The sequence below is a fragment of the Buteo buteo genome, chromosome 10 (assembly GCF_964188355.1).
Source record: "Buteo buteo chromosome 10, bButBut1.hap1.1, whole genome shotgun sequence".
NCBI lineage: Eukaryota > Metazoa > Chordata > Aves > Accipitriformes > Accipitridae > Buteo > Buteo buteo.
In genome coordinates, this window is record NC_134180.1 from 19,209,500 (window position 1) to 19,353,678 (window position 144,179).

At 39.4% G+C, this 144,179-nt stretch overlaps 2 long non-coding RNA genes across 2 annotated transcripts; both read right to left on the reverse strand.

Annotated features, from left to right (window-relative positions):
- Nucleotides 1-13,430: 13,430 nt before the first annotated feature.
- LOC142035464 (uncharacterized) lies at nucleotides 13,431-27,471 on the reverse strand. Its single transcript, XR_012651892.1, has 3 exons — nucleotides 27,394-27,471; nucleotides 15,170-15,219; nucleotides 13,431-14,216 (listed from the first exon to the last, which is right to left on the reverse strand). It is a non-coding gene; the product is annotated as an uncharacterized LOC142035464 (long non-coding RNA).
- A 20,929-nt stretch (nucleotides 27,472-48,400) lies between these two features.
- On the reverse strand, nucleotides 48,401-120,570 carry LOC142035466 (uncharacterized). Its single transcript, XR_012651893.1, has 5 exons — nucleotides 120,386-120,570; nucleotides 64,053-64,100; nucleotides 57,571-57,674; nucleotides 50,747-50,978; nucleotides 48,401-50,344 (listed from the first exon to the last, which is right to left on the reverse strand). It is a non-coding gene; the product is annotated as an uncharacterized LOC142035466 (long non-coding RNA).
- Nucleotides 120,571-144,179: the final 23,609 nt, after the last annotated feature.

The following is a 144,179-nucleotide window of genomic DNA, read 5'->3' on the forward strand; positions in this document are numbered from 1 at the left end:
TTTGGCAAATTCTCAGTGCAATGCTTTCCTCTTATTTCTGCACAGGAGGTAATACTGACTTAAAAGAAAACAAAAATTTTGTGTAAAATGGGTACAATACAACTCCATGTTTCTTAATTTCTGTAGTAATTTCATGATTATGTTTCTAAAAGAAAGAACACATTTTTATTTTCATAATTAACAGGAAATACATGTTATACATTAAATGTGACACAAGAGAAATGAATTATGCAGTAAACTCTGTGTGTGCTGATCAGCACAAAGCCCAAGGCACATTCAGCAGAGTTTCTATGAAGATCTGTAATGAGTTTCAAGTACATAATTTCCTGATGGAGGGTAAGAAAACATCCATCAATGCTAATTTTCCCACAGTTTTTAGCTTTTTATGGATACTTTACAGCTTACAAAAAAGATGAATTTCTAAAGTGCAGCTTGAGGAAACTCTCTTAGTAATTAGAGAGTATTCCTAGCCAAAACTAATGAGGTCTGAACCTTAAACATGGGGATGGTTCGAAGTTGACAGCCCCAGCTTCTAATTTCTTCCAAAAGGTTAAATTGATTCCCCAAATCTCTACATGAATATTTTGTTTTCTAGTTGAACTGTAAACCAGGGTTGTCATTGTGCCCTCAAAAAAGTAGAATTTAGGTGTTAGGCTCATTCCTGATTCTGTAGTAGTGTTGCACAGGATTGAGGATTAAACGGTCTGAAAAAGCAAACTTGAATGAGATTGGGGCATCACTATGCCAAGATTGAGGGCTTTGTGAAGTAATGCTGACTTTGTAGTGGAGCACATGATCATATGCACTGGTTTATTCTTCTTTTAAGTTTCTGTCAAGCTGTTGCAACAAAGACATCCTGACATTTTAGGAGTGAGAAAGTGGATTTTAGATACTGGCAAGAAGGCAGTAGCAACTTCTCTAGTTAGGCAGTTGTCCATTTTATATTGAGATCTATTTGCTAGGTTCCAGACTTCAAAGAATCCAAACCTAATATCTATGAATATTTTTCCAGCTATTGTATGTTGCTTATTTAGTGAGGAGACATTAAATATATTCCTTGTTTATATAACAATATATATTAAATGTGTAGTATAAATATAAACATCAATATATTAAATATAAAAATTATACCTGATATAACAAGGTACTTAACCGTTTAAGATTCTAGTGACTTTAGAGAATTTAGAGGTGGTCAGGCTAAGAGTTGTGATGAGCTTTCAAAGAAAAATGCTGAACTGGTATGTAGGGAGGGTAAAACTGTTTAGTAAAACTTGCCCTTACTGGAAGCATCAGGTTGTTATTTGACTGTATGTGTCTCCTGCTTACATGCCTCAGTTATGTTAAACAAAAGCTTGCTCAAAGGAGATCACTACTCTTATTGAGTCATAATTTAAAATTTTTTTTTAAGATAGAGTCTAAAATTAATGTTCAAGTTTCTTAACACAGATTTGTTTCCAGCACCTCTCACTTGAACTAGAAGGCTTTTCTATATCCACAGAGTAGATTTGATTTGATGAATCACAGAATCAAAAGCTATGACCTGTTGAACAGCCTGAAGGCTGGAGACTGAACAGCAACAAAAACCAAAAACTTCAGATATACGTGAATAAATTAAAGATTTGCTTATAGAATTTAGAGCCACTTGAATTCTGCAAGACAATACTTACTGTTCAGTTGTGCTTCAGTTCCAAAGCAGAGCTTGCTTCGATCATGTCTGTGTTTCTGTTAGTATTTACAGACATTCATGGGAACAGGTTTTTGTTCACAAAAGTGCTTTAAGGAAAGGCTGTGCCTTGTATGAGTCCAGGCATGACCAACAATACTGTAGAGACACCCTAAATAGTTCTCTTTGAAACATTTCAGCTATTCAGTCAAGACACAGAAACAATTCTGTGGGACTGGATGACCAAGTTATGAAAAGTAAATAATTATTCTGTATTACTATGGATTTCTACAAAGAGATTATGTCCTGAAATTTTTTCAGCCCATCGACCCAGTGATCACTGTGGATATTCAGAGAAAGCAGGATAGGATCTCTCATGCTTTGGTATTAGGAAAAAAGGTTAATTTATTCTTGATTAAGGTAGGCAAAAATAAGTTGTTGAGCTCTGGTACTAACACAAAAGTATTTTGTGACACAATAGGGAATAGGAATATAATACTGAATATTATTCACTTAACTTTGATGCAAACAAAACTTTTGTAGTCTGATACTACACTCATTTCCCTGTTCAGTAGTTAGTATGTCAAGTGTTCATACTGGATCTTAAAACGTGCTAGAAAGCTCATGAGTATATCAACATTTGCAGCATAAAACTGTCTTCTCTTTGATCATTCAAGCTTTCCATCACACTAGGTGGTCCTAACTAATAAGGAACTGTGATCCTCTTCACTACTTGATTCCAGTAGCCATGCAACAGACCGTATACAATTAGTGCTTGCAATTATTGTTTTAGTCAAATACCAACACTTATCTACAGAATTATGATCCTGTCAGTGAATCAGTTCCTTTTAATTACATATTTATAAATGATTTCACTATAGGTATGGGAACCAAAATTTCTTTTTTAAGCATTTAAACATTCTACAACTTTTTCTTTGCATTTTTTTTTTTCTCTCAAGGCAAAAACCTGTGCAAGTGTTTTAATATATGTAATACATGTTACTGAGCAGAAGCGCTGCTCTGAATTTCCATACAAACATGTACTATGAAAAATAGAAATCTTTGATTTTCTTCAGATTTCTGTATTAAGTTCTTTGTATAAGAATCTTGTTTACAAGTCTGACAGGCCCGTGCAATGCCCATACGGTCAGCATTCAATCCTATATCTCTGCTTCAGCAGCCCTTGTCTGCCTTGTTAAGGATGCTGGGCACTAACAGCCCTACTCATTTTGTTGCAGTGAGAACTCTGAAAAACACACATGCAGAAAAGGAATTGGCATCTTCAGAATTAAATACCTGCTTCTCGTAACACTCTTTTCCCAGGCAGCTATTCTGTAATGAGTTTAATTGATCTTTGAATCTTTGAACAAAGGTGATTGCACACAGGACACCAGTTAAGGTGTCCTGTCTTAGTTAAGGGGAAGTTGTGGCTATAGGATAACAGTCACATTGAGCAGATACCCAGGTGTGGAACAGGAAGGTATGTATTTTTTGTTTAGGTACTAGGGTTTAATGATAAATGAAGAAGGGCTGATGATAAAATTCATTAGTGTGATGACAGTTCCTTCTGAAAGGAGTTTCAAGCAACTTCAACCAGGCAGGTCCTCCACAGATGTCTTTCCTGTATTTAAAAAAAATCTGCTCAATTTGAGATTATTGAGAATGAAGAAGCTGCCAAGGGGAAACTGAGTGACCTACAGGTACATACCTGATCTCTGTAGAAACCTTAGGCCCCCTTTTGCTTTGATTATACGTTGATTTGATTTGCTGACCTCATAATCTTGGAAAATGTATGTTTGTGATGGGATCATGGTGAGGTATGTAAGTTCAAGAAAGCCCTTTTGATGCATGAATAATTCCTGTCTTAGAGGTTTATGATAGTAACCCCCCTCTCCCCAAATCTTGTGTAGGCAGCAATTTATGTCATGGTCTCCCGAGTACATACATGATTTGTGACTTAGAGGTACAGGATGGTCATTGGTTCATGCTGCAGTGTCTACAGCACCTAAGGTTGATCCTAACCTTACTCCCAGCCCAGCTATTCGATTGGGATACTTGATTAGGTTGGATTTATCTGACAGTAGGTCTTTCTGGTGCTCTGAATGTCTCATGCAGAGTGCCAGCAATCTGAAGCACTGAGCACTAACTTTCAGTGCCAGTCAGCTGAAAAAAAAAAGAAAACCGAAGAATTTAACCTTTATGGTTTCATTGCCATACTCTCCCTTAATTCTACATACTCCTTAGAGTTTTGGTTAAAAACCCCTGGTAGTTATATGCTAGTGGAACATACAGATTTGAGACTTTGATTTTCTTCCATTTTAAAATATAGGTGTAGATTTTAAATAATTATGAAAGAAATAAAAGAGGGGAGATGTCTGTCCTAAGAGAGGAATGACACAATTGATTTGCTCTGAACTGCCTGGGATCATTTAAAACCAGTGAATTAAAAATCAGATAGTTGGTCAGGGCTATAATTTACACTACAGAGGTGATAAAGCCTTTTGTGTTCCTATTTACAAAGAAAGCATTATACTACAGTGATTTTTGATTTTTTTTTTCTTCCCACCAGGGAGAAATGTGAAACTCAATTTTACCCCCGATTGGTAAGGTGCTAATTTGTCTGACAAGTTGTTGGAATCTCAGCATGTTTGAGGTATCCTTGATGTATCAACACCTTCATGCTGAATGAAGGATGCCTTTAATGTGTAAATGTTTAGTACATATCCTATATCTCATTAGCCAAGAACAATACAAACCACACACAGGCAAGAAGGGTCAGAAGCAAGCTCCAGTCAGAGAGAAAAATCTTTTATGTTCTAATTAAATGAGCAAACATTTGGAATACATCTCATTTGCAAATAGTTTATCAAAAAATACCCTTGAAATTCACAGCCTAACCTGTGTCCTAAAGGCCTGATGAGTCTAATATCAAATGATGCATCCTGAATCAGAGTGCCATGTTGTAACACTGATGTCTTAAAATTCTTACTACATGAAATATCATAAAATGTTAAGAATTGTAGAGAAAAGCAGTTAATAAAACCACAAAAGTATACTTTTCCAAACTATTTCTGTTGTTAATCTAAACCTTGGTAAGTTATATGTAACTTCAGAAATTTAGTTTCATTGACTCTTTTGTGAAAATGAAAACATTTCTAGGGAAAATGAAACCATTTTCTAGGGAAATACCATCTCCGTTTGAACGAAAGGTAGAATGTGCATTTCACTCTGTAAGTATAGCAACATCAAAAAGAAGCCAAGCCAGTGAAAAACACTTTAAAGTGTTTAAAGTTAAAGATACTTTAAAGAAAAGCCGGTAGAAATGTATGCAACTGTATTGAGCTGTGGCTCGTCCGGAGAGCAGAGGGCTGCTGGTGAGGAGGAGAGAGCTCTTTGCTAGATATCTTCTAATGGGACTTTTCTGTTTGTGAGATGAGAAATATGATGACTCTGATTGAGGAACTGGTGGATGTGGTCACACACTCTCAACTGGTTATCACTGCCATTTTCCTAGTTTTGGCTGGGATTATGCTGCTTCCCTTTGAAAAAGTTTTCCAGGCTGGGACGAGTATCAGGTTCAAGTACAACAGGACTCAAAATTAGAATTTTTGCTAATTTGCATTGCTGGTTGCTACTTTTACTCTCCTCCAGCCTCTAGCACTTCAGATGATGCCGCAGTTTTGATAAATACAATATAATAACAGGAACAAAGGGCAAAAAAAGCTGCAATTTAAACATAGCAAAAAAAAAAAAAAAAAAGCTAGATTTTGCTACCATACTTTATTAGAAAGACCAGGAGGCACAGCTGGGTAGGACAGGTTGCAGAGCAAGGTCAAAGCCTCAGTGGATCTCAGGTCCCTGCTGTGGAGAGGGTCAGAGAGACACTGGTCTCCTGCAATTCATGGTCTCGAGAGGGTACAACATTTGCCACATTTCTGAGTTACTGCACAAGGGTGGATGTGTATGTGTTTATATAGTGTAAGTTCATTGCAGTAGGTGAGTATGTTTGGGAAACAACTGGTCTTATTTGTCTTGCATGAATTGCATTAAATATATTTATGAAAGGAGACTTAGAAAACCAAAATGTAAACAAAGACCTTCTTGAAGTTGTCTTAAATATTCCCAGCTTGAAGAATTAAAAAAAAAACAAAAACAACAAATCCCCTTTTGACAATCTTGATTACCAGTATCTCAAGGGAGGAAACATATTTTCAATACTGTGATTGAGTGTTGGAAAAAAGAGTCTTGTTTGTAGTGCTGGTGAGATGCATAAAAATTATCTGCATCTATTTGCTTGTTATGCAACTTTTGAAGCCTAGTATTTAAATAAATCCCCATGACGAGTTTATGAAATTTTGCAAAACCCTTCTTCCAGCCAAACGTGTTATTTTTCCATCTTTGTTTTAAAAGTTTGGAACAGCTCCCTCTGTCCTGCACCAGAGCCAGAGGGAAGTGGTGGGCACTTAGGGGCGTTTAGGTCTGGGAGATTCAGACAGGTCTGTCAGAGGTGGCCTCACCCTGCCTCCAGGGTGCTCAGGGTCTCTGCTCTAGCTGTTCACATTGCCCTTCCCATCCCCACTGCCCTTCGGCAGTCAAACGGCCCTGAGAAGCTGCTCAGCAACCCCCAGCCCTCACCTGGGCACTGCCATCTGCTGTCACTGTTTTCCCTTCCTGGAGCAGCCTGAACAGGGCTGGTAGGCTTGTTACCAACCCTGTTACTCATTCCACCCTGGCTTTGGTAGTAGGTGCCTCTTGCTCTGTCTAGACCAAAGCATAAGGTGGGCTTGGGCCCATGGGGAGAAAGATGGAGCTTCTGCTCCATTTGGAGCCCCTGGAGGAGGACACCTGTCTCACCCAACCCTTGCTGTGGTCCTCGCCACCACCCCCTTCTCTGCAGGCCACGTGGGCACACTGATGTGCTGCAAACTTCTGGCTGGCTGTGTTCCGATGCTGCGTAGAAGAGATTAGAGAACCACTTTTCATTCCTATTTATCCGCATTACATGAAATCAGCCTAATGCTGTTGGTCAGTTCAGTTGCAATAGTGCCCTCATCTGTGTATGACTTCATTCCTTCTTTCTGCTTTTCTTTTCCAGAAGTCGATCCCTTTGAACTGCTGAAACCTGATGACTTGCAATCCATAGTCTGTAAAACAGTAAGGTCAGCAGTGCGAAGATTCAGATTTTCTGCCTCTAAGCGCAGACTGCTGTGCTGGGCCACTGAGGTGAGTCTGACCTAAGCTGATTGCCTGCTAGAAGAAGAGAGTGGGAGGAAAGGGATTAAAAATACCTGGAGACATGTTGAGCTGTTAATACAGTATCTGTCCACTTCACATTAGATAGCTGGGGGAAATATGGCTGCGTAAATTTACAATAGATGTGATTGGCAAACGTCATTTTCTTGTTAAATAGTAAATCATTGATGGGCCCTGTGACTGGAATTCTAAGCCCCAGATGCTACACTGCAACCTTGCAAAGTGATCAAGAACATTTACAAGCCCAGTCATAAGATCAGCTTTTCCAATGAAGGTGAAACAGGAGGCTCAATTGCACCCAAGTTTATGTTGCACTCACAAAAGAAAATATCAGACAGTAAGGATCAGACCATCAATCAGTAAAATGATGCAAAATCATTTGATGCAAATCAGTGAAATGATGCAAAGGGAGAGATTTTCCTCAGGTTTTGACAAACTAAGTATGGGCCTAAGTATGATCCCGAGGAGTGCTGAGGTATTCAGAAATGATACAGACAGTTATGTCCACATAAACATATGTCTGGTATTCTTCGCCTAAATGAGAGAGAATGTATCTGTGACTTGCAAAAAATAAACAAACAAAAAAAGATTAATTTGCCTAATATGTGAGTAGGGCTGCGATAACAATACCACACTGATGGAATAGCAGTGAGTGCCTGGGGTCAGCAGGTGAGTGGCAGAGCTGTGTGGGGATGGTTATATGGGGCCAGCACTGCCTCAGCCCCTGGGTTAGAAGGCAGGGTGAGCTATTCATAGTCAAGAACTTGCACAGAGCACTTAGCCCTTAGACAAAAGAAAAGAAAGAAAGTGCTTTTTGACTAAAAGTTTGAAGCTTCTTTTGTGGTTTGAGGCTATCATCTCATGAACAGTTCGCCCAAGAAATTATTGCTAAAGTGACTAGAGGAGTATTGCGGCAAGTCTTCCAATTTCACAAGATAAACCCCGAGCGAACTGGCCACAGCAGCTGGGTGACCTGTTCCTGTGCCTGGCTGGCTGATGAAAACTCTCTGGATTAGTTAGCTGTGTAAATACTCATGATCATGAAGTTGCTGTAGGCTTTACAGTTGGTCTCGAAGCCATATTCCTACTACTAAGACAATTTACGAAGTACTGTTAAATATTTCCCTTATATTAGGGCCTGGAGCTCAAATCAGAAAAGCTGCAAGAATTAGCCAGTCCTAACAAAGTTCAATTTCTGCCTGAAATTAAATTAGCTGGCATCAATTTGGAGAAAACCTACTATAATGAGGTTTTCCTGTTGAGAGTGACCAAAACAGATCATAGGAAGAAGCACAACAAATAAGCAAAGGAAGAAAGAAAGGTCTAGGAAGATAGAGCAGGTATGTGAACATATTTTTCATGGACATTTTGACTTTCTTGCTATATTCATTTACTTTATGTCACACAGTTTCATGTCATAGAGTTTCATGTCACAGTAGCAATAATCTTAACAGGAACAAAATTCTCTCTCCGGCCTAATACAATAGGGACAAGTATTTACATATTTAACTTCAGTTTAGGTGCCTGTACTGAAATCAGTGGGAGTTAGAGGAACTTAAGCATACTTAAAGATCTTGTGATTGTTCTCTTCAAACACAATTTTTCAATTCCACAGGTAAAGTTCTGGTTTTATTAGGGTAATGATCATAGACCATTTGTCTACTCCTAATTGATAGAAGTAAATATTAATTTCAGATCTGAATCCAAGCCTCAGATGCCTACACATTTATCACTGCAGTTATTGAAAAGATTTGCAGGGGTGCATGTGCAGAATTGTGAAATCAGACCTGGATCCTTGGAATTGCTCATTGGCCATAAGTGTATGCAAAGCAGAGCACTGCTGTTTTCCTCTGGCTCATTTTTAGTTTTGGGATTCCAGTAGGCGATGCTAAATGCAAATCCCTCAATGCAGATCCCTCCTACATTCCCATTTGCAGCTGCACATTCTAAATGCTGTGAAAGCAGATCACAGCGCAGTGTGATCTGCAAACAGGTATATGATAGATGAGCCACAATAACTGTTCAGGTTTGTAATGGGTAGCATAGACACTTCATGAAAAAGATGTATTTTGAAATCAAAATATAAAGATGGAGGAAAAGATAAATCAATGCTTTTGCTTCTGTGAAGCATTTTGCCCCAAATACCCAAATGTCGATGCTTAAACAAAGCCACAGAATTTATTGTCCCTATCTCTCATTGAGGGTGCTTGCCTGCATAGTGTTGGGATTAGCTGTAGTGAAGACAAAAGTCACACTTATCCCAGATCCATATTCCACTCCTGTGCTGCTGGGAAGGTCTGGCAAAGCCTCTCCTTGTTTCTGGGCATGTCACATTGAAGCATTGACGGTGCAAGTTCAGGTAGGCAAGTTTTTGCAATGCTGAAAATGCTGCCAATGAGAGCTGGATGGGCTTTCTAGCCACTCCAGCTGTTTCCCCTGCCAGGTTCCTGGTAGCCTCTTGGAGGGGCATTGGGATGTCCGTGTGGCACTGGGCCCATCATACTGCCAGGACACTGAGCAACGCAACAGAAGCCATGGGTCTGCTCCCGGGTATGTCTCCTCGGCTCCTTGCTCTTCCCACATAATAGACACTGGAATACAAAATTGCTCTTCCACTTCTGGGCTCCTTTTCCTTTCCTGTCATATATGGGCATGCATATATTTAACATAGACATTCACAAACTGTCAGTCTTAGTACTGTTACTCTCTTTTCCTAGATTAAGAAAAGCTATTCATGGTTAACTAAGGCTTCAGCTGCTTTAGAGCACTGCAATTCATTGACTCAACAACACAGTCAAGAATATACCCCCTGGCCAGTACTTTTTTTCCCCACAAAAGTTCCCACAGGGTGCAGAGGGTCATTTTCAAGGCTTGTATCTATCTAAGGCATTTGAAGGTCAAGCCTAAGTGGTCTGTGGAACTGCTTCATACTCTGAAATCGAGTTCTTCCAAAACTGGTATCTCCTGATAAGGAAACAATATGCTGGATGTGGAGGTAGGAGATTTCTGAGTAGGTGGCCTATTTCTCTAGGGTTTGCCCTTGGGAGCAAGCAGCGTGACCTTTGCAGTCCTGGATAGTGGGACTTGGACACAACCTTTTTACCAAAGAAACCACAATCAGCCCAAAAAAAAACCAACCCCAAACTTCCTCTCAACTTGAAATAAGGCATCCTGGCAACTCAGGCAGAGCCAAACTCATGTTGAATAGATCTTAATGATTTTAATTCAGTTTGAACTGAAACTTCATGTATGTTGACAGTACTGAAAGTACAGGATTTTGTTTCAGTTTTTCTAAAAGAAAACCTGAACAGAACTTAGGAGCTAAACCAGAACTTGACAACTGGGCACTGATGCAAGATTCATACTAGGTGTTAGCTTTTCCTTAGGCACCTAAATGAAACAAGGGACAGCTAAAAGCTTCTACCACCCAGAGCTCCTCATGACTCTTGTGGACAGACTTTCAAATCTCTAAAATTTCAGAACTTTTTAAAAAATGTTGCCAATGACCTTTAAAGCCCAAATGGGAGCTGGGCAACACTAAGCCTGTGAGCAGTGTACAGACCCCCTGTTCTGTGCGGGTGGCCCCTGGCACAGAGGAACCAGTCTGGTTTCTGAGGGGCAGCATTTGGTTGTTAAATTCATTTCTCACAGGGGCCTTTCCCTCTTTTCTAGTCTACTTCAAAATGACAGGCAGAATCAAAATCCCATTCGATTAAAAGAAAGTGAAAAAGGGAGATGAACTCCTAGCAAACAAACAAAACCAGTGTGAAATTTTTACTTCAAAAGCACAGCAGTATTTTACCAGCAAGAACTGAATTCGTTAATGCTGCCTTATTTGTGCTGCTACCGTTAAGAGTTTTGCAGTGTTACTGTTCAAAAACATTTTAAAGAGCCAGCTGTTTTACTGCTTTGAAATAGCTCTACCCAGCAGTGAATCTCTGCATTCGTTTTCAAAACAATCAGTTCTTCCACGTGGAAGCTATGCAAGTTTATAAAATTCCACTGGTCTTCAAAGATAAGTAAAAAATAACAGGCTTCCTTATTCTAGAGAACTTTCCTTTTCTCTTCACCGTCCCCTTCCACATTTCCTTTTCTTACTTGTTCTCCAGTAGCAGCTACTATGGTCATGTGCTGGGGCAACACGCACATGCAGGCCCTTGTGCACACACATGAAGAGGCTCCAAAAATGAAGACCAGTACCTTATAAATCCCCTATATATAACTCTTGAATAATTTTTTGTTTCTCCTTATCTTGCTCTCTTCCTTTTCTTTTTCCCTTTCCTTTATATCTGTCCACCTTCTCTGCTAGCATTTTATAGCACTGTTAATTGCCCTGATACCGTGAATCCAGGGTTAACTGCAATCCCAAACTGCTTTCATTTCCAGTATGTCTTGACACTGAGCACTGGGACTGCTTTTTTGTGGTGCTGACACCAAAAGCAGAAGCTCATGACCTTCCTGAAGTTACTCTTCAGTCATTCTGGCCCAATTAGATCCAAAATTAGGCTGTTATAGTTTATTCTGTGCATGGCAACTCAGACCTAATCCAGGAAACATTAAGAAGGTGTCAGATGTGAGAGACTGAGTAAAAAGCATGCTTTTGTTCTGAAATGTGGGAGTCCCACCAGAGCAGACTGCTGCAGAAACACAAATTCAGATGAACTCAACCTCCTCAGCATCTCTGAGAGGCTTTTAAGTCAGTTTTTGTGACTTTGGCACACAGGTATGACACAGCCACTTAGGTTAGTAACGTGAACAGACAGGAAGCAAGAAATATTAATGCAATGTCGGCAGCGTAGTTAATATGACTTCCTTGATAAAACATTGTGTACGCTAACAAACTGACAAGCAGGCCAATCTCATTAGAAGATTCCTGTCCTAAACATTTCTGTAGCTTTCACACATGCTGTTTTACAGTTGTGGTCTTTATGCTGAAGCAAGCTGCAAAAACGCTGAAGAAACATTTTCTTGGGAGCAAAATCAAGAATAGAAGTAAAATAAATGTGGAAAACCTAAACGTGGATGGAGATGTCATCACAGCCCGATGCGGTGGATTTCACAGGCTCCCACTTCTGAATATCACCGGTGATATGAGAGACTTTTTGGTAAGTAGCCGTGTGCACAGGTGGCGAAGGCTCCGGGGAAAAGATTTTGGGATTTTTCAGGATGATTGCGTGATAGCAGCTAATATTTTCAAGTGAAGACAGTAAACAAAAGGTGAACTCTGAGGGAATGGTTTCCCTTAGCTCGCAGACCAAAGGATCCAAGGCACCGGACGCATTACTGTTCAGAGCCCCTGAAGTTCGAGCAATAGGGCTTCACAGCAGTGGAGGAAAGGGGGAGTTAATCGGTTTTTTTACCACCCTCGGTCTGGTAAAAGCAAGCTACCCTTTCTTCTCACTCTGGGCAGGCGGCTGCAGCACCTGAGGCGCGTCCCCACGGCGGGAGGCGGCCGCCGGCGGGGGGGCGGCGGGGAACGCGCCTGCCATGACAGCGCCTCGCCCGCCATCTAGCGGGCGGCGGCGGGCAGCGGGGAGCGAGGGGGCTGCTGCGGCGGACAGCGGGGAGCGAGGGGGCTGCTGCGGCGGACAGCGGGGAGCGAGGGGGCTGCTGCGGCGGACAGCGGGGAGCGAGGGGGCTGCTGCGGCGGGGAGCGGGGAGCGAGGGGGCTGCTGCGGCGGGGAGCGGGGAGCGAGGGGGCTGCTGCGGCGGACAGCGGGGAGCGAGGGGGCTGCTGCGGCGGCGGGCGGCGGGGAGCGAGGGGGCTGCTGCGGCGGACAGCGGGGAGCGAGGGGGCTGCTGCGGCGGACAGCGGGGAGCGAGGGGGCTGCTGCGGCGGGGAGCGGGGAGCGAGGGGGCTGCTGCGGCGGACAGCGGGGAGCGAGGGGGCTGCTGCGGCGGCGGGCGGCGGGGAGCGAGGGGGCTGCTGCGGCGGGCGGCGGGGCCGTGCGGCCGCGTTCCCGTGCCCCGCCGCCGGGCTGGGACCGGCACCTGAGAGCATGGCCACGCACCGTGGGCGCTGCGTTCGTTTGTACGTGGATGGGGGAAGAGAGTTTAGAATGAGGCGTAAGTAATGCACACGAGTAGTGCCGGGTGGCTTTTAAAAGTGACGTTTTACTGGACAAACCCACTGCTACGTCTTGTCTTTTTTCTGTCCTATCGACTAGTTTTCCCTTTAATAGCTCTGTTTGGTGTAAAACTCCATTTGCTTTCCACCAAGTCCTCTCTTGGGAGCATCTTGATTAACTGCCTAACTAGGGAAACAGAATCGGGTCCTAAGTTACGAAAAACCCAACCCCAAAGTGTTGCTCATTTTCATTTTAACTGTATTTCCTGTAGTCACATTGGTTATGTTATGAAGCGGCCATCATACCCTGACACAATATAACAAGACAAAATTGAAGCATTATTTTTTAATCTCTTTTATTGCTCATCTTGTGCCAACTTGATAAAGATATTGAAAGTGGGAGGAAGGGAGTATGCATTTCTAAAGATAGGCTTATAACTTCAAAATGATAGTCTCCAAAAATACAGAGCTGATCTATGGAAAAACAAGTAAAATAACAAACTATACTGCATCTCAGTTGTTAAACTGTTGCTGTCAGCCAATGTAATTCCCGCCAGCTAACAATAAAAATGTTTTGACATGCAATCTTGTACACACTTTAATGAAAGTTACCTAACAGGAATTTTCAACCATGGAAATATTTCTTTTTCTGCTCCCTTAGAATCATGAAAATTTTGATGTTATGCAAGTGCCGTTGTAAAGGGCACCCTGTCAATGACAGCAGTCACCAGAGCAACTCTGTAAATTGCAGTGTACAGAACAGTCATGTACAATACAACTGTTATATTTCATAATAAAAACCAGCTTATCACCAAGGACAGATGGCTTTAGTTTCTTACAGAAAATACTGTCAGACCAGACAGTGCTTGTAATTTGAAATTTAGGGTCTCCCAGTTGCCTTTGGCTAGTTAAGCTCCATTCAGGCTCCAGCCTGAGCAGAAGAGGTGAAAGTTTGGGTAATTACAGAGCTAATGGGTGTCCAGCGTGTGCTTAGCCCCACAGACATCAACAGCATCCAGGACAAGCAGAGTCTGACACAGCGATTGCATCCACAGCTCCTCTGTTCCCAGCTCCAGAAGGCAACTGAGACCACAGCAGCCTTCACGGTTGCTCCAGCCACATTTGCAAAGCAGCTGGACTATGCACAGGAGCTCTGCTGATCCAGGCTCTCCACCATGCTCCTGCTTTCACAAGTCATGCAGGGATGTGGTTTCATCTCTGAGTGGAAGAGATCTGTAAATGATTTGAAGGTTCAGAGTTCAGGGCTGGTTTGGAAAAACACCCGTTGGGCTGCGATGCCCGTGGAGAAACCACCTGGTTAGATGGGGTGTCTCTGGGTATTTCTGGCATTTCACCTCCTGACTGAAGTCAGGAATACTCAAAGAAAGTATAAAATTAAAGACACTTCCAAACTTGGAAACCAGTTTCCTAATGTTTAGTCAAAGGCAGAAGTCAGTTCTTGTTTTACCCACCCATCCCTCTTTGGACTAGAAAATAGTGCAGTTTCCTTTAAAATATCAGATAAGCAGCATAAATAGCTGCCCAAGAATCAGAGACATGACTAATTCCTATTCATTAGACATGTGCAACATAACTACTTGTTTCACTACTTGTTAATTACAGTGAGATGCCTCCAGCTCTGTCACTTGCGTCCAGGTCTGCTTCCACAATGTCTCCTTTGAATAAATCTGTGTCGTCATTCTGCAGACTTGTACCAATGAGAGGAAACAGGAAAGGCTGTGTGCCATGGGCATGCCTCTCTGCCTCTGCAGCTCTGGTTCCTAGGCCTTGAAGAAGGGAAGATGGGCTCCAGGGGGTAAGGTACAGCTGCTAATTTTGTTACTGGCATAACATCTTTCGCCTGAGGTACAATTTCCCAGGTGGCTTTCCTAAACCATCAGATTGCAAATACTTCTGGGGAGTTTTGTTATTCACCTCAGCAGTATATGTAAACACTACTTAATGGATGTCTTTAATGCTGTCTTCCTGCTTTCAGGATTTTCACTGGGTCACTGTGTTGATTTTAGAACTTTCCCTGGGGCTGCACACACTGTTGCCAGGCAGGCGAGGGCAGGGGAAACTGTGCCATTTCAGTTCAAGTTGATTACACCTTTTTGACTGAAACATGCTTTTTTTTTTAAAAAGAAAAAAAAAGAAAGCACTGTGTCACAAAAACTTAAACTTACCTTGTAAATGAATTGATTTTGAGGGTAAAGTCCCAAACAGGGTGGACTTTCTGTATATAGGAAAAAAAAAATTCTTCAGTGATTAAGGCCCTTGTGTGTGTGAGCCCTGTAGTCAGCAAAGCGCAGTGAGTTGTGAAATAATAGCCACTGAGCCTGAGAGGGAATCAAGCAGGGCAAGGATTTGAACCTGCTTTGCAGACTAGTTTCCCAATCATTGGTGCATGGTCTTAGTATACCCTGCTAGTGCCAATCTGTTTTGTAGAGCTAATTAGAAATTCAGTAAGTCAGGGAGAAAACACCTGTAAACCAGCAGTTATAGCAGCTGGGTGAGATAGGGACCAGTCACGCTTAAACCCTCGATTCAAGCTTCTCAGGGGAAAGACTTGTGCACAGGTATCTCCCATGCAATGAACCTAAGGGTGATGTTGTTCTCTGTTCAGCATGACATGGAGGCAAATTCAAATGCCTCAACTCTTTTTTGTGATGCAGACTTCTTTGTTTCCACCTACCCCAATGTAATGGAGACAAACAGAATTAAAAATGAGGACATCTATTTATAGTCTCATTTTTCCCTCCTGCTTTTAAATGCTCCACTGTGCATTCCACGATTGCCCTGAAAGGACTGATTTTGCTTAAGTTCAAAACTAAAGATGGTGGGAACTGAGAATGCCCCCAAAGTAATTGTATTAACAGAAAGTGGTGATGCAAGGTCAAGGGGAAGCGCAGGACCTGAGTGCTCAAAATACCATCAGCTATGTCATGAAAACAGATGTGCTCTGTTACTCCTTTCTGTGTATGGGGAATAGTCTCAAGATCAGGGTCTGCTCTGAACAGCTCAACAAAGATTTTTGTCTCATTCTTCTACTTTCTACATTGCAGAAGGGATCCTAGTGCTTTTTTTCCTGCCTGGTTTTCTGGTCACTGTGAAAAATTTTCAGAAGTTATTCTACAGAAATTCTGCCTGTTTTTTAAAAAAAAAAAAAAAAAAAAGGCATCCTCATCCTAACCTGCTGGAGGCACCAGGTGAGCCTGTGGAGAGTGACTTAACATGCCACACCAGCCCTGTGGCATGTAGGTTTGGCTTAGGGCAGACAGCAGTGGTGGGCTCCACTCTGTGCTGCCGTGACCCTCGACAGCAGCTCTCATACAGGAGGGAGTAGTGCTGAGAGGAGCAGCTCGGTATTGCCGGCTACCCGTCATCAGCAGTTCCTAATGTCAGTGTGACATGTTCAATGTCAGCTTTTTAGGTGATGGGCTGAGCTAAATGGTGGCAGTTTTCCTTTAACCTCAGGAGCACAAGGGGCAGGTGCACCTCCTGGGCTCCTACTTGCGGTAGTTCATCTGCATGACTCTGCGGGTAGCTCAACGAGCACCACAGGGGAAGGAAGCTAATATCAGTTTTTAGCAATAATTTTAAGTTACACTGTTTTAGGCTTGTGCCAGAGCTTAGTATTACTCTAATGAACACTGTGGAGGATGTATACACACATAAACTTGATTTACTAGGAAATCAAAAGATAACACACATTTACGGCCAATAATCAAAAATGTAACTGATTTATCTGTTGACAGAGAACCACTGTACAGGAATAGAGCTTCAGAAGAGTCCTACAGGTCAGCCAGTCCTGCCTCCAGCAACCCAGCTCAAGCCCTCTTTTGACTATAGTGTTATGCCCTGCCTAACTTGCTGTGGCCTTAGGGAGACTGTGCACATTGCCCCACAGCCACACTTCTGTGTTGACTTGAAGCAGCGGGACCATGTGCTGTTGTGCTGGGCTTTGTTCCACAGAGGTAAGCTCTCTATTTAAACCATATGTTGAATTATAACCGTGTAAGTAGGAGGAAAACTAAAACATATTTCACTGGGTTCTAGAAAAGCTCTGAATGGATGTCATTTTTATCAAGGTTTTATGTGCCCTATCCAAAAACCAAACAATTGTGCTGCACCATCAGATTTAAAGTGAGCAGTTGTATTACATGTCTAGAGGTGACTACATCAATGGCAGTGTGCACAGTTTGTAGCCCCTGTCTCACGATTCAAGGCTGATGCTCAGAGATGAGTTTCTGGGTGGTAGAGAAGGATTGCTAGGATTAGAGCTGGACATCTGATTTTCAGAAGTTTGATGGGCTATTTCTAGTGAGTTTTAAAGCTGCTGAGGATGAACTCCTGTGATTCAGGTAGCAGCAATACAAAGTGCTCCTATGTTTTTCTGATGCACCCAAAGTTAATGTGAATTTTGCAAGCTGCTTTTGCTGGTGGGATCAGGGCTGACATTCTCCCAAAATGCCTGTTTGCAGTTGTACCTCTCTTCTGTTTATTAGGTGGGGTTCATGGCTAGAAACCTGAACTAAGCAGTGTAAGTGTGGTGTGTCAGTGCTGGGCCGGAGTGCAAAGGATGTCTGTCCTTGGCTCGCACCTGTAATACTGTACCTGGCCTTGATTACATTACTGAAGCTCTGTGGGACATAGTTTGCTCTTGGAGAATGGGAATCAGTGCTATTTTCCTATCACAGAGCAGTACTACAACGAGCTAGTAGCTCAAGTGGATTATATGTTTGAAAATGTACTAAACTGCTCAGCAAGCTCCACTAGCTAATTGGTTTTTGAACCTGAGTTTATCTAGCGCCACTAACTAAATTCCAAGTGCAGTGGATCAATTTTCTGGTCCTTCTTTAACTTTGCAAGTATGTGGAAAGGAACTTACATCTAATATATGCGCCAAGCTTGGCAGCACTTTCATCAGGAAGGGAACAGTCAGGATTTCTGCCAATTTGGGCTGAAATAATTGTGGAAGAAATTGTGAGATTTCTGCTGTCTTCAAATCAGGAATGCAGTTTAGCCAAAGTTTGTACTCGAACCTGATTTTAATTCAAATCTTAGCTTCACATATACTGCAATTTTGACTTTTCCTAATTAAAAAGTACAGGTAAAGCAATACAGAAACAGGAAGAAAAGGCCTAGTTTGCAGAAAAAAGTGCCCTGATGCTAGAGAAGTGAGGGAGCCTGACAGGCTAACTCATGGTGTTGGTTCTTGCTCAGCTACAGTGAAAGCAGATTAAGGATAAATCACTCAGTGAGCAAATGTCTTGTTTTCTCTGTGACTCCACCTCTTTTGGGCATCCTGCCCTGTCCCCACCCCTTGCACTTGTCTGCATGTCTTAATGGCAGGATTCATGCAGCTGGTAATTTATGTGTCTGAGAGAGAAGATTTACACAGAACCTTCCCTTCAGTTATTCAGAAAATTTGAGATACAGTATGTATGTATGTGATTTGTTAGGTCCCAAACTCCAACTTAAAAATCACAACTGTCTTAAGGGCTGGCCTCAAGTGAGAGAAACGTTAAAAGGAATAATTTCAACTAGAAGTCAGTGCTTAGGTCCTCACTTTACCCCTAGTTACAAAAGTTTGTCTTCAAAATAAATACAATGCCTATTGTAACATAAGCACACAGTCATTTGGCTTCGACAGGCAGTTTGATATTCTGCTCTAGAAGACAGACGGAGCTGATCCAGTTACTGAAACCTACTTGATTCAGTCGGTGTCTCATGTCATAAACACGAATTGTTAATTTCATATTACTCATAACAGGCGCACTGTGAATGTTTGCAGAGTTTATAGGATATCAGTTACAAATGTGATTATACCAGCCATTCCTCAGGACTGACACCAGTTTCAAATTAGAAGCTGACAGGCCTCACCTGCTCCTGAGTTCACTGATAGGTCACCTTCTTGTCATTTTGGCTGTCCCCCCATCAAAATGACATCTGTGTTCATAAAGGGACAGCGAGGGACTCGAAGTTGTTAGAATTGTTGAAGAATAAGAATAAGGTGTCATCTACTCCAATAATGTAGTGCTCAACTTTGGCCTTTCAGATGGCTTGATGCTTGCAGCACCTGACAATGTTTCCAGATACAAGAATAGCTAGATCAGAGACTCAGCAGTTGTTCCCTCTTCTACCCATGGATGCTAGGCATTCAGCTCAGCGCTCGCCACAGGGCATAGGCAATCCCAGAGACTTGAGCAAAGAGCTTGTAAATGCCTTTACTTTTCTACATATAGGGACGGACATTAGCATAAATAAACATTCCTTTCAGAGGCAGTTGTTACACATCCCTATTTTTAAACAAACAATGTGTGAAAGACAAAAGGTAAATATTGCTCAACAAACAACTGGGTAAAATAATGTTAAACTTTTTCAATGTGTTGGACATTTCCATTAATTTGTTTACAAGCCATTTATGTAGACGCAATTTTATCTAGAAATGGCCTGACTCTTGAGAACCTATTTCTTCATAATAGCAGGTTCTTCATACTCATTGAGTTGAGCTAGGTCAGTCCAATTCCTATATCCTGACAGGTCTCAAAACTAGTAAAATGGGCATGCATCTTCAAATACAGACTTTGGGATTAGCTCTTATTTCTGTCATTAAACAAACAGAAATGTCAGATCCAAACAATGTCAGACTTTGCAGGTTAAAGATTTGGGCTCCCCTAGATTTCAAGTCATCTAATATACGTGTGCCACTTATGGAACAGCTGTACAGCTGTCTTCTTAAGGCTTAGGTTTTACAGGAAATTAAGTAAATGTGTGTATATAATCCCCTTGAAGTTGCCTGGCCCATTACTGCTGTGTGTGGAGAGGAAGGTCTCTCAGTTGTGGGATGTTACAAGCTCATGTACGCAAGGCCGGTGGGAAAAGCGCACAGACATATTCATGAGAGGGTAGGCAAGGATAAACAAGATGTTGAATTACACTTGGCCAAATGAAGGGCTCAGAGCAGCCAAGGAAAATCTTTTTGGTTTTCCCTCACAAAAGTAGACCTTTGTTTTTGTCTTAGGCACTGTGGCTAGCAGAGCTGTAAGGACATTCAGTTATCATAGTTGCCATCATTCTCTGAAATCTGTCCTTGATTTTATTTTCTGCTCCAGGAAATATTATAGTATTGTCATTTTATCTATATTAAAAAAACCTAAGGCCAGATTCCTCATGGTGTAAACAAGCATGACTTCAGGAAAGCAATGCTGATTCACGCCATCCGAGTGTCTGATTCTTAATATAAAAGGGAACATGTTACAAGCGAGTAAACAGAAGCAAATATTTGTTACAGAAACACGTCATCAACATAGCCTCCTCCCCCCCCCAAGATTCAGCGGGAAAAAAAATAGCTAAGGTAGATTTACAGAAGCCACCACTTTTTTTTTTTAATGATTTGGATATTGATCATTTTTAATCTTCTTCTCAGAACAACCAGCAGATCTATTATAGCTTGAGCCAGCCACGAAAATCGGGTCTGTTCTTTAACCTGCACCAATTCACTTGAACATATTTTATATCTCCAGGGATTCAGCCACGAAGTCCATTAGAGCATCAGATGCTGTGAGGTCAAATCAATTGTCCATACTGCAGACAAGGTAACCATCATTTACTGTAATTCTCCCCCGTCATGGTAGAGGAGAGGAAAGGTTAAAAGCTGTATTACCACGAGGCTGTCTCATCTGTCTTTCAGTATATTAGTAATACCTAAACATTGCTTAAAGAACTCAATGTACAATCTTAAATCTGCGTTAAACTGGATTTAATGGTTAGATTGCCAAATCAACAAATTTGCTAATGATTTTTTCTTCAGGGAGGAGCAGAAAAAATACCACTTTTAAAAGAAAAAGTGAAAAACTTTAAATATATTGTCACGTCCAACACAACACATCCAAAGCTAAACTGAACCTTCATCTTGGGAGGACCTGAATGACTGATATTTATCTTTCCCTGTACATAGATATATTTACCTATGAAGTAATTTGCTGTCCTCTCTTTAAGTTGGAGATGCTACGACAGTCCAAAAACAAAAGAGGAAGTAAATTCAGGATGTATATTTTGCACTGTAAATCAAGTCCTTACGTATTTGCACTCTAGGATGGGCAATAATAATTGACTGAAGCAATCACTGCTATGGGAAAACAAACGTCCTGGTGGTGTCGCATCTGAAGGTCAAGCCTGATGACATAGTAAGCACCTGAACTCTCACTGACTCCTGGGGAGGCAGTGGATGCAGAGTACCTCCTAGAGCTTGCCTGGCAAGGACAGATTTACACAGCTACTGCGGCTGGGGATGAGGATGCTTTTTTGCTCCCACCTCCCTCCATTGGGTCTGCAAAGTCATTTACTTCCATTACAGTGCCATGCCATCTCTCTGACTCCTGCGCTCCGTGCGTTAACTGCATGAAACCAGAGAGAAAATGCGGTTCTGTGCCATGGACTGCATATTCCTCCTGCTCTGAACAATTGCAGTGTGACCCTGATTAGTGTAACATGAGCTGATGTGCATGTAGGGGAACTGTGACCACTCCTGCCATGCATGTGAGAGCTATGACACCATGGCCCGGTCCTTGTAGGACTCCTCTGTTTAAGTGGGAAGCGATAATGAAGCTCAGATTTATTCACTTGACTTGCCTGTTTGCCTTTTCTAGGTTAATCTTTTCTCTTTCCCTGGATTTCTTTAATCCTGAGTTGTTTTCATTAGGAAATTGATTGAATGAAGTAGCTATTGAGATTTTCCATATTCCAGAATCTTTTCACAGCCGTAGAAGTTAGTAAATTTTTGTGTGTGTGTGTGTGTTTCAGAAGCTGAGCTGCTGAGCAAACATACACATGGATTTAAAATAGAGCCAAAGTTGTAAGTAATAGAAGATAGTCAAATAGTGTTATTCTAGCATAAGTGTCTCAAATATATATCTGCAGCTGTCATATATCCATGATATTCTTCTTGGGGGACAATGGGATGAATTTAGTGGGAGTGTAAGAGTCGGTGTAGGTTAAAGATTAATAAATATTTTAATTATGAAGCCTATTTTAAGGTTTTAGCTAGGGTTTAATGCCCAGCACAGTAAGTTCTAACTTCAGATAATGAGGGTATTCGGTAACCATAAAAAGAAACTAGTAAAAGTTTTGTGTGTGCTGAAGGAGAGTTAAATATGCTTTAGATTAGGTGTTACATACCATTCACTTAACTGCTTTGCCTCTTCTGTTCCCTCTTTTTATGATTTACCTTAACACAGGCTCTGTGTGGCTTCTTTTCCTCAGTTCGTTACCCATCACCTCTGAATTCATCCCTATGAGTGTCTATTCACAGGTCCTTTGCTTATCCTCACAGCAGTGCAGATGGCTTGTGTCATTAAATAAAAGTAATGCCACCACTATAAAAACATAGCGGGCAACTCTTTGCAAAAATCAAGCACTAAAAAATCTAAATCTTTTTCACTTTAATATAGAAATTCAGAAATAAATAAGGGGAATGTAAAGCTAAGAAAGAAATAAATTCAGCCAAGTCTGGAAAGAAATGAAGGGTTAAAAAGATGCTTTCCTTCATAATAGCACAAAATTAAGACTGCATGCAGCTTGCATGCTCTGTTGCTTTCCTTGTTCAGGAGTACCTCTCGGATAGCTTGCAGCTTAGTAGTGCCCTCTCTGCTGGTACATAGTCTGCAGTGTTAATTCAGAGAATGGTCCACTGGGTTATTTAATTGAAACTGGAATCTCAAAAAAGATCAGACAAGCTTTGCTGTTATTTGGCTTCAATGGGTATCACAGCGCTGACTGAAAGAGCACTGAACTTAATAGAAAGGATTTGGATCTGGAAAAACGCTTACTGAAATCAATGAGAGAAAGCTTTACCTCCAACAGTTAACACTTCATTCTGGCTGTGTTCTCAATAGATACAAACATTGGCTCTGTAATGCCTAGTCATTTTTTTAAGATCAATACGACAAACCTAAATTGTGCAACGGATATGTATTTACTATCTGCTGTGTTAGCATTAGAAGTCAGATCAGACTTTTGAAAAATAAGTATTTGATTTTATAATAATTCCACCCTGTGCAGCAAAAAAATGAATTTTTAGGGAAATCTCTTTAACCAGGAAAATCACTAAGGAATTCCTCAAGAGTTATGTATAGCTCTTAGTTGACAGACTTCCTTAAAGAACTCCTTTTTCTATGTCTACAGTAATTAAAATAAAAGTTGTTCTTTGAGTATTTGCCATTGGCAAGATGTATTTAGTTTAATTTTCTCCAAATGCTACAGTTATGGGGAAGTAGTTAGGTCTTGTGAACATGAGAGAGATCCAGATTCTCTGAATTTGCTGTAAGGTGATATATTCAAGCAGACCTTTCTTATTCTCCTGGTCACTCTGAGGGAGCGTAGTAATTGCCTGCTTGTTGCGTCAGTAGTCAGTGTCCTGGAAGCCGAGTTAATGGCATGACATATGTGGCATTACAGAGAACATCAGTGCGGGGCTTTAGGGATAAAATTCTCCTATAAATAACCAAAAAAGGCAGTCCTGATTACAAAAACTGGTGACATTAGACAGAACTGCTCTGAAAACACACATGAAAAAAGCAGAAGAGAAGTGCGTTTGTAAGCAAGTCTTAACCTGGGTGCAACTTGGGTTGTGTCACAGCATGACTGTTTCACATTAAAGATGAAACACAAAAGCTCTAGCAGGATGTTACCAACATAATCTTTTCTTTTGAAAAGTAACTTGCTGTGTTAAAACTGCAACAATTATTAATGAAAGACATCTTATATCTATATAAAAATGTTTCTTACAGTGCTATAGGCCACCAGAGAAGAATGTATGGCCCCTTCTTCTTTCCTTCTTTTTTTTTAAACAGCAATAAATAGGGTGAAAATTAGTAACTGTAGATTACCTGGAGTTTCTTGGCATTTACAGATAATTTCAAACTAACATAGAAAGTTTTGGAGGTTCTCTTTACTTAAGTATGCACCTCCACAGAATGCATTTTTAGTGAGTCAGTTTTGCCTTGTGCTGAATTCCCTCCTACTTGCCCCAGTCTACAATATATCATCCTCCAATATGTCACTGGGAAGTCTTATTTATAACAGATTATCCAGTAGTGTTTTCTGTTTGAATCTCTTGACTTGGTGCTCTCTGATGTCCAAACTGAGTGGATCACAGAAGAAAGTTGGGGCCCTCAAGCTTTCATAAGGCTATTTAAGCCTTTTGAGTCTGAAATAATGGATGAAAAATATAAAAAATTCAAATTGGATATACAGTTTTAATTTCTGCTGAATTCCTGATGTTCAAAGCATGAAAAAGGCACTGGTGTTTGTGACCAGATGAAGATGAAGAACAACTAGCTTAAAAAGAACACACATACAACCCAAACCTGAGTGATGAATTAAACCTTTGGTATTTGCTTTGGGATTGGATTTTGGGCTGAAATGTGTTGTACAAGTTCTTCAAAAGCTGAGGGGAAGGCACAGCAACCAGTGAGGGAAGGTTCTTACTTTACACAGACCCATCTGTCCTGCTTATGAATTTGTTATTAGCTGCCTTGGATGATGATTAGAAGATCAATGTATATTTGTCCAAACCAGCAAAATGGTGAGAAAATGTATCAAACTATCCTGAAAGATCTTCCATTTTTCTACAAGTTCAGTTTAAACCAATTTGTCAGATCCATTCAAAGACAAAATTTACCAAGCTTTTGAAAAACAGAAAAGCAGTAGAAATATTTCCATCAATTAGAAGAAAAAATCCATTTGATTTGTCCTCAGTATCCTCACTTCCAGCTCTGAGTTCAGTGTTAATATAATCCACCGCTGAATGGAAATTTGAATGAGAAATTTGCTTTAAACAAAACTAATTTATTTTCATTACTGAAACTGAGGAAAATGCAAGCTATGTGACAGGGATTTTTTTTGTAAAAAAAATTTAAAACATAGGAAAAAACAAGGAAATGAGGTGGGGTTTAAATATATTTTTTAACTAGGCAAGATATCCCTTTAAGCACAGCATGGGATATAACATTAATCTTATTTGTCTGTAGTCTAAAAAAATGTATGTATTTCCTCATAGTCAGGACTTTGCTACATTACCTCATTTTTACCCACAGAAGCCAAACTGCTAGATTTTTGGAGACTGCTGGCAATAAATTTTTTCTCTGACAATTAGTTCATTACTAATCTTGACCATCTCTCCAATGAACTCATGAAGAACTTTAATATTGAAAAGCACCTCGTAAATAATTTACAGTAAACCTGAACGAATATTGAGCATTTCTAAATATGACCTCCCTTTGCAGGATTTGCCTCTCTTTTAGCTTTTCTTCCTAACCTTTGCTACAATTATCTTTAAATCTCCATGAAAGAAGCCAAAGAAATGGGAACTCAGGTTTCTAGTAATATTAGTTGTCTTACTAATGGTTATTCTATAGCTTGTCCTTTTTTTTCCACTTCCTCTTACCTGGTCCTTTCATAACTTAGATAGTCAGACAGACTCTTAAATACCCTTTGGTTGGAGCCAAGGGGTCTTACAAATGTAATTTATACAGTAGCTGATGATTTAAATGGCAACTTCCCCAAATCTTGTGCTTTTTAAAGATTTAAATCTGTCTGGATCTCATTAATGAAAGTTCTTGACTACAGGAGAAACTCTCTCCTCTTTTTTTTTTGGAAAACTATTCATTTATTCATGAGATTCAGCTCTTCTTTTCAAAAAATACTTTGGAATCATGGTTTTATCTGTTGTTTTTTGTCCAGTGGACTCAGCCAAGACCTTGCCAGTGGTGATGTAGGATGATGTCAGTGGGGAGACTTCATGATGACCACACTGTCAAGACAAACAGTGCAAACAGTGCATAACACAGGAATTCCAGGGAACAGTGGATTTATCTTAACACTCAGACTGAGAAACTTCTAAGCATCTATTTAAAAAAAAAAAGAAAAAGTTAAAAGAGGCAGCTGCATATTAGGGCCAAACTTCTGCCCATGCATAGATCTTTGTTACTTTTCTGCTACTTTGCTACTCCATTCTGACTGTATGGAAATTAGAACATGACAACTTTGCCTTAGCCATAATATCTAAGAAATCCTATGAGAATGAAGGGTGAAACCAGCTTGCCTCCATTTGGGAACAGCTGAGGCTATCTGATGGTAAACAGCTTGTGTGTTAATTTGTGGATAAAGCTATCCTGATCCAGATTGTCAAGTTGTTTATTAGTGGGGTCATAACTTGAGGAGAGATAAGGTTTCACTCATCTACTCCCTGCATAAATTTCAGCAGTTATTACTTGTTGAAGATTCTAAATGAGAATTGACTCGTACTAGTGGCTAAGTCTCATTTTTCAAAAAGAAGGTGACAATGCCTCTGTGAAAGATTCTATAGGAGGGACAGGTTTATTTTATTTATTATAATTTTGTGAAATACACCAGTGTCTACTCCTTTTCTTTTGAATTTGGCATAAGGATAGCTGAGAAGTCTGGGGTAAAGCAAGATTGGTGGTGCTTCTTTTTGTCTCATCCTGCTCTGTTTTGCAAAGATTATACAGGTATGCTCAAGGAGCTCCTATTGATATTTCAGGTCTTTCAAGGCATTGCTGACTACACCAGATATTGTTGACATAGGCATCTCTTTTGGAAGGAGATAGATTTTCTTTTAAGGTGTTTTACTTTTTTAATGGAGAGAAGTGCTGGGAAACTGCTTCTTCAACCTGAAGGGTCTAACAAGTTTCAAGCCAGATTCCACTTGCTTCCCCTCCTTGTTATGTTCAATGTATTATAACTGCATTGGAAGTGTTCAGAAAGAAGGCATAGCTCACTATAATAACTTCAAACTTAGCTCACTGCTTCTGATTCATATACCTGCTGGTTCGGAAATGAAGAATGAGTGATGTCTTATTTTTCAGCTAAGTATTAGAATTAGACATGGTTTCTGCCTTGTTTCTACTTCTAGTCTTCTTGGGTGTGTGAAGGAGAGAATGAGAACAAGACAAAGACATCTATAAAGAGAAGTGGAATATTTCTTTGTTACCAGAACAGAGATTATTTCCTCTTTCTAGGTGTGCATTTTTCAGTGGCTTAGTTGATGCCATTATCCCTTACTTTCCAAATTTTTTAGCTCTCCAAGAACAGGGAGACATCATTAGAGATACTCTCCTCTATTCTCCACTAGTACACAGAAAAGCTTCTACTGTGGAGTTGCAAGGTTTGCACTTGCATTTGCCCTTTCTCATCCTCCACCTCTGAGATAAGCAGTTCCATTTTCTGGTTGCTATGTTGTCACAAGGCCACAGGGAACGTGCTGTCCAAGAAAAACAAATTGGTTATTCTAACAATGATCAGCAGGAGTCCAAGTAAAGGATCTTTTAACAATTTCTTAAAGAAAGGACTTTGTTTTGTGTAACAGATACAAACCCAAACTTACTTAAATGTTACTGAGTTTTGTATACATGACGAAAAGGGACATCATCTTGCAAGTGAAGAAAAATGCTTTTGTATCCAGTTCAGTTACAGCAGAGACTTCAGATTCCTGCTGAAGAATAGAAAGAGTCAGATGCCCTGCAGTACTGTAACAGTTACCAAACAATTTCCCATCTCCAGAGAACAGCAAGAAAGAACCCATTAGACTTGTCCTGGAAGGCTGAATGCCCTGTCAGCTGAATCATCACACCAGAATTATAATATTTTAAGAGGTATACTACACAGAACTATTTTGCATTAAAAAGATATGCTTAATACCTAACATATTGCTTGTTCCCAGCGTGTTATTTGATTAAAAAGAAACCTGTTGAAGTGAGTTCTCTTTTCTGTGGTATTGTGGTAGAAGGATTACAGACTTTACTATATGCCATTTCATCATCCTTATCAGCCAAGGCATAGACTTTTTTGGGTGACTGCTGTATTTGTTGGATACTGATCTGCATGCACCCCTGTTGTTGACTGTGATCAGACCTTTTATGAACAAAGCAGAGGTTTATTCGCCTCCTAGAGATTCCTTGCTGATATCCCTACTGTGCTCAGCCCTTGGCCTTACAGCATTTTGCTTGCATACTGCTAGTATGCATCTTCAGGTTTCACAGAGAGATTATGAGGTAATGGGATACTTGGGTAAGCCTTGAAATTAAGATATAGAGTGCTGTGCCTGCTTTTGGTTTTTTTGTTTTTTGTTTTTTGTTTTTTTTTTTTCCTTACTTGATCACTTCAGCTTCTGGTTTTAACATGATGATGTATTTTAGGGCATTATTACAAAATCCTGAGGTAAAACATATTTCTATTAGTACTATGTCCGAAGAAAGATACAAAATAATGAAAATTCTACTGACAGAAGATTTCCTCTGTCTCCATCTCTTATTTGCTCTTATTTTCATCTTAAGCACCTGCATTATTGGAGGACAGTATCTTAATGAGACATCTCATAAGCAAGAATCCTATGTAGTTTGATCACTTTTCGGGTAAAATTTAGCTAGATTGCCTAAAAATGTTTATTGGTCTCTACAGATTTGTGCTGAATTTATTTAATACAAAGTGTAATATAAAAAGCGCTCTCTGCAGTTAATTAGCCTCCAGGTTATTGCAGGCCCCAAGGCATTGCATTTGAGTTGTCATTGCTACTTGCAAAGATCAGCAATATTTAATTCTTGTGTTACACAAAGTAGATTGCATGTGCTTATCTGGCTAGTGTTAATTCATTGTTTCTAGGCTCTAATTTCATTTTTAATTTTCTTGGCTATTAATGATGGTGCTAAACATGAGGAACTTTGCTGAAATCAGATGTGCTATACTGAGATAGTACCAGTTTAAATTACAGCAGAACTAAACCTAAAGGTTCCTCTAGAATTATGCTATTGTAGCTGGGGGCAAGATTTGTTTCTGTTACATGATAAACCTAAAACAAATAGGGCTCATTCAGACTCCTTTGGGATAGGGCAGACCTAAGCTTATTAATTATTCCTGTTTTCTAAGAAGAAAACATCAGGTTTCCTTCATTTGACAATCCTGTTTTCTCAGAAAACGTTTACATATGTTCCAATACCCAGTTAGCAGTGGCAGGAACTCTTTAGTGGTTAGAAGTGGCAGAAGGTTAAATCATCTGACTTTGATGTGATGTTGATTGTTTACCCTTAGTGTAGAGTAACATCTTAAATGAAGCAAAGTGGGTGTATTCATTACTGGACAAACACAGCTGACAGGTTAAAGAATATGTGACTTTCTTCAGCTGAGACCAAAGTGCTTCATTTATAATGGAGATTACGGTAAAAACCAAATGAAGTTGTCTAAGGGAAAAGGATGTCTCCTGAGCCTTTATTCTGGTTTGGCCACAAGTTAATAACATGACCAGCACTTAACAACAAAATGCAGGACTGTATTATCTTTTAGCAAATGCCAGTCATGTACAATCCAAACAGGTCAATTACTAGCAAATCTCCAAAGATCTCCTGAAACCTCAGAAGAATTAGATATGCCAAGAAAATGTCTAGATGCACAGAGATGCAGGAACAGAAATAGGGCACAAACCAATTTGCAGAAATGGAACTTAACCCTTAGAGGGAAGAACCCAGCCTGCTACATATTCATTTCCATTTCATTAAATATTTATGGAGAGACATGCATGTAATGTGATTCCAAATTATGGAAAAAGCACAAACGGAATCTGCACTGTTTCAGTCATGTTTAATCTATTTTTTTTAACCTTTCTGTATCTTCCAGGTGTAATGGACAAATGTGTTTTTTTCTGCCACTAGCATGCTAGACATCTGAAATTTAACATGTTCTCTTGAATAATTCTAAATCAGCATTCACACAAAACAGAGTGTAGACACCAGCGATAGCCTATTCTTCAGCTCAATACACATGTCTATGACCTATTAATATTAATGAAACCTGTGCACAAGCATGTGGGGATAATTGACCCCATTAAATTCCATTTACTCATGAGTTACTTTGTAAGGTTTGCCCCTTAATGTAGTTTTTATCAAGGATGAAAGTTGGAACAGTGTGCATGCCAACAGAAGACTATTTCAAAAGTACCTTTGTGGAAAAAAAAAAAAAGGAAAAGAAAAAAGAAGAAAAGGAAAAAGTAAGTAAGTACTGCAAAAAAACATGTTTTCATCCAAACTTTCAACAGCTAATGAAAAGAACCTAATCTTGCTTTAAACTTTTATTGAGACAGGACATCAAAATCCTTTAGGAGGAGATGAACCTCAGCCTGGATATATTTTTACTGAGGATCTCTACTCAGTGGTCTTTTCATTGAGCTCAGCAGACGTAGGAAGGGTGAACAATATTTCAAATACATACCTGGAGATATGGATCCATTCAAGGTCAGGTTGGATGGGGCTCTGAGCAACCTGATCTAGTTGAAGATGTCCCTGCTCATTGCAGAGGGTTGGACTAGATGACCTTTAAATGTCCCTTCCAACCCAAACCATTCTATGATTCTGTGATTTGAATTTTTTCCTTAAATTCTGGGAATCTTGTCTTCACTAAGCTTTCTTTCAAGCTTTTTCTATTTTCTGTCTGAGAAAGGGAGTAGACCAAGAGAGTCAATCTGTTGTCTTTTTAATGGCTCATCTCTAAACATGTGACAATTACTGACTTAGTTCACTGGAGAGGATGCACCTAACACCTCTTCTGACTACTGCTAAGTAGAATTCAAAGATGTAGACAACAAAGTATGAATCACTTTTATATCTTTTATCAAATAAGTGATATATTATCAGTGGCCAGGAATGGCTGATCTCTTTCAGCTGATCTTTTCTTTAAAAGAATCAGTCTGTGATATACAACTGGTTCTGCAAAGTTACGTGCAACCATTATATAACAGTCCCCCTGACATACAGAGAAAGGAAGAATACTAGTGTTAAAACTAGCATTAGTACTGCTGTAGCTAGTGCTTTGTAATAGATACTACTCAAAATAATTTTCTTGACAGTAATTTTACTTATTTTCTTGGTAACAAACAGTGAGATCAAATCTTTCCCCAAAGCAGCACTCAGCCTACGGGAGCTGTTGTACTCCTTATTCTTTGTACACAATACAGAAATTAGTATTTTTACAGTCTTAGTGCACCTTCAAAATACCCTTGCCTAGGGCTGCGGGGCACCTGAAGAAGGGTCCAGAATCACACTTGCTGTCCCCAGACCTAACTGGATCTACACAAGTCACAATGTCTCCATCAGTTTCAGACTGACACAATGCTAGTTCTACCAGACCAGAATGAATAATCTCCAGACATGAGTTACTGGCACAATTAAAGCAAGAGCCCAGCTGACTGACATACTGAACAAAAGAGCTTTGGCAAAGCTTACAGTGCAAAAACATATAGAGGCAATTCACTCTTGGCGTTGAACGCACCTGAGTAAAAGCCGGATGAACTGCCGATTAACAAGCTCAGACTCTGCAATCCAAATACCAAAGGATGAACAATGGCAATAACATTCTGTTATGCCTCTCTACAGCATGCATGCAATTTATCATGAAGTTATATTCCATAGGCAGCTCCAGCAGCACATTTTCACAGCCTAATTGAGGCATATGAGATCTGGCTTGCAGCTTTCAAAAAAAGTCAGAAGCACAGAGAATTCTGTTCCATCCAACAAGAAAACCAAACCCCTGTAATATTAGTTATAACTGCAATAGATTTTTATGACTCTAACACAGCTAGTTCACTTGGTAAGGTAGACAGTATGCAGTTGTGTCTCAGAGGGTGCACATTTAACTGGGCTGCTGGGTGTTTCTCATAAAGCATAACATGCTGATCCCTCCATAGAGTTCTAGTAGGTTTGGTAGGCATGACTGTCCTCTACAAAAGTCAGGTGGACCCCTCACTGAGGGACATATTTTTCCCCACACTTATTTGGTTCTTTTTACAACTTCTACCAGTTTGTTTGCTGCAGCAGTCAGGTTTACTAGTTCCTAGTTCTCTGTGTCACGTCTAGAGCCTTTCTCACAGACTTTCAACTTCCTTTTCCCTGCCTGTGGTACTGAGGACAGTGCAAATAATTGATTACACAGAGCCATTACTGTCAATTTCATATCTGAGTTCATTTGGAAATTTTGAGTGAGTACTCTCTGCTCCAAGTGTTGTACTTGTTTGATACTTTAATCTGATGCAGTCCGGGAGACACTTTTGGTCTCATATGGGAACCTCCTTTACTGGTTACTGATACAAAAAACACATTTAGGTTTCCTGCAATGGCTTTCTCTTCCAGAACTGCTCCTTTTGGACCTCTGTCATGTGATGGCACCACCAGTTCACCAGTAGCCTTCAAGAGTCTGAGGTAACTGAATATAGTTTTATTAGGTTTGTATGTTTAGCAAGTAACTCTTCAAAATGTTTTTAGCCTATTTATTGTGGTTTTAATTAACTTCCCCAAGTCTATTCTCTTATCTGTTTTTCTCCATTGGACATGACTGACTTAATTTCTGAAGGATGGCTTTTTACTTCTGATAACCATGTTCTCTGCCCTTTTGACAGGATAACTACTTTTGATATTCAAAGAGGCTATTTAATGATATGCATTTACACTGAACCTTTATTATGCCTTTAAGTAGACTCCACAAGGACTGTGCTAGCTGCTCCTTTATTTACTTAACCTTGCCATTTTAAGGTAAATTGCTGCAAAGCTTGATATTTTTGACTTTGTCTTTCTGTGAGGAGTTGAATTTGAGAATGGCAATGTCAGTACAAAATTCTTGTCCTTAGACTTAGGAAGTTGGCAGCTTAGGTCTGCTAAATGTATCTATTTGACCACTAAGTGGAACTGGCATCCAGGTATCTCAGTCAATGTCTTACCTCAGATGTCTCTCCTCAGGTAAGCCGTTAGACCATCACTCCACAGCTAAATGATACAGCTGCTCATAGTAGTAAATGGACTGCTGTGGCACACAACACTATCTTCTGTGGCAGCTGTGAGAGAACCTTCTCAGGGTTAGACCATACCCAGCTGAGGTGCTGTGCACAGGTGCTAGAGAAGGCACAGTCCCCAGCTGAAGAAGCTCCAGACAAAAATATTAGCTCAAGTTTCCAACTTTTCAAGTTCTGTGAGAAACAGAGCAAATTAGTCCTTTGGTGAAATGCAACATGCTAGGAGAGGTCTTCTGAACTCAGTGCTTTCATATTATTACACTTGACCAGCTAGCTGAGTAACACAGTATGGCATTATCTGATTTCTCCAGTGCTTACAGCAAAGTGACTTCATAATAAAAGCGTTCACATTCACCCATACAACTTCAGATTTTGCAAGACTGTTATGTTTCTAATAATGAAAAACATGGCTTTATTCAGATGATAAAGCAGCCATAAATAAAGAGCTCAGAGGAGCAGGCTGACAAATAAACTTTTTATATGTTAGGCATGTATGGTGATGTAGTTTGTGGTGACAGCACATTGCTCAGAAGAGCAGGTCATATGCTGCTTCCTATTACACCAAAGTCAGCCCAGAGAATTTCCGTTGTCTATATTTCAACCAGTTCAGCTAAGATAAAGTTCTCTACATGGGATTTCATAGCCTTTTTTTGCCACTGTATAGTATTATTAAAAAAAGAAAGTACTGTAGGGGTCAAATTACTCTCAGTATTTTTTCGATAATAAAAGCACTACAAATGGTTTAGTCTTATCCATTAATCATAATAAAATCATAAAAAAAAGGCTGAAGTGGATTTCAGTAAGGTATCAAGCCCTTCTCCTGAACTGTTATGAAACTTAGGCATGTGACGTGAGGCAATGCCTATCCCAGTGACTGTCACTGGAAACCAGACACCTCAGGGTAGACATTGCCATGTCAAGTCTCGCAATGACAGGACTTTGCATGGATCAAGTCCCCAGCCCTTATATTATCTGTAGTAAAAATAAATAAAGATGAAATTATAGAAAGGAAAATAGAGAGGACAGTTGTGAGGGACAAGTTAAGAGGTATTCAGAAGGCACTGTGCCAGGTGCAGGTATACAAGAACCACAAGAAAGAAAATGGGAAGCTGTAAGCAGAGAGGTGGGATGGCAGAACAGGGTCTGGGAACACGCACAGACAGGTCTAAGCTCAGACTTTGATTCCCAGCCTCTTCCTCTGCTAATCTTTGGACCTGACTAGCTGGGGCAGATGTGCTGGGAGCCCTCCCAGCCCCAGCCATGGGGTGCTGCCTTCCAGGGCTGGCTGGACTCAGTGGTCCTTGCCAGGTCTGTGTTCCTGTGAGTGCAGTTGTCCTCATCTGAAGGGGAAAAGAAAGCGTTAAGCATGTCACAGGTTGGAGAGGCACAACAGGCGATGCTTTAGCCTGTGGGCCCATGCCAGCCACAGCCCAGTGAGGGTTCACTTACCTGGCAGGCCAGAGCAGGTAAACTGAACTGAAGGCACACAGAGACAGAGTGACGAAAGTAGGGCAACATCCACACACAAAGCCTGAGTGGCTTAACTTACACTAATGAAAAAGGGATTTGAATTGCTAAAACCTGCTACATTGAACTGAGATGAAAATATAACTCTAAGTATATATTTCTGGGCTGCAAGAGGACTAGTAGAGAGGAGAAATGATATCCATCTTACTCCTGTCCTGGAGGATTTGTTCGCCCCCTTTTTAAATAACGCAGATCTTATTTTCAGTCTAAATCATTCCTTTTTTTTTGTATGTAAACTCAAGAACAATTGGAAATCTGGTTCCAGGTTCAGGAGTGAGATGTAACTCCTTTTCACACAAGCATACACATACTTAACACCCTGCCCTCCTATATTTCTCTGCCTCCAAATATCTGTGTTTCATTATGCACCCTCACAGAAAACGATGGCAAACTACTACACAGAAAAATGTCTCCCCCCCAATCAAACCTAGTATAGGCTGTTTCTAAGACATAAATATAAGAGATATTACATTTCAAATTCTCAATTAATCAAATGCTGAATATGAAAAGGCTCAAATGTATATGAAAAAATACTCAAATGTATATGAAAAAATACTCAAATTTGTAGCAATGTAAAAAAAAACCAGAAAAACTTGTTACTTTGTTCCTAAGTACCATAGAAGAATCTGCCATTTTTTTGTAATGGAACAGCATGGTATAATAAAACTTTGAATTTCAGGAGCCTGTTTCTATGTGAGCGTTCTCATTTCACAACCAAGTCAGGTTAGCTCCAGATCCTCACTAGAGTGGCAGTCATGTAGGTTCATTCTCATTTTATGGATGAAATTACTTAAGAAGAAACATTGTGACTTGCCTGATGCAATGCAGAAGAGTATTGTCTGAAGAAGAACTGGGACCCAGGTCTGTGGCCATCTAGTTGTGTGCATTAACCTCTAGGCTTTCCAGCAGTGTGATGCATTCCAGAAAATTAATTTCCTACTTATTCTTTTTTCAGTCCCAGGATAATGGTAATACTTCAAAAGGAAATTAGTGTTATTTGTATTAAATGGGAGGAGGTATTTTAAGCCGATGTATGGTTAATTTGTTTCCTCTGAGGCAAATTCTGCCTGTGCTTTCCAGTGCACGGTTTATGCTGTCATCAGTAGCACTTCTCTGGGTACAGCTGTCTGGACTGGCAGAGTCATGAGGGGCAGGGAGACAAAATCCAGAGGTTTACCTGTTCACTTCATGAAATGAAGGTATACCCAATCCCTTGCCCCTAATTCTGGCCTCCCTTGAGGGCCCTTCTAAGTATCAGCACTATACCTAAAAGACATTTATTCTTTCTCCTTCATTTGAGCTGTGGCAAATCTTGTGGAAACTGTCATATTATCCTTGATGAAAATTAAGGATCTCCTGGGAAATGCAGACTTTTATGATTCTAATCTACCTTTCTCATGCCCTACTTAAAAAAAAAAAAAAGTTTGTTTTTGTTTTTTTTTAACACGTTGACTAAAATGTTGTGCTAAAATGCAGATAAACCTTCTCTCTCAGCAGTCAGTGACACTGAGCTATGTGTAGTCTGTAGCAAGTATGTACCTAAAAGCATGTTTCATACTATTTCCCTTCTCTTTTTGGCACAACATGGAATTTAATGATACATATGCTAGAGCCAAACTACAATAGTTTTGACAGCTGTGGGGGAAGGGTGGTCAGCGTTGTGGCTTAACTCCTCACCCATTCCCATGGGGGAGAGGGTGCCTTGCAACTAGGCAGATGGCTCCTACAGAAGGTCAGCAGAAATGTTCATGCATACCCTAATTAGTTTTGCAGGGTATTCATTGATTCAAACTGCTTATGAGTCTCTCTCCACCCTTTTAACAGGAATTTTATCATGTTTTTAAATCTTTGCCAATTTCAACGTGGCTGATTTAATTTCACAGAAGAAAAGTGTGGGAGCAGTGATCTTGGTTCCCCTGGATAAACGCTGGACTACGTGCTACATGTGTTTGACTATATGTCAGCTGTGAGCTCTGTAAGTATGAAGTCCTGCCAGGCAAGACATAAATCTTTTGTCAATGAAAGGGGTACATGATCTGCTTCTCAGCTGTGTCTTTTCTAAACAGCTACCTGAGGTTTAAGATAAATATTCAACATAGTTATTTAAACGAGAAAAAAAACCCCAAACAGAACACTTTCTTCCATGCATTGAACATTAGTGCCAAATCATAGAGAGCAGGGATCAGTCCTCACGGCATGTCCCAGGACAGTCTAGAAGTGTAGTAGTGCAGTGAAAGGATTTCTAAAGAGGCAAAGAATTTAATAATACTTTGGCTGTAATATACTTTGTACCATCTGAGTCAGTCCCTTGCAGTGAAGCTGCTGGATTAACTCCTGAGGCAACTGGGCGCAACTTTGTTGGGTTAAAAAAGCTGTGCCCTGCTTCCCCAGGAACAGTCAGTCCAAGCATGGAATTGTGAAGAGGGTTATGTTGAACTGGGATCCTTATTCTCAGCCAATGTCTTCTTGTTCCCGGGTATCTTCATATTGAAAAGTGTGAAGAAATTCAACTGATGACTAGCCAAATGCCAACAGCTTAAAAGTTCATGGATTTAGTAGCTCTCCATGAATTCAGTCAGTCTGCTCCATTTTCAATTCCTATAGATGTTGAATTTGAATTTTGGTATTTCTGATACCATTTCAAGGTGATCTCAGCCTTGTGTGGGTAAGCTGATATAGTTACATGGTACTGTTGGCCTTGCACTATCCCACTCCCTCAAACATCCCCAGCGCACACCCCCAGCTTTCTGTGAAATTTGGCTGTTTCTCACATAACTCCTCCTCAACCACCCGTGAATTCCTCACAGCACCACCTGTAAATCTGTCAGCTTCTCACCCTGTGACCTGTCACCTCCAGCAATTTCTTGTACCATGTCTGCTAGTTTCTCACATCGTCTTCTGTTAGGCCCGCAGCCCTGGCAGTCAGCATCACAACCTCAGCCTGCTGCTGCTGTGGGAGAGAAATGTATGTATTCTGCTAGGACTAAACAATAGTAACTACAGTATACAAAAAGTAAAAATAATGAAGTTTATGGATTGAATGTGATATCTTTTTCTCATGCTGCTTAGTTCCTGACCACTTATGGAGTGAGTTAAGTGAGAGAAGAGGATGTACCATCTGGTCCCATACAAAGGTTAAGCCTTCAGTTAAATAAGAGCTTGAAAGGGACATAAAGATGTTTGTGACCAGCCTAAGGAACTGGAAGCCACTGCAGGAAGCTGCTTCAGTGGATGATGTGTTCAGATCTGACAAAACAGAACTTGGAGTTGAGAAAATTATAGTTGAGGAGAAATGTCTTTGAATGAGGAGCAAGAGAAAACTAAATCAAACTGCAATGATTGCAGGAGCCATAGATAAGATTATATATATTAGATTTAGATAGATCCTTAGAGGAAAATGAAAACATCTCAGTGTAAAATAATCAGCTACATTAACAAAGTGGATAGGCTTGTAAGTGCATAGGTCTTTTTATATGCAATTTTGGAAAACCAAGCTATGCATATATGATTCATCGCACTCTTGTTGTAGAAGGCTTTATGCCATTTTTATGATTTTTAGGATTAATAAACATTATCCAAGTCAAGCATAAAATGAGCAGCACCTCATTCAGCACATTCACTGGAATTTCCAGTGTATTTATCATTTTCTGCTGGGAGCATGGTTATAGCAATGATTAGAAAACAATATGGCAGGAAACTCTTGATGTTAAACATTTGTGTTATGTATCACAGATTGTCTCAAATTCTCTGACTTTTTAGATTTAACTCTTTTCAAAGTTTTCCTGAAGCTTTTGGCACATTTTCTGCAAAATGTGTACAAGAAAGACAGAAGATTCATGGAGGACCCTAGCCTTCTGTTATTGTTTAAACACTGATGCTTAAGGTTTAAATTTACAGGGAACAAATCATTCTGCATCAAAACTAAGGTGTTGCATATTTATTTACAGAGCAAGCTCCAGTAGTAATGTGTATTTGTCATGGAAACTGATTTGAATTTAATTCTAAACCCCGTTTTGCACCAGAAGAATGTGAGTTTCATTTTACTCGTCTGTTTTCAATTATAATTTGACAAAAGAAATAACCGCATTACCTATTTGATTTGCCAGAACTTTATCCCAGCACCACCTGTTGAGCCCTCGGCACTCAAATCCTGACATAGAGCAGAGAACAAAATTATGCAGTTGGCATACTAACCAGAAAGGATGCCAACAAAAGCATAATATAGCCTTTGTACTTGAAGAAGTACAACAAAATATATATTAAGCTACCAACTGCAAAGGTTTAAGCGAGCCACATTTAATTATACATGAACACATCTTTCCAACAAATAACTCAGTAGAAAAATGGTATGGAAGTTGGAAAGGACCCATTTTGTATGGTTTGCTTTGGTAAATATTGCAAGCTTAAAATAAATGAAGTTTCACAATACCATAGTAGATTTACATTAGAGATGGCAAGAAGATAGCCAGCTAGTTTATACAAATAGATGGGTTCAACACTATCAGCTTCCCTGTTTAAACAAAATGTCCCATGTTCATTTCTTGTGGGGGAACTGATCTAGGGCAGCACTGGTTTGCCAGGAAGGTGCAAGAAGAGGCTCCCAGTGCTAGTCCGGATAAAAACCTCTCCTCTGCAAGTAACTGGCACCAAAGTAGTAGGGCTCAACTGTGCCTCTGTGTGTCTCGAAGCAGCATTTTGCCACAAAAGTAATATCACAACTGCTTTCCTGGCTCTTCTGACCTGGGATCTCCACAGAAGAGGGGACAGAAGTTGAAGGGAGATAGGACAGATCAGTAGGGATGAGACAAAACCTCTGCTCCCCAGTTCTGCAGAGGTCAGATGCAGTCCGCACAGGGGCTGTGAACTCACGGGGGATTTGTACACTGGGAAGGACTACCAGTGGTTCTAGCAGTGATGCTAGCGTTTCCAGAGTTTGTCCAAAAATATGAGTTAAATCACTGCAAGCTTTTTAAGGGACTGTTTTTAAATACTGGTGAAAATGACAATGTACAGATTTTTATCATCTCCCCAATAAGCCTAAGAGAGAATTAAATCTGGAAACTTGATTATAGCATTGCTAATTCAAAGAGACTGTGGGTCAGAAAAATTACGTTAGGTATAAACCGAGGATTGTGATCCAAGGTAAGGAGGAAAAAAGGAATGAAAACTTACTCCTGCTCATCCAGAAATTGCCACAACTGCCCTCAGATCCAAGGATGAGGGCAGGGTAAGGCAGAAAGAGCTAACTGAACCACAAGGAAGGGAAAACCAGTTTGGGAAATATAAGGAGAGGTTAATTGTCAGTGTTGCAAAAATTCTCCTGAATGGTTTGTACAGGGCTGAGCACATAGGTTCTGATGCTGGCTAAGGCTTTTGCCAATATTTTCATGTGAAGCATAAAAGACCTACTATTAAAACTTCAAATAAGGAACCAAAATTCTGTAGGTTAAATGAAATATCTAGAAAATCTTTTAGAGATAATGAAGTACAGCTTTAAAATAGCTTGGGAAAAAACCAACTAGTTTTGTAAACAAGGAAACAAACCAGCTGTAAATCACAGAGTAACCAAAAGATTTTATTTACTGTGCTAACTATTGCACTCCGAGCTACTTAACTAATTATTGCCGCTGTAGGCTCGTACAAGCCTAAATGGAGGAAGTACCTCTTGGCACCTGCTAGGTACCACCAGATACAAAGTTCTGATACATGATTCCTGAGCAGTATATATGCAATCCAGAAAATTTAGTGAGTGAGAAAGTCCTCTGATGATAGACAGTGGAACATTTCAAATTGTATCCAGAAAAATGGAGAATAGTTTTGCTTGTGGATTGCTTTACCAATGCATTGCAGCAATTGGCATTCAGGAGAGGTTGCAGAATCTCTGTCTTTGGAGGGTTGAACTAAACTGGATGCAGCCATGAGCAACCTAATGTAATGAGACCTGATTTGAGAAGGGGGTTGGACTAGATGGCCTCCAGAGGTTCCGTCCAGCCTGAGTTATCTATGATTCTAAAAGCAACCTAAAGAAATCAGAAATCTATTCCTTACAGTTGTTATTAAATTAAATTTTACTGAAGTGCATTTTTTTTGTCTAATTTGTTTAAAGGCTGGAATGATGTATTTAATATTTATAATTGTTTATAAATTATATTTGTGCAATTATATGTGTATGTCGTGGTTTAACCCCAGCCACCACCTAAGCACCATGCAGCCACTCACTCTCTCCCCCCCATCCAGTGGGATGAGGGAGAAAATCAGGAAAAGAAGTAAAACTCATGGGTTGAGATAAGAATGGTTTAATAGAACAGAAAAGAAGAAACTAATAATGATAATGATAACACTAATAAAATGACAACAGTAATGCTAAAAGGATTGGAATGTACAAATGATGCACAGTGCAATTGCTCACCACCCGCTGACCAACACCCAGCTAGTCCCCAAGTGGCGATTCCCTACCCCCACTTCCCAGTTTATATACTAGATGTGACGTCCCATGGTATGGAATACCCCGTTGGCCAGTTTGGGTCAGCTGCCCTGGCTGTGTCCTGTGCCAACTTCTTGTGCCCCTCCAGCTTTCTCGCTGGCTGGGCATGAGAGGCTGAAAAATCCTTGACTTTAGACTAAACACTACTGAGCAACAACTGAAAACATCAATGTGTCATCAACATTCTTTGCATACTGAACTCAAAACATAGCACTGTACCAGCTACTAGGAAGACAACTAACTCTATCCCAGCTGAAACCAGGACAATGTAAATGTACTTTTATTATTTATTTACTTTTTGTTTAAGGGATTGATTAAATAGAAGTAAAATCTGTAAATGGTCCAGTAAGTATACTGGGTGCCTGTGGTGTAATCCCAATGAGCCAATGAGAATGCTTGCTTGCTTTAAACTCTAAAATGGTGGCTTGAAACTTACCTCAATATCCTTAATTTTTCTGCAGAAAATGTAAAGTGACAGTTGTTAATGAGAAAAAAATTTCCTTCAAATTTGTAACAGAAATTGTAAAACACTTGCTAAGAGATAGACCACATCTAGGAAAGCCAAATCTAGTTGATCTCCCCTTCTCAACTGCAAATATCCTTTGTGGTAACCACATTTCATTCAGGAAAATAAGACTAGAGGAAGTACATGTATGGCAGATAGTACAGCATCATCCACTTCTAGATTTCTCAGATGTCTAATAGCCAAGAAAACGTTCCATCATTTTAATTTCTTTCAGATAGCTGATCCCATGTAATCTTTCCTCTAGATGAAGACTTCAGATGAAGTATCTGGATAGTGGTCGAATAGGGCATTAAATAAGTCTCCTATAATAGAATCCATCATCTTCTCCTAATTTTTCCCTTGTTCAAAATAACTACAAATTCTTAAATTGTAACGTAGAGCTTTGAGTTTTAAAATCATAAACTAGTAAGAAAACTCACTCCAGAAATGCACTGCATTGTTTACTGCCTTCCACAGTATTTCCAAACATTCCTAATATTTTTGCTGCCTTTCAAATAGCCTTGCAAAGACACACTGAAAGTACTGGAACACTTCCATGGCCATCAGACATGCAAGGAAACTGGTGGATTGATAAGCAGTCCGAGACCTCTACAAGTGTCTTTTTTTCACGCTTGACTGTGCTTTCAGCAATTTAATGAACCCACCCTGAATATTTGAAGCTAGCATTTCAGCTTGAAATTGAACTTTTTGCATGTAAAACAGCCATGAAAATTGTAAAGATTTACAGGTAGATTACAGTGAGCTGTACAAAAGGCAGCACCTTTTTGGCCAGTCTTTGAAGTCTGCTCTGAGTAACCCATATGCTTCAGATACTGCTCAGCTCCACTGTCATTCAACAGGTAATTGCTATTAGTCCCTTGTATCATCATATAAAGTGGGATTCACTATTGAATTTAATTCCATTTAAATCTGGACTATTTGGGAAGAATTAATAATTCTGGAATTAAATGTCACTGGTTCTTACATTAGTTTAGTGTTTTGTGTCTGCAGCACTGCTCCAAGCGAGGGCCCCCAGTTCACAGCACATTTCTCTCATTGTCTGAGTATTCTGATAGCACACACATCTCCTTTAGCAGAAACCAGCGACCCTGGGGACCCTTTCACTTTAAGCTTGAGTTTACCGGTCACTGAAGGTGACTGATCTATAACCCACACTTCCAGAAGGGATAAATTAAATTCGATGACAGATTCTCATAGATTCCCAGAGAGATCTTAGTATCATAAAAATAGACTTGACACCACTCCAAAGTTTAGCCTTTGCCTTGACAAAGAGGAATCAAAATCAGCTTCGGTGCAGATCCTCCACAGAATATACTTCTCAAGGTGCTACTGAGCACCCTGTGCCTTCCTTATCTTGTGGAAAGTTTCACTGATAGTGAGGTACCACAGCTGACTAGAAGTGGGAGAGAAAAAGAACAAAGTATGTTTTCATACTTCCCCATTTACTTCTCCGTATCTCCTCCTTTACATCGTTATTCATGAAGATACTTCTGTAAAACTGGGCTCAGGGTGATCAATGCCCGCCACAGATAAGTGTTTCCATAGAAAAATCCTACCATATTGAATAGAATTCTACAGAAACAACTCTAGGAGCTTAATGTATTTGTAGAATTAATCTTGGTATGATTTGTTGAACCACCTATTATAGATCTACATCAAGAATAATATTCACTATTGCATTCTGTGGAGTTTTTGCTGGAACTCGTCCTGTTCTGCTTCCTGCCCATCATAATCACATCATTCCTGCTGCAACCCCAGGCTTTCACTGTTCTGGAAACCGGTTGAGATTTACCCAGTACTGCTTCCCAACACAAAGTGATTTCCTGTCTCGAATGACTAAACTGTTGCATTGAGAGAAGGAATTTAATTTCACTGTCACCCTCTGAGCTAGCAAGATGATTCATCAGTTTATGTACTGAGGGCTGCCAGTGAGGAGCATGCTTTGGTAAGGGGCACTAAAATGGGTGATGATTTCATTTGGCAGCACCTAATGCTGACTGTTTACATTGGCACTTACCCATTTAGGCAGCTGTGTAGACTACGCAACGTAAGAAATGGGCATGAAATTACTACCATAAATTGTCTTCAAAGAATTGTCTTGATTCCTGATTGTCTTAAAATATATAAACACATTTTACCACAATGATTTTTCCCATTTCAAGGGATACCCGACATACAAGGGACTTTTTTGCCTTCATATGGCAGTAAAACCAAACCCACTATGGCTCGTGCCAAACTTGTTCAAAGTTTACATGGATTTGTTTGGACGAATATGGTGGAAAATTATAGCCAGTGTTTTGGGTACTGGCCCATGCACCTCCTTACATCTCAACAGTGCCTCTTCCAGCTTTTAATGCAGATTTCTAAATGAAGTTTGTTTTTATTTGGATTACAATATTTAAACAATAGACTATATGAAGTAGAATGTAATTTTGGCTCTGTAAAATGTAGCTCTTCCTGATGTTTGGGGTTTTTTTTGTTGTTTTTTTTTTTCCTCTCCCTAATTGGAATCAGTAGCTAGTGATATCTGCTCTGCTTTTCTTGGATGCTGCTGTTTTAGGGTTATCTATTGCCTGTAAGAACAATTGCTCCTCACATGCTATTGAAATAGATCATCTTGTGATAGAGCTAGAGATGACACAATGCTATACTGAAGGTGTCTGGTACAGTGGCAAAAAACATGGGGTTTGTCCTGCCTCACTACCAACTTCATTAAATTTGTGTGTGGTGGGTAGTTGAATGAAATCAATAGGGTATTCTGCTGGACTTTTTAATGGACTATGATATATGTTATTGACAAGAATTATATAGTAATGGAGAGGTTCCTACTTCCCCTTAAGTTTCAGTATTATACAGGAGGAGAAGGGAAAATAACCTAAAAAACCTAAAACATTATTTTGAAAATTACATTATTTTGCACATCTATAAACTAATAAAATTTCAGTATTTTTCAATATCATTGGAAGTAATCACAACAGAAATATTTTGCCAGAAGGAAAGTTTTCAGACAGCAAGTTAAGATATTTGCTTGGTTGTCTTTGGCACTCCTGGTATTTAAATCTGGGGTTCCAGGACTGTCGATACATAAAGGACTCTTAACAGGAGTTATAAGTGGAGATCAATAGTTATTCCTACAGCAGGTCACCAGGCACGTAACTTTTACTGAAGTGGAAGGCTCAGTGCTTTTGGCCTCTCTCCCACTTCAGCAAATAAATCTGAGGCTAGGGCAGGCATATCACAGGTCTCAAGCTGGGGTCTTTCTAGAAATTTCCCCATTAAATAGACACCCTTGAGGAAAGAATTAATTCATTTAACCTGGTTTGGTACTGTGTTTGAATATGAAGCATGAGCACACCTCTGACTGGCTGCCTTTACAGAGGATTTGGGCTCCGCTCTGCTTCCTGGGTTAAAAGTTTGGTACACTTGTGAGTAAAAGCTGATAGGGAAAGTTATGTAGGTGTTGTTAGAGGTGTTCTAAAATTCAGGAGACTTATCCTCTGATTGGGAAATTTTCCCTCCTGAAAGCCCCACCTTCCTTCTGATGATGTTTTTGAGAGCCAGGAGACTCTGCTACTCAGTAGCAAAAAGGCAAAGTAATTATAGGGTGCTTCACCTAGAGAATGAGAATTCAAATCTCTCCAACCGCTGCTGTAAGTTCAGGGGTTGAGCATACCTGCGCTTCTACCGTTTCTGTACAGGTAAGGGGGAACCATGCCTTAGCTGAGTGACATCTTTCTTTTGGTTCATTTTGGAAACCAATCTTCATAAACTCGGCTGCGTGTGGACACCCATCGTACCTGTCTCTCATTTACAGAGCGATGGTTGTTCTGATACCACTGGCTATTTCGAAATGACCCATGAACGGACCGGCGCAGCCCCGCTGAGTGAAGTGCCACAGGGCTGCGCCCCGCGACAGACCCCAAAGGCGGGACGGGCAACAAAACGCCCCATACAAATTGCGGGGTACCTCGGATCTCCCTCGGCGGTTATGTCTCGGGATGCCTTCCCGGCAGGCCTGCGATACCGTGAGGCGTGAAGGAGCAGGAGGAGGCGTGAGGAGCTGGAGGAGGAGGAGCTGGGGACAGCCGAGGGGAGCGCGGCGCCGCAGCCCCCCGCGCCCAGCAGAGGGCGCTGCCGGCCCGGCTTCGCCGCCGGGCTGGGGCCCGGCTGCCGCAGCGGGACAGCCGGGAGGGCAGCGCGGGCGGCTGTTGTGAACTCCTACAGCCGTTTTATAAACAAATACCTACAGCCGTTTTGTGAACTCCTACAGCCGTTTTATAAACACCTACAGCCGTTTTGTGAACACCTCTCACAACAGCTGTAGGTGCGTAAACATGCTTGACGCTTTTGAGAAGATGCAGCTATTTTTTACCTGTGGAAGAAAATCTGTAATACACCTGTTATTTTTTCATATTCAGGATATACATAAGGACAAATACGGGCACCCAGAAATTCGTTTCCGATGAAGGAAAAATATTGAAACATTACAACTCAGAAGGATCGTTAGATACAGATTAGATGAGATGCTATTTAGAAAGACCCTTCTTGGGAGGATTATCATTACTGGGTTTTGCGTAAAATTGCTTGCCACGTGTGAATTCTGTACACGTTTGTGACTGAAGATGGACTGTTCAAAAAAGGCATTACATTTCAATAGCTTAATTTTTTCCCTCTGATGTATTTTTCCCCTTCAGCCGAGAACTTTTGTTCTTGTTCAACTGCAGGGACACACTGGGCAGAAGACATAAACAACATCCCCTTCTCCCTTTCATTTTTCCCCAAGTCACCTATTTCTTTGTTTTCTACTGTGGTTTTGGCATTTTTGGGGGAAGGAGGGACTGAAGAAGGAGGGGCCTTTTACTTGGAGTTGGACACCCAGAAGTTATTTTCTTAGTTGGATTATCAGGACTTGTGAAAAATACCTTCAGGCCACAGCAACACGCAGTCTCCCGATTTAACAGCCCCCCCTGCGTGTCCTGGGTACATTCTGCCGCCAGCTGCCCCAGGCCAGCACTGCCGTGTGCCTCCACAGGGAGGGTGGAAGGATGCCTGGGCCATGCCTGACAGCCTCCCCGCTCCTGTCTTGCTGAGCAACCTGTGACAAGGGGCATCCTCTGCCTGCATGTCACCAGAGGCCTGGGATACAAGCCACGTAGATTATACATCTCCTTTCCACTTTTTGGGTCATGTCCAAAGCTTGGAACCTACCACAGGTATTTCTAAACCCTCTTCCTTAAACATCTCAAACTGCAGAGAGGAAAATAAACCTGGTTTATGACCAGGTGCTTCTTCCGCTACAGATGTGTTTTTTACTGTGCTTCTCCAGTGTTGCTCTGAACTTTGTGTCATAAATACCTACATATAAAAAACCCACAGAAACCTCTGGGTACATTTATATTATTTCTCTATTCTTTGATTCCTTAATATGAAATAAACTGAATCAACCATTTAGGTTTAGTTTTCTATGGTTAAAAAATAATGAAATATGACAGTTTATAGCTTTTCTCCTCTGGATGGCAGTAACTCCTGCTTAAACATTCATGACCCGTGACTGCAATATCCCGCAGCAAGGGATTTCCTTTTCTTTGTCGGTGTGCTATCCAAAAGAAACATTTAATTTCATTCGTTCTATGTTTTTTCAAATCTAAATTTGAAGGCAAAGTAAGCTTTCAAATAAGGGATCTGTTTAATGTAAAAATCTAATTGCATGAGTTCTATGTATAAAAACAGAACAGATATCAGAAGAAAGGGTATTTGTATCTGATTACATGTTTCATAAAAATTAACGAATGTTGCTGAGAAAATCGAATTCCTTGACATTAAGCAATGAAGCAATATCAAAGATACAGAAACGTCGTGACCTGAGAGTGTACCAGAACATCTGCCCCTTTAAAATGTTCTCATTGTAACAGAGCACATCTGGATTTCTTGACTGTTCATTACAACATGAAGTTTTAAAACAGAAAATACATCTAGTGAAGGTGATTTCCAAACACCCACTGTACAGCCACATAAGTTAGTTTAAACAAGAGGTATGAGGGGGAATTAAGCCGCCCTCCCTCCACCACGGGAGGAAGACCAAATAACATTTTTTCAGTAACAAAGCTACATTTACGTGTAGGACTCTGGTCTTCTTACCAGCCAGGACTAGCTCTTTTGCCTTGTTTTACTGCTGGTGAAAACAATGCAGTTCAGAGCAACAGTTTCCAAAGATGAGTGCCTATATTTATACAGCTAAATCAATGCTTTGGGGGTGACCCAAGTCCCTTGATACCTTCCCACTTACTCTGACCACCTGAGGTCTGTCCTTTACACCCAGAGCAGCCAGCCTGATTTCTGGAGTGCTGCGAGGGCAGTGCTCCCAGCTCCTGGCTCAGCAACAGCGAACGGTGCCTCTGTTTCATAATATATATTATTCTATCAGGGAGAAAGTAACTGATTCTACGTGTGCATTCAGTTCTTGGTCTATGAGCTGGGATGGCCAGTGGGGATCTAAGAGTGTTTTTTTGAGAAGTGGGTGTTTTCTACCAAGAGCTTAATGCTGCCAACTCCTTTGAAAACTTTATCTGTTTTCAAATGGAGGAAAAAAACTTGGCTCCCAGAACTGAGTAAAACATCTCTGCCCATATCTTTTCCAGTGGAAAAAACAAATTTGGCAAATTTGGCAAGTTTACACTAATTTCTCCAGAATTAGGACATTATTTACATTTTCCCTCCAAACTGTTAGTGAGGGAAGCAAAACAGTTTTGTGGTAAACAAGCCGATCCCATAAAAGGTCCTACCTAAGCATTGGAAGTCCTCTGTGGTGTTAGAAACATCAGCTCAGCACTCGAAACGATGAGCTATGGGAAGGCATAGTGTCTCCTGAGTTTCTTTGACAGACAGGGGAGCAAACTTTATTACTGTCCTCCTGGAAAAAGCGTGGCACCTACTTGCTGACAGGAATCCAGCTCCACAGTGTGGAAGGAAACAGAGAATCACTGGCATACCATCTTGACCTACCCTGCTTTATTGTCCAGGTAATTTTCTTGAGGACCATAGCAGAGGTGCTCAAGAAGCTTTCAAGACTGAAGATATCAGTGGGAGATAAACTGCAAATTACTGCAAGCTATTGCCCTGGCCTCTTTTTTTGGAATGTCAGAAAACCTGAAAAAGAATAATGTGGATGCAGCTAAGAAGGTGATATTACAGCTTGCCACAAAGCTGAGCTTTCAGCCTTTCAAAAGACGAATAAAAGTAGATAAATCATTTGTTGCACTGGTGTTACTGCAGGCCCATACCTTTGAGATTCCCTGATTTGCTGCAAAATTTTCTCTGAAGACTTCATTAAGTTCTGGCTCTGGCACCAATTTGTCAGCAAAAGATAAAGCACTTTGAGGAGCCATCCCAAAAGGTTCCGCCTTAGCACATTTGTGAAGGCCTGTTGCTGCTCATGCTGACTTCTGAGCTCAGGAGGAAAAAAAAAAGAAAAGAAAAAAAAAAAAAAAGAGGGAACCCCCCCCCACCCCAAACAAGCAGAGAGAAAATACATGACTGATGGCATGTAGAAGTTATTTTCTGTCCTATTTAACATCGCGCGCTCTCTCCACTTCAGTGTATGAGTTTGCCTCTCTTCACCATGGTAGCAGGTAAAAGAACAGACATAGTAAAAAATATTAAATGGATTAAATGGTCAGCTGCAGATTTATTTTTACTGTATAATTTTCTAAGTATAAGCTTTGTCCAGGATGTGGGAAGAAGGTTTCTGCCATATAATACTGGGCTACCAAATACCTCAGCTCTCTCAAGCTGCCTGATGAGCAATTTGAGCAGCATTCTGCATGGCCTCTTTTTGAAAAAGATGTAATTCACAAACCTCCCCTTTCCCTTAGCTCCAGACAATGTCTCTACCCATTTCCTAGTTGGTGATATGTACACATGGCATGGTAGAAATACAGACAGAACACATGCAGCAATGCATATGTTTTAAAAATTCTATTCTTCATCTCCCTGATATACTACAGTGGAGGCTGATGGAAAACAAAGATGCTTTCCTGTGTGGTGCAGGGTGCAACTGTGACCGCCGAGGTCAGCAGAAGAGAAGGCATGCAGAACATTTCAGGCTGAGGTCCAAAATAGAGAGATTTCAAGTTTATTGTGAGGACAGAAGAGCACTGTGCGCTTGAATTTCTAGCTGTTGGCACTATTAACTATACCCAGTTAGTCAGAAGGTTAGGTTATAGCTAGAGCGTGGTTTGAAAGGAGATTTCAGAGAGATTAAAAATTCCTGTTCATTACAAGCTCCTAAATTAAGTGAAACTCTCTGAAAGATTGGTTTATTTCTGAATCCTGAATCACTCTTTAAATTATGATCAGAGGATATGGTCATTTTGTATTCTAATTTAGAAACACATGTACAGGATTTGTGCTAGCATGCCTAATGTCCGAAGTTACAGAACTGCCAATAGTTCGTCAAGAAAAACACTCACTCTGGACTTATTTTAAAATAAAGAAAAATAATTAAAAAATCTGTTGGGGACAGCAGCCCTGTCTCCCAGACTAGAGATGTTTTGCAACCCTAGAAGCTCAAATGTAACTGCAAGATGACCTGCACTGTGTGCAAGAAATGTGATGTTTCTCTGAAATGCCTCCTTCTATTTCCCCAAACTAATTAGCAGGAGCAGCCTTCCAGGGCCTTACAACAAGGCATAAGCTTTCCTGCTTTCTCATGCAAAAGCAGTGGTAGGAGTGGACCTTACAGCACAGCCTTCCTGAAATGAGGACACGATTGCCCTTTTGGTGCTGGGGTAACAGTAGCATTCCTTCTAGAACATGCTTTCTGCTAGCTGCTGCATGAAGTTCTCTGCAGTGATGTCATGCAAATGGACAGTACAAATAAAATTCATCACAGTTACCACTACTTTCAGGTTTGTTTCACCTGAGCAAGGTCTTGTTGGCTTGTCTTTCTGTGTAGCATCAACTGCTGATTTGACCTGCAGGAAATCAAAGGAAAAAAACTTTCTCTGCGTGGGATATACACTTGTTTTTAAAAGAGCTGTTGTATAAAAAACCCCTATGCTTTCTGGGTTGCTGGAGTTGCCTGAGGCAGACTTGTCATTGTTGATAATACATTAAGCATAATACATCCGCATGCCACAGAAAAAGATTTCTCAGGATCAGCTATGCCCTTTGTACAGCAGTAAGCAAGAATGACTAAGGTATAAAAGGGCATACTGTGGTGAAGCATTTTTGTGAGTGAGGATTGCAAAGGCAGAGAAGACACATATAAAACTAATGCTTTCTGCAAGCCATGAAGAAGTTAGCAAGAAAAGAAATATAAAGGGGAAAGCAATCAAAGGCAAATACAGAGAACAGGCACACATCCAGAAAACCACCTGTACAACAGGGCTGGCTGCTGGGAAAACCGTGAGCGATCCAGAAGAAAGAATCCTTTTTTCATGTGATGGCACAGCTGGCTGCAGAGATGGGGTCAGATCAACATCCATGGGCTCCCTCCTGCCAACACTGCTGAATCTGAAGAACTTATTGCAGAACAATCTGAGCAATACCTTGAATCTTGAAACCCAGTTTCACACAATTAAACCACAGCAGTTCAGTGGTCAGGGACTATAAGGGAAAAGAAAGGACAAAGTCAATTTGCAGGAAGCATATGTCCTATGATAGATGTCCAAGTTATATTTAAACTGATTTATAAACTGGTTTCTTTGTAAATCAACAGTATACAATACCTCCCCCTGCTGCTAGCTTCCCCAGTTGTACTGTGTGTACCTGCACTTTCCACCTGATTTGATTTCCTCTGCTCTGTCCCCCAGCATAGAGTGCTGCACTCTATGCACCTTGCTAAGGTTGCAAAGGATCTTCAAAGTTACAAAATTTTCTCTGATATAATCGAGTTGTAGTGATACTTTTTGACGCAACTCTATTTGTAAACCCAAATATTCCACTGTTCTTGCTTGTTACAGCCAACTTTTCACAACTGAGACAGATGTATTCGATAAAACAAAAAATCCCATGAAAATTAAAATCAGGCCTTTTCATACTCTCCTTTGCTTGAAGGGACACAGAAAAACTGAAAAGCATTGAGATGATAATGGACTTTTGCATTGTCTGTAATTATTCTGTTAGCAACAGACTGGCTGTTCAATATACCAAAGACATGAGGATACAAACCCTTGCATGGGAAAACATGCTCAGATTCTTTGAATTTGTAAAGTTTGCACTGGCATTTACCAAAATCTATTTAACTCATTCCTGGTGATTTTGGAAGGCTGACCAGAATGCCTTTATATAACTTCTTCGAGGCAGCAAAGCTTCATGCATTTGGGGGTAATCAATACATCCTCTCCTCCTTTTCACATCTTTTACATCTTTACAAAATGACTTATATCCCAGTATCGTTCTAATCAAATCTTAAAAGCATGTGATTGCTTAGATTTTCAGTGTGGCAATGTCCCCTCAATGATCTCTCCTCCTCAGATGGGTGGACATAACAGGGCGTTTTGAATTGCATCCAGATGGCCAAAGTCTTGTGAAACCATTTCAAAGGCCAAACATTGCCAAGGTGTGTAGTTCTTGGCTAAGGGGGGCACCTCCCCTTAGTAACCATTTAATTTAAGGGTGTAAGGACTGCTATGGCAATCCAATGTGATCCATCAAAACCCTTCTGAAAGGTATCTGTAAGCTAATCTGCATTTTACAAAGCAGCTGCAAAAAGAAGCAGTGATGCTAAATCACGGATCAGTAAGCCATTAGTGTATCTAGCACACAATTTCTTAGATTTTCTCCAAGCTTAAAGGTTTTCATTTGGTCATCTTTCTTGGCAGTATAGAGCAAAGAATGTCATTTTTGCACGAGTTAAATACTCCTTTTTGATTGATGGAAGTTGTTTGCTGCATAAGGAATTGAAGCAAATGACATAGAATCCTAGAATCGTTTAGGCTGGAAAAGACCTTTAAGATCATCAAGTCCAACCATTAACCTAGCACTGCCAAGTCCACCACCAAACCATGTCCCTAAGTGCCACATCTACAGGTCTTTTAAATACCTCCAGGGATGGTGACTCCACCACTTCCCTGGGCAGCCTGTTCCAATGCTTGACAACCCTTTCAGTGAAGGAATTTTTCCTAATATCCAATCTAAACCTCTCCTGGTGCAACTTGAGGCTGTTTCCTCTTGTCCTATTGCTTGTTACTTGGGAAAAGAGACTGACACCCACCTTGCTACAACCTCCTCTCAGGTAGTTGTAGAGAGCGATAAGTTCTCTCCTCAGCCTCCTTTTCTCCAGGCTAAACAACCCCCGTTCCCTCAGCTGCTCCTTTGCCACCTTTGCTGCCCTTCTCTGAACATGTTCCAGAACCTCAATGTCTTTCTTGTAGTGAGGGGCCCAAAGCTGAACACAGTATTTGAGGTGCAGCCTCACCAGTGCTGAGTACAGGGGAACAATCACCTCCCTGCTCCTGCTGGCCACACTATTTCTAATACAAGCCACGATGCCGTTGGCCTTCTTGGCCACTTGGGCACACTGCTGGCTCATGTTCAGCCGGCTGTTGACCAACACCCCCAGGTCCTTTTCCTCCAGACAGCTTTCCAGCCACTCTTCCCCAAGGCTGTAGCATTGCATGGGGTGGTTGTGACCCAAGTGCAGCACCTGACACTTAGCTTTGATTTGCTAAATAAGAATTTGCTTAATAAGAATTAACACAGGAGTTTTTATAAAAAATAAAGGATTGTCTTTGATTTCATATCCTTAAATAGCACTAATCAAAAGTATCTGGTGGCTAAATAAAATAATAATAATAATAATAATAATCATAATCATCATCATCATCATCCCTGAGTGTGGTCCCCTGCTGAGGCCTTGGATCAGTTATACCATTTGGGAAGAGACAATTGCAGTTGAACATTATGCCCAAGACTTGTCCCCACTTCACTTCTGATGGCCTGTTTTCCTCTGTTGTTGGCCTCAGAATCTGAATGACATGGTTCACTGCAGATAGCACCTGAAAGGCCTTCAAAGGACTGCATGTTTGCACATGGAAAATAAAGCAGCTTAAAGCACTCTGACTTGCTCACATGACCAGAACAGATATAGAGGGGGAAAAACCTCTCTCTGACCCAGCATTTCCTTTGCTGCATCTGTCACTGTATGATGGGCATGAATAGCAGGAGATGACAGTGTTGATTTCAAGCTTTAAAACTTAACTCTGCAGAGGCTGCTTCAACAGGTGAGTGAAATGAAGAAAGAATGGGGCTCTTTTCATATTAATAAATCTAGCTGAATCGTGAGCATTCTTGAAAGTGTGTGAAGCTCTGATAAGAGTTTTATCAAGCATGTATTACATCAACTGGCTGCAATACTGGCCCTCTGATCAGCTGGTTTTCCTAGCAACAGTACCTAGACAATAAGCTCACACCTATTGAGGAAGCACATTACTGTCAGTGGAGACAGCATTACAGTAGTTCATGCTTGAGACCAGGTATAAAGAAGGACAACCAGGTCCCAGGTTTAAATATGTTCAGATGCTGGGAGAACTGAGGATCTTTTAAAAATCCTGTTCAGTGCAAACTTGGGTTCTGCACAACTGAGAGTCCCTCCATCTTCATGAGAAAGAATATGTATTTAATAAGTCCGTTGGGGAGTCAACAGAAATAACTGTTAATAATTAAACACCAACCTGTGAGAAATGTCCTTTCCTGATGTGTTTTTAATACAACACATAATTAAGTTTTAACAAGGTTTATGTAGCTCTATAAGGACTTTGCATAAAAGCTTTAGTGGGAATGCAGAGGACAGAACTCCTAACCTAGAAAAGAGAAAAGGGTCCATGAATATAGTTTCTTTTGTTACAATGGGACTGAGTTTGCAATTTCTTGGATTAAACTGGGACAGACTTTGAGAGGCTGGAAAGATCTGAGAATACTGAGAGACTTCAAGCATTCAGTTTTTCATCAGTGGCAATACTAAAATCCCTGGGTAAGATTGTTCTTTGTCTTGTACTCATATAAATAAGGACTAATTCCACTTAGGAAATGCAATAGCTTGATTTAAAGGGAATTATTTCTGACTATGGAAAGTGGTAAAAGAATATTTCTCACACTGAAAATAAAAGCCAGCCTGCCCATAGAACAGTAACTTACACTGCAATCCATATCCTCTGAAAGAAATCTGATGTTTTTTCCTGAAGCTATTCTGGGATAATTGTATCTTTGTCCATTATAAATTCACATATATTTTTATAAGCAAAGCAAGGGTCCCATTGGCGCCATTAGAAATAATCCTTTAAGAGATTTCCAAAGATATGTCTTGCTTAACTTTAACAGGGAGTTAACTAAACACTCTACAGAAATTTTATTTTTCCTCATAAGCAACAATAGATCCCTGTAAATGTAAAGTCAGTCATACAGAATCAAATATGCTGGCATAAAAGTAGTCATGCTCTCACTCCTATAAAAAGTAAATAAATGGTGCCAATAAAGACATGCCAACATGTAAGAATAAACCTTTTGTTTTAAAGCATATATAACCAAAGAACATTTTATAAGGTTTTAAAATTCATTAAGATTCAGGCCTTGGCTGTTTGGAAGTCTTTCTCAGTGACTGTATCACCAGAAGACTGTTTGGGGTGAATTCTGCATTTTCATGTATAGAGGCCGCAAAATAATGAAATAGCTCAGTTTACTTGAAATTGGGTATTATTCTTATTAAGTTGTCTTAGAGAGTAGAAATAAATTAGTCCTGGTCTGTCCTTTCCTTGCAACCCTATCCAGTGTAGCTAGCACTAGGGAAGACATGTTTTTCCACCTACATCCTGTGCTTCTTTTTGCTGTCTTGGGCTCACTCCAGGAGGATAGGGGACTTTCATAAGTCTTCTGATATACTGCACCCGGACTTCTTATGGACTTGATGAATGTAATGGCTAACGTGTTTGCACTTATCTGCCAAACAAATGAGTATTTTTTCACCTAAAAAGTGTTAAAACATTTCATTGCACTAGAAAGCTGTCATATGAAATTTATATGACAGCTGTTACAGTGGAAGTGTTGCAGGAATTAACATAGGAACATCTCAGTAGCCCATCTAAAATAATATTCTCTCTCTCAATGCAGTCAGCCACAAACATTTCAAAAAGGAGGCAGGAAGTAATCAGGATATGGGCTAAAAATAAACAAAAATATTTGCATCCACATACAAACTTTCCCAGACAGCACTGGATTCCAGATTTTCAGTACAATCGTCTTTGTGTTCTAATGCTAAGAACAGTGCAGTCATGCACAGAGGACATCTCCTCCTTGCTTACATGCTCATGCATAAACATTTTCTATACTTTACAGTAAGCATACTTTACAAGGTAACTAAGGGCTTGCGGATCCCTCCTTTACAGTACAGTGAACTTGCATGTGATATACCCCAGTCATTCCAAGTCACTGAAATGTTCAAACTGCAATGCTCCTTACAGCTGGGCTTGTTCTAGGAGATAACTGACTACCTTACAGAACAAGTCTTGCCCTTTTTCTGGAGCCTTTTCAAATGGGCAAAGCTGTCTGGGGCAATATACGTGTAAGATGAGAGAGACCAACATCATCACTTGCAAAGGAGGATACAGGACAGAAAGGTGCTTCTGCACCTTAAATTTAACTGAACAAAATGCAAGTTTAGGCTGTCTCTCTTACAGTTAGACTCTGTTATATGATATGTTCTTCCAAGGTGCCTGTTTATACTAAGTCTAAATGTACCGTATCAGGATTTAATTCTGGAACAGACTTATACTTCCCATGTAATAAAAATGACTTGTATCAGTCAAAATATCAGAAAAAGTGTGTATACTATGTAATACCTAAATGGATTTGCCAAATCATCTGAAGGATGATAATTAATAGAAAAAAGTGGATGTATTGCCTTTAGTAGAGAGTTCATTAACTTAGAAGTTAAGCAACAGTTGCTTCAGCAAATCAAACAAACACCACAGCTGATTCTTCCAATTTTTGACCATCTGCATCACTCTGGAATATTCACATAAAAATGACATATTTGAAAAGTTGTGGTTTTTTTTTTTTTAACAGAAACATTTAATTCTCATTCACAGTTTGCTGTGAACAAAAACTTCAACACTTCTAAGAAATTATAAAAGAAAGTGGTGAGCACATAAGGTTCTGGCTGCATCTGTTAGGGAGCAGAAAAAAATCACAGAACCCTGGAAATCTGGGGAGGGGAACAGGAAAATTGGAGGAAAAGGCTGTATCACAGGGACAAGCCAAGGCAGCATGGTGTGCTGGCAGCCCTGTCATTGGGAGGCTGCAGACGCTGCCTATGAAGGAGTTCAAGCTGCCTTGGAAGAGATTGGTAGTGATACACAGCTCCTATTAGCACCCCGACTGCTGATGCTGGGCTGGATGTTCAAAGGGAAGGTCCCCTCAACACATCATGGAACTGGTGCTACGTGGAGTAAGTGGGTTGCACTGATCACACAATGGGCTCACATAGGAAATCCCAGCCATCGAGGAATTTTAGAAGTGATCACGGACTGTCCAGAAGGCAAAGATTTTGTAATGCCACCAGAGTAGGAGGTAATGCATGCTGAATAGGCCCCAGTGTATAAAGAAGTGCTTATCTCAAGTTAAGGATTTTTCAGTTTCCCATGCTCTGCCAGTGAGCAGGTGCACAAGAAGCTGGGAGGGAGCATAGCCTGGACAGCTGACCCAAACTAGCCAAAGGGATATTCCATACATACCATAGAATATCATGCTCAGTATATAAACCTGGGGGAGTTGGCCAGCAGTGGCAGTACCTGGCTGTATCCAGATACCACAGAGTGGGGATACTGGCTGTATCCCAGTGCTTGTAACCGTGAGGCACAAGCCCTTATTCCAGCAAAGCTCAGAGTGCCTTATAATGACATAATAAGTAAAGCATGGGCTATGCCTTCCTAGTAAAATATTTCAGAAAACTCCACTGAATGTTTTCCTCCTGAAAGACTTTTTTCAGGTTCTCTAGGCGAAGAGAATGATCTAAGCTAATATATCTCACTACCACTAATAGAAAGCGTAACATGTTGCTTAGCCTGCAGTGCATTAATAGTATCTGGTATCCAACTGATATAAGGCAACTCATATTTCTCATATGATAGAACCCCATGGCTCAATTGTGAGATTCCAGATTAAAAGATTTACAGAGCATATAATCATTATAATACTCTCTTACCTAGATTCCAGGGCTTCCTCCATGGCTTCAGTGATAGTATTTCTGTCTCTGGTATTAATTGATAGTATGTTCACTGATTGGAGCTGTGAAAATTTCTTGTTGCCCTATTTAGCAAAGACAGATTTTAGATATTTTAGAAAACAGTAATATATGGTTGCTTGGTAAGGGATAAGTTGATTTATTCATCTAAGTTTTGCAGGATGGCTATGTATAATGGTCTCTTATTTTGACACATGGAGCTGTAAAAGGACTGACTGTTGGGCTCTGGAGCATTTCTTTTCTGCCTGGGTATTCTCTGCAGTGCTAAAATCTGATAATGTATTGTTATATGTTAATCCACGTTGTGAGCTTTTCTGAAATAATCTAGCCCTGTTGGTTTTGACCTTTTTCAATTTTCAAGCCTCTAAATGTTTTCCAATAAGATTATGAACCCTCTCTGCACTCTGAATTTAAGCTAATTTAAGCCTTGCTTTCCTTTGTTACTTTTCAGGGATTGCTTGGGAATGGTCCCTTTGCAGTGGCTGCAGGCCAGAGGTTGAAAACCACATGTAATTTTATGGCCAAAGTCACAACTAGAGTACTTGGCATAATTCCACTGATTTAAAAGGAAAAATCCTTTGATAGGATCAGTTAGAATAATGGCTAGTTTATTGTACATTAGTGAGGAACTTCCCCTGGCTTTAGTCCTCCTCTATAGCTTTCACTGTGAATAAGATTGAGCTCCATTTCAATGTAATTATATCTCCTTTGGGAAATATTCCTTACTTACTACCCAGACTAGAACACATTGAAGAGCCCAAGAGGAATCTTAAAAACTTTTTACATGGGAAAACTCATCAGAAAATTCTTAAAATTCTATTTTATTCTTGGTCTCAGATGTGTCCTAGATGTCTAATTTTTAAGGCTGCTCTTCAGTCAGTACCTTTTATCTCAGTGGTGCAGTGTAACATATGCACAACTCTAATGTAAGTTACACAGTTAATAACATAAATTTTTCTTGGCTTCTCGGATCAAGTAGTTCTACTGTTAAAGTCTTGAGCAAGGTATCAATGTCTCTGAATACAGTTACACTGATTTACATCAGATGATCATATATCCAATTATTTTAAGATGCTTGAGGTTATTCATGAGTGCACAGGAAATAATGTTGTTGTTTCTTCTGAAAAAGAAAGGCTCAAACAGGAAGGTAGATACTAAGAAAAGTAAAAATTAGGTCTGAAATGTTAATAACTGGATATATTTTCTGAAGATAGTTAAAAGTATTTACATTTAAAAGACAAGACAATCTCTGAAAAATTAGAGAAAAATGGAAAATTGTCTTTTATGCTGTTACTGCCTAGCTCACTTTGCAGCTCCATCACATGACAGCGAATAACTAAAGAAAACTATTATTATGCAAACCACTCCAGCACAAAAGGGTATTACATATCTCATACAAAAGGGGATTTCTTTAAAAAGCACAGAAGATCCAGTGTTTAGGGTTTGCAGTTGAAATTCATGGCCTTGCTTGCCAATATTATCATGCAGCTGGGTATTATGCTATTGCTTTACTCTGAGGGGAAAAAAATCACAATAAAGATATTCAAATGGCTTCATATTAAACTGTTGTATTCTCTTATGTTGCAATATCAGTTCTAATTATTTTTGGCATCTCTTCTCTAGCACAAAGGTCACAATAAACACTAGCCACAGAGAATTTGATTGCAAACAGAAAATGCCAAAACTGCACATCTTTTGATTTAAAAAATTATCAATGGAAAATAGTGTTAGGCATTATTTCAGTGTTGAAATTTTGATAGGATTGATAGAAGTATTTTTCTCTTATTTAACAGCTATAAGACAGAAGTCCATTTTCTGTAGAGAAGGCTTCTGACAGAATCTCTTCTATTGGTGCTGTAAAACAAGGGTTTATTATTTTTATTTTAATTCTAATTTTTTTAATCTTTCCAGAATTTTTCTCCTATTTAAATAAAAGCAGAATCAGCTGACCCAAAACACTCCTCACGAATAAAAGATTAAATGTAGTCTCAGAAATCTTAAGCTCTTCATGACATGACTATTGAAACATTAATTTGGACAAGTAAATTACATCAGTCTTTACAGGGTTAGGTGCTTCCTGCTTCTTCTGTATGCAGTCGTTAGTCATATGACTATTGTGAACCATCCTACCAAGCATCAATGATTTTTCTAAAATTCTTTTAAAGGAATGTTTTGTAGAAAACAATAACAAGTCACATAGTACAAGTCAAACCGTTTCAGAGGAACAACTTAAAGTTTTTTTCATTTGCATATCTCTCATTTCTTTCTCTGGCTCTTAGATACATACATCTCTGGGTTTCTCCAGCCATGTTTTAAAGTTCTTATTTCTGGTTTTGTTTTCTGTTTGTCCCTGAGCTGCCTGAGCACTGCCATCATAGAGGGCTGAAAGATGTGTACTCAGTGGTGATATGTGCTGAAAAACAGGAATGGTACAAAGTTAACATTTTTGTAGGGGGGAAAAAAAAAGAAAAAAAGGCTATGAAATGGTTCCTTGGCTTGGATTAGTACAGAAGCCAGTCTCAGACACTGACCACACTATGGCATCCAAACACTAAAGTCACACTAGCCCTGTGTATACAATAGAGTTAGCAATAGGAAAGAGAGTTTCGGAAAGCTGTATAGCAATGAACATACAATTTGAACATACCTTCATTTCCTTTACAGGAATTGAAAGTACAGGAGATGCTACAAAATACTGTCACAATGTAACTTGCTTATACATAACTGTTCTTTGTGCTACTTGTTCATTTAATTATAAAGAAACAAATTCCTACCTTCTTATTCCAAATTTTTAATTACTATGCCTTGTCAGGTATGTTAGGAAAAGTAGTGGTGAAAGAAACCTTATCTCAACTGATGTATTTAAATATATACAAGGATCAATGTTGAGACAGATGTTAGCATTTGAGTACTATTTTGGTCCTAACTTGTGTATATATAATCAGTTATTTAAATTTACTGCAAATGATTAAGCATTCTGATTTTCTTTCTTCTGCTGTTTCCTCCATTACAAGTTATTAAAAAATATAGTTACAAACTTGTGTGTCAAACATACATCAAGAATAGATATGTGCATTTTATGGTCATTGATGTGTCTGGTCCTTATGCTCTCTGCATCACTGCAACCTGATTAACTGAGGTTTTAGCTCTCAGAATCTGAAGGAAGCAAATCTGTGGGATCAGCAGTACAGCTCTGTAGGTAATGTAGTATTTCCCAAAATACTGTGTGCAGCAACAGGGCACAATAATATAGACCTTTTAAGAGAGGCAGACGTTATTATCCCCGTTTTATTGAAGGAAAGATTTGGCCGCAGATGCTTGAAGAAGTTCAAGGTATAAAGCACATCTTTGCACTGCCATACCGACTGTACCACCATGTGGAAAGCTTGCACTGCTTTGATGATTTTGATGACTGAAAAATTTTCTCTGGTTGGAAGACTGTTAGGAGACGAGCCATCCTGACAGTTTTGCTTACTGGCTTTAGTGGAATGTAAAAGTATATATTTGTCTGTGGTGGCTCAGAATCCTCCTAGGGAAATACTGGTTTGCTAAGCTTTGTGTTGCTCTACTTCCACTGTGCCACTCATATGATTAGGAGAGCAGAATTTTGTCCAAGAGGGGAACTGATTGGAAAGCTGTGTTTCCATTCAGAAGGGAATTCTGACACACTGAAATCTGTTTTCTTTCACTGAGGAAAAAGTCTGAAACCTCAGAATTTCCAATAACAAAAGCACATCCTAAAAATTTGAGTCAAAGTAACCTCAAGGCTTTGACTATTCAAATGATATAATTCTATGTGAACAGTGGAACTGCATAATTTGTGGTGCCCTGATATTATTTGTACCTATAACAGTCCTGCAAAAATAACTTTCCCTTTGAATTCACATAAACATTTCTTTACATTATGCTGTACTTCTTAAAAAAGCAATAACATCAGAAAGTCAAGCTTTGACTTTGTACTAGTGACACTAGGACAAGTGGTACTACTGACCACTTTGTACAAGTAGCACTTGTAGCAGCTCAGAGAAAATGTCTACAGGAGCATAATTGCCCATCTTTCTTCATGGATTACTGAGTCATCTCCAAAATACTTATCAAACGATCACTTTCAGGATTAATATTTTGGTTGTGATACAACATCTTCCTCCTCATGCCCAACATTCCCAGTTCACTCTACTTAACTATTGTCCCATCCACATTTCCTGAAGGAGAGAAGGAACAGATCTACTGGGGGTTGTGCTTCCTCTGCCCTCTGCACTGTTGTGTATGGTACAAGCTTCTGAACTTGTGACATTAGCAACACTGTGTAGAACATCCTATTAGACTAGCTGGATAGTGCCCGATACAGTCTTGTCACCCATGCTTCCATTTAAGTATGATAAGTTTTTTGCACCTAGCAGCCTTTCTTCTTTCTTTTTTTTTTTTTTTTAACTTCTCGACTTTTCTGGAATAAGCAGGAAAACAATACAAAATGAAGAAAATGCACTAACTGAGACCTACTAATTGCTGGCTGTGATTAACTAGTAACTGTAAACCCCCCCCCCCCCCTTAATTTCTAGTAATTTACTTGCATGAATTCAATAAAATCAGACAAATTTCAAAATACCTTAATTGTTGCTATTTTAATTGACCAATGAGCTTGTCTGTTGTCATTGCTTCCAAAAACTTACATTTCTTAAACTGAGAAGGGACACAGTAGGATCCTGATATTTAGATTGATAAGGAACCAGAAGCCTAACCAAAAACCTGTAGACGATATTAAAAAATACTTAGTCTTCATTGCCTATGTTTTACTTTCAGGCTCCCAAATGAGTTGCTCTGATTTACCTGGCTGTAGCAAAGGAGAGGATTTATTGCTATGTTTTCAAGCATTCATCAGTTCTAATGACAGAAAGCCAGTCAGGCCCTATGGCAGAGTCTTGACCATTTGCAAAACTATAGTGTGATGGCTTTCTAAGGAATTAAGTCACAGAAGCTTAATGGCATTAAAGTCCTGGATATCCCTGGTAGAAGCTAAGAAGTGAGCTTCTCATGCTGCACTGGAAGACTTGCACTTCTGCCTCATGCAGCCTCATTTTGAGGCCACATGCTCTTACTGCTCCCCTTTAAAATGGATCTGCCTGATTTATTTTTTGCCTCAAAATATCGTTCAGAAAACTTTAGATCTTCTAGGCCATATTATTAAAAATTCTTGCATGTTGTCTGTTAATCGTTGTAAGTTCTGCTGAAATGTGAGGGTCAATTCTTACAAAACGGTATTTGCAATTACTGGACCACAACCTAAAATTGATCATAAGCTTAAAACCAGGGCACATAAGCGAACTGCATAGTTTTTCCTTCAGTTAAACTATCCGCATGGCTTCAGAACAAGGTTTTAAAATAGCATTATCTAAAAAAATAACAATGTTATGAACCACCACTTCTTACAAGACCTTTAGAGGTTCTCCCTTTTGCTGTTTGTAAATCCTTAGTCTTTGCATTAAAATTTTCTCAGACAGGAGAACAATAACAATTGATTTACATGGACAAAAGCAGCTTTTCTCAGTTTTCAGTCCAGCTTCCTCTGAGATCTCATTGACCTCCAAAGTTCAACTTCTTCCAAGAAAATTTTCTTTGGGATTAATAGCCTTCAGCATCAAATCATTGAGTGCTATAGCCATTACCAGTGCTATAACTAAGGTTGTATCAGCATTTCCGCATAAACTCTTATCTTCAGAGATTTATAGCTTGGCTACAAAAATATAGTTTTATCCTGAAACTTGGCAAAACAAGCTCAGTCTGGGAGCAATTTTACTTTTTATTTTGAGAAATCAGCTCAACTCTGTGGGTGTTTTTAGACTAAAGTTCCGAATGGAACCTTCACTTGCTATCTACATCCCATTGGTGCCTTGGAGAAATCCCAGCCTGACTTTCTAAGAGTGCAGATCCACTTCTGATAAATTATGGAAAGGCAATGTAAAAGGGTGTTTTAAAAATGGTTATTCCCTATGTTAAAGATTCTCAAATTGGATCTAGTCACTGCTTCTCAGTAAGACATTTTAATCACTTGAAATTTATAAAATTTTTCCGAAGATTTTAGCCAGCCAGACTAACACGTGAGACCAACAAAGTACCCTGCAGTAACAGAGGGGTCTGAATGTTTCTGTCAGCATCTTCATGCAGAGTAACTGAGGAGCCTGCTGGCCCTTCGGCAGTTGGAAGTGCTGATGGATTGGGGGATGAAAACCCTGTGTAGAGGAGCCCAAGAAAACCTGAGGTGAGGAGTCTGGGGAACTGTGGCCTCCTGCCTCTTCAGGACTCATGACAGTTCCCTGGTGGCTAGGGCTGGGTGCCAGGAGGGACAGATGAGGGAGAGGAGGCAGGCACCTTTCTCTCCAGCATCCTGAAATAAAATCTTCACCAAAATTAAGGATGCTTAGATCAAAACCAGCAGAAGTACTTACATGCTCTGCTTTGCACAAGCCCCTTCAGAAGAGGTTCAGAGGCACCAGCTGGAGGGAAAGATGACAGAGAGATGCCATGGAGTTTCCAGTTTCCTTTGTAGGTAATTCTTGTAAAGGATGACTTGGTCCTGAGTCATTGCCAGGAGGTGGGAATACAAACATGACACAATACGCAAACATGTTCAAGGCTACAGGCTACAAATGTAATTGCTTCACAGAAAAATGTACTCAGCTAAGATGATGACCCAGTGCAATACAATGGTTCCCATGACTACTCATTCATCCCACAATGGAAATCTGAACAAACCAGAGACAACACCCTGCCCCCAACTCCCCCCAAATTGGTCACAAAACTAAAAATGTCCCGTCAGTCTTTCCTCAGAAGTATAGGACAATTCCTAATGCCTGTGTCCAGCAGCAGGACCACTATTTCACTTAGCCAATACAAATAATATTTTATCAATCACTTGCCATATGAAGGAAAAGGCCAAGACACCCTCTAGACTATTCCCTTGTTTCAGACATGTCAGTATGTCAGTGACTACCACAGTTGCTCCTGCAATCCAGACGGATCACCCTTAAATTCATTCTGTTCTGTTTTCAAGCAGAAATTTATTGGTCCCCAACAACAGCAAGGCAACATCCTCTGAAAACAGGGCACTAAGTAAACATACAGAATCGACAGTGCCGCATCCAAGTAGGAAATTCCAACCTTCATATCTTTGGGAATGCTCCACTTGAATCTGATCCAGAAATCTTTTTTGGGAGCAGCTCATTATAACTAGACAGATTCAGTCCAAACTCAAACTTCTTTTGAAGGCATAATGGCAGGGGAACCTCACAGATGGGATTAGAAGGAAGATAATGAGGTAGCTTTGCAGATGTCTAAAGAAGCTCTTTCCAAATGTAAGGAATGGCATGGGATAAAGCTTGAAACTAAGTGACTGAAAATCTAAGAAGTAGATGGAGGAGGCTGGCATCACGGGCTAATCAGTGAAAGAAGTGATTTCTTGATCCTGAATGAGAGATGATAGGTAGGATGAGGTGAAGCTATGAATGGCTTTGAAAGTGAAGACAAGCTGCTTATATCTGATAGAAAAGGAGTGTTATATATTTGACAGTCAAAGTGATGGGCTAGGAAAATGATCTCTGCAGTGCTATGCTGTATAGAACCATGCCGGCAAAACTGCATTTTTCAAAAGCAGAGGAATGGATATTGCAGTAACCAACAGAGCTTGGTGATAATTTACATATATATTAATTCTTGCATAATAATCATCACTGAGTAAGGTCTATAACACATTTCCATAAAGACAATTATTTTTAACGACTTTTTTGAAACTTACACTGAAGCATGTTGCATGGGAAAGTGGGCACTTTTTTGCATATTTATAGTAAGATTGTTTCGGGTCAGCATTTTCACTGCAACATCCTTGTAAAATTTCTAGTTTTATAAAAGAAAAAACTTACATACTTAACTAAAAATCCTTTTTACGTGCATCTTTTTTTTGTTGTTTTGTTTTTGGCTAAAGCTTTTCATTTCAATACAATACCTGAGGGCATTCAGTGCTCATATCCATGGCAATTACATAATGTCTTAGCTGGTGGTCTTAGTTTATTCCTCTCTGGGCTCTGGTAGAAGGAGAGAGGTTGTCTATTACAACTTGGAGACGACTCTGGAAAGTCAGTATGCTGGATAACACAGCCATCAAGTCACTAAACATACCACCTCCTAGACATACAGATTTAACAGCACTTCTCCACTTTGTTTGGAACGGTATTACACTACAGTGGTTCTGGCTGTAATACATTAGGAATTCATTTTATTCCCTATTGTATCATATCCTTCATTTCCCCCATGCAGAGACTGACTGCTGCATACACATTCTTCCAGGGCAAGGCTTTTCCTATTAATAGACAACTTGGCTTCATACGCTGAGATGAATGAACAAGGTTTCAAGTGCCTGCCTAAATTAAGTGGACCATATGTCATAAGCTATAGTATCCTGCTAGTAGAAAATAAAATAAAGCAAGATCGAGAGGAAAAAATAGCTTCCTACCATTAGCTGACCTCTCAGACTCAAATTTTCAAACATGTTTATTTAAGTGTGCTTAGAACTATTTACTTATTCTGTGCATCATATGAAGTTACACACATTTCTAATGTATTCTTAATGGGGGTGCTGTCTCAGGAATAGAACTTCTGAGCATTACCACAACACAAATATTAAGGTACCAATTCTGATTTATTTTTTTTTCCTCCCCTGGAATTGCCTTCAACTTGTGGCCAGCTTCATGTTTTTCTGCTTTGGCTTTCCAACCTGTAAAAATTGGAATACAGTTGTTTACTATTTATTTAGTGTCCTGTGATTGTAGGATATTGCAAACTTTCCTTTGCTAATGTAAAAAACACTAGTGGATGAATGTTATCTTTTTTTAAGCAAATTATATTGATTACTATTATTGTTTAACCAGCCCACCTCTGCTGCGCAGTTGAAAGAAACATGCTCTTTCAGACTCTTTGAGTGGTTATATAATCAGCATTCCTTACAAATATTTGACTCATTAGAGCTAGCAATCATATTTTCCTGGCAAGTCGTCCAGTGCTAGGTGCAAACAGAGTCAGAGAACTAGAAAATATAAAAATCAGCATTTCCATTTACTTCCTCCCACTCATCCCATGCATTTCTACTGTATTTTTTTCCTTCTTTGCTTTGTCTTTCTCTAAATATCTCTTGAAAAGTAACATTGCCAGATCTTTTCATTCAGGTTAGGGAATGGATAAAACCATGGTCAGCTGGCAGGCATACATGCTTGCACTTTCTTAGGTTTTTAGGATGTGCCATTCTGTACTTCCAATATAAGTCCAACTTCAATTCCCCTTATGATCCAAATTGGCAGTCAGAGGTTTATGTTGGTATGAAAAACAGAAAAGGAAGAAATTCCATAGCTAACATAACTTACAACTTCACTGTTTTCTTCTTACGCTACTTGTGACCAAAAGCAGCAGAATAAAAGATTTAGTGTCTCAAACGAAAGAGAAATATTTTTGTAGAAGAAAATCTTTGGAGAAAAAAAAATTGTTGGGAGTGGGGAGGAATTTTGTGTGTGTATTTTAACCAGTGATCATTTGGCTGCCTTATGAATACTGAATATTGCCTGCAGTTCAGATACTCGAAAAGTAGAAATTAATAAAATGTAACAAATAAAAGCCACACGAGGGGAAAAAATAACTTTACAATCAATTATTCACCTTTACAATTACTATAGACACTCCTCACCTTTCTTTTCTACTTAATTTAGTTAGTGACATAGACTCAAAGGTGACACGTAAAGTTAAAAGAGAACAGCAGCTATGGCAATAGGGAATAAGGCTGATTTTAATCAACAGCAAAAGTTATGCAATACAAAGCTCTATGATGTGGCACACTATCCTAGAGAAAACATTCCATGGCCCCAGTCCTATAAACCCTTTGGTGCTTTATGCCTGTGGGAAATGTCCATGAGGACCAAACCCATATCTGTGCCGTATCTAAGAGGAACAAGAAAATTTGAAACATCACCTTTCATTGCAAATTAGACAGGTCTGGCAATCCTGCCATGTTTCATGGTAACGCATCACCCTACTGCAATTATCTGTGAATTTCTGGCCATTTGGCTGTTTGGTAACTCGCCATAAAGGTAGACTCATCCTATATTCAAAGCAGAGTTAAGGGCCAGAAGTCTGACACTTTGCAGGCATATTAATCTGTGGCATGCACGTATAGGTTCACTTGCATCTGTGCCATGAATCCTGTGTATTTGGGCCTCACCGTCCTTAGTTTTTGCAAAAAGGAATCTAGGTATTTTGGTATTTCAGTTTGAAAATGTCAAGAAAAAGACTTTTTGCTTTATGTTTTCTCTTTTACTTAGACTAGTGGAGATGTAATTTAAGGAAGCGTGTTGGCACATGTCATTGAAAACATTTTAGAAGTTTCCTTAGGAGTCTAGCAAACAAGGGCCTGGAGTTGCACTGCTGAATTTGCTTCAGCTTGCTCAATGCAACAGAAAAGCTGAAAAGTCAGGCTTTGACTAACTGTGTGTTCCCTTTGAAGAAAGAATTGTGATTGTTGGCAGAGGAAGGAAGAAGCTAGGACAAAACAAGGGAAGGAAGAAGTTGTTTTTTTCTTTCCACCAGCCAGCTCCTTAATTTTTGCTGCCAAGATTATAACTCTAATTTACAAGATAAACACAAATCTATTTATAGATTATTTAATTTAAATTACAGAATTACATGTCTTTTGGGTTGAAACCTTTGCATATTCAGAGAAGTGAAAATGAGGGAAATATCATATGAGGCAAAGGTCATTTTGATGTCAACAGAAAATAGCCCCAGTCAGAAAGAAAAAAGTTTCTGTTAACATTTAACATATTTTAAACTCAGTACATATTTCTTTCCTTTTTAATGTTATCTCTTATTACAGAGACATGGTCAGAGATCTAAAAATGCTTAGGCCTACAACTTAGGTGTTTCAATCTCTAAATACTTAAATGTATCAAAAAATGTATCCTTGAAAATCAAAAGTGAAGGAGGCCTCCCTATAGTCCTTCTTGAATAATTTATTTTGGATATAACTAGCACCGAAAGATGTCAAAATAAAAGAATTATCCTGAGAAATTTGTTAATTGCCCCAATTATTTAATGTAACTTCTCTTAAGACTCATGATGACAGTACAAAGGTTGATGTTATAAGCTAAGTTGTGAGGATCTTTTCTGCAGAAACAGTTACTGTCCGAGCTATTATCAACAAGTTTTGAATATATCAATACTATTTTCTAATGCCCAGCTGAAGGATAGGCATACTTGTTTAATTAATAAAAAAATCAGAGACACCCCATTACAAAATTTAGCCAATTAATTACAACTTGTTTAAAAAATTACTTATTTATGCAACCTTCCTAGAAGAAATGAAGGAAAAAAATGTTTGCAAACATTAAAAACCCCCAAACTGTTTGCATCACTTTTTTGTTGTCACATTATAGGTAAAAGTCTCACCACAAAGAAAAGCAAGAATTCAGACTTTTGCATAAACAGCCTCTAAAGCAATGGAGCCCTCTATGAGATTCCAAGAATCACTTTTAAACTGAAAATGGAAAGAATCCACTTCTGTAAAATATGTCCTTCATCCAGTAAGACTGTTAGAACAGAAACTTTATGATAGGGACACAGTGTGGGAACACAGTTTAAGAAATCTGTAGCAAATTTAGCTAGAGCTAGAAGATCAACAGTAAGGAGGCTATTTGACTCAGTTTCCATTGATGTAATGTCTTACATTTGTTGGAAGAATAATACCTTCTATGCATTATGTTAAAATTTAACCTTCCATTTTTTAAACAAATACAATACTGATTCTAAAACAAATCTTTTCTCTGCCACTAAGGAACACAAGTGGAGTAATGGGTGCATGCCTAGAAATATAATGTGAAAAATTTGTGAAAATAAAAAGAGTGAACTTCAGAAAATGAAGCAGTGTTTCAAAGAAAATAAAAATCAAGCAGCCAGACTTTACCTTTAAAAACTTTGGAGTTTTGTTAGATTATATCCAACAAAATCACATATTCAACCAGATTTTGGAGCAAGCTGTAGATTTAATAGGCTAAAAAATATGTATGACCATAAATGTAGTTACAAAACTTAAAAGTGTCACCCTAAACCTTAAGGTGTCCCATTCTCATAACCAAAGTGCAAGTAGGAGAGAAATCGTGTCAATCATTGGAGTCTTCATTTCAGTTGCCAAATACCCTCAGCTACAACTTCTTTGAATGGGGACTGAGGGTGCTCAGCACTCCTCAGAAATTAGCCCTTAACCAAGACTAAAGAAACAGAGCTGCAAACATCCAAACAGGCTTTTCTGCAGTTTGACCAAATTTCCTAATGACAATCATCACCTTCATTTTAAAAATCTGGAAATGACTATGATCATCAACAAGTAAGACATTGATTTTACTTAGTTTGAATTTCCAACAGGTGAAAAACTTTGTAGGTTGTCTCTTCCTAATGGATGATGAAAGACAATGGATGTTTAATGTATTGTTTTTCTTTTTTTCTCAATATGATAACTGCATTTTACTTAGCTGGAAAAGCTGTAATGCTGCTCCAGTAAGTGGTGCTAAATGTGATTCTGAAGCAAGAGTAAGCACTTATACTTCTAGGGTGTTTCCTTCTAGATCCAAACAGAGGACAGTAATCTCTCAAAGCAGAAAGGGACTAATGTCAGTATCCATTTGGTTTATGGTCTGTCTGGGAAAAGGTCACCTAACTGCGGCATCTGAGATTTAACCATGGAGTATTTAATTTTGGTGGGAAAGAAACAGCCTTCTCCTTCCCCAATAAATAAAGAACCTAACTGAACAATTCAGTTTCTCAAAATATTCAAGGGTGCCAAATCTGTAATGAAAATATTAAATGTTTTCTCTGATCTTTTTTGGGCAAGTATCTTACATGACGCCAGTATCTAGCATGCCTTAAAAACTATACAGCTCAAGAGCCAAAGAAAATAGGAAAGGCAGCAATCTCTGAGAAACTTCCTACCCTTTCTCAGCTGGTGGGACTTGGAGTCCCATAGGATGTCATAAAAACCAGGTAGTCTCTGGGGAAAGCACTGCAAGGTGGAGAAAACAGGGTTACGGTTTTGACATTTTCCTCAAAAAAAAGAGTTACAATTTTTTATTACTACTTAGGGTCCATTTAAATGGAAATAATTCATTTTTAGACAACAGTGTTTCCCAGCTCATCCATAACCATGAGGAACATGGCCTACTTCAGTACATCTTCCTTGATCGGCATTACCAAATGGAAAACTTTTGCCCTGATGTAGTCTGAGGACTCAGTATCTGATAGGGGAAGATTTTAGAGCTAACTTTCACATTTTTAATGGCTCTAGCAGAGTTGATATTTGAATAAATAAGTAAAACATAAGCCCCTACTTGGAAGAAATAACAGTCTTTATCAGGAATCAGAACTTGTAATGCCTGTTTTATGTCTTTTTCTTTCCATCCCAAACCCAATTTGCATTTTAGCCTAAATCTATGTAGTGTCTGAAAATGTCTGAATGCCCTCCTCTCTTGTTCCTGAAAACATATTTGGTGAAGGCTGAACTAAAACCTTCCTTTCTAGTTATATGAAGTTTCATAAGAAACATTTCTCTGTCATACACAAACCTATTGGGAAGAGTGAAAAGACAGCAAATGCTCACGACGTGTAAGCCGTTGACAGTACTTTTTTTTTTTAATCTGTTCATGGGAGGGAAACTTAAAACATGAGCTTCACGGGACTTTACATTTTAGTTTTTCAAAATACTTGTCATTTAATGAATACATATTTAGGTCCAGTCAGAGACAGAGTCATGGTGACATTTCAGTGGAAATACATCTCTTGATACCAGCTGAGAACAAAGCTGTGGGTGGGCTAGTAAATTCCTGTCTGGGGAACTGACTATGATCTAGAAAAAGGGAATTACAAGGAGCATGTAGAATCACAGTAGTGTAACTAGCAGGGCCTGTGCTTCCACACTGTGTTTTTACTTTAGAAGCAGTACAATAACAGCATTTTAAGGACATTTCCTGAAATGAATATCCATCTAGACACATTTAAGCACCTCCATAAATAGGGACTTAAAATATTTTGAAAAAGAACTATTATTCTAACTTTAATTTATTTTTTGGAAGCTATAGATGAGCTCACTGTTGTGACATGTTGCCTCTGAATTCTCTCACTAACAATAAACTATAGGTATTAAAAAACCATTGCTGTACTTTCTGTAGGGGGCAGTCTGATCAAAGTTTTTGTTTTGTTTTCTAGTAGGAAAAACATTGGGAAAAAATGTTTTGCCAAACCAACATGTAGAACATTAATGATCAATGTCCAAAATGTTTTCAGTGCTGGTTAACTAGAATTATTTTAAAATTTGTCTAGCGGAGTATTCAGAATGAGTCATGTAGAAATGAATATTTATATTCCCTCTGACCTCAAACATTTGTGGCCTTGTACAAGGTCACATAAGGAGACTATGAAAAACTTCCACATAACTCACTTGATAATTTCTCTCCTTAGTTCAGCAAGCTGTGTATGTGATATACACCACATGTTTTTTGGTGCACTCAGAAGCACATTAAGTTCCCATAAAATTAATTTTACAGCAATTTAATTGTGAATGACAATAACTGAAAATATATAAGGAATGTTGGGGCAGGGAGACAAATTGCAAAGGATAGCATTTTGCTGTTGCTGCTGGGGTTATTTTTAAATCTGGCAATGATTCTGTCACTATTACACACACTGTTTTTCCCCCAAAGATATTTTGAACACAGCATAAAATTCCTAATCCACAGACTAAGAATTTCAGAAAAATAAAATGCAAAAGTAGCTAAGTTCTTGAAATCTTTCTTGGATCTCCTCAAATTATTTTTCCAGAGCTACTGTCTTCTGTGTTTTCCAGACATATTTAAAGTCTTAAAAATATTTCTTATACAAGCACACATATTAAAGAGCATGATTCACAGGAGAAGGACTCATGAGCCAGTCATACATGCAGCAACAAAATGAAGCAAATGACAGGAAAAACTGAAATAGCATAGTAAGGATTTCCTTGAAGCCCAATTAAGAGAAACTCAGATCACACTGAGTACTAAGTTTCATACAGGGAGTTATTTTGCCACTTGAAAATGTGGACTAGTGGGCAGAACCTAGAATGATGAAATTCCAGTACCCAAGAACCACAGACATCTCTGGAATTGTCTGCTGTTTGTAGCAGCAAAATAAAATAGTTCAGGACTCAGAACTTTCTAGCATTACAATGTCTTTCAAAGGACAGACTGAAACAAACTGTCCTGCTGCAGAATGAATCTTCAAATACATGACTTCGCCTAGAGTGAGAATAACAGAAAAAACACTGGAAAGAACATTTTTGGATCAACGGAACTTTATGGACAATATAACGAAAATTATATTGGTCAGAAAAAATTTGGGGGTTGAAAAGGATGGAAAGCATCAATTCACCTGTGTTAGCTTGGAGGACAAACATGAAGGTTTTTATTTATTAGGTTCTATTATGCGTTTTCACAGTTGCTCTGTTAACCTGAGGCCAAGGCAATAAACAAGGTTGTTCTTTTTAACTTTTAAAGGCCAGTAGTGCTGAGTTAAATAGGAGCTACTGCTAATAGGGCTGCACCCATTTATACCAGCACAGAATTTAGCCCACTGCTGGAATAAACAGTTAGGTCATGACTTTCTCTACTATTCAGAAAAAAAAGATGAAAATGCCATTGGAACAACCTCAGGATATATCTTTTATTTACTTGAGGATTTTTTTTTTTTTTTTTAAAGATAAAAAGATCGGGATTTGACTGCGATACTCATTAGTACAGGTGAGTTTGGGTGGCCTTCACTTAGCAGCCCCAAAGGATAACTACACTTAGTAGCCAGCTTGGACTGAGGGCAATTTTCTGACTGCTCTTCTGAGAGTGACAGCCACAGATCTGGGTGTAACTGTGTCACTGCTCTTGTCTTCCCCTCTCTACTGATGCAGGCTCTACAGCAGCAGCAGCTCAGGGTTCTGCAGGGCCATGGATGGGCATAAAGCCTTCCCTCCTCCTTCTAGGACATAACCTGGGATCTTTTATTCCCTGAACAACTGCTCCTCGCCTCCTCCAAGAAAAGATGCGGACTCAGTGGAAGCATCTTACATGCTGAATTCAAGATTTGGGCCACCCGCTAGCCCTGCCAGAGTTTGTTATATGGGATAGAAACCTGTTTTCTTGATAAAAGTCCCATTACAGATGTGAAAAGGATCCTGGGGCCGGGTGGTGGGGCGGGGAGAGGCATAAAGGAGGAACCAAATTCTCTCTACAGGAGACTGAAACTAAGCTTCCACTTGGTTAGCTACAAAAGGGGAGTTCCAAATGACTTGTTTCAGGCAAAGCATTTTTACAGCTGCAGAAAATAACAAACTACAAACACTTAAAACCATGTAATATACCTCATATCTATTAAAAATACTTATGTTTTCTTACACATTCATAAGGTCTATGACTATCCACTTTCCAATTGTATCATGACTCTCATTTATATTCTTATTATACCCTGTATCCTTGTTGATGTCTAACCGTTAACCTCTATCAGCATAAGAACTGCAAAATATTGTGTAATTAATTTACACAAGTGAGATAGTTCTCCCAGCTCATAAAAACTATTAGTTATAATGGCCACATTAATTAATTACAAGAGTAAGACCAACTTGAGGCTTTGTTTGGCATTAACTTTTCTTTTCTAAGAAGAATGTTGTCAAATGCTGACCTCCCAGAATCCTTGTTTTTTCATCTTGATTTCCTCCCGCCTTCAGCATCAACTAATCTTACACGTCTTCACAGATCCAGAATATAAAATGGTAGTACTCCTATAGGATGCTCCTCTGTATTGCAGTTCTCTGGGACTGCCAGGTATGTATTACCAAGTCTCCCTTTTTAGAATTCCTTTTAGAGAAGTCCTACTGGTTTGTAGACATGAGATTTTTATAAAAGCTTAATGAATTTAGGAAAATATACTAATCTTCTGAAATTGGGTCATTTCACTGAAATATGCTTGTTATAGAGTTATCAGATCCATCTTCCAGGAAAATTGTCAGATCTCAATAACAGCACTTAGTCACTCTTTCACAGCATGACTCCCACCCTTAATCATCATCAGTAAAGCTAGGGCTTGCCTGTTTGATCCTGCTAGAGAAGTTATTAAACCATGTTACTTCAGCTGAGCAATATCTTAATGAGGAAATATTGCAAAATGGGAAACTAAACTAAATGTTTTCTAAACTAAAGGTTTTAATGTACTGAAAGAAAGCTTCTGAATCAAAAAGAATGGCCCAAAATTCAAACCAGAAGGTACAGTCATTGCTTATCCATTCCTGCCTATCTTCAACATGGAAGAAATAATAAACAGCATAAAAGGCCAAAGACCTACCTGAAGACAGAAAGGGTAACATCAATATTGTCAGATGCTAAGGAATGTGACCTACTTTGCCAATTAATGCTCTTATTTTCCATAGTCTAATTGGGAGGTTGCAAGAATAGTTAATGGATGAGAATGGATAGCAGGGAAAAGCAAGTTAAGATCTGTCACACAGGGATCACTTGCTGTCAGACAGTGCCAGGCATGGCAGCGGCGGCTCGACCGCCACGGCTCCCCATGCAAGTCAGCTGCATCTGTGAGGATGGGGGAGTGTGCTGGTGCCGCAAGACAAAATCCTACCCAGCTGATGAAAACATGGATGGGTGGGTCATGCTTTCTGTAAGACATTTTCATATTGTTAGTTTTAATGAGGCAGTACCCTGTACCCCATGCACGTCTTCACACAGTCCTGCCCTTTGTGCCTCCTTGGAGTACATCATTTCAGGCTCTTGAGCCTGCAGACTCTCTAACGCTTCATCTTCCCATCCCCAATCCTGAACATATCCAGGACTTCTGTATAGCTCTCACAAGCAGATGGCCTACCAAAGGGCTAGTGCAAAATGCTAAAGGTTTTGTTTCTGGAACAAACAAGAAAGAAAGGAAGGGGGGGAAAAAAAAAGAAAAAACAAAGAAGACTCAAACTGCTTGAACACTAACATTGAACAAAAGCAGCATCTAATCAAAGTATCTCTAGAACAGGAAAGAAAGGTAAAACTGGCTGAAATATGTGCAAAACAGTTTGTGAAGGCACTGTAAAACAACTAGTTTGCAACTTGAACACTGTTACACAAATGTCATTGTGAATCAGCCAACAATGAAATAAACCTACTGCATCAAACCTAAATAAGGACAAAATAATCATACGATATAGTCAATCCCTAAATAATGTAAAGTAGGTACCACAGGAAACAAGACTGAATTAATTTGCAAACCATGTGGCTGTCAATTAGGTGATATATTAATACCTTACAAGCAAATATGCTGTTAGACACAAATTCATTATCTGTTAAAGGATACTGGATAAAAACATACTACAGTCTTGCCATTTGTTTTATTAAAGGCTTGTTTAATCTCTAATTTATATGATGTTTGGTGTTTGTGGGCCTACAATAAATAAGGAAGGAAAAGAATTGTGGGAGTGTCGTAAAAGTATTTCAATTAACTTTTTATTGTTATATCTTAAAACATGTATTGTAAGTCCTGTCCTTTTTCCAGAATTAGACATGCGCAATAATTATCTTGTCATTTGTGGCATACTCTTGTTTTTAAGAAATACACGATGCTTGTTTAAATGGACTTTAGGAGTGATTAATAGAAGTTCTTTTTATTAAATGGAACTCTGATTTGCTATGTGTACTGCTAAAGGATGCAGTTGCTAAGACACTAGTTAAATAACTGGAACTTGACTGCACATGTAAATGGATGGAGACTGCATCCTGTCACGAATTTGTGCAGTTTTAAAGATCCCAGTGAAATATTTTGAATGTTGATCAGACAGAAGCTGCATGTATTTATACAGATAAGTCTTAATCTTTAAGACAGATTAAAATGAGATAAAATTAAAATTAGCTGGGGAGACTTCATGTGACCATGCCCTCCCCCAGCTCTATTTTTAAGTTTAAACATTTAAAATATTTCTGGTTTTCATCTAGTGATACTTATGGTAGAAGGCACAGATATTCTCTGAAAGAGAGACCAGTATATAACAGTTTTCCCCTCCTTCCTCTCCTCTCTGCAGGTGAGTGCCTTAAACGGTAAACCCTAGAGTCATGTTCCTTCTTGCTTGCTCCCATCTGTCTTAGTTTCCTTCCTGCAAGCCCCACTCAGTACTTAAAGAAATAAAAGTCATAAGCACCAACACTGAGGACAGGACTTCATAGCTTGAAAAGATGAAAGGTCTTTCCTTGCAGCTTGAACTGAAACCATAATTGTAAACTTATCTTCCAAAGTGTTAAAGGGAAAATGTTTGTTTTTTCTTGCGCAGGTTTTCCTACACATGAAGACATTTCTTCCTCCCATTAGGTGTTCAAAACCAGAAAGACAAGAAAAAAAAGCCCAACTACTATTTTCTGTACTAGCATTTGCATTCCATTTACAATATTTGCATTGGGCATGTTTAGACATGTCCTTTTTAAAATTTTTTTTTAAGTTTCCACAGTTCATTTAGAGCAACAACATTCAGATGTTGCATCAGTCCAACACTAGGTGAAAACCAAACTAAAATCTGAACAGGCCTTTTTATCACTCGACTAGATACTTCTAATTGATCTTCTGATTGATACTTCTAGCTGATCTTATTGATAACAAAAGTATTTAACTCTTTTCCATGTAGTGTCCTATGTGTTGCTAAAGAAATTTCTAGGGACAGTAGGTGAAGATGATTTAGTTTTGAATGCATGAGTGCAACTTTAATAATACAGTAACACTCAGCAATAAATCATTAATTTTTTAACAATAGTTGTTGTAAATTTAAAGGTTAATACTTTATGGTTTTAATATGTTTAATAAAAATAGTTTAAATTATTTCAAAGCATCTAATGCATTAATATTTGCTTCCATATATGCTTCTGGAATTAAGTATTACAACAGAATTAATTTTAAATTGGATTTTATATAATATTCATGACAAGTCTTTGTCTCTATCCCTTATGACTAGATAGCAAGAAAACCGTGGCTGCATGCTCTCTCCTTTTATAAGGTTATGGCATAAACAAGGATCTGGTCACAGTGATTAAAGGGATTTTAAAAGTTACAACAAATACTGCAATCAGGCATGAGATTAATTGGTAGATCAACTACACACTGGCTCCATAGGTGAGCAGAAGTCAACCTCCAGCAGCAAAACAAGAGTACACTGCCTCTGGCAACTGTATCAGGATGACTCCAATACCAGTCGTTTCTGGAGCAAAACCAAGTGCTGCCAAGAGATGCCTAGGAAGATTGGAACCCATGAGCTTGGCCTCCTGTTAGTATCACCGCACTAAGACAGAAGATAGCATGCACTAAGCAGAGTGAGGGAAAAGAAATATTACTCCTCCCATTTCACAGGCAGAGAATGCAGAGCCTGTGGGGGAAGCTGGCCACTTCTGCTCACAGTAAGCACAGCGAAAGCAGCTGCTTTTAGTAACCAAACTAAATGCAGAATGGCACTGTGCCACAGACATCTCCTAAATGACTTTCTTAGGCAGGGACAGAAAAGGAATCCAGTCAGATGGTCTCCAAAGCTACTGCCTTAACCACAGCTCCCTTTCCATTGCCCAGTTCTCCCTCCTCCCACTGCCTCTCTCCCTCCATGGCCGTGCTATCAGAGGTGATTCACAGAAGAGCAAGGGAAAATGGACTTTGTTAAAAGACCATCCTGTGCAATTTCTTCTGTTCTCCTCACTTTTGGGTCACTGGAGTGGTGTGCTTAAAATTCTGCTACTATCAAATTCATCACCTTCAATCATCCTCTATTAAGCCCAGCAGCATTCCTCTCAACTACTGAATGACATTTCCTACCAGTTCCTTTATATTGCACTGTGTGAAATAATACAGATATTATATGTAACCTGCAATTGCAGATAATTGGGTAACATCCCCAGAAGCCAATTAAAAATATATCACACTTGGCAATTTCTTTTGGATGTGAAGAGGGACTGGTTCTGCTGTCTTACTTTAGTGAGGTTAAATATACATCTATATACATATAGGAGTTACTCATGGATGTAACAGTAGCAGATCTGAGTGATAAGCATTGTAATTCAACAATATAGCATCACTGTCACTTTTTGAACTCTGGATGAAAAATATCAAAGAATGTATTTGCACTCTATTATGAAGTAATGAACATATACAATTCATTTCACATCTCAGCTAAGAACAGTGGCTGTCAGATGATACACTTTGATTTTTGTTAAGTGCAAAATCCACATTTTTCTTCTTGTTCCTTTTAGGTATACCAAACCATAGCATGGAGTCCATTGGGAGCTGTGTTGTTGTAAGAGAATCGTGCAAAAAGAAAATATTTGTGTCTTGGGGGGAGGGGAGCGGGAATGCGGGGTGGATTTACTCCTCATTATTCCAGGTCTGACCACTTCATGTAAAAGAGACCAGAGCTATATCCTTGTCTCCTTCTTGCCCTCTCTTGATGGCGTGTGTTTGCTTGGGACAGGGATGGAAATGCAAGTGTTTCTAATTTTTTTGCTGCTTAGATAGACCCTGAAGTGGCTGACAGCTGGAATTTGAGGTTCTTTTTAATCTGACTAAAGGACAGTAAAGGGAACTCAGTAACTGTGGGGCCAGATTAGACACTTACTCTGACCCTTTGCTTTGTTCAGAAGATCCCTGTAGGCTGGCTAAGTCCATAGTCAGTGCAATGCAATGGATACCAGCCTATTTCATGAGCCTTAACTCCTCTTGGGCACCATTGCTGCAGCATCCTCTTGGAGACTTTTGGCACCCAGAGCACGTGAGAGTAGCTGGTCTGGACAGGGATACTGAAGCGGCTCTCCTTGCACTCTCCTTTCCTCTCCCCCCCTAAGTACTCTAAGCACAGAAAGTCCCTTGTATTCAGCCTAGGCTTTATCTTACTTAAATTTCAAACAACTAGACAAATGCAATATTTCAATTCCACAATTGAAAAGAAAAACACAATTGTAATGAACTGACAATCAGCAACTAAATGCTTTGATTCCTAGGGGAAAATTCACTTAAATACATTGTACTTGACCAGTGTTTCTCTTTCTCTACACTTTAATGTGTTGGTCATAAAACATCTATCAGAGAAGATACAGGTGCTGTAGATGATTGCCTGTACAGACAGGAATAGGCAGGAGCCTGAACATTATATTTATTGGCTTGGCTGTTTGTCCTTTAGGCTAAGGTCATATGCATTAATCTAGCCATTTCCTAGGTTTATTTTAAAAGGAAAAATAAAACACACGCCTAGTAATGCCAAAATTTAAATGATTCCAGGTGTGGTGTTCAGTAATCATTCAGTTAGGCTCTTGTTAAAGCTTTTGTAAGAGATTTAATTTACTCTGTTTCTGTGAGGCACTGGCGACTTGCCAGAGCTATCTGCATGAGGAGAGCAGCTCTGAAGGCACCATCTCCAATGCCATCTGAAACGGACAAGACCTGCACACCCAGCAGCTGAGTAAGTACCTTCAAATGGCACTGGTACAATACATGTTCAGCTTGCTGCATCTCTTTTGACATGGTATTGTCAGGAGCAGCTCTTGCTCTGCAAGGGAAGGTGAGCCAGGGGACTGGAGAGGGGACCAGTGTTAACAAAGGCAACAGCACAGGTGACAGGCCCAGGTCATGTTGAGGGAGGGCACTGCAGTGCCTAGGAGGACAAGGAGATGGATATGACTGTGTTGAAGATAAGGAAAAGGATGTGTTAGGGAAGGACTATAAGGAATATCATGCAAGCAGGTCAAGACAGACCCCTTTCCTTTCCCTGAACCTCCTCAGTAAGTTGCTCAGCTGCGTAAAAATGATGGCTCAGCAACAGTGACCATGTGGTAGAGGGCTAGGGTGCAAGAGGCAGACTATATAGCAAGAAACGGGAGGAGCCTGTCTTTACTAGGAGAGTGGAGGCAGTAGAAACTTGGTCTTGATTTGGGCTGTTGAGCTATTTGCAGTAGAAAGGCAGGTGTTTTGCAGATGAAAACATAGGAATTAAGGGAAAGAAATGGGATCAACATATCTGAAGGGAGTGGGAATTGCAGCACACATTGATAGATCTTTTAATGGATAATTCATTAATCTGTTTTATGCATGCTTGGACTAGACATTTAGAGGTCATTTAACACCCCACTAAATTATACTGTGTACAACAAAACTCAGACCATCTATGTAGGGAGTATGCTGGCAGATGATCATACTTCCAGCCTTGCTGCAAGCATTACTTGCTTGGAGGCAGCTTCCACTAGGTTGCGTTAAGCATCAGTTGTATAACCACTGTCACGTAAGAGAGCTGTACCTGAATGCTGGAGAAAGAGCGGAACACAGAAAATATCACAGGAAAGAGCAAGCATTTAGAGAAGGCAAAATTATGGGGTCCACAAAAGCATGAGTAATAGTGACATTTTATTTTCTTTGTATAAATGACTTTTAGACTAAGGCACTTCTATCAAGTTCCCCAGAGCTGTATTAATTTTCCAGTTCTGCCACTAGCTTCCAATGCACTTTTGCAAGCCACTTAATCTTTGAGGATATATAAAATATATATTAGTTTCTAGAAACAAATACATGATCACCAGAGTCTTTTCTTCCCAAATCCAAACCCCATGACCTTCCTGAAAGTAAATCTCTTTTTGAGATTTTAGTATTCTGAAGAACACTTAGCACAGCCTAAAATTCACCTCAGCCACCCTTCAGACACATGGGGCCACCTCTTCCACACAACTCGTGGCAATGCTAGAACAGTGTTTATAAGACACCGGTTTGCTTCTTTCACTGGAGTGGACTGAACCTCCTCACAGTCATCTTCTAAAACAAAAAGGGTAAAAGCAAGTTGCATTTCCTTAGGTGTGGCTAAGCCACATAACATAAACAGAGCTCGTTTTTGTCTCTGCTTTTCATTTATCCCTAAGAAAAATACTGCCTAGTTATATTTAGCATTCTGAATCAGTCATGAGAAGGGGCATTGGGCAGGGTTTGTGGTTTCTTCAAGCAATCTGCTGATCACACCATCTTGGGTAAGTCATCCCCTATGCACAGCCATTAATTCACTGTGCACTGAATTCTTTGGGTTTCCTTCTATTTTAGAGGTCAGTAAAACTCCTTTTCTTTGTCCACCAACCGAAAAACCTTACCTAGCAAGACACCCAGGCTCGGCCAGGACAGAGCATACCTGGCAGGTCTTTTATTCCCATCTCAGAGTCCTCCAGGGAGCTGCCCACCTCCCCAGGCCAGAGCTCCTGCACAGCTAGCTCTCTGGTCAAAGGAGATCAAAAGTTTGGCACAAGCTTTGTCCCTTTTTAGCTTCTCTCCAACACAACTGGTCAACCATGTAGGAAACAGATACATTGTCTTTCCCTGAACAGTGATGCATCAGGACTGTTTCCCATGGGCTGGGGAGCTGCAGGAGCAGCACAATGCCACCAGGTGATCCTTCCAGGGTGAGGTGGATCACAGGGCACCCACTGTAGCAGTTACAAGCCAAATTTACTCATGAACATTTAATGCCATTATTTAAATGTAGAAGTAATGCCAAAAAAAAAGGCAAGGGTTATGTCCCTCACATTGAGTTTCCTCAGGCTTGCAACTACCTAGCAGAGGGATTCTTCACTGTTTATATCAGCATATTTCTCCCAGGGGATGGGCCATCATTGCTACAGTTTAAGGGATTCACCTGTAAAACCAAAACAAAGCCTGTTGAGAGATTAGAGATCTTCAAGAACAGAGAAAAGAGCAGCTGTTTTCCTTTGTAGGGTCAAGATAAGAATCATATTTTTACTTTCAGGAAATGAGTTTAATTTCTAAATACCAAAGAACAGTATATATATTTTTCTGACAAAGGCAAGCTAAATATCTTTCTGATGTGGTAGACATGCTGATTATTACAGGTAGTCTCAGTAATCAGTGTAGGGCCATCTTAATTTTCTCCCTTGAAGCAAAAAGAACTTTATTATCTGTAGTTGAGATGGAATTTGTTGAAACGGAGCTCAATAACTACTAAACAAACAGGCCAAAAAATGAATGAATCTAGGGGAACAAGTTGAAATAGTGAGATACATCATGAAATGCGATTAATGACACCAAGGGAAATATAAAATAACATGTTTCCCTGGAAATGGGCTGTAAGTGCACAATGTCTGCACAATATTGTGCATCTGCAGTTCTCTGTCTTGCCACCTAATATCCAAATTGTCTGCCAGTATAAACACAGCTGCTAAATGTCTTCTACAACTGCAAAAATAATGAATCTCCACTTTCTTCCCAGCTATTGAAGTATATTTTTACAGAGACAAATGCAATGTTTACCCTTGTTCGACAGAAGACAATGTCAATGCCCGACACATATGTCTTATTAACACATGTTCCGATTCAAATATCATAGATCAAAGAAATGGGATGGCTGTTTTATAGTATCCTTAGATGAGCTGAGATTTAATGTTTGTGGCTTGAATAAATTCTCATCTGGTTTCTGCACAGACATTTGACTACCCATTGGTATAGAGTCACTGTTTTAGTTGGTTTTGACCATCACTACAACTTTACTGAATCTAGCAGGATTGTGAGGGAAGGATAAGAAATCTTTATGTAAACTCTGCTTTCCACATTGTGGATTGGCCTGCAGGGTCTGCTGGATAAGTACCGTGATGGGTTTCTCCCCAGCCTGGAGACATAGGTCTGCAGCAGCCGGGAGCGTGGGAGACTCCAAGTAACAATTTTCATGTTATAATACTAGCCTGGACTGTAAGAAGTAATTTAAGATAATTTACTATGTTGCATTTACTGAAACAACTTTTTTTTTTCAGAAAATATAACTAAGGAAAACCCATGTAAAATGGAAAATGATAGTTAGGATTTTAAAACACTGTACTCTGCTTGGTCTTTGCCTAGATGAAGAAAACATAAATGGGAAAAAAAAAACTGAAAGAAAAAACGAGAGAAATAAGGCTCCATAACCTTAGGAAGGGTACCAATCTATTTATATGCTTCCTGGAATGCTCAGAACATTTAGTCTTACTGGCCACAAGAAACCACTTTTGTTGTGCAAAAGGTTTCACACATGAACTGAAGCCAAAAGTTTTTTTCATGGCACAGTGGGAAGAAAAAACATTATTGTACAGTTTTGTGAACTACAGACAGAAATCAGTCTGTAGACCTGCCTGGTAAAAACTTTCTGAATTTAAGAAAACACTGTCACTCCCCCCAGCTTCCTTCAAATCATAGTCTTGAGAGACACATCTTTTGTTATATGGAGAGAAAATTGGTACCTAATCATGATTAGGCAAGTAAGCAAAGTACAATTACTACTCTTGATTAGCTAAAAACTATGCACACGCTATCATTTTTTGTCAGCTTGTCTCTCCCAACCTATAGTCCATTTTTATCCTATCCGTTACAACTCATCAGCTGGTGTTCTTTGGGGTAAGGAATATACTTTTCTCTAGACTTGTACATGAACTAGCTTCAGCCCACTTTTCCACTGGCTGCAATAGAAATACCAGAGACTTATAATAAACATGAGATTTTTTTTTCTGTCAGAAAGCAAGATAGATTATAAATTCTAATAAAATTATAGAAAAATTCAAAATTTACATACAAATTAATCATTAAAGGCAGATTAGGAAGATTCAATTGGTCAGACCATCATGATAAGAAATAAGATACAACTTTAGTCCTTTGTTGGGACTTCCAGTTATCTTTCTCTATTTAAATCATTTTTCCAGATATTTAATTGCAGATGTTCCTAATCTATTACTCTACCAGGCAGAACACAGCTTTTTAGATATCACTTTGTCAATGATCACTCATGATCCGTAGCTGTGCTTGATACAGTTCAAAGTTGCGATGTGGATCAGACTGGCATGTTAGGGAGAGAGAAGTGTCCAAGACCTCTATAAATAGCCGTTCCACCTTTACAGCAGGTAAATATATCTGCACCCTTGCATGTGAATCTTGAAGCACTCACTTTGAACATTACAGCTAGAAGAAAACCAACTGAAGTGGAACCCAGACTTTCTTGCTGCTAGACTGAAATGCACAGTTGGATCTAGAAGCCCAGCTGTAGATCCAGTTAGGTATGAGTTGGAACTCCAAGTCTTTGTATTTTTGTTCAATAGCATCATCTTTTTAAGTAAAAGCTAGAGCTGAAACAAACAGTTGCTCCTGTTGAGAAGCTGTGTTTGCATGCTGTTCTCATCCTCTGGGCTGGCCCTGAGGAGCAAACTTCAGCAAGCACACAGTGGTGCTCTTCCAAAGCAGCATGGCTTTGGATGCTGCCTCATGGGGGTGGAATAAGGTCGTAGTGCTAGGTACAGCTGTCAATTGTGTGAGAGTAAAGGCAGGCTAATGCCTTTAAATTCTGTGGATTTATTCTATCCCACAGTTATTCTGGCATAAATCACAACAGGAATTTGACTACAGTAGCAATATGGGCAGAGGTGGGCACAAAATACAACGAGAATAGACATGCTGGAAGACAGTGTCTGATATTATGCCCCAAAAGCAGTCAGGAGAGAGAGCAAGGGATAAACAATGCAGAGGTGAGAGTTCTGCCTTACAGATTCTGTCTGGAAAAGCAACAACTGAGAAGTGGCCAAGTACCAATAAAGAAGCAGAATTGAGCTCTCCTGGTTTTTACATGAGAGGCATCATATCACATCATGAAAGAAGTGGGGAGGATTGTCAGCCTTTATTCACTATACATTTCCCTTATTCACTCTGCTTTTTTAAAAAACCAAGTCTCCCACATTTATGAATCTGCTAAAACACACAGCTTTTCACAAAAATAGACAAATATGACTGCAAACTGTCAAGGTAACAAAGAAGGCTTGGATAAGACTCAGGTCACTGGGAAAACACCACTTACTATGAAAAGCCCTTGGATGATGCTGAGGAAAAGTTTGCCAAAACGCACTGGAAAAAATTAAGTGGCCTAATCATTACAAGAGATCAGTGTGTGCAATTCCCAGCCACCTCAGTACGAGTTGCTCATGGGTACTGCCCTGCGGTGGCTGGACTTGAGGGATTTTAAAGAACTGTATATAGAAAACCAAACCCTGCATAGATCTAACTCTATTTCCCCTGTAAGGCTACAGGAGAAAAAAATAAATGGGAGAAGCAATTTTCAACACAACTGTCTTCTTCCTGCAGTAACAACATCTTTCATGCTGCCAACAAAACAAATCCAAATGATCACCACAAACACACACCTCTCAGGAAGTCTGCCCTCTCTGCTGGCTTCAAACATTTGCCGGGTTTTTACAGTACTGAAATTATTCCTGCACCAAATCCTGGAATTAGTGAGACACCACCCTGTCTGTGGTTACAGGCTGCCCAGACAAAGCCTTGGAGAGGGTGCTGAGTGCTTCCCACGGTGGAGCAAGAGTGGGAGGGGGCTCAGGCTGTCCTCTGCTTCCCCACCCCCTCACCACAGATTTGCCCTCCTAGGGGGGAGTGTGGCAAACCCCTCCAAACCCTGGGACTGCCTGGGCACCCAGTATATGGTGGGGATGTGCGTGTGGCTCCTTCCTCTCCAGTCATCCTCGCTGCAACCTGTCATTTTTTCCATATAGCTTCACAACATTTTAAAGAACAAAACTGTGGGTAGGATACCTTTCATAATAATAAATAGGAATAGCAGTGCTTTTGTGAATTTAGGTCAATGCATCACCCTTAGAGCGCATTATAAATTCATCAGAATTACAGCCTGAAGAAAATTTTATTCCCTGGCATCAGCTGCTTTTAGCCGTGCCACAGATCTTCAGCAGAATTTAAAGTCCAGATTAAGTATTGATTGATTTTAAATAAATTATAATATGTTATAGCCAGAAAGCTGGGCTGTGACTGGTATAGATGGTTTCCCTTTTTACTTCCTTTCCCACCTCAAATATTAACAAACTTGTTCACTGCATTATGACTGTAACAAACAACCAATTCAAAAATGTATAATACTGAAGTACTAATTTAAGCAGCATCTTCACCTACTTGACACAGGAATGAATAGAAATTATAAACTAGGTACAGAATAAACATATCAGTGTAAAGGATTATGTGAATAAGAATAAATTCCTAAAGAATTAGCTACAGAGGAAAAGTATATGCAAAACTGCAGCTTATATTAACATTTTCTTACATTTCAGATGCTTTGTTCAGTTTTTTAAGGTTCAAAAATATCTCTGCAATGATGGCTACCAAGAAGCTGTAACACAATGATACACTATTCTGTCGTGTTCAGTAGCATCAGCTGTTTGTGTATCCAGCACATTATTTCCGGATGACTAACAGATGAGCATATCATTTTAAACTATATTTAATAGGGAATGAAAACTTGCATGAGCAGGTATTCAAAATGTAACTATGATACAGTTACCAAAGCCAACTGAGAAACAAAACAGGCCTAAACTTTATGGGAAAGAAAACAACAACTATCTGCTGTACTGCTAAAAGAGGACAAGAGGACACATAAGGACATATAGTTTTGTGTTTGACCTATTTTGGTTGATTTAATTTTCAGATTTTGTAAGCCAAGCTCCAGTGAGTTCCTGAGGAAAAAATTCTAACTGGCATTTTACTGTGAGTCAAACCTCACACAAAAAGTGCTTTGTGCATGAAGATAACATTAGGAGATGTCTAGCTGCACGTACCAAAGGACCAGTTTGAACAAAGAAAACCAGAGCTGTAATGGACTTCTAATAGTAACGATACTTTGCACTTCTGTAGTACATTTCAATTTGAGATCTCCAAGTATTTTGCAGTGCATGACAATTAAGCCTATTACTTGGAACCTTCAGTAGAAAAAAATTATCATAATTTTACTGATGAAGAAACTGAGGTACAGAGAAGTTGAATGACCTTCAAAAGATCTTACAGCAAACAGGATGGCAGTGCATCATAAGAAATGCCAGGCAGTTTTTTAGAACTCCACTTCAGCAAGGGCACTAACTCCCATTTCCAAACAGCCTATCTGCCAGCTAAGTTATATGTCCAGCTAATATTTCCCCAGCTTCATGAACAACAAAATACATCTTTTCATTCAGAGGTAGCTTATTTCCTGTTGCTGTTCTTACAAGCTGATGACAGAAACATTAATTCTTTTAATGAAAGTGCAGACAGTTTGGGGTACGACAGCAACTCAGATCAAGTCCACTTAGAGATGGAAAGAGTGACTGAAATTGAATATATCACCATATTGCATATAGACAGAGTGTGACAAACTTGAGCCCAGTTGACATGGTTAGCAATTGCCCATTTTAAGAGACAACCTTAGAACTTTACCAGCAATATTGCCTTCAGACTGTACACCTAGCAGGATCATGATAAACTTTTCCCTCCTAAGTTGTTCACTGTGAATAGAAATAAGCAGGCTTTGAAGTTGAATGTTTTTTCTAGTTACCACTGAGCAGCTGTGATATTTACTGCTTTCTTTCCATTCTCTGCTAAGAAAGATGTGATTACCTTTTTCTGAAAAATATAATAAATGAATGATTTTTCCAAATGTATCTTTTCCCCGTTAGACCTCACACTGCAGTTAGAATAACCCAGCCCTTCTTTGAGGTATTAATAAAATCAAGAGGCAGTGGAGTTAGATTTTGCAGTGCTGTACATTTTCACCTGCCTACATCTAGCTTAACTACCACTGAAATCTTCTTGGTATTAACCCCAGGAAAGCCAAGCTTCTGTCTGGCCAAGCAGGATTTCTAGTAGTACTAGTATACGTAGGAACACTGTCGCAAGGGTGTATCCAAAGGCCTTCGGGCATTCACACAGAAATGCCATGGAACTGAGCATTTTGCCTAAGCCCCATCTGTGAACAAGGCTGTATATCCACTCTCCATATGTGGCAGCCCCGTGTGAAACCGGGGAGCGATGGCAGAGGGGTGAGGGATGGAGTTCAAAGATCAGGCAGCAATAGGAAAGAATTACAATTATACCTGTTACACCGTAAGAACCGCGGGAGATTTAACCGCGGCGTAACCATCAGCAGCAATCACTCGGCGGCGAGGCCAGCAGCGGCAGCGCTCCGAGCGGGCCGCCGAGCGCCGGCCTGAGGCGGACGGGGCGGTCCCCGAGGCCGGGGCGGTCCCCGAGGCCCGGGCGGCTCCCGAGGCGCGGGAGCCCCGGGGCAGAGCGGAGGGACCCGCCCGCGGCCGGCGGCTCTCGCGAGAGAGGCCGACGCGGCGTGGGCGTTGCCGGGGCAACCGCGGGAGATTCGAACGGCCCCGAGGAGCGCGGCGCCTCAGAAGGGGCGCGCGGGTAGGGCGCGGCCCCGCCCCTTCCCGGCTCGAGAAGGCTACTCAAGCGCCGGGCGTCGGCCTCGGAGGGAGACCCCGGTATGGCTGCCGCTCGGGCGACGGCCGCTGCTCGCAAGAACGTGGCGACGCGGACAGAGCTCCCAAGCAAACGTGCAGCTGTCCAGGTCTCCGGCTGCGGGGAGGGCCGGAGCCCATCCCTGGGGCCGGAGGGCAGCAGGGACAGCTCCTGTGTGCCGTGTGACCAGGCGGATGACCTGCTCGGCCTGGTGGCAGAGCTGAAGGAGGAAGCGGAAAGGGCATCAGGGAGCGTGAGAGGGAGATCGATTGGTGGGCCTGCACCCTGCCATCCCTGAGGAAGAGGCAGCAGACGGAGGCTCCGCAAGAAGCGGAGGTTCCCCTGCCCTCTTGCCACCAGGCAGGAGGGGACCTAAGAGGTGGAGGGGAACGGATACAGGTCCCTGCTCGGGGAGGCAGGCGAATCCCCCCCCCGGTCTCCCTCACCTTCCCAGTTGCCCCTGCACAGCAGGTGTGGGGCTCTGGAACTTGAGGACCAGGTCAGTGGAGATCAGGCTGTAGATGAAGGCCTATCCAGGGGGGTGCCTAGGCCCAGTCGGGCAGCCCCATGCATTCTGAAAGCCTCTGTTAAGAGAAAAAGGAGGGTAATTGTCGTAGGCGATTCCCTTCTGAAGGGGACAGAGGGCCAAATATGCAGACCTGACCCATCCCACAGGGAAGCCTGCTGCCTCCCTTGGGCCCAGCTAAAAGACATTACTAGGAAGCTCCCTGGTCTGGTTCGGACCTCTGATTATTACCCGCTATTGGTCGTGCAGGTTGGCAGTGATGAGATTGCAGGGAGAAGTCCAAAGGCAATCAAAAGGGGCTTCAAGGCACTGGGGCGATTAGTGGAAGAATTGGGAGCACAGGTAGTGTTTTCCTCAAACCCTTCAGTGGCAGGGAAATATACTGAAAGGAACAGGAAAACACACCTGCTTAATATGTGGCTCAGCAGCTGGTGCCATCGGTGGAATTCTGGTTTTTTTTGACCATGGGGAGGTTTACACGGCACCGGGCTTGCTGGCAACAGATGGAGTCCAGCTGTCTCAAAGGGGGAGAAGGATCCTCTCTCATGAGATGGCGGGGCTCATAGAGAGGGCTTTAAACTAGGTTTGAAGGGGGAAGGGGATAAACCTAGGCACACCAGAGATGAGCCTGGGGGCAGCATGCCGATGTTGGGGGTGGATTCGATAGCCCAGCTCAAGTGCAACTATGCTAATGCATGCAGCATGGGCAATAAACAGGAGGAGCTGGAAGCCATCGTGCAGCAGGATAGATATGACTTAGTCGTCATCACGGAAACATGGTGGGATGACTCCCATGACTGGAGTGCTGCAGTGGATGGCTATAAGCTCTTCAGAAGGGATAGGCAAGGAAGGAGAGGTGGTGGGGTGGCTCTCTATGTTAGGGAGTGTTTTGATTGTATAGAGCTACACGATTGTGATGGCAAGGTTGAGTGTGTATGGGTAAGGATGAGAGGGGAGGCCAACAAGGCAGCTACTGTGCTGGGAGTCTGTTATAGACCACCCAGCCAGGTTGAAGAGACAGATTAACCATTCTACAAGCGGCTGGCAGTAGTCTCAGAATCGTGTGCCCTTGTTCTCGTAGGGGACTTCAACTTTCCAGACATCTCCTGGAAATACAACACAGCAGAGAGCAAACAGTCTAGGAGGTTCCTGGAGTGTGTGGAAGATGATAACTTCCTGACACAGCTGGTAGGTGAGCCAGCCAGGGGAGGAACCTCTCTAGACCTACTGTTTACAAACAGGGAAGGACTGGTGGGAGATGTGGTGGTTGGAGGCTGTCTCAGGCTTAGCGACCATGAAATGATAGAATTCTTTATTCTTGGTGAGGTAAGGAAGGGGGTCAGCAAAACCACCACTATGGACTTCTGAAGGCCAAACCTTGGCCTGTTCAGGACACTGGTTGAGAGAGTTCCTTGGGAGACAGTCCTGAAGGGCAAAGGGATCCAGGAAGGCTGGACATTCTTCAAGAAGGAAATCTTAATGGCTCAGGACCAGGCTATTCCCATGCGCAGCAAGATGAACTGCCGAGGAAGATGACAGGCCTGGCTGAACAGGGATCTTTTGCTAGGACTCAAGAAAAAAAGGAGAGTTTATCATCTCTGGAAGAAAGGGCAGGCAACTCAGGAAGAGTACAGGGGCCTTGTTAGGTCATGCAGAAAGGAAATTAGAAAGGCTCAGCTGGAACTCAATCTGGCCACAATTGTAAGAGACAACAAAAAATGTTTTTACAAATATGTTAACAATAAAAAGAGAGCCAAGGAGAATATCTATCCTTATTGGATACAGAGGGGAACATTGCCACCAGAGATGAGGAAAAGGCTGAGCTACTTAATGCCACCTTTGCCTCAGTTTTTAATAGTGAGACCAGTTATCCTCAGGGTACTTTCCCCCGAGCTGGAAGGCAAGGATGAAGAGCAGAATATACCCCCCTTAATCCAGGAGGAAATAGTTAGTGACCTACTACGCTGTCTGGACAGTCACAATTCTATGAGACCAGATGGGATCCTTCCAAGAGTACTGAGGGAGCTGGCGGAGGTGCTTGCCAAGTCACTCTCCATCATCTATCAGCAGTCCTAGTCAACAGGGGAGGTCCCAGGTGACTGGAGGTTGCCAATGTGACTCCCATTTACAAGAAGGGTCGGAGGAGGATCCAGGGAACTACAGGCCTGTCAGCCTGACCTTGGTACCAGGGAACATTATGGAATGGTTCATCTCGAGTGTGCTTACATGACATGTGTGGGACAACCAGGGGATCGGGCCCAATCAGCATGGGTTCATGAAAGGCAGGTCCTGCTTGACCAACCTGATGTCCTTCTATGACCAGGTGACCCACCTGGTGATTGAGGGAAAGGCTGTGGATGTTGTCTACCTGGACTTCAGTAAGGCCTTTGACACTGTCTCTCATGGCATACTCCTTGAGAAGCTGGTGGCTCATGGCTCAGACAAGTGTACTCTTCACTGGGTAAAAAACTGGCTGGATGGACGATCCCAGAGGGTTGTGGTGAATGGGGTTAAATCTGCCCAGAGGGTTGTGGTGAATGGGGTTAAATCCAATTGGTGGCAAGTCACAAGTGGTGTTCACCAGGGCTCAGTATTGGGGCCAGTTCTGTTTAATATCTTTATCAATGATCTGGATGAGGGGATTGAGTGCACCCTCAGCAAGTTTGCAGACAACACCAAGTTGGGAGGGAGGCTTGATCTGCTCGAGGGTAGGGAGGGTCTACAGAGGGATCTGGGCAGGCTGGATGGATGGGTGAAGGCCAACTGTATGAGGTTCAACAAGGCCAAGTGCCGGGTCCCGCACTTGGGTCACAGCAACCCCATGGAGCGCTACAGGCTTGGGGAAGAGTGGCTGGAAAGCTGCCCAGCAGAAAAAGACCCGGAGGTGCTGGTTGACAGCCAGCTGAATATGAGCCAGCAGCGTGCCCAGGTGGCCAAGAAGGCCAACGGCATTGTGGCTTGTATCAGAAATAGTGTGGCCAGCAGGAGCAGGGAGGTGATTGTTCCCCTGTACTTGGCACTGGTGAGGCTGCACCTCGAGTGCTGTGTTCAGTTTTGGGCCCTTCGCTACAGGAAAGACATTGAGGTGCTGGAACATGTCCAGAGAAGGGCAACCAAGTTGGTGAGGGGCCTGCAGCACAAGTCTTATGAGGAGTGGCTGAGGGAACTGGGGTTGTTTAACCTGGAGGAAAGGAGGCTGAGGAGAGACCTTATCGCTCTCTACAGCTACCTCAGAGGAGGTTGTAGTGAGGTGGGTGCTGGTCTCTTCTGTCAGGTGGCTGGAGATAGGATGAGAGGAAATGGCCTCAAGTTGCAGCAGGAGAGGTTTAGATTGGATGTTAGGAAAAATTTCTTCACCGAAAGGGTTGTCAGACATTGCAACAGGCTTCCCAGGGAAGTGGTTGAGTCACCATCCCTGGAGGTATTCAAAAAGTGCATAGACAAGGCACTTCAGGACATGGTTTAGTGGGCATGGTTGATCTCGATGATCTTAAAGGTCTTTTCCAACCTAAATGATTCTATGAAGAGGTAGGATGTTGCCATTTCAATAGGGTTTCTTTAACATTAATGCAGAATCACTGCTTTAGCATGGTTATCCAGGAACACGTGAGGGACCTTCTCACAGTCTGGATGTAACCAGTTGGTTTGGGGGAGGGAAAGAGACTCAAATTTGGTAATCCACTAAAAAACCCCTATGCGCCCTATGCTACTGTATGGTAGATACTTTAGTCAGAGAATGAGATTCAAGAATTATCTGGATACATTTTCCATACATGTATCAGTATGTATGCAAAAGCACTCAGGAAGGGAGAGCAAAAGGTGTTGCTAATAGCAGTTGCAGTGGTAACCTGTTAGGGTCATGGCTGAGTGGGGTAAAGATGACTAAGACTTTCATAGTTGTAGAGCATGAGTATTTTAGTGATTTCTAAAATTGGTGTCCTATTACTAAGAAACCTCTAGTTTTTGAAAGGAAAATTCAACAGCATAGCATGTTGCTTGCTTTCTTCTATTCTTCAGGGGTATAACAACCTTCCAGATCTTTGCAGCCAGTCCATGCAGCAGTCACTGTATCATACATATCTGATACAATAGAAGTTATCCTTTTCTGTGCATTTATGATTCTGAACTGGCAGTTTTTTATTTATGTTCTGTTGTTTTCTCTTTTTTTGAAAACCAATTAAATTTTAGATTTATAAAATAGAAGAGACTATGAAAAGACCTATGTGATGATGGCTAGCTACATCTAAAAATTCTTTAGCCCAAAAGCCTGGCAAGAATCTGAAGGCAAGTGTTAAAGCAACCTGGCAGAAATCTCCTGCAGTGCTTAAGAAAAAACCCCAGCTCTCCTTCCTCCCAGCTAAACCCTGAAACAAGGTTAATGCACTAAAAGGCTCTGGAAGTAATTTTTTATAAATAAATATCCTGGGGAATTAGTGCAGCAAGTGCCACAGTCACATCTCTAAAATAAAGGTAGTTATGAGTATGCAAGCATTTCCTTTACACATTAGGGATAGCACACAACAGTCGATGCGAGACTAAATGCAGCTCTGACTACATGCTACAGAAGCAAGCAATATTTTCTCTCAGGAAGAAAACTTCAATCATAAGCTTGAATCAGCAAGTTCTTTAAGTGCATGCCTAATGTTAAGTCTGTAAACAATCCCACATCTTTCCATATGCTGGTGTCACAGACCCCTGAAGTGTCAATTGTGGTCCTAACACATGAAGTCAACAGTGCAGCAGTAAACGTAGGAGTCTCCCAAATATGAGCTAATGCTGAGATATCAAGGCTTTGGTGGCTACTCTGCTGACAAGATTCAGACTCTCCAACATTCATCTCTGATTGACTCCTGCCTGTCATGGAAAGTGCCCTTCTTACCCATCTGATCAGCTCAGATACTGCATTACTGCACAGAAGTAATTAGTTTTCCTTTAAAAGGGATTAAAAGTTCTCATCTCCTATGACTGCAATCAATGGCAACCATTTCCCTGGTCAACAAGACATGAAATACACAAATATTCACTGTAAATCTAACTAAAGCAACTGAAGAAGGGCATTTGCAGGTGAAAAAATTCTTTTGGCAAGGACATAATAATTCAGGGAATTTATATATTATTTTGTAACGTCAGTGGAAGGCTTGACCTAGCTTAGATTGTTTTTTGTAATATTATTTCAACTCTTCCTCCTTCCACTCTAATTTTATCCAGATGAACTTCTTTTTCATTTGCTGAAAGGAGAAGAGTATGGAAGAAAGGGGATCATTAAGTCACAAATCCACTTATCTTCACTGCATCGATGATGTTGTTCCCTAAGCAGTAGTAATCTCCTATATTCAGGAAACCTACACAGGTTTCTTACAGGAAAATCACAACATCTGAGCCAGAGTGTGAACACAGCAGTCAAGAACTGGAAGAAATAGATGAAAGCAAAAACTAAGCTAAACAAAAGCCCAAACTAAACCCTTTTAATTTCTCCTCCATCAGAATATCAAGTAACAGTCATTAAATGAAGAAGATATTTATGCCTTCCTCTTTTGGAGGTAAATTCCTAAGGTTTAAAATGCAGCTAAAAGGCTTACAATTCTATATTAGCACAGCCTGATTTTCAGTTTTGCTTATCACTGCCTGCCATGCAGCTGGCTTGCTTTGTCTCTTTGAAAGTTTCAGGTTCTTTACAGAGTAATTATGTTTTCAAAATACAGTTGAGAATCCTGATGTTATAATCATTTTCAGAGCCACTATGTACATTACTAATTGTGTACATGAGTCTCTTGACTGACTCCATTGCACATGCTGAGATTACCAGTTACCAAAACATCATTATAAATTAAAAGGTAAGGAGAATGAAGCCAGCTTTACATTTCTGACTTGGTGAAGGTGTTGATAGCTTGTACTGAATGGAAATTCTTGTAAAAAAATGAGGTTGGAAAATGTTCTTTTTCCTGAACTGTTAAAATGATAAATACTAAATAAACAGCTGCAAGTGAAATGGTTCCCTGCTGTCCAACACGTGCTTTTCTAAACACCTAAGAAAGTAGCCATAAATACAGCCAAGTTTTGGTCTGATATCCAAAGCAAATAGGGAACACAAAGCAGTGATCACCTCATAGTTTTTCCAGTGTATTCTTTTAAACTGCAAACAGGAAGACCTTTAATAATCCAGAGCTCCCAATTCAGACAGTATTTGCCTTGAGTTTTTAAACTGGTCATTACCAAACCACTGGAAATTACTATAAATAGGGAAAACTCAGCAAAATACTTAGCCAAAAAGGAAATGTATGTGCACAAGGAGATACAACAATGGAATATGTATTACAAAGAGGAGAATAAAACCCCAATCTTTTGTTGTCTTTACATAGCAGTTCAAGTATGTTGGGAGCTGACTTATGAACTATACACAGATTTCAAATACTGTGAATAGTGGTAGCACAAAAATGAAAAGTAGATGCATCTGGCCAATTTAAAATGTATGAACTGGGACTGCAAGTCATTTATATATAGACAACCCCTCTCTCTTATCTTGAATATGATCATGAATGTCTCCAATAAGTAGACAAGAAACTGCTTGCCACCCTGTTTCTGTTAACTCCTTAGAAGAGCAAACACAGTCCACGTTACAAAAATGGTGGGATTCTTTTCTTTATAGACTAATGTAAACAATCATTTTCTTATTTAATGAAGTGCTATTTACTACCAGTTTCTGAAGCACTTCAGATAATAAAACCTAAATCCTTGATCCTAGTGGGAATTTTAAGTGCAAGTTTTTTTAAAAAAATATTGTTAGCCATTAAATGTTTTAACTATGGCTTTAGGATTTTTAAGAAAGTCTCATAATTTTTAATGTCTTGATCTCTATGTCTTGGAAGGTAAGTCATTTTTTGACCTACATTAACTAATTGAGACTCTTTCAATGGAATATGCAATCAACACATGAATAACATCCCATGTATTAGCACTGAGTATACCAGAAGGTTAAAAGGTGCACAGTTTTTCCATGAAGCCTTTTTTATTTTTCATTTTCATGATTTTTCTTAATCTGGGAGTGAGTAGATCCAGTTCTAGATCTAGTACTCCAGAGGCTGGAAAACTATGCCACTTGGGCATTTTACCCCATAAAATATCACATGGTATATACTTTCTCAATTCCTATACACTGCCCTCAATGCTCTATCTGAAATCCATGTCGTGTATGACAAGGGCTATAGTCTGCAGGAGCGAAGTCACAGATGGGGCATAAGAGTCTGGCAAGCCATCATGGACATTTTGCAGAACTGGTTAGGGATAAAGTTCTGGTTTAGGGCATTTCTGAAACCATTTTTTTTTTTTTTAATAAAGAAAAGGTATAGCATGTTCCATATATGTTACCTCATCCTTCTCTGAGTGGTTTAATTTTGAAGTCTATTTTCTTTTTTTAAATGAAATACCATTACCAAATTTAAATTCAGATTGAACAGGAAGGTAAAAAAAAAAAAGCTTTATTTCTTGCTCACAATAAGATTAGTTTATCAATTTCTAATTTTAGTTCTTTTCACATTTTGTTTGTTAGGCATAACTGGGTCAACACTTTCATTCTTTCAGGTTGAAAATCCTGTCTGAAGAAAAGCAGTTACTTGTCATGACACAAAGCAAATGGCTGTGAATAATTTATAAGAAAGTAAAAATATTCTGCTTTTGAGATTTTAACAGGAGAACAACCTCGAGTTATAAATTATTATAATTACACTGAAATATGCTCTCCATCCTCTTATTCCTTTGCTCTGATCACTGCCACAATATTTTTTGCTTGAATGGCTAGCAGTCTCCTAAGGACCACAGACACGGACCCTCCAGGGCCATGGCCAGTGCCCTTCAGACCATGAATTTATCTGTGACTAAAACCCTGCTTCACACTTGTCTCAGTATGTTCATAGGATTCTTGCAGGTTTCTCTCCTTATAAAGAGTAAACATGCAGGTATGTGTTAAATGTCTGGTGGGATGCAAGGTGAGGTCTGTAATACAGCTGGGGGCTCCAGAAGCGAAAACAGTGCCCACAGGAGGTTCAGGGATCATTAGTAAGACACAACACAGAGACCTATGTGCCCGCTGCTCAGGTGCAAAGCAACACTTATAGTAGATTGGTAGTTAAATTCTTGATATTTATTTAGTTCTGGCTCCTAAAGCCACTGTGTTCAGAGACACTTGTTGTCATAATATAAATAGGGTCTTTCTGTGTATAGAGATGGTAAAGTTGAGAAATACAGTATATTTAAGATCACAGTAAGATTACAGCAACTTGATTTGATAAAAATGCAGTTTCACTAATGCTCTTATTAAAATATCTGCAATGAATGTGTCAATTCTCTCTGGTTCCAAGGGAAGAAGATGAATTACTTAATATCAAACTGTCACTTCTTTCTTTAAAAACCTTTTATACACTTTCTGCAATACAACATCTCTAGCGCGCTAATGCTGACATAAACCACCACTATTCCCAGCATCTTTTTCTCATTAATAAACTTCTGATTTTTAGGGTGAAAGTTTAGAACCACAAGTGAAATAACTAAAATGTAGGAATTGGTATGTACATTAACGAGCTTCCATAAATAAGTTCATGTAATTTGTTGCAGTTGCAACTGGAGTCAATAAGTTCATATGCCTTCCTGTGACAAACATAATCTTTTAAAATCCTGACCCACTTCTTACACTGAGATCAGACTGGCAAGAAAGGGAAAGGGCAAGGAGTCCACAGGTTCTTATCAGCATGACTGATTCCAATCATTTGCACATGCAAGATTTCAGCAATGCATTCAATATTTTCCCATAAGGTGTGGTCATATACACTAGGACTATTGCTATCAATCTGTTCCCACAAGAGATACTGAATTATCAAGTCCTACAGGAGGAGTTTGAAGTTTGCAATACCTACTGCTCATCCTTCTTGCCATGTTGTTGATCAACAACTATCAGTGATAGCCTGAGTCTTGGGGAACCTGAACATCTCTTGTTCTTCAACCTTAGTCCTGGCTCAGAACAGTTCTTAATATGAAACCTCTGCCCAACATTCCCCTAAATCTCCCCATTAACAACTAAATTCCTGATTGACATACTTCGTATGTTTGTCCCCTCATTTATCACTCAGCAAGGATGCTAAAGTTCTTTGATCAAAAGTGGGTGGTGAAGCTGACATTCATTTTGAAGTGGAAGACCTACCTAAGTAATAGTGCAGGGGGCCCAGGCTTGCTGGAAAAAGTCCTGATTTAGATCTGCATTTCTGGGGGAGTCATAATTTAAAATTTAATCCCTCAAATTTTAGACTTCAGGAAAGGCAAAGTATCTGTGAACAGATTCTGAGCATCCCAATGATTGGCCCCAGACATACTGAGTGCCAAGTGTGCGTATTATCTTTTTGTATTTTTATACACTATTTATATGTTATGGGTGAACATTACAGGAGTAGGAAATCTGGATATTAGACAGCTTCCTCCAAGGTGAAGAAAAGTTAGTCTTTTTCTCATGGAATACCACAGAGGTGTTATGGCAGCTCCAAGTAAATTTCAGATTAATGTCATGGTAATTTCCCTTGAAGGGCTACTAGATATCTTCTCACATTTATGTGCTATTAAATTGTTTTCATTCTTCCACAACTCACCATTTGTGTAAGCATCATGTGGAATATTACTTCGTTGGCCTGGCTAGGCATAGAACACACCATGACATACCACAGAAGGAGTTCAAAATTACTCTTCATTCAATTCCTTCACATTGCATGGCAAGGAGAGGAATCACATTTGCTCTGGTTGCCTGTGCCTTCAGGAATTCCTACTGATTTGACCTTGTCTGACCTCCTATTCCAGGTCACCAATTAGAATTCTCTCATCTTTGCAGTCGTTAACAATCTCAGTGGAACTGCATCTCTCTACAGCAGAATAACCTCACTTTTTCTCTTTGCTACCCACAAGCTTGAACCAAAACATCCATCCTTTTCATATTTCATTCTTATCCAGCCACTTGCTATACATTTACTAAACAATGTCAGTTTAATTAAGCAACTCAAATCTGTACATTCTTGCTGTGTATAAAAGAAAGATGTGCTTCATTTTTTCCCCTCAGAATAACGCATTAAACTTCAGAAATTAAAGTTTATTAGTGACATTTGTACTAAGAATTAAAAGTAAACTGTCCCAAGTAGGCCACTACTAAGTGATATCCGGCATTTGACTGGGCTGGAGGATTTTCAGGCCTGTACTTGCTGACTATCCTCTAAGGAACTCTTCCCTAAGCTAAAAACAGCCTTGGGTGGGTGCCGATCACCCTTCTTGTGATTTTCAAAACTCCCTCTGTTATTTTAATACCCAAATTCCATGAACTTCAGCACTAGGCCTGCTAATCCTATAGGTAGGCTAGAAAATCTTTAGCTGTATGCAGGTGCTTCAGAGATTAGAATGCTAATCACTCACATTTAGCTGCTACTATCAATATAAGAAGGAAGGCAAAGACAGCAGAAGAGAGAGACATGCTTAGATTAACAGAGAGGCATATCCATCCCATGTGCTTTCTGCCTTTTTCTGGACAAGCATAATTCAATCTTCTCTCCATCATTTTGTCCCAAAGTTTTGGAGCCCAAAGCACCAGACAGCTTTTAGCAAATGGTGGCCTAGAGAACAAAAAACATTGGAGGAAGTGGTTCCCTTGTCCCCTTCAGTGAGTCATTTTCTTATTATACCATGAAACAAATTATCAATTTTATTCTGGAGATTTTCCTACAACCAGAACATACTTCTGCAGGAAATGTGTAAGATCTATTCATATCATGTCATCTTTGGATATTCAGTAATCTTTCGTGGGAGAAGTTATTGTTTCACCTGAACATTGATAGCTTTTGAGACCTCCTCCCTTACAAGGTGATGGTCTTTGGAAAATGGATAAATGAGTACTTGCCTTTTCAACAGATTTTACTCCAATGTGATCAGTTATAACACTAGTTACCTGTATTTTCCTTCTTAGACATAGATGGGGGAGAGAAAAGGGGGATACTCTGTGACAGTAACTGTATTTTTACTTTTTTGGTCTTGATTTATGGATTTTTCAATGCTTTTCTTTAAGAAATGATATCCAAGACTTTTTGTATTTGGAAATGTTTTCATATGGGAAGATGGCTCTTATAGTGAACAGCTGAATCATATTGCAGAGGCCATTAAGAGGTGCCAAATTAAAACCAGGGCTGTCTGAGAAACTAAGGGAAAGCAGGACATCCTATAAATTAAAATGAGAACTTCTTTATACAGTCTAAGAGAGTCATGAAACGTTTGATTTTTCTAGGTTTTGGGGTGGAGAGAAATGTCAAAGTCAAAATTCTTGGTTTTATGAAGACCTTTCAATGCCACTTATTTCAAAGAGATAGTTAAGAGACTGTAAGACTTATACACACATTAATGGTCTCTCATGGAAAGGAGATGTCCCTGCTAAGTGAAAATTAAGTCCAGAAAGCTTATGCTTTGATGCAAGATTTATTGGCACTGTAGCCAAAGATTTCCCGCAACTTTTTGTCTTTATCAGAAAAGGTTTAAGAAATAGCTCAGTGCTGTCTCTCTTCCTCCACACCTGGTCTTCCAGGTCTGAGTTGTTACTTGGTTTTAAACAGTTCAGTTTAGGACATGGTGCTGTGCTGGAATGCTTTTTACTTTTTTTTTTTTTTAATTAAAATAGTGGATTGACTCATACTGTTGGGATTTTTTTTGTGGGGGCCTAAAATAAGACTCTGTGTCTGACTCTCTATAGCCTTGAAGCTAATATAGTAATTCACAGGTGAGAAAAGTGGGTGGACAACTCTGAGTTTGTCGACAACTCTAGTTAAACTTTCTTTGTAAACGTACAAAGGACTGAATGTGATATAAGGCAGCTAAGAACCAAAATATTTACCGTGATAAATTACTTGCTTTAGTATAGCTGTATATTGGGGCAATTACTGAGAAAGCAGTAATATAAAATAATTAATGCTTGTAGATATTAGATTAATAGAATTGCTGACAATATTCTTTTACTTCATGATAAATAACTTTTATTACGGCACCCAATAATATCTGTAGCATAAGAATGCAGCAGTTTTCTACTACAGGCAGAATAGAAAAACTCTCAGTATATCATGGATTGAAACAAAGAAGAGTTGTGGGAAGTTCAGTTTTCCTTGAATGAGTTTTTCCAAACTGCATGTGGAAAATCACACGAGAAAGGATATGTGTATACATTTACAGAAAACTGCCTTTGCTTCCTGTAATGCCAATTAGAAAGTAAAGACGTATCTGTTTTCTGTGGGACAGTGTGTGTCTTTATAATCATAGTAGGAAAGAAGAGGGAGGCTGGAGATGGCCCTAAGCAGAAGTTTAAATTTATTCCTGTCAATGTTGAGAAAACTATTTGGACCCTGTTTCCCAAGTGAAGAAAAAAAGAACCTGAAAATAAATGGCTCCAGACCTCCTTGGATGAAAAACTGTTCCTGAGAAGACATTAGAAGGGAGAAGGACCGAGAATAAAACTAACAAGATCTACAAGAATTAGAAAAAAACCACATTACTCAGCAGGAAAAAAGGTACTTCTTAAAGGCTGAGAAATGTAGGAGCAAACAGAGAACTGACAAAAATGAAGTTTAGCTAGTATTGCAAAGGAAGTTAAGAAGATTGCCGAAGGATTTTCAAGTGTATACAAATAGAACAAGGAAAGTAAAGGTGGTGTCACTAAGCATTGGAAAAAAAGGATGAAACATGGACTAGACTCATGTAAATGCATAAAAGTACGAAAACACAGAAAAAAAAAGGAAATGGGATAAAAAGCTGCATTGATTTTGTACAGAATTCATGCCAGATCAAGCCATCAAACTACCTGGCAGAACTGATTTTCTTGACAAAAGAATTATAAAAGATTAGATGCTTCTGATTAAGGCATTTGAGGGTGGTGCCACATGAGAAATCATTAGTTCAGCTGAGAAGAGTACAAATGGGGATGGGACTGGTGGGGAGAGACACCACTGTGTTATGCAGAAAACATAACTGCTGGACTGGAGACTCCCTAGGAGCTGAGTTTCCCCAAGGACCAGTGTGGGAACAGATGCTGTTTCGTGTTTCCAGTAATGGTTGTCATAGAAAAGAGAGAAGTATGTTAATGAAATTTAATGATGGCACCAAAGATGGATAAACTGTAAATATAGGAGATACTCCAAATATCATGGAGGAAATTGTAGGTGATAATGAAAAAAAAGTGACAGGAACAGTCAGAAATTCAATAGTGGAAAATTCAAAGGGAATAATGATGCTGTTAACCAAGAACATTTAAACCCAAAGTGATAGAGTGGAAAAGGACAGTCTGTAGGAGGATCACAGGATAGTTATACACCTCTTGTAATTCATTTGTGAAAAAGGCAAATGCAATCCTAGTGTGTAGTATTTCCAGTGATAAGCAAATACTGTTGACAAATTGTGTAGCATGCACAACTCACGCTCAGAAAAGCCATGTTAAAATACATGACAGGTGAGGGTTACTCAAACTATGCTTATTTTGCTAAGTAAAAGAGGAACAGCACTATTTCCAAAGAGAACTTCCATAATAAGCAAATCTGGAAAATCACACATCCCAGTTTCCATTTTTCTACCAAGATAACTATTGCACACTTTTATAAGACACCTGCTCCCCTTTGCTCAGGTCTTGGAGAGTGACTGGCTGCAGCCTCTCATTTCCCAGGTGTTGCTGCATCCTTGTTGCCTAACCACCAATCTGCATTCATCAGAAATGCAGAGAAACAGGAGAGTTCAGTGAGCAACCATGTCTCTGCCTAGTTACTACGTTACTCTTCCTTAAGCCAAAGCCAAATGCTGCAGTATGAACCATGAGGCTTTTACTTGGGTGAGACCCTTGAGTACAGCTCTGCTTTCTCAGCATGCCTCATGGTGGGAAGCAGACTCTGCAGTTAAGTGACTGCCTTCCAGCTGAATGAACTATCATGTACTGAATTTAAGAGCTTTGGCTGGCATGCATGCTTATTTACCTCTGGCATTAGATTTAAATGACAAGGCAGCAAATGATCATCGTTCCCTTTGAAAAAGTAACCAGTCTAAGACCTCTGCAGCACAGCAGTGACAAGGAAGTGGAAAGGGAGAACGTGTTCCCCATCTGTGACACTGAGCCATGTGGCTAATCACTCCATCTTATAAATGGCCTCTCATCAGTGCACAGCTACAGTCCTGTGACAACCAGACCCTTAATTCGGCTACCTGTTTTTGCTGGTCAGCTCCGAAAACTGCCCAATGCTGCAATAATCAGTGAAGTGTAAGATCTTTCTATGCGAAACAACAACCTGCTGATTGTGTGCCTGCTCCTGGGTACTCACTGTCCACCAGTCGGCAAGCAGCTCTGTCAGCCACGAGGGCCAGATCAGCAGGCAGCAGCAAATACAGGTTTGCAGGGTGCAGAGTCAGACTGGTGCCCTCCTTATCTGAAGCCTGATGTTCCTTGGGACCACTGTGATACAGATAATCCTTTGACTTATTTTATAGCTGCTCAACAGGCAAGAATCTGTTTCAGCTGCCACAAAAGAGAGAGTTCTTTCATAAAGATGCTACGAAAATAAGAAGTGTGATTTTTTTGTCTGTTATTCCAGTTATGCTCACATGCTTGTCCAGTACACCCATAGGTCATATAGCTCATGACTATGTTTCTTTTCTTTCCTTCATCATTAATCTGTAACCAGTGAATCTATGTGCAGGCAATCCTACATGAGACAGAGCCAGCAGGAGACAAAATGAAGCAAAGAGGATTGCATCTGACAGAGCTCTTTAAATAAATTGTTAATTTTCTTAGGATACCGCGGGACCTGTCTGTAGCACCAAATCTCCATAGCTTGTAATCTTATGAGCCATCTGTCTCGCTGTATACTAGAGAAGGCTATGGACTTGGGAGGATGATGAAATATTAGGATGTAAATATTGAGGGGGTGGGAGATTATTGCAATATCTAATCCTGCATCTTGGAAGATCATGGGTTCCCTAGCCTCCCACTGTTGTAAGGGAATACAGGGTGTTCAAAATCTTCAAGGTCTGAGCTCTGAAATACATACATATTTAGCAAATTTGATCGATTTTACTGTTAGATGTGTGAATGTTTGTGCCTGTATTTCTGTAGCTTTATTTTTCTCTAAAATAGATATTCTACCCATTCAAAATAAAAACATTATATTAGCATTTTCTGTTGTGTTCAATATCCTAAAACATAGAAAAAACAGCCCACTCAATCTATTGACCTTTAAGACATAGTGCGAAACCATGTTTTTACTCAGCTTTGCAGAGGACAAGGACTGGGTTAAAACTAACTAGTACTTATTCATTTCTTATAGACGGGATGTGTCTTAGATGGAAAGAGCTCATATCTTAGTGGGTTAGGGCATATATTACATTTACTTTTGAAGATGAATAAACTTGGTACATAATTGGAGGTCATCTTTTTAGTCTAAATTAAATATTCAAAATGAGATCTGGTCTGTGGTCATGAAATGAATTTGTTTATATATCTCTCCTGAAAAATGATGTGACTTCTTTGAAAGACTAATAAATGTCTTTTCAATTCACAGACTCTTCAGCGTAGTAATTCCTGTCCTCTGGGGCTTTATATCTCAAGGGAGATGATATATTCTTGTGGCAGAAGATCAGAGAAGAGCTTTAGGAGACCTGTGTTTCATTTCTAGTTTAAGAACTGAGAGGTTTGAAAGAGTAGATCATACCTTCATCACACCTTTAGAACTGGCCTTCAGTCACTTTTCTTTAAGTTTCCCCATTGTAGCAGTATTTATATGCCTATGTAAAGCAGTTTGAAATCTTTGCCTGAACTGTATGCAAATTTTTATATGGGAATCTATTATGTATTAATTATAATTTACAAAGACACTGTCACACACACCTCAAGTTGTTACAGTTATTTTTAGATTTGTTCTGCGAAATGTAACTATCACATTTTAATGAATATTAAAACAAATGCTTTCTCCCAAACTGAAGATTATCAACAGTAAAACACAACACAAAATTACTCCTTTCATTTTCCTTTAGTCACCTAATTCAACAAAGCACTGAGCCTTTTCACAGAGTCGGAATAAGAAAGTACACTTTTTACCTTAGCCCAAATCAGCATCTTAGAGCTGATTTGTGAACTCTGTGTTGCTTTTTGCAATTAACTGCCAATCCATATTTTTTTCAGACAAACAACAGATTGATACAACTTTTATGAGACAACTATCAACAAGTCTCTAGGTGAAAGAAATGCCACAAATGATCAGCTTCACTGAATTATGTGAAAAGTCTTCTAAAGCAACTGAGAAATGTCAATATTCCCCTTCTGATAAACTCCAGTGAAAACATGGCTCACAGATTTTTCAGGTCACTAAATGGACTGCTGTCACTGTAATCTTCATACAAATATATACATATATGTGCTGTCAATTACAGCATTTTCCAGACATTTCAAGAGTTCCTTCTCCTGTATGGAAGTTTTTCCTTCCTGGAATTCCAAATTATACCAAAAAAATCCCACTGAACGAAGATGCCAGAACATTAGGCTTCTCAGCTGAATAGCACTGATGAATATTGACAAAGATCAATGTTTTGGTGTGATCCCAGAATATATATAAGCAATTTGAACCAAGAATCAGACTTACTATAATCTTTATAAAGACTTGATAGAGTAATGCAGAAATTTACAATGTAATTAATTGGCCAATAACTAAAATAATTTTGTAGCTTTGATAATGTAGAAATAAGTTCTCTAAGGGACATTAAAAATGGATTTCAGACATTTGCTACAGAATAAATCATGTTCTAATTACTAAAATGGTTCCAATGAACTAGAAAGCACAAGGCAACACACAGCAAACGATCTTACCAACCCTGTCAGAGACTCCAAAACTGAAGTATCTGTATGTTATATAAAAGTACTCTCATTTGACCCTTTATTTGCATACTCTTTATGGAAAGATAAAGAACTTGTCTTTATCTGAGATATACCTATTTTTAGAGCTATTAGTTAAAATCCTGCTAGCTTTTTGAAAACAATGAGTATGCAACTCAGAAGAATACAAATTCTTTTCTTTCTACAAACTGTTAGAACATTTTATAACCTCTTTCTTCTAAATGAAACCAACAACGAATTCAATCCAAATATCCAGTACACAAACCCAGTGTCCCATTAAAAAAAAAATAAATAAAAATCTAAATCTAAAAATTCTCTATTGAGAAGAGGCTTTTAAATCATCAATACTTCAATCTTGCTACTTGACAGCTAACGACATCTCCTGGACATGCACCTTAACTTTATCTATGCTATTCTACTGCAGAAAGAAAATTGCTTATTAAAAGAATATCGGTGTATGGACAAAAAAATGAGATGGGAAGATAACACATATTTTCACCTCATCAGGAGATGTTCAGTCCAAACACAAAATAGTGTATCATTATCCTGTTTTTTCACATTTTCAGTAACTGTTTCAGTAGGAGGTTGGTGGGCCTTGAGATGAAAATTTTGGCATGTGATTGTATAAAAATTCATCCTAGACTTAGGTCAACTCATGAGCCAGAGATGCAAGTTTCTTTTAACTGCTTTGGGTCCCTTCTAATGGGAAAACATAAAATATATAATATGTTGCAAGTTGATATATGAATATCATAGAAGTCTTTTTCTTGACAAGGCATAAGTACACAGATATGTGTTCTCTTATATATGGAAGATAGTGCCCTTTATTGCATTGGGATTTTTAGGCAGAATAAACCAAATATCAGAAAGCTTTAATTGGCTTGCTTTTCTTTTTACAGTCCTTGATATTTGTATTAGGCAATTCACTTACTCAAATTATTGGCCTTATTTTTTACTATGATTTATACAATAGTGGCTTTTAATTTTCTTTGTTTATTTTTTTTCTTGCCTTGCATTTTAGATTGGACATGTTGCAATGGCTACATGTTAGCAAGTACTTCCAGTTCGAACTTTCTGTAAGTTAACATTTTGAGACTTGAAGACAAACACATTCTCAACTTAGACTTGTTACTCACCTAAAGCATCCGCATAGGACTGGCAGATATGACCAGAACTTACAGCTGACGCATGCTCAGCTGGAGTGGGAGTTGGAGGTCAGGCAAGGTACCCTACATTTAGCTACCTAAATTGCTCTTCTTGTGTTCATATGAACTTGCATAAAAGCTTCTGGTCCAAGACATCGTTGATTTAAATGGTGGTATAAGAGGGCAAGTAGAATAATCGACATTTGTCTGCCAAGTTCTGGGTGCAGAATTCTATTGGGATAAGAGTAGAGCAGGTAAAAAGAGATAAGATGTTTTACCCTTATATTTGTCCTTTGGTCAGGAAATGAATGCAGCACTGTTTACAAGGCTTACTACTTCACAAGTGATGAGCCTGTTTCATGGAATGAAACTGTGATGAGGAAAATGTTTTTTGGATTTTTTTCTTCTCACCATCTATAATATGGATATTTTAGTAGACATCATGCTTCAGATGGGCTTTCAATCAGGGCATTGGCACTGATCATCTGCCTATTCTTATGCAAAGGAATTGGGAAAAGATATCTTACCTCCAACCTTTAACAAGGTATTGGTTGTTTCCTGAACAACCTTTGGGTCCTTCCCCTCAGAAACATTGTCCAGAAAACCTTTGCAAATTTATATCACTGCAGAATGAAAAAATACTTCATCATGTGGCTTCCAAATGCACTTATTTCTACCTTCCACTAAAGGCTCCTTGTTCAGCATGGGCTAAGCTCAGAAAGTAACCTATATTATCCACAACCATGATTTTGTACATACTAGTTAGGGTTGACTGTTGCATACCAGTGCGCCCTGCCAATGACGGTGGCCAGCCACATAAGACCTGCATTAGCAAAAGTGTAGCCAGAAGGTGAAGGAAAGTGATTATTCCCCTCTCGGTAGCACTTGTGAAACCAGATCTGGAGAACAGTGTCCAGAGGTAGCCTGCCCAGTAAAGGAGAGATTGACATACTGGGGCTAGTCCGGAGTAGGGCACGAAGATGGTGAGGGGCTGGAACGTGTGATGAAGGAAGAGAGGCTGAGAGAACTGGGTTTGTTCAGCCTTAAGAAGAGAAGGCTTTGGGAGGACCCTACCATTATCTGCAGCTACCAAGGGGAGGATGCAGAAAAGATGGAGCCAGACTCTCCTCAGAGGTGCTTGATGACAGAACAAGCAGCAATGAACACAACTGTGGACAGGGGGAATTCTCATTAGGTAATAGGAAAAAAAAAATCTTCACCATGATGATTGTCAAACAGTGGAAGGGACTGCCTAAAGAATCTCTGTCCTTGGAGAGTGGCAGAACTGGAGTGGGCACAGCACTGAGCAACGTAGCCTAAGAAGGACCTGCTCTGAACTAGAGGGGCTAGCACATAAATGAACTCAAAAAAATACATTATTTTCTGAAGGGTACAGTAAGACAGATTTTGCTTATTAGGCTCAATGAGGCAAAGCCAGGTCAAAACAGAGGATTAGGTGCTGGATGGGAAAAAAAAAATTACCCTGAGAATCCCTTGACTTCAGATTATTCAGAAGTTTTCTTGTGTTTTGCTTTCTTTTATTAACTTCAACTGGTTTATTTGAGAATATCTAAGATTATTTTGTGTGCATAAATAACAGCAGTGTGTAGAGTAAAATGTACCTTATATGTCAAGGGCTTGTTACTATAAAATGTGAACACCACAACATAGAACTCAGGACATGAAGAATAAAATGGTGGGCCTACAATTCTTGGCTCTAAATCTCAGCCCTGTGGATTCATGTGGATTCATCTAAACAACACAAAACCAGTTAATTGCACACACAAGTCTGGCAACTATCACAGGGAGTGACAATTCTGAGAGCTGCAGGCATCCTGCACCTCAGGATTAATACCTATATCTATTTTAAGGTTTGTAGATACTTTGACTTGCAGTATGAAAACACATCAAGACAGTCTCAAAAAATTAATACAGGCAAGAGCAGCTGCTGCTGTCATCAACCAAACAGTAAAAGGAACAGAATCCCAATCTCTCTCACAAAAGTACTATAAAAATATTTAATATTTTTTATGAAAGAATGAAATCTATGCCAGATATGATGCTTCTTATACAAGCTCCTGTCTGAATTTTTTTTTAACAAATTATCTCTGTATCACTCCAAGCTGTCATGTCTGCACCTCTGTCAGGAGACAGTCCATCTCAGACAATCAATTTTTCTCAATATCTTGACAGTGACATTGGTCCCACTTTAAAAACTGGTATGTGTGGCTGCAATATATTCACACCACCATCGAAAAGTGCTGGTTTACAGCATTTGAAAGAATTTGTCTCTTGTTTTTTGGTACAAAGAAGTTGTCTCTGCTTTTTTTTTTTTTTTGTGAAGATTTATGTAAAAGGAATGAAATAGAAGCAAAAAAACATGAGATGAAGGCTGGAATACTCAGCTGCCTTGGGAAACACATGCCTAGATACATGACTTAACAGTAGTCTGTTATCAGTTTGCAATTGCCATTTGTAGGTGCCCAATATTTTTATTGACTGTGACATTTCCATACCCAAAGTACTTAATTATAATACCTAGTGCTAAAAGTGTGCTCAGGTTTACTTTTAAATTCCAGTTTCATTCAATTTTAATTACAGTATAACCCTTTTAACAACTCAGAGTGACACTGGATCAGGTTAGCTGTGGCTTTGTGTAATCAACTTTTAAAAACCTCCAGGGATGCAGACCCCACGGTTCCACTGGGCAGCCTGCTCCAGTGCTGCTCTACCCTCCTAATGAAGATATTTTTCTCAATGTTCTGTCTAAACCCTCCCAAGCTGCAATATGTGGCCACTGCCCCTTGCTATACCACTTGTCACTACGACGAAGAGCCTGACTCTGCTGTCTTTGTAACTCCCCTTCAAGCAGGGTTTGGCTGCTATTAGGTTGCCCTTAGCCTTCTCTTTAGCTGAGTAAACTAGCCTTTCCTACTAAAAAACAAACTGCAGTTCCCTCTGTAGGGTAAGTGAAATAGAATACTTTCTATTTAACATTTAATAGCTGAATCGTCATTTTTGCTGTACTTTTAATTTGTTGTCCTGAACAACAATGGATGTAACCCTCTGCCCAGACCCTACTTGTAACAGCAGTATTTCTAATAGGTGATTTTAAACATAATGTTCCTGTTTCTTGTACGAGCATAAGATTTTCAGTTTAATTTACTATGCTGTCAATACCTAACACTGTTCTTTGCCATAGGCAGTTAATGCTGTTCTTTTGTAATTCTATCCATAAAAACGCTGCATCCCAGAATTACAATCATCAGTAGTTGACAATCTGCCATCTTTCTCTTGGAAGCATTACTTCTCTGACGTGTTATAGGATAATATGATAGCAAATGCCTGGTTCTAAAAATCCACGAGTACATTAAAATAAATCTTACCTTACATCAATGTGAATACAAAGCTCTTGTAGTGTGACTTGCTATATTTTCTGTGCTGCTTTCAGATATTACAAGCTAAACTGGATCAGGTAGGATTAGTACTTTCAGAGATTATCAGTGACTAAATTTTTCATACACTGGTACAAAAGATAATTAGTTATTTGAGCATTTATTCCTATATGAATACCCCCAAATCACTCAGGATAGGGTATGGTATAACATGCTGCTCAAACTGCCACCTTTAGAAAGAACATAAAACAAATATCCAGATAAAATCTGATTGCAAGTACCATGACATTGGTAGCAAGAGTGCTATTTTTAAGAGGAAAAGTAAACAAAAAAAATCTGAAGGTACACGTCTTGCTCTGTTTTGAAACAAAGTTTCTCACAGGTTTTGTTCTCATGGTACAGCACGGCAGGAGTTAATAACAAGATGCCCTCCTGCCTGTTGATGGCTGCCAAGCTTGCTATGGAATGGCAGGACCTGTTCTAGCAGACAAGACCCCTGCAAAAAGGCTCACCCCTTTTTGTGCCATTTTTCAATTTCACGCTTTATCTAGCCTGTCGGGATTCTAAAAAAACCACTGCAGGTGGAAAAAAATCTGAGACACTCTATTGTAGAAACCAACTGATTGTTATGAATTTCTTAAAACCATCTCCTACATTTAAACTAAAGGCTTATTAAAACAGAGAGAACTGCCAGCCTATGCCCATACTGTCCACATAGGCTTCAAGACAAGACGAACTGTGGGTAATTATGTGTATTCTATAACATCAGCTGCCTTAAGGTTCCCCTCACGCTCTGACTGAGGCTTCCTAGAGGCTTTCAGGTCAAAGTATGCAGAAGGACATGAAATGCTTGACCAGCAAGGCTGGTCACAGCAGAAAAACTTGCTGCCCTCCTTGCAAAGGGTGTATGTGCAGAGAGAGAGAGGTGTGGGCTCTCAGCAGGACACTCCCCCTCGCACTACCCCCTGCAACTCACTTACTGAGATGAGGCAGTTCATACCGTCTCCTCCCTTCTTAAGCACTGGGCTGTCACAATGCATTCATCACTATAAAGTCTCTACCATATTCCTGTAAACAATTACAAAACTAAAAAGGCAAAGAAAGCCATCAAACTGTACAGTGCCAAAGCGCTGTTTTTTATTAATATAACAAAGTCAATCACAGTGGAAAAGTTTCAGAAACTTTTATATGTAATGCTCAATAAAAACAAGAATTTTGGCAGGACCGTGGCAAATAAAAACATTAATGCTATGAAGTAGTTCTAATCGCGTAACAGACTTTTTTTTCTGTTTAGTTTTCATCACATCACAGACATATTGTTTATATATTGTACCTTGGCATATCTTTACAAGAGAAAGATGGTGCCACCTTTCACAGAGGAGGCATATTTTTATTAATGTCTGTGCCCATGGGCAGTCACTGCTCATCCTGGGCCATCTTTGCTCATGATCTTTTATGACAATCATAGGATTTTTTTCTAAAAAAGAAGCTGTAAAAATCAGAAAAATTTAATCATCTCTCAAATTCAAGTGCAGCTGACTGATACCCCACAGTAGAAAACGAGAGTGCAGAGGACAAGCCAGATCAGAGCATGGTGGGGAGTACAGTAAAATGTTTTCTTTGTAAATCAGACAAAAGACATGTTTACAAAAAAAAAAAAAAAAGCTTTCCATAATATTAATTTACTGCACTAATTCAAACTGAGCTGTGATTTATGAGCTCTGCTGCCTCACCAAGAAGTACTCTGACTCCCAAGCCAATACTTTGTCTTTAGTTTGTCTTTTGGCATTCAAATAAACTACAGCAAAATACATTCTACATATCCTTAATTCAAGTTGTTTCTTCCTATTGATAGGACAACTCCTTATTCTTCCTTTTGCTGCAGCTGAGGTTTTTTTTAACTTTCAGTACTAATTTATTTCTAAGTTTCAAAATTCAGTTTGTAAAGAGTTTTTAAGAAGTAATCACTGTGGCAATTCAAATATCATCTATGTTAATTCTAACAAACTGCATTCAGATAACATTAATGGGCAGATTTACAAGTAATAAAGGAAGGGTGGGACTATTCTTAATTTATCCCGCTGTGTTCAGATATTACCACACATATGGTAGAGGAGATTACCAGCAGTTCGGAGACCCCCACGATTCTTCAGGCATAACAAAGCAGATTAACGACAGAGTAATAAGGTCAGCTCAGGTATAACACAACCTTTTCTCCTGGATTACTTCAGGGCTAAATTTGGCCCAACTTAACACAAAATTGCATTTTACTTGCTGATTTGGGTCATTGTCTTAAAGCAGAATAGTAGTGAATTCTCAGTCTGAAGGAGATGAAGGATCCACAACCCAGGAGATAAATCACTTATTTACTCTCTCACTAGTTCAGGTTCTAGATAACAAAAGCTAGTACTTGCCTTCACACAATTGTTGTGAAGAGAATGGCTTGCTCTCCAGATGTAAAAGTTAAAAGTAAAGTAACACTTCTGAAGCATAATTAAATAAAGGGGAGATAGCACAGACAATATTTCTGGGGAATTTTGGGCCATTTGGGAAGAATTAAACCAATCACATGCAGTTGAAAATAGTTACTCTAGCTGCTTAAAAAACTGCTCATTGTCATTGTGAGAAAGAAATGAGGACAGAGAACAGTAGGTGAAAAAAGCTAGTCGTGTATCTCATAACACAACTCTGTCCCAAATGAATCCACTGTTAGAGAAGATAGTTATTACCTATAAAATTAAAGGCTATAAATATAATGTAAATAGTGCTTGAGAAAAGCTGGTATATCTCCAAGATTTCATATACAATCTCTAGTTGTTTTCTGACAGATTCATTATCTCATAATAAAACCATAAAAACATTTAATTAAATGTTAAGTGAAAAGTCATGTACTCCCATGTAATGGAAACATCAGCAGTGATAAATGCTGTGCAGCTGTAGTGAATACATTGTTATACCTGTGTTTATTGGAAGGCAAAGAGAAACAGGTGTGGTCTACGGGGTAAGCAGGGATTTAAGGCAAAGGGATCAGGTTTCTAGGTCAGGGATAATTCCTGACATTTAATTTCTTTGTTTGTGGTTATACTGATTTATAAGCCTACGTAACAAAAAGACGACTCCCTTTGTGGCATTGTGGGGGACTGAATTCCCCATAGTTTGTATAGCCTTTTGAGATGGAAAGTGCTTTGAAAACTAACATAGTTTACATAAAATCCTTTGTCACCTGGGTTGCAAACTGACTTCTGTGCCCAGTTTTCTAAAGGATGAGGTAAAAGACAGCGCAAAATAAGCTCTGAAATTAAAGGCACAGGGGCAGATCCTTCATTTTCCTATGTTTGTACCAACTTTAGCTACCAGCCTTTACTCCTCCCTCTTTTCCTCTTGAGACAGACAGACACACACACACACACACTTTTCTGACCTTAGGAAAAAGACAGCTAACTTGTCTTTTCATTGAGTGATCTATGTTAAAACCCACAAATAGACAAGGGTGCCTATGATAGCACCATGGCCTCTGGTAGTTATTAATCACAGGTGAAGTGCTATTGCCTTCTGCATGCTCTAGCCAGGCACTGCATGATCAGGCATGACAGGCAAACAGAGGCTGTGATAGTTGTGTATACAATTGCTTCCATATTAGATCATAGGTATCCATTTTATTAGTGTTGGCTCTCACTAGGAAAGCAACTGTCCATTATCAGCGGAGGAATTAAGGCACCCCAATGCTAAAGTGCAGCAGTACAGGTGAGACGGATAAGAGGACAGAGAGCGGAAAGCCATGGTAGAGCATCAGGGAAACGTTCTGTGCTGCTCACGTGAGCTGAAGTTATACTGGCCACGGGCATAGGAGTGACAACTTCACCCGAGGTATGCTAGGGAGGAGCTCATGTAGATATCATTTGGGGAATGGTGACCTGCCTCACTTTCTTGCCATTGGTAGGAAAAGCTGCAAGCCCACAGAGTGTTTCTGCAGGACTCTGAATGAAGGAGAGATCGTTGTTATAAAAAGAGATTTATTAAGCCAGATGATGAAGACTAATGCAGAAATCAAAATAAATAAACCATTACAGTCACAGATATTGGAAACTCATTTCCACTGTGTTGTGTGAAGGAGTCAGAAGACTGCCTGGAGATTCAAAAGGGGTATTGTGGTGGAGTGCCTTCTGCCCCTGCTCCTCCACCAAGAACATATAAAATATCTTACTGTCACTGCATAACTTGCTACAGCCTCAAGAAAACGTTCAAGAAGCATTAGTGTCTTTAATCAAAGCCCTGACAATAAGGTATGCTATTTTTAACACCAAGAACCTTTTAGGAAAAATTGTTGGTTAGGTTATTTAGCATATTAATAGTAAAGTGCAACACAATTTCATCTTTTGCAATTCATTCATATTTGAATGAAATTGTTAGATACATGAATTATCGGTTTCAAAAAGGTGGAAGATTAAAACATCGCAATGTAAACAACACATCATCTGCAGATTTCTTAGGCCAATTTCCTGTATTTTCTGTCTTAAATCTTCCAGGTCACTTGGACTTTTACCATGAATGACTACTTAGCCAAAGGTGCTGCCTTTAAAGAAGAGTACCTTTCCTACTGAGAGAGGACAGAGAGCGAATACCTTTACTACAAGAGAGATCACAGGACTTCCTAAAGCAGTGTCTGTGGAATCAACTGAAATGCTCACAGAATTTGAAAACACAAGCGTGTTGAACGGTTCCTGATGGGCTTTGTTTTGCTGAAGACGGACAGGAGGACCGGAGATGCTTAGAGCTCTGAGCAACATTCAGTTAATCAAACAGACATCTAGACTCAGTAACCAAAATCAAAATTTTATGGAACCCATTTGTTTAAACCCAAGACAATGACAATTCTGAGATCTTAAAGGCTTGATTATCACCAACCTGGCACATACTTATGATCCTAATATGCCATTATATTTCTGTTTCTTTGGTGTAACAGAATAAATAGCATTGATTTTAAATTGGATGGGGGAAGACTGGAAAGGGGAAAAGGAAGGTGCATATGGAGGGAAGAGGTCACTATGTCACTTCCAGAAAATTTTGACCTATAATTAAAAAAGATTATAAATATATTTCAAAGTAAAATAAAATTGAAAAACGAAGTATCCAGAAATTCAGCTAAGGCTCCACCAGTTGATGATATTTCTCAGACTGCTTGATGAATCCTTCCTTACTTACTCTTTTCATCTTCTTGCCCAAAACGTACCAATTCTCAAAGTCAACTGTCCAGACACAACATGCTAATGCTCTCTGCCAAAGCTGACTACTACTTCATACAAAAAAGGACTACGTATAGCTATAGTTTTCTGAAGGAAGGAATACAGGGCAAACTCAAATTATTACAATGTCTATCAATCTGTCCCAATTCTGCAGTGAATCCCTTCACCTGCATTAAGAAAAGTCTTACTGTTAAGGTTATTTCTGTGGGCATGGAGGAGTGTAGCACATTTTATTATTTCTGTTATTGGATTAAAGATTTTGCAATGCACTCTAAAGCACTTGAGGGCTTTCTTATGAAAGCAAGCTATAAAAGTATATTTGAAATGTTCCTCCTCTATGACAAACAGTTTTATTATAATGGAAAGACTACAGGGTGTGAGCTAGAATTTATTAAGCTTTATTATGTTGAATAATGTTTAGATTAATAACAATTAGGTAGAATAAAAGCATGATGTGAATGTGACTAAAAAGAAATATTTAAGCCGTGTGGTAGTTATTAATAAGTCAACATAATTTTTGACAGCTATCCAAATATCTTAAGAACCTTTTCAAAGTCATGGTCCATCTAGATGCAAAATCTGTATTTATTTAAATATTGCATATCAAAAGAAAGATAAATATGCAACATCTAAGCACCAAAGTATGTGTATATTCTAACAAAAACAAGTTACCCAATGTGAAAGTCACTGGAAAGTTTTTGACAGTACTTTTGAGAGACTTTTAAGGATTCTTGGGTGCCTAAAGATGCAGATGGAATTGTACAAGAATTTTTAAAATGTTCAAAAAATCTACAGAATTTATGTACTTACTTACAAAAAAATCACTTATGAGAAAAGTCCTTGCTGATGATTTAATATGCAACTAATTAATATTACATACTTTCTACTTCAATTGAAGTCTTAAGCACTAGTCCAGCACTCCATTGATTTAGATAGGGCCCAATATTGTCTTACAGGCTATTTATAGGTTTAGGTCCATGACATCTAGCACTAACACAGAAGCTGAACAATAAAACTCACCTAATTTATACATGGCTACTTTAAAAATAGGCATAACCCAAGTAGCACTGGCATCATTAAATAGTAAACAGTTTCAAAACTGGAATTTGTTGTGTATTACACCGTGTACTCATAGACACCATATATGAAATAAAAAGTGCTTATGCTTCGTTCACTTCCTGCCATCAGGTTATACTACATGTATTTCTGACAGAATAGAACAGGTCAATAAGGTATTACATGACAAAGGGAAATATACAGATTCATAGCTGTTTTGGTAACTTTCTGCACAAACTGACTACAGAATGGCTTTGCCAGACCGCCTGAAGGTCTCATCCCCAGACCACAGGGAAGCCAGTAGCCACGGAAAGCCATCACAAGAGGTGAGGCATCTCAGAGACGTACAGCAAAAGGACACCAGGCAACAATCACTATTTGCAGCAACAAAAATTTGTATTGGATGTAAAGAATAAATTTTTCACAGTGCTCACACTGTCAAAAGTTAAGCAGTGGAGCAGGTTGCCCAGAGAGAGAGCACAGCCTCCATCCTCAGAAATTTCCAAAATCTATGTGAACAAGGCCCCAACCTACCTTTGAAGTTGTCCCTGCTTTGAGCATGAGGCAGGACAAGGTGACTTTCAAAGGTCCACTCCAATCTTAGTTTTCTATGATTATTTTCTTGAGAAGCCTCCAGAGGATAGAGAAGATCCTTTTGTCCAGTCCCTATCTGGGTGCTGACTAAAGCTTGCCCAAAAGGTATTTATTAGAAAGTTTGATAAGCGTCAACAGAGCACTCAATATGGACACAAACTACCAGAGGCCCCAACAGAAGATGTCATTTTCAAGGGAACAAGTTTAGCCACTAATTTGAAATAAATAACCAAAATGTTAAATGTGGCATTTGTTCTTTTATAATATGCTAAAAACTACCCTTTTTCTTTGTTGTGTGTCTCAGCATGACCAACTGAAATGTTACTGTTTTTTTCTTCTGTGCCAAAAATCTTAGTTTATTGATTACAGAACAGGACCTTGCATTTGTGCTATACCACCTCAATGACAAACTCAACATTTTAGTCACATGGGAGACAAATAAGCCATAGAAAAAGAAAGAAAGAAATTCAGTCTTTGGAGATATTAGTTTTAAATACAGAGTAAAACTGATTTCTACCTCTACCTTTCTACCAATTTCTAGTAACTTGCTGCAGTCTTTCTTAAATTAATTTAGAAAACTCCTGTCAGAAAAAAATTGCAAGAAGCTTCAGTTTAAGAATACATTTAAATACACGCTTATCTTTAAGCATAAGCTTAAATTCCATGAAGTTGCAAGTGCATCTATATACAGTTAATATTAGGCATATTTTCAATTCTTTTTCTGAAGGAGCATATTTGTTTCACTTTTCTGCCACATGTAGTCTCATCCCTTCCCTTCCTAAGGCTACTGATCTTACTGACAAAATGCTGCAAACCATGAACATTTCACGCTGCTACCATTATTTTCAACTGATTCAGTATCTGATGTACTGGTGGCTGCTATCGTTGTCCCCCGAAACAGTGCAGTAAAAGGCTACTTCACACAGTAAAAGAATGGAGAATTGACATGAGAAAGCAATTATGTGGGAAACATTGAATCAAGCATTCCCAGATGGTATATTTATATTGAGAATAAACTGTAAGGGAGCCAAGTTGGAAGTCTGTGAAACTTCCACCATTGTTAAAGGGACACTATCCCCTAGTCTGGGGCCCCCAAACTGCAAGAGGATTTTACAAAACTGAAGATGAAATACAAAATATCAATTAAAACTCAAAACAGTTATTTTATGTCTTTTAATATAAACATCCATCTCAAGTACTAAGAAGTCTAACAGTACTATTATGCAGGGGTAAGTGAATCAGAAAATAAAACTGGATGGAGAGAAAAGTCAGGCTGAGTGTCTTCCACTGTCACAGTTTGGGCTTTGTGAAATACAGAAAACAAACTAGAGAATGATAGATCACAAAAGAAGTATTTTTAAATTGTTTCCATTGTAATAAACTGCATTGTAAGGTCAGCGTTTTCTATTTTTTATAAATAGTATGAGCTTGGTTGACAGCAACCCTTTAAAGAAAACAGTCCGTTACATTAAATGTCAATGAAAAAGAATGAGTAACAGCTCAGATATAGCAACCCCAGCAGCAAGAGCAACCAAAGCAGAAAACAGATTGGGTGAGGTCTGCAGATACTCTCAGGACTATTTACTTCACAAGTTTTAAGTTTTATGAAAATAAAAGTCCCATTTTAATAAGAACAGACATTCTACTTCAGTCCGATTTAGCTTTTGGTACAATGCAGTGTAAAAATTAAAAATAATAAATCTAGCAATTTTGTACTCATCAACAGCAGTCACATTTAATAGTATATGCTTTTTCTTTCAGCAAAATTTCTGAAGACCAGAAATGGACTAAATTTGAGACATTTTGGTCTTTATTTCAGTTATCCAGACTTCAAAGTGTCTCTGACTCAGCAGCTTGGTCCCCTTTCATCCCTCGCAGAAATCAGAAATATCTACATTTTTCATTTGAATAAGTTTGCATATTTATCTCTACCTGGTGATTTTAAAATTTAGGCTAAAAATGTATATTTTCTGGTGCATGTTGCCTCCAATTTGAGAAAGAATCAGAAAAGAGAAACTGTGTGAACATAAAAAGTGGAGAGAAAAAGCTTCTCTAGACATCTTTAAACCTCCTACATATCTGGGTGAAGTTTCGAACCAGTTATTTCAGCTGTTAGCCATATTGAGGCAAACCTACTGCAAATCTGAATGGAGTGAATTAGAAATCAAGAGTAAATATGGTGTGATGAACACATAATGCAAACTGTAACTATGTTAAGATACCAGTGAGCTGTGGTGTATTTGTAAATATTGTAAATATTTTAGCATTTTCAGCCTTAAAATAGAAGTTGGTTAACAATGAAGAATGAAATTTCAATAGAAGCTAAAGCAAAGCAGACATCACTATAATCTTGGGACTTTATATAGTATTTTCAAAAGTCCCATTAAGTTATAGTACACATGCAAAATTGTTCCTTTCTTAGAGAAAAGCATGGCTGGGCATGACTTGACAACAGCTCTATAGTCATTACACTCACTTTACACACACACTAGCAAGCTTACCTGCTGCCTTATTTTATCCCGTTTATTCACAAACCTGATGGCCAAATGAAATGTTTTGTAAAGCCAGTCATCTTTTCCACTTGACAAAAAAAAGTATGTTAGAAAGATTTGAAATGGTCATTAGAGAAAAGGAGGACGGTTCTGGTGAATAGTCAGAGCCTGGGACAAGTTGAGTTTTGGACACCAAGGACATTACTCATGTAAAAGCCTGGGCTCTGCTTCCCTCAGGAATGGGCAAAGTTCCCAGTTCCTTCAGACATCTGTTTGATATTACCAGACTCACTAGGAAAGGATTCAAGGAGTGCAGAGCTGGCTCAGAACATCTCAGCCATGGAAGCAAAGTCTAATTTTCTGGCAAATGGAGTTTAGGGAGCTGGAGCGGAAGAGGATTGGAGAGGTCAGCTGGATTCAAGAAGAAATCAGGGACAGAGTAGTTCCAGGGCAGGAAGGATCTCCAAGGTTAGCCAAACACCAGGATGGAGAGAGGAGAGTGCAATCTCAGGAGAATCTAGAGGCAAGCAGAAAGGCATCAGACAGGCCTGGGTGGAGGGGGCTACAAGAGAGCTGTGGAGCGCAGCGGAGACGGACACTGCCCTTCCTTTCTCCTTCTTCCCTCCCTGTACTACTTCTCAGTCCTCCCCTGTTTGCTTGGAATAAAGGACTGCTAATTCTGCCAGGATGTCCGAGATACCTGCTCTCCTCAGCCCTATTCTCTGCTTCCACCCCACACCAGTGGAAGTGTCCTCTTCCTCCATCCCATGTGCCTACGGCTCACTCTTGATCCTTCCCCAAGCTCCTGAAGAAGTGAGAGAAGAGACCAGTATCAGGGGCCAGTCTGGACCTGGTGTCTACAGTGGAGAGGGAAGACTAGGGATGGGCTGAAGAGGCAAAGGCAACAGCTTTGCAGCCAGCTGCAGAAGAATGAGTCCCCAGAGTGGGACCTTCCCCAGCCCTTCACTGCGGGCCAGGTGGTGATGACACTGCTCAGGATGAAGAGGCCAGTGCTCATTGCCTCAGCTTCAGAGGGTGTGGGCAGACATGGTCCCTCCAGAGGACGTCTAAGAGCTGGCAAGGGACAGGAGGAAGGGCAGTGTTGGGCTGGAAGGAAATCTGGTAAAGAAAATGAATCTAGTGAGAAAAGTAATTTTAGGGAGTTGCGAAAAAAAGGCATCAAGATGATTATATAAGTTCCTGGAAAAAGTGGGTGAAATGGGAGAAAGGGAGACTTTATCCTCGAATAGGAAGATACCTTTCTGAGCTACACAGTGTGAATAGATAATTTCAGGAACCAAGAGATAATATGAATAATCATTTCTTCATATGATCCCAGAACTTAAGTGACACCCAGAGGAAACACTGTGCTGGGGAATACCTAGTCAAATGAACTGCAGGGAGGTGGCAGTGAACCTGAAATCACTTTCATTTATAGGAATAGTTTGGCTATTTTGGAGAAATTTCCTGGAGATTTGTTAGTTCAGCATCCATCCTTTTGAGTCACAAATATTGCAGTAGCTAGCTGATTTTGACACCCTCGCAGACCACAGTGTATCAGAATTCACAACTGGCTGATTTGACTAAGCTGGCAACAACAACAAACTTTGTGGTCCAGGGACAGCATCCAAACTCTTAACACAAAATGATTGCCCACAGCCAGGCCTGTTTGGGTGTCATCAGCATTCAGAATCATCGCCATAGCCTAGAAGACAAATAAACCACTAACACCTGAGCGAGGGAAAACTGAAATGAGCACAACACTGCTTTCTTTCCCCTCCTGCTGGGTGAACTCCTAAGTTACCCTAAATCATACAACAAGCATATGGCGTGTCTGGCAGATTAGTGGTGGCACACACAGAGCTGCACATATCTGGCCCTCTGGTGCATCAGTTGGTATGTGCTGGCCAGAGAGGCGCTACCCACAGCCCTGGGAGAGCCCGGCTCAAGCCACGCCACGGGCAGCAGGACATGGCTGCTCACAGCAGCTGGCACCAGATATAATGGTGGTGGCACAAAATATCCTACAGATCCCACTGAATGAAAAACTCCATCAAAGTCAATAGCTGTTTGTATGAGTAGAAGTTGAGTGTGGTCATTGCGATGTGACCCAGTAATAATATTGCAGGGACTGGTGAGAAGGAGAATAGTGGTAGCACACAGCAAATAAAAAAATGCGAAATCTCTGCATCTGGTTGAAAGAAAATGCAGCAGCAGAGTCTGTTATCTGCATAATTTTCCCAAACAAGCTATAGGGCTGCGCTTGGATTTCACACAGTAGATCTGGGTCTTCTCTAACTGAAACAAATGGGGTTTTGCCAACTGCTTCAAAGGAAGTGTTTAAAAATGAGACCATTAAACAGCTAAGGGAGCTGATGTAACCACATTTTAACCCAATTATCCTTTCCAATATGTATTTGTCAGCATTTAATCCCATCTGCCATTGTGCTGCCCAAGTGCCTAAATTGTATAGGTCCCTCAAGAGTTCTCTAGTCTTGGCTAACCTAACAAATTCTGTGCCATATGCAAATTTCAATTTGCAAATGTTCTCCCTGATTTCCAGACTCTATTAAACAACTGGTCTTATTATGGGCACTCCTCAGTTAATTCTTTGCCACTTTGGAATTTTACCAATTTTAATGTTTTATTTTCCACCACCATACCAATCTCTAATCTATGAGAACAATCTACCTCTAAACCTTTGTATACATAGATGCTTTACTAATCACTTTCGAGAGACTTTGAAAAAACACTTAAAAAAATTAAAATACCATAAAACAAACAGTCCCTTTATTCACTCTTATGTTGACATAACAAACAGATACTAGTAAATTTGAGGGTATTTTTTTCTTTTCACTAAAATATTCCTCTATTGCTGTTATAACAACTTTTTATTTCTGTAGATGTTTTATTATTGTCTCTATCTACTATTTTAGTCCATTTACCTGGGACTTCAGTGAAGTACTCTAGTTCCCAATTTCTAGGAATATATTTTATAATTTTTTAATAAATAGGTACAATATCTACTATCCAAGCTGATATAAGTTCATGTAATGGCATATCTTGTCTTCTGGAAGAAAATAATCAACCAATCAACCAATCTAATTTAATTCAAATATAACTACAGCCACAGTAGGACAAAACAACAGTATAAAAAGTTATAAACTTTAATACTAAATGACAGTTAGGTTTTTATGATTTAAGATTATAGGCTCATGATCTTTTTTTTCTGTAACTCTGATTCAGCAAGGCATTTTAAGGTGAAAGATCCTAATTCTCATTTTCACTACAGACTCTTTAGTAACACTTTTGCAGGGGAAAAGAATCTTAGCATACACAAAAATCAGTTCCAGTTGGATTACGCGTATGCTTGAGTCCTATGTTGACTTGAAGCTTGAAAAGAAAAATAGTATGTATTTCACTTGCATGAAAAGTCTGTTGATATAATCCAAAGTAGAAAACAGTTTTCATTTGTATCAAGCAAATGTCTTGTAGAATAGTAACTTGAATGGTTATTTCAGTTGATGGATGTAGGTAGCTAAATTTGTTTGAGCATTTACTTACTCCCTGTGCTTCAGAGACAGACCTATGCTAAGAGCAGAATTTAACATTTGGAGCCACAGGAATGGTTCGTTACTATAAATGTCTGCAATACCAATCAAGAGAGATAATGTTCCAGTCAGCATAATAATTAACATTTAACTGACTTGCAAATGTAAAAACCAGGACCCTCAACATACAGGTATCAATGAATTGAAAGAAACAGGCATCTGAATTTTTTTAACTACTTGAATTCCTCCCTCTAGAGGACTACTGTAATGCTTAAGGGGAACAATAGCACATTGCAGTACAGTGAACAGTGTAATACATCTAGTAAATGGAGATTATACCTTCTGTTGTGCCTGGTATACCTTTTGTACTCTAAGACACGGCCAAGTTTACTGCATCTGAATAGGAAAAAAAGTAGAGGATTCCATCAGCAAGCTCAAATATAAGTTAAAAGCAACAAAGTGACTGTGGTGTAATCCTTACTGCTTATATATGCCAGAATAATATCAACAATCTTTTTCCAGTACAACCGCCAACAAGCAAGGAATAGTACTAGACTAAACACAGAATGTAAAAGAGCATAGAGAATTGGGGTCTGTGCTAAAAGAAATGTGAAACCCCAATGAATGGAGCAGAATGAATTGCAGACCATTCAGAGCAGCATTATAGGTTTCCCACATGGGCACTAACAGCGGAGTTCCATGAGGTTTTGGCAACAGTACAATTTGCAACAACAAAAAAAAGAGTTTGCTGAATTATTTAAGCATGAAATCAACATACCTCAGACAAAAATAGCCAATGTACATTAAGCAAAATAACTTAAAGCACTGAATCTGAGAGGGAATGCAGTGGCTTTCGTTCACATTGGTATACTCTTGTTTCTCTGGAAATGCAACCTGAATGTAAGTCAAGATATCCAAGGCAGAGCATTAGAGGGAAAATATGGCTGAAGAGGTTTTTGTGCAGTGCATCCCCTAGGGTGGGCTGGGAGAGGGAGGAGTTTTACAAGGAAATATACCTCCTTTATCCTCCCCTCCTTTTGCTCTGTTTAGCTTCGATAAATTCCTTACTAGGATCTGTGATCCCTACAGCCCCTGGTTTTATTTGCTTGTTTATTGTTGTTGTTGTTCACAGAACACAAGTGCCTGTGGTGTTTCAGGGATGAGAAGTTAGCTTTGCAGGAAACACATGTTTTCACCTTAGAAGAAAATTAGTTGAGGGGAAAAAGGAAGAGAACAACGATTGCCTTTTGCTGGCAACTCAGATTTGGTTTGTTTCCAGTTTTCTTCCCCTTTCCTGCACACTACTCTCAGAATATAAATATCTAGATTTTTTTAGAACTTCTGTTGCATGTGGCATGGCCCTGCACTCAGCATACAGCTTACACAGGGAGGGCATGGGAGAAATTGGGGATGAGAACAGAGACTGTAACATATTCATAGGCCTCTCAGGTTCAAAAGTCTACTGTGTGCAATGCATTGCAGCATCACACATTTTAAATGAGGCAGAAGCACTGCCCAGACCTTCAAACAACTGAGAGGCAGGACTAACATGAACTATCAGACACATACAGCATTCGCAGGGGAAAAGGTGCAACAGGTTTGGATCTTTGTTTTAAAAGTTAACAAACAATCCATTTTAACGGAATCCTCTTCCAGAAACTTTCCTGGGAGGAGCAGAATTAGGCAGGAATCTTTCAGACCTCCTGCCTTTTCCCAGTATTGTCAACCAGGGAGCATTTAGTTTACCACATCTTAAAGGCAATGTAAACTGGTAGTTGGGCCCTGTGTCAGGGCCTATCTCTGAGAAGTAAAAGGTAATGACAGCAGGCCTTGGGATGTTGAATGAGAAAAGGGACATAATGGCTTCCAGAAATACGGCTTAGCTTAGTGGTTTTCTCATTAAGGACTTTGCTGTCTTGCAGGGATAGAGGCATTTTCTTTACAACCATCAGTCTCAGGAAATTTTGCTAGGGAGAAGACTCATATCCCAAAGAGAAGAGAATGAGCAGTAAGTCCTAGTGCCCCAAATACTACCCTGCGTTGGAGGTGCTACTGAAGGCAAAGTTCTCCAGAGAGAGGTGATGTCTTCTGCCAAGCCTTGCTGAAAAAGTATCCTACTGTGGTGGACAGCATGATCAGTTGTCTGGCATTCTGAAAGCTCACAGCTCAAACTTCATTAGAAGTCAACATTAATTGCTTTCTGCAGAGCACACAGAGCTCTCTTATCAACATAGTAACTAACAGCAAAGTCTGAATCAGAGAACAAGATGCAGTGAAACTAGCCACTAAAGGCTTCTAAAGAAGATTATAATAAAGATCAAACCATCATTAAATTACTTTAGTAATGAAATGAATTTAGATATTAATGAATACAGCAATTTCTTACCCAGAAAGGATGCTGCTATACAAACAAACATTGCATTCAAATGTGAAAATAAATTCCTTTATTGCTCATTCCAAAAGTATTTTAGAATTACTGAGTATTAGGATGAGGAATCAGAAAAAAAATGTGTTAAACAAATAGCCATTTATAGGGCTAAGTTTTCAATTAATTAAGGAAAAGAAGAATCTGACATCAGATCATATTCCAGTGACTTGACAAAAGAAAAATAAAAATATTTTTCTTGGGGCATTGAGAAGGTCAGCTCTTCCTACTGCAGCAGATCAAACATCTCAGCTTTAAAGAAATACAGAGAAAATGCAACTACAAGAAAGCAGCCCAAAAGCAATTTGATTATATGAAAATAAGCAGCAGCAAAACTGCAATGATACCTCCATTTTGGGACTAGCAAGATCCTCCCCCTTAGTTTGCTAATTCTCCAGAAATCCTGGCCAAAAATTTTCTTTATTACCACTGCTTATACTAATATACACACACAGCACACATGTACAGTTAGACTTACACAATAAATGCTTGGATACTAAACCCTCCACTCCCACAAACTTCACCCTCTAATTCTCTAGGGTGGCTATATATGGAAAGACTATTTATTTTTCTACAGTGGTGTAAAATTAGGTAAATGAAAATGAGAGTTGGGCCTTGATGCTTCTCTGAAATTTGCTGTCCTACTTTCCGGCTGTGGAAGGCAGTAGGAGTGGGAAACTGCAAAGCAAGAGGCCGCCAGTGCCACTAGTGCTCCTCAGAGTATTCAGAAGGGTTTGAATTCAGCCCACTGTAGTATAAATTATTGTTTCCACTGTTGTTCCCTTTGTAATCCATGAAGGCTATTTAATGAGGTGTGGGAGGAGTATACTGAAATAAGAAGGGGAAACGAAGGGCACGAGAAAGATTATGCAAGTGCTTCATGAAGGTTTTCAGTGTGTAGGTATTTTCTTTGTAGTCGCAAAACAAAAAAACCTTATACCTGAATTTTACATGTTACCCCCAAACCCTGAGATTTTCTATTTGTTGCTCTTATGCTATTTTTTAAACTAACTTATACCCCCCCTCTTAAAATTCCATTTGAGATGTACTGCATCTGCATTCACAGAAGCTGTAGTGGGACCAGTGCTAGACTGGATAATATGGCCACAATGTAGTGATCTAATTTCACTGGAAGCTGCGTTTTAAGAATCAATACATTCCCTCCTAAGATGATTACAGTGGTGCAGGTTCTGCGTTGACTAATAGGGTTGCAGCCCTCACGTGCAGGCCAAACTGCTAGAAAAGTTATAACCTGAATCACATTATATAATTTCTCAGCCACTGTATGATTTGTATACCATTCTAAATTTGATTGCAGTTTAGAAAAGTAAATAAAATGAAATTTTACTAGTGTCAGGAAGGGATTTTGCTTTATTTTAACTTAGAAGCTGTTCTTCCAAGAACTGGTTCTCACAGTTAGTTGAGAATCTGGTTTCCTCCTGCTATGCAAGAATAACTTTCTATCTGATTTCAAGAGACTATAATGTAAGTTAATTGCTTTTAGTAATTTTCACAATCAGTTTCCCTGCTACTTTTGCATTGAGAATTGATCTGTTTGGGGCTTTTTTTTCCTGACATCCAGGCCACAACAGCTTAACCAGCAGCAACTTATTTCATTATACAAGAGAACTTCTCCCAGTTTGCCCCTTTTAGGTATTCATCACCAATGATCCAGACAGGAGGCCCTTTTGGAAGTGCAGTCTAGTGCTTGCAATTCTATAATGTCTCATAAAGTTTATTAATCTTTTTTGGAATTATTTTCCCTTTCTAGGCTTGGTGCCACTTTCCAGGGGATTTTTAAGCTAACATTTAAACTTATAAATCTAGTTTAGCAGAATAGATTTTGAAAGTTGTAAAATGACAGCTAACAGAGAGTCTACCTTAAAACAGTCATTTAATCATTCTCTCCTAGGAAAATGACCAGGCATCCTGGATGCTGCTTATCCGTATAAGCATCAGTATTATATCAACATCAGTACAACAAAGAAAAGATGACAAAACCCAATTGTCAACATTTTTGAATCAACTATTAGATTGCCAGCTGCATGCTGAATTGTACATGTTCTACTTATACTCATTGAAGAAGAAGGGGATACTCAGTAGATATATATCCACATATGCAAAACTTCTTGTCTTATATACGGAAGGCATGACTGCATGCCATAGGGGCCTGCCTGCAAAAGCAAAGTCCCATCTTGTATGTAAAACCACCTGACAGAATCAAGACTTCTGACAGCCACCTCTGCACCCTAACTTAAAGAGGTATTATTTCCCCCTTAAGCACACAAAGGTGAAACTATATAGCAAACCAAAACGTGGAATACATGTGCTGGATTGCTTCTAGTATACAACCTAGGCTGAAAATCCATCTCCTAAATTACTTTACAATTGTTACTTAAATAAGTAGAGCCAAAAGTACACATTAGTGTTTTCTGACTTGGGAATATAAAAGACAAAATGGTCTGCACACATAAAATCAGACATGATTTAAGAAAAAAATACTTAAACTTGATTGCCTTTACTTTGGTATATCAAACAATAAAATAAAGATTCTAAGAGCCTATATCTAAAAACCCACTACTTTTCTCTGAATTTTTAGTTCCATTTATTTGACATGGACTTGGTAGACTTAGTGCTACATTTAAGGAAGAGAAAAGAATGAGGTGCTCTTCTGTGTCACTTATTCATTACCTGGGATACACAGTGCAGAGAGAAACAGAGCTGTGCTTCTCACAGAAATCAGTAAAAAGAAACATCTCTATAATAAGTGTTCAAATCAGATTATTCTTGCTCTCAGGCATACATCATATTTCAATCTCTTCGTATTGCCTTATCTGTTTGCATTTGGATTTTTATCTCTTTATATAGTTCCCTCCTAACTACCCAAATTCCAGGCCCCCAATTTTTATTAATTTTTTTTCCATTTGAAAACTCTTCTTCCCAGTTTGGCATGAGATCCTTTGGTTTTGTAAGGCCTATTTAGAGTCTGAGCTTGCAAGGTTTCTGCAAAATAAGTGCTCATTGGCTCAATTAGGAGCTGTGTGGAGGTATTTTAGACAGTATGGCTTTTATTTTCACCTTGCAAATACAGAATGGAGGCATGTACCATCATTCTTCTTGGTGGAACAAAATGCAAGAAGGCTAATGGGAAGGCAATAGGTCTATGGATCTTTTGGCCTAGTTTAAAGGAGCACAGTTTTTCTGAACCACGAGCACATTTCAAGCCTTTTTTTTTCCTAGGAGAGAGGTTTGCTGAAATATACATTGTGATTCTAAGGTCATCTTTTCCTATATCACTGACCCAGTCTGAAAATTGCTGTGCAGTATATACAGTAAGTAGATTAGAGAAGTTCTTTTAGTGCTTTGAAGAAGAAATAAGATCATGGGCTTCCTTCTGTACTTAGATGAAAATAGATGGCATGCAGAGTTGTATCTGTTTGACTGACATAAAACAGGTGAAATCATGTGGCTAAGAGTTGCTGGGTTTCCTCTGCCCTTTGCGTTAGTATATAGAGGGCACTTGCTGTTTAAGTCTTGATCTCTCCATCCACGAAATGTGAAAGACAACATAATCTGGCTCACAGAGATGCTGGGAGATTATGTAATGTTTGCATAGCTATTTTAAAATATGAAGTACTGTGAATTATGCAGTATAATTGCTGAAAGTGAAGACTTATCCTCTCTAAAGAAAATGAGAATGACAAATTCTAAAGAAAATTATTTTGGAGAGTGTTTTTAACTACCTTAATCTACACTATTTATCTATTTGCTAATTAAAATTACTTTAGTCTGTTAGAACTGATCAGAACAATTTACATGAAAAAGACTAACTGTAGTTGTCACTGAAGTGTACTCAATCTGATGAGAAAATCATTAAAAAGTTAGCACTGTACTTTCAAAAGGACCCTCTTCCACCCCATGTCTTTATAAGCTACTTAGTCAATAACTTAATTCTTTCTGTATATGTGTTTCAAGTTGGTTAAATCTGGGCTGCTAAGTGGTGCTTTTCTTCCAAGCGATTCATTTACTGAGGAATCCTCTTCACTATGATTTAGTCTTTCATCTTGCATGGATGCTGCTTTACTCATCACTAATTCACACCACACATCACAGGCTACATCAACATCTGCATCTCCTGCATGGAAAGTTTTCATTTCTTCCCCTTTAAGAATATCTGTCATTCTGCAGTCCCAGTCATCAGCTCCTAACAACTTTCCCAGCTGTACAAAAATGCATTCTGAATAAACATTGGAAGGAAGGAAACATAAATATTTGACAGCATTCACAGTTGAGGCAGGTTATTAAGCACTCTGCATTTCAGATGAATACTTGAGACTGTCTTCCACTGAAGTATAACAAGTGAGACTCCAAGTGTTTTTTAATCTAAGTATTTTTTAATCTAAGTAAGCTTTTACTTTGAAAAGACTATTAGTGCCTGGATATGGGAAGAGAAGATTGTGGACAGGCATAATATTTTGCAATTTCATTTTGGCTGGTTTTGTGATTACAATATTCTGCCTACCTGAATCTTTGTTACTTGGAATTTTGAGTATGCCCGCAATGGACACTGTAACAGAAGCTAAAATGATAAATGAATGACTTCCTATGGAGTTAGTTGATTCTTATCCCACAGGTCCAAACTTCAAGTGATTTGGTCATCTGAAAGGCAGCTTGGTTCTCTCATTCTCCATATGGGAGATGTTTAATCCTATGGTGTAGTAATATAAAAAATACAGAAGCAAGCATTAAGAGGGAGAGTAAGTTGCTTTTATTCTCTCTCAAAGCCTTCACTAGAACTTCAACAATTTCTCCAATCAATGTCTATGGGACTGCCCATTTAAGTATCAGTGGGGTAGAACTGAAGTGTAATATGGAAACATTATTGGAAGGTCAGCCTGAGGAACTTTCAAAAATCATATTTTTAGCCATGAGACACAAGAGCTTCTTGGCAGAATTCATAATTTATTTTAATTCAAATTCTAAAGTTTCTAGTTTGTCTTAGCAGGCTGACTTAAAACTAACTTCAGTAACCCAATCTAAATTACATCCAAGTATGTTCCTTCATTAAAAAAATAGCACAAATATGTGTAATTCTTCCTATATTTATAGCGACACCAGCCATCTGTTACAAACCTGCTTTCTATACACATATATCATAAACTGATCATTGCTGTTCTACTCCCAATCTGTGGTCTATTTCATTTCTGGAAATCCTACAGTCCGGGCTGCTGGAAGTCAGAAAATCCTTGCTCCAGCCCTCTTCACCTGTGCAGAGCTCTACTGCATCTGCACAATTAGTCCAGCTGGGGCTTCTGGCACATGTGCCTGCACTGGCAGAGCCAGTTCTTCAGATTATAAAAGAAGTAGATTAGTAAGATTTTTTCCAGTGATGTCAGTAGAACACTTTTGGTGTTGGAGTTTGGCAGGATAATATTTCATATTAAAACATGGATTTTTGACTAGACATTAGCCTAAACTTAATCTCTTTTCCAAACAGTCTCAATCACTGCAAAAATACTGAGAAAATGATTTATGCAGTGGATTTGTTTTACAGTGATCAAACATGACCAAAATAAATTTTCCTATCTGAATTTCTATTGCACGCTGCTTTTCTGTTTAGCTTAATGTGAGATTTGCCATACAGTAGGGGACACAACTTCTGAAAATGCAGAATCTGCAGAGGATATCTACAGAGCATCCCATATAGCTCATTCATAGGAACATGCTGGACACATAACCAGCAAATCCGTTCTGCACATTTTTTTTTCCAAGTAAGACTTAATCTCAGCATAATCTTTTGACCACAAGTTACACCGAAGCATACAAAACATATATAGTATACATACCCATACTAAACTGACAGTAAAATATAGCACAAGAGATAGTACAGTCAACCTGACTGTGCATTTATGAACCTTAGTAGAGTACGAGTTTTCTTGTACATGCAAAAAGTGTCACACACTAACCAGAAAGCAGACACACTCAGCACTGAGCACTCGGTATTTAAGCACTTAATTCCTCTCATGTAACATAGCAGCTCTAACTACAGGGCAGTGAAAGATCAGGCATCAGAATAACCACATATGTCAGTTCAGACTGTAATGATAAGCTCCTGACAGAAACAGATGAAAATCAGATAACTCATACTTCTGAATTTCCTTAAGGTATAACTGTAGAGGCTTAAATGCAGAAATATATAGCAAAGCTTCAGCTTTAAGTTGTTTTTTTTTTATAATGGACATCCATATCACTGCTTAAACTCAATTATTTGAGAGAGCAATTTAGAATATAAAATGTCTTTCAGCATTAGCATTTATGTGCAAATGCTTGAGGTTTTTTTATATGTTGCACTGTAGTACAAAACTAACCTATGAGGGGGAAAAAAGCAGCAGGAAAAAAAATACTTACTGCCTTTAAGAAAAACACTTGGAATAATATAAGCATAACTAATGTATGATTTGTAGTACGTCAGTATTAAATTGATGAATCTGGCTTATAGCAAGTCAAATTTGGGGCTGCACAATCCTACAAAACCCTACAGCCTGTAGTGGCTTTACAAGCAGCACTAGTCTGCACAAAATTTGCCAGGAACATTGATACTAAAAAGAATATAGTAAAATATGGAAGTTGTTTCAAACTTTCTAGAAAAAAATTTGATTGTCTATGGATGAAATGTAGTTAAATAAATGGTTTTTATTTGTTAGCTAGTCTCATGTGCCCTGAATGTACATACATTTGAAAATCTTGTTTAACCTGATTTTTTGTAAGTATCTTGTTCCTTTTCAATGTAATCTTTTAAATGTGTTATAGCAACAAGAACTCATGTGTCACAAATTCAGCATCTTCAATTTGATGTGCTAACTAGTGCCGTGGCATAAATTGCATTTTCCTGCTTTGAGACTAAGTACATTATTTTTGTCTAATCCTCTATTTTACACCAAATCCTTCCTGAGGAGTCTTAGAAATTCAGAGCAAAGAACAACATAATTTTATAATTCCAAATGGGGACACGTAAGCGTGTTATACCAAGCACTACCAGACTGAGACACACAGCCTGCAGACATACCTAATGTGTATAATAAAACAGACTTGAAGTGTCTCCAGCCCTAGTGGTATATGTTATGAGCAAGACAAAATGGCTAAAGAATACTTAAAATATCTTGCATCCAAAAATGAAAAATTTGCAAGAGATGAAATCCTGGTCCAGTTAAATGCAAGGGATGTTTCGTGACTGACTTCAGTAGGGTAAGAAAATGTATGTTATCCTGTAGTGTTAGGACATGCCAGAAGGCAATGCCTGTCTTACTGTGCCCTTGCAAGCACATGGTTGGCAGCTATAGAAACGTAGCACATGCTACACTGCGACCTCAGGGGTGCTCTCAGAGCTTGCATGCAAAGTCTAACGCCATACCCAGAGTGTTACTGCGAGATTGGATTGTAACCCACACAGGTTCAACTTCCAGTGTGTCAGAAACAAGGCAGTTTGGGCTTTGATGTAGGCTATGTTTACCTATTCTGGTTGCTAAGCCAGTAACTCTAAGACCCATACAAGTGCCTTCACTGTAGCTACCACTCTGTCAGTTCAGATAAGCTGCGGCAGGTCACCTCCTGAATGCCACGCCACAGAAGCCTAACAGACATAGCCACATTCTCTGGCAACAAGTGTTAAAAAAAAAAAGTCTTTCAATACTAACAAGTGACAAAGCTCACAATCACTGTTAAAATCAGGCGAAGCAATATGGGGAAAAAACCTTTTCAGAGAAGAAACGCAGAAATTGTCTTGCACACCGCCACTGGACTCCTCACCCTGGAGCTAAGGCTTCTCGGTGAGCACTGGCTGCTGCGTGTGTGCGCTGCGGGGGGTTGCCAGTGTCCGCAATGGGGAGAGCTCCTGGCTAGGTGGGGTGTGGCAATGTGCAGGGAGACCTGGCTGCCCTTGGGGAGGTTTCTTTGTTCTAAAGCTCATCTGCATTTGCCTTTTTTTCATACGGGCATCTTGGAGGAGTCTTTTTAAATGCTTTCAGCTTTTCTGCTTTCAACAGAACTGCTTTTAGGAAACATCATTTAACTTACAGCAAAATCAACGTTAATAAAGTCATAAAACCATTCACTAATTTCATATTTGTTCCTTCAGAGCAAAAAGAGAACTAATTCTGAGGTTGAAAAAAACCCCAACCCTTGCACAAAACCACAATTCTTAAGATGAACTGCAGAATAAACCCAGGAAAGACTGAACAGGAATAGTTAAGTGACCTCTAGATACTGGTTTCATAGGCAATTATTCCACAGAGAATCAATCCGTGGTGTTCATAAACATAACTGTGAACGCAGGGTTTGTTACAAGTGTGTTTTATATAAGACATGTCAAAACCACTATCATTATGCATGGATGGATAGGGGGCATAAATTAAATATTTCAAAAAAGGATCAGAGAGTTCTCTTCCACTGCTACACCAGAAACTCAAGTCAGCTGGAAAATGAGTTCTGCTGTCCTTGGAATTTCTAAACTATCAGGTGAAGCAGGCATTTTAAGGCAAACAGACACTAAGAAAGCAGCCTGTTCATATTTGAGAAACTGCATCTTGCCAAGATAAAAATGATGTTAATTATCTATATCCAAATGCGTTGTTTTTTTTTAGTTTAGAACCATGATTCTTTCTCCAAATGACAGCCAAATGTAGATAATGCCTCAAGATTGGTTTGGTTATGTTATGATCCTCAAACACAAAGAGGAAGACTCTAATTTCAGTCTGAATGAATTTTACTTAAGATTAAAGACTACAGTATCTTCATGTGACAGGACACAATGCATCTTTTACTGTGCATTTGTCCATCTTGAATTAATTTGCACACTTTCCATAGCCAACAAACAAGGAAACTCCCAACAAAAGCTATAGTATACAAAGCACAGGACTTTAACATTCTTCTTATGTTTTAATAACTAAGGAAGCTATATCAATACTATAAACTAAACCCAATCTAAAATAGCATACCCCTAGATGGAACAGAAGGGACAAAAATATCTGTGAAGCTTGCCAAGGCTCACTCTGCAAGAAGCTTTTTTTGTTTTTTTAATATAACATCATGTATTCAAGTTCAAATTCTCTCTCAAAGAGCTTTTGGATGTCATAGTTAATACAGAAAGATGTTCTAAAATCTGAGGTCTTCTAAACTGGACCCCATCATTTCGGGGAAAGATGGAAAGAAAGTAGTTCAACTCATACATAATTTTATCACTATGATCTAAACACTTTGTGAAGTGCTTCAGCTTTCTATAAATCAACCTAGGAATATGTAAGAAGTATCCTCCACAGGGCGCACGATCATCTTCACCATGCTTCCCACAAGGAACTATTCCATGGAAAGTTAGGGCTTTATTTATTTTACACAAAATCTCTCTTACAAATTTTCCAGTTTAAATAGGATTTAAAAGCTGTTCTGCCTTGATATCTGAAATGAAAAATCAGGTACCAGCTTCTGGCCAACATAATCATCCTTTCCTTTTTTTTGAAGTACTGCAGCTGGCATACAAAGTTGTTCTAAGGACTGACAACTAAAAGTAGAGTAATTGCCTGATGGTGGTGATATTTGCAGGACCTTTATAGAGTTCAGAATTAGCTTCTTTACTGATGAGGACTGCTAGAGGTAAGAAGGATGATTGAGGCATGTGCTGGTCGATTTGTTGATGTATAGCACCAGCTGATGTACTTGAAACAGCCTCTAAAGTTTCATGGAAGCCTCCCTCCAGAGGGCACCTAAAGAGACTCATATTGATGAAGATCCTGATTTATTTCCATCTAATACTTGTCCTTTCTAGTCTTCAAATTTAGCAATGTCTTTCTCTTTTGGATTCAGAATGCATTGGTATTTTCTACACTGTGATATCTCATATATGTTTGGATGAAATATGAAGTGGGACTCTAAGGTTCAGCTGTTCAGTGGCGCACATTGGAAAAAAACGTTATGATGACTCCCTGGTTACACTTCCATTTTGTCACCTACCTGTTTTAAATCATTTAATACATGCCATGTCAACTTGATTTTTCAATCTTTTACACCATTCTAAGTTGATAGATTAGCACTAATATTGATACAATCTTGCAAATAAACTGGTCTGATAAAAACTTATTTCTCTGATCCTCTGTTAAGCAATATTATTTACAATACCATTGTTTCATCTTGTATTAGAGTCATATAGACCATTCCACTATTTTTCCCATGTCTGAAGTCAGGTTGACAAGATCGATGATAACTTGACTTATCGCATTTAAACTTTCAAACAATGGGATATCATAAGACTTTTTTTTCCAGGCCTCTGGAACTTTCACAGTTTTCCAAGACTTAGTAAAAATAAACGTTAACAGTCCAAAATGCACATGAGACACATCTCCTAAAACAGTCAAGGGAAATTTCTGTACCTGGTGATTTAGGTGATGCTGTTTAAAAATGCTCCTGAATAACTGCAAAAATGGAAAATATTTTATCAATCTACCCCATGAATACATCATCTACCTCTTTCCTAGTTACAGACCAGAAATATTTATTGAACACATCTGCTCCACCCTAGAAGTAAGGACTTTACCTTTTCATCGAGTAATTGTATGTAATTGCTTTGTTCCTTTAATCTTAATATATTACCATTTTCTAATGACCACAGACTTTTTTCTAGTTCTTTTGCTTCCATTATAAACTTTCTACTAGTTTGGTTTTTTTTTTCGTTTTCATTTGCTGAATTATGCTGCTTCTGCATTTAAATACTTGCCTCCTACCCCATATGTTTCTTTTTAAATCAATATAAGGTTTTCTTTCCTAACTTTGAGGTTTTAGGTTCAGGGATAGAAAAGCAAAATCTTGCCAACTACTTCCCAAGCATGATCAATATTTATATTTTTCCCTTATGACTTAACTCATAATCAACTACAGATTTATGAGCATTAGGTAGGATTTTATTACACTCATATATATCTCAAGTAATCATTTCATAATCAGAACAACCACCAATATTTAGTTCCAAAATCAGTTCCTACATAAGCATTAAGATGAGGATTACTATGGATTTCCCATGGAAGATGTAATACTTATCAAGTCAGGAAATTAATATTTATAATTTATAATTTTTGAAAGAAATTCCAACATTCTCTGGCACAGAGGTTTGAGTGTCTAAAGGTCCATGATGGTCCAATCATAAACATTTCACACTATGTTCACAAGCAGGTTTTTCTGGGCACGCTCTTTTTTTATGTTGGTGTTTGCCACAGATCCTCAAATCATACGCGTGCCTCCAGCAAGAGCACTATGACAGCTAATCCATGCACACTCAGGAGTGTTTTTCCAGCTAGTGAGGAATTTGGACCCTGTTGTCAAATAGTGAGTTCTAGTCACATAGATCTTATTACTAGCAAAGTTGAACGTATGTTCACAAATGACAGTTTCCAAAATGTGTTATCACCCAAGTTTGTAACAAAGAATCACTTCTCTTACATCATGATGCCTTAAGCAGTTTTATTCCTAATACTTTAAATTTTTTTTAATGATACTTATTTTCTGCCTCCCTACACGCATTTTCTTATAATTAGCTTAATTGGCATCTGATTAGCCTAGAATGACAGTCCTTTAGAACAGGCATTTTCAAGAGGCACATGACATACCATGAATGATACATGAATCACTTCCAAATGATCTTCCTGTACTGGGGTGAGGAGGAGCCAGGATTGCTGTTGCTGCTACCCTGCACAAAAGTAACTCACTCCTGCAAGGCTGAACCTGGGAGAGGACAACATCCAGCTCTGAGGATTAAGGCAATATTTCTAGTCTTATATAAAAGCAGGAAAGAAAATACAATATGTATCTTGCAGATCCCAACCACTGTCCCATTGCTGGCCATCAACATTGAACTGTGACTGGAAATAAAACCTCTAACAAACCCTAGGCAGACTCCCTCCGAAAAAGTCTTCTTTTGTACATAACTCACCTCCTTTTGTCAATCCCACAGAACAGATAAACAACTTACTGAAAGTTTGTTAGGAAAACTATTAGAACAAGGACTGAAATTATTTCACTGGCAGTTACGGCTGCCTAAAACCTTGAAAAATTAGGCCATTAACTTTGCTGGGTTTCAGTTAACCATGTAAAAACATTTTCCTGTCTGTGTGAAATTTGTTAGTATCCGTGAATCAAAAGTGATGGGTAAACATAAATTATCATTACTTTAATTTCTTGTTTCAACTAAAGTAAGTATCAAAAATCATTGCAGACTTCAGATAAAGTAGATCATTCTTTTCCATCTAGAGCATTGTCTAAGAATACCAGAATTTTTTTTTTTTTTTTTTTTTTTTGAGACAACCACCCTTGCGTTTAGAGCAAGGAAAATTTGATAAGGACACTCCTTTCCGAAGGCTTGTCCAGATGGAAAGTCTTAACATTTTGAACATTTCTTATTTGTAACTAAAACTGGGATAAAGTGGATGATTTCTAATGACAGTCTACATTGTGTTAGTCTTTCAGTGATGCTTGCTGTTGAACTACATCCATTTTAGTACTACAATCTGTGTACTTTCCAGTGACCCATATGCCATCTAGGTCTGCTGCAAGACATACAGCAATTCCAGATCTTATCAAATATGTAAATCTTCATTTTTGCTCTGGAAACTCAGGTTCACATTTGAATATTTCACAGAAATATGCACTTTCAACCATGGCTGCAGGCTAGTGCTCCCTTGTGGAAGTCATCCATTTTTAGAACTAAATGTACAATTATGCAGCTCAAGTCATGCAGAAGATCCATGGAATTTGTGCATATTGCTCATGCAAGCTTTTTTCCCCCTTTTTTTTTTTAAGCATTTATTTGTACATAAATAGATCTGAAATGCAGATAAATAGCTGTGTTCAAATAATCAAGGATTGTAAAAGAGGCCACATCAAAGAACATTTTCCTTGGTTGACTGAAAGTCAGGATGGTACATGAAGCTAAATTACAGAAGTCTTTTATTATTAATCAGTAAATTGCAGTATTTCTTCAGTTACCAAGGCACTTGGCAAACATTTCTCACATTAGGCAATTAAAAAGGCAATAGCACTATTATCTGGCAACTTTGGATGCACTTAACTTCAAAATTGCAAATTAAAACAAAGACTAGAAATAAAACAATTATCTTTTGTTGCTTTTGACTTCTGGACTTGCAATCGGAGATCAGGGATGCATTTCATCAAGGCTGCCTGAGGGTCACTAGGGAAAGTGATTTCAATTATCAACTGTATGCAAGGAGCTTCTACACCCAAATGAAAAAGGATGCCAGAGCATTTGTTTATGAAATTGGGGGGGTTAAACTTTTTAATAAGTTTTACAGTCTCAACAAGTCCTCTTTAATGATATTTGAATGAATAAAACAGTGCTGTATCCCTGTGTCTAGCAGAAAGCACCCTGACAACATTCAAATCAAATTTTCAAATGCAATGTAGACTATTCTGATTATCAGTAAGAGGAGGAATCCTGTATTAATAACACCTTTGTTGATTACTGATGCCAAGAATATGCTAAATATAAAAAAAATTTGAGTGCAGGAAAATAACTCTCTTTTTTCGTACAGCCTATAACCTGAGAGGATTTTGAAGTTCTGGCAAGTCCTGCTTCCCTAAAAGTACCTTTGAAGGTGCTTGGCTTTGACAGCTTTGCTTATGGAGCCCCTCATCCAGTAACAGGTTCATTCCCTCTTGATGATACCTGAGAGTTTCTGAAATGTGTTGGAATTCATGTAAATAATGACAATGTAGTTTTGGATGACTTGGAAAATTGTTTAGGATAATTACCCTTAAGAAGACAGACATTTAACTGAATCTCTTGAGCAGGCTTTGTTTGTTGATTTTATATGGAAGCCCTAATGTTAGAATCAAACTCCATTACTTGGATGGTTTAATTTTAAAAACTACCGATCACAGTAGGGCTACCTGGTGCTTACTCATTTTGAAAGTGGGCACAGTAAATAGAATGCATAAATTTAGCTGCCTGTTTTTGTCACATTTATGTCACATCTCTCCTGAGAATTAGTTTCCTCACAGCATTTCTACTAGTGTCTTCTCTTTCCTTCTGGCCTGAAAAAAAAAAAAAAAGAGAACAGCCACCACTCTTTATGACTAGCAGTTTTATCTTTGTATTAATTGGAAACTGGGGGGAAAAAAAAAAAAAGAAAGAAAAAAAGCCTTAAAATGTTGTTTCCATCCTTCCTCCTATCTTGCTCCTACTAGTAAAACCATTCTAGATCAAGTTTTTGGCCAAGAGTCCTGTTTTATTCTACCCAGGTTATCTTTTTTAAAAACCAACTCAAACAAATTGGCATACTCTGGCCAAGGCCACCAGAACTTCCCAGAACACATTATAATTTATCAAGCAGTTGGCAGGAGCCTGAAAGGGGACTCTACCATGACTCTGATTCATGTCTGCTGAACAGTTGATTGACTGAAGCTGTCACACCGAAAATCTCTTTCCTCCTGGAGCTGCTGCCTGGCTCAGGGAAGTCAAGAGGATGGGCAGGTTCGGCAGCAAATGGACACAGGTCAAGCAATGTGTGTGGCTGCTTCCACTATGAGCAGAGATTTTCTTCATAGTTCCTGTATCTCTTCTGCAGTAACACTAGCTCTTTAGAGACAGCTCTTGGAGAGTTTTAATTTTCACTCTGGTATTTTCCCTGTCCTGCCGCCACAATACTTTTATTTGCTTCCTATTCAGGCTAGGCACTCAAATTCTCTTACTCCCAACTTTTTATTTTTTTCCAGCAGAAGACTCCTATGGATGTCTTTCCCCTGGCTAGGTGCTGCCTTCTTTTTTATTGGCTAACTGAAAACCCTAACCTCAAGGTGATTATTTTTTTCCCTTCCACTTGTTTTTAGGCCTGTGTAATCCCAACACAAGTCTAACAGGGAAATGTAGAACTGGATCTGAGCTGTTTTTAAGACAGTGCTGAGACGTGGAGTTGGCTGGAGTTCAATTTTGTGCTGAACAGCTCACTGTAGCTCAATAAAGACTTGTGTCTGTGTTTCTGTTTATATGGCTGTAGTAGAGCAGAGAGTATGCTTTTTCATTTAAAATCATACGTAGACACAAGACAAACACTTCTTAGCTTGTAGAAAGACAGGTCATAAAATGAACTCTCAGGAGATGTGAAAACCTATGTTATCAAGTCCTTTTTCTACTAGAAGTAATGCAGTCCAATGCAAATGTTGCTCATGGAAGTTATAGTTTCATGTCTTAGCAAATATATGCTTCCTTTAGATGTCCTGGGGCATGTTCAGCATCACATTCCCTCAATACACCTATTTTATGCAAGAATCAGCCAGATGACAAGAAAAAAAAGAAAAAAAAAAAAAAAGAAACTGTAGATCAGTAGGGTCTACCTTACTCCAAAGCAGTATTTTCTACATGTACGCGTGGGGAGAAAGGATGATTGGGACTTACAAATTCAGGACGGCATCTATTTGAAAACCAGATTGTCATGCTGAATGCACAAGACCCTGCATACTGCTGTATTAACAAACACAAAAGAACTTTCAAAGCACATTCTATGCCAGGTTTCAACACTTAACACGGAGGAGCAAGAGTAATAGATGATTATGTTGTAGCCTCTTTTGTTATAGTCCAGTGCCACCTCATGCTGCCTTGCCCCATGAAATTGTCTGCCCCCGTCACACTCTAACTTCTGCCAGAAAGGGTCATGTCAGAGTCACACCAGCTCCTGACAGCCAGGCTGTGACACTCAGTAGACGTTATACCTGGAATCAGAGTGACCGTAACCACAGCGACACATACACACGTCTGTGTGTGTATGCATATATACACATAAACATACACACAGACTTATACACACATACATATTTATATATATAATTTATTAATATATATTTAAAGAATTGTAATATAGGGATTACAACCCTTTTTCTTATTAATAGGCATTTGCTTCAAATCCTGCTTAAACTTAGGGCAGAAACACTGAAAAATAGCACAACTCCATGGCTTTTGCTAATCATGCTTTAGACATGCTCCCAAAGACATGCTGGCCTAGCAGGAAAAACTGTGCCACACCTACAGAAGATGACCCAGGTCATCCCAGGGAACAAGCCCACTCAACACTTCTCAATTTGTCTTTGGAGCAGGTCGCGTGGCGCAGCCTCCTCTGCTCTCATCCATGCTAAACAGGGACTCCACTAAGAATTCCTGACACATGCATATCTGTCCTGAAACTACCCACAATAGGGATTAAAGAGATGTACAATTTAACCTCAATTCATAATCCTGCTTAAATCAGGAGCAAAATAAATCACTAAAAGCAATGACAGTACTGTTCTCAGTGCTCTGCATGTGACCCTGGCAGATCCCTTTGGAAGTACAGGAAAAACCGCTGCATTCATTAAAGGAGCATGCTGCATATCCACTGAGTGCTGCATGCTTTCTGTGCTTCCAGGATGCAAACCATGGTACTTTTAGCAATCATAGATGTATTGAGTTGACTTTCTCAAAGAAATAAATGACTTACTAGACCAAGTTAACTGAATCTCAGATATATTCCCATTTACTAGACAGGGCATGCGTGTCTAGAGATACCCTCAACAGCTTCAGCAACTGTTGCTTTGTCACAAGGCCTATCCCTCTTTCTGCTTTTTCATTACTATTATTAGTAGATTTTTCATTCCCCAATGCTGGGTGCCAACTGTGTCAGTATGCTCTATAATCAGGATGCTCCATTTACTGGGCAAATTTACGGAAAGAGCGTGGCAGCCATTTAACAGCTGAGATCACTGAAAAGCTGAACTTCAGGACTTCCATTCCTTTGGGGGTATCTTAAAACTTGCAGTTTACTGGGTGCTTGTGGTCAGTTTATGTCCTTATTCAGGTCAGAGCTTGCAAAGCATAGGATTTATTTATTTTTTTAAACAGTGAATTCCTCCCCTTTTGTGAGGGGACAGTATTTCTGTAGCATTCATCCAGCCATACTGAGCCATAAAGTTATTCCAGTAACAGCATTTGTATCTAAACAAAATGAGGACCAGCCTGTTGTGCAATGGAGACACTGTGTACCACTCCCCATCATGTTGAAATGAGTTCACACTCTGACTCAGTGTTTGTAGGTATTCCGTCTTTGCCTTTAATAAAGTACATCGTTTCTTTGCAGGGGGATAACCGGAACACTATTCCCTGCCAGAAACCTATGCTGTGAAAAAAAAAAGAAATTTTTGCTTTTTAAGGAAGAGCCTAATCCCATTACAAGGTCTGATACAGCTGCAGGAGAGATAAACTGGACAGCCATTTAAAAAATTTAGGTTAGTTATAATAGCTTAAGCTAATCTATTTCTTACTCACTGTATTTCCTAATTCCTTTCCTAACACATTACCTACAGAATTTCATGGCAAATTATTGTTTTTTTAAACAACATTATGTTAGCAATAACTGGGGTGTTCAGATCTGCACTTTCAGAACATTTGAAGGCATATTCAGAGATAAGGTTTTTCACCAAGTGTGTTAGATGGGGGATGGGTGCAAAGTTTATATTGATCAGATTTATTCACAGAAATAATTTCTCAGAAATTTGACATTTAAGCCGATTTTTATAGTCTCTAGGAATTATTAAAAAAACCCACCCAAACTCACAAAATCTCTCTCATTCCCTAAATCCACACTCAGATGGTCTAGCCGGTAGTCTGATCCAGCCGTGCTCCATTTTTACACTGAGTGATAGTAAATGGAAAGGAGCATTTGCATCACTTCATGCTAGCTGCAATCGTGTTGACTTGGATGGGACAAGACAGAGGTTTCTCATGTGCCACAGTGACTGCAAAAAT